General features: G+C 42.6%; 3 protein-coding genes across 3 annotated transcripts; 2 read left to right on the top strand and 1 right to left on the bottom strand.

The window, feature by feature from the left end:
- Positions 1-27,541: 27,541 nt before the first annotated feature.
- LACTB (lactamase beta) lies at positions 27,542-62,282 on the top strand. The gene is made up of 6 exons (XM_065412311.1): positions 27,542-27,895; positions 29,350-29,416; positions 33,835-34,025; positions 34,520-34,877; positions 38,894-39,059; positions 61,751-62,282. The coding sequence occupies exons 1-6, from the start codon at positions 27,542-27,544 to the stop codon at positions 62,280-62,282; spliced, it is 1,668 nt and encodes a 555-aa protein (XP_065268383.1).
- Positions 62,283-66,805: 4,523 nt separating this feature from the next.
- RPS27L (ribosomal protein S27 like) lies at positions 66,806-71,856 on the bottom strand. Its single transcript, XM_065411582.1, has 4 exons — positions 71,778-71,856; positions 70,055-70,163; positions 69,166-69,276; positions 66,806-67,948 (listed from the first exon to the last, which is right to left on the bottom strand). The coding sequence occupies exons 1-4, from the start codon at positions 71,781-71,783 to the stop codon at positions 67,920-67,922; spliced, it is 255 nt and encodes an 84-aa protein (XP_065267654.1). The 5' UTR covers positions 71,784-71,856; the 3' UTR covers positions 66,806-67,919.
- Positions 71,857-86,358: 14,502 nt separating this feature from the next.
- On the top strand, positions 86,359-126,634 carry RAB8B (RAB8B, member RAS oncogene family). Its single transcript, XM_065411831.1, has 8 exons — positions 86,359-86,518; positions 109,863-109,923; positions 115,371-115,431; positions 116,632-116,709; positions 117,777-117,866; positions 120,060-120,125; positions 122,623-122,673; positions 124,387-126,634. The coding sequence occupies exons 1-8, from the start codon at positions 86,395-86,397 to the stop codon at positions 124,477-124,479; spliced, it is 624 nt and encodes a 207-aa protein (XP_065267903.1). The 5' UTR covers positions 86,359-86,394; the 3' UTR covers positions 124,480-126,634.
- Positions 126,635-127,711: the final 1,077 nt, after the last annotated feature.

Raw genomic sequence — 127,711 nt, 5'->3', positions numbered from 1 at the left:
TCCTTTCTCCCAGCAGCCAGGGTAGTGGAATGGGAGCAAGTTAAAAAGATGCTTTCAGATCATCCAAAGGTTTGTACTACTGGATCCTGGGCAATTGATGGAAACTAAGAAACTTCACAATGTCTTGTGCTCTATAAGAAATAGTGGAAGGATAAGGAAGCATGGAATGTTTTCAGGTACTAATTGTGGAGGAGGGGAGATATACTGGAGCTGCTTCTCCATTGCCCCGGCCTCTGTTCATCACTGTAGAAAGGGGATGGAAATAACATGGCAGGGATTATTTCTAGTGTCACAGGCCTCTCTCAATGGTGCAGAGCTGCTGTAATGGCAGAATATCTGCCTCCCACCAAGAATGTAAGCGCCGGCTAGAACATTGCCAGAGCATTTCCCTGCTTCAGCTATTCTCTGCTTCCCATGACCCATGCGTGGCTATGGGAAACAAGCAGAATATGTTAGAGGAGCTCTAGGTCTGATCTAACTTGGATGGGGCTGTCCCTCAGAAGACCTGAAAATACCAGAGGTGCAAAAATAGATTAATAATAATCCCCCTTCCTTAGTGCAAGGCTGGAATACCAGATAATGGGGCTGTAAGAGTCCAATCCTGCGCTTGCTTACTGTTGTGAAGTCGATGGGACTGCTCACAGTAGTAAATCCTAGGCTAGGTAGTAGTGGTTTGTAGGATTGGGCCCTAGGCCATGCAATGAGTCATTGGCTGGGTTGGGATGTGAATGGAGGCATTCTTGGCTCTCAGCCCTGAGTTAAATGCTGCAGAGTACACTGCCTCTCCCAATGGCTGTTTTTATGGTCCTATAGACTGTCCTTGTGTGTTTATTCTAAACGACTATATGCTTGAGTAAGGACAAACCTTTTATGTATGCACATTAAAATCTCTCGCCTTCAAGGAAGCAACGAATAGTGCTCCCCCCTTCTTGTGTGGTTGTTACGTTTTCAATATCTCTTCATGAGAAGAACTTAAATATTAAAATGGCAAATGTCTCCAAACCGAGATGTGAATTCAGCTGAAAGTCACATTCTTTCTCTCAGCTCCTGTAGTAACCTTCCTCGAGTGAAGTGCTATGGTTGTTGTTATAAGCCTTCACAATAGGCAAATAAATGCCTGCCTTCTCCTTGGAGAACTGAAGGTAAATGTGAGCTCTAGAGAATGAGCCAGCCTCATGTGGCTTTTATTTGCTGACTCTAGCCACAGGCAGGGCACACACATGTACACTTGTATTGGCACAGTAAAATCTGTTTGGATCAGGCTAATCATGTATTTCATACCCCTGAGCCACTAGCCATTGTGGGCCCACTCCTATAGTTCTTTAGCAGGCAAGACACATTGATGTTAGAGAGTGATTGTTTGCATGCAGGATCAGTTGTTCCACTTTTTAGACCCAAATCTAACTCCTAACAAACATGGGTTTCTCTCCCTACTGCTGTTGCCCATTCCTTACAGCAGAAATGCTAACTCAGGAAATTGAGTTAATAAAAAATTGTTTTTGTTAAATCACTGAATCCCACGTCATTTTGAGTTTCCTGCAGCGTACGTTCTCATGTGACAGTCCAATTCATTTCTTCCTTGAATGCCAGAACACATTTGGCAGATTGAAATATACCATTATATATTACTTGTCTAGCACTTTAAACATGCTGTAGCACTTTGCAAACTTAATGTCTATTAAGTACTTTTCCCAGTCGCCTGTGATCTATCCTTTGTCAGTAAAATATTGTCGGTCCCCATCAATGGGACATGACCCTTTAGAGAATTAGCTCTAAGAGGAATTTAATGAGCCAATTTCTGCTCTCATTTCCACTAGTGGAAAACTGTGTTAAGATCACTAACTTCAATGGAATTACTCTCAATTCCTACAGGTGGAAGTAAGAGCAGAAATTGTATTTCCAAAATATTATTTCCACAATAATTAGCAAGTGAAAAAATATAAAGAATCAAAAGAGGAGGAGATGAAAAAATATCCAGTCCATTGTGAAATGGAATATCTTTCCTCAGACATTTCTTTTGGACTAAGATTTGTATTTTGAGGGGGTTTTTTTGTTTAATAAAATATGAACATCAATAAAAGAATGAGTGGGAATTAAGACGAAAAGGTTAACAAAAGGTTAAATATTATAGAAAAAATAAGGAGATTTTCCATCCTAATATGGTCTCTTGGAAAACACACACAGGAATACTTTCTTTAATGAAGGAAAGCTGTGTAATTTTCCTTCTTCAGTGTGTTTTGTGTTCTTTCCAAGAGTTACGCTATGGAAAATCAGTATAAATGTGAATAGGATTCTTGGCTGCAGCTGCAAACCTATCTTATTGTCTCTAAGCCAGAGCACTGCCAATTTGTAAACTATTCCTGAGTATTGCATAAACATAGGGTACCCCTAAAAATGAATGGCGCTTAGTAAGCAATGTGGATGTGGATCAGTTGATTTATATAGGGGAGAGCAATGAAGAATTCACAAAAAACCTTTTCTGTGCAGAGAATTCAAATGCTATTTCTGTTAATAGTTAGTAAAGATGTTGACCTTGTCTGCACCATTTCCCACAGCCTCATAATCTGATTTCTGTAACCCACTGAAATTCTATATCCTTGTAACCTAGGAAGCTGTTGCACTCAAAGGACATAATTCTGCATGTCCTACAAAGGCCAAATTCCCATTGACTTAAGTGGAAGATTTACCTGTATAAAGACTCCCTTATTGGGTCCCATTTTGTCACTTCTTCACTCACAGGTCATCAAATGCCAGGAGGCCTTAGTGTAGCATTAATATATATTGGCCTCTTCTTCCTACTTTGCTATTTTTTTTAAACAGCAGCTCCTGCCTGAACATTGTTAGTCCACTGTTTAGTAATATCACATCTGAAGTATGAGATGAGATGCAAATTTCATACAGCAGCTTGCAAAGTCATATGAAAATCAGTTTCATTTGTATACAGCATTGAACAGCAAATATGAGATACAAGTATCAGGGGAACAAAAAACTAACTGTGGTCCCAATCCTGCAAAGGGTGGGCCCTTATTCATATGCAGAGCCCTGCTTGGAAACAGTAGTTGCAGATCTCTTTGAGGATCAGCACCTTTAACAGTGTTCTCCAGTTTCCATACTAAAATGCTACCAGAAATAATTTAATGGCAAGCTCCTTTTGGCAGCAAATACTTGGCCATTTTTCACTTGCAAAGTGTTGTGCACGCTATGGGCTGATGAAAAGTCCACTGAAGTCAATTAGTCTTTCTTTCAACTTCAGTGGTTCTTTGGATCAGGCCCTAAGTGCCAAGTGAGAGCTCTGATACAGTCCTGTAGTGTTTCTGAAAAGAAATTTTTGAGAGAATGACCATAATTGGGCACTCTACCTTGAACAACCCCTTACAATATGTGCTAACTACTTATGCTAAACTGTTCCAATTTGCATTTAGCCCTGAAGAAGAGCTCTGTGTAACTTGAAAGCTTGTCTCTCTCACCAACAGAAGTTGATCCAGTAAAAGATATCACCTCATCCATCTTGTCTCTCTAATAGCCTGGGACCAACACAGCTACAACTACACTGCATACAAGCTTAACTACAGTAACTCCTTGCTTAACGTTGTAGTTATGTTCCTGAAAAATGCTACTTTAAGCGAAACAATGTTAAGCAAATCCAATTTCCCCATAAGTATTAATGTAAATGGGAGGGCGGGGGTTAGGTTCCAGGGAAATTTTTTTCACCAGACAAAAGCCTATATTTTATATAGAGATATATACACACACAATATAAGTTTTAAACAAACAGTTTAATACAGTACACAGCAATGATGATTGTGAAGCTTGGTTGAGGTGGTGAAGTCAGAAGGTGGGATATTTCCCAGGGAATGCCTTGCTGCTAAATGATGAACTAACTAGCACTCGGCTGAGCCCTCAAGGGTTAACATGTTAATGTAGCCTCACACTCTACAAGGCAGCACAAATGGAGAGAGGAGACTCTGTCTGTGTGTGTGTGTGTGTGTGTGTGTGTGTGTGTGTGTGTGAGAGAGAGAGAGAGAGAGAGAGACGCACATTGCCCCTTTAAATACGCTGACCCCACTTAAGTACACTGCCTTTTTAAGTAGATCAGCAAGTTGAGACGGTAGCTGGTGCCAGCAAGGTCCCTCAGTTCTGAGCCCTGTGCTGTCCTTCCCCCCCCCCCCTTCCAACCCTCTCCCCGCTCTGTGGAGATGGGGTACAGGATCGGAGGGAGGGGGACACTGATACTAGCAACCCTCTTTCCTCCCCTCCCCCCCCACTCTGCACAGGAAGCAGGAGGCTCCCGGGAGCAGCTCTAAGGCAGAGGGCAGGAGCAGCACATGGCAGTGGAGGGAGGGACAGCTGAACGCCCCACTATTGATAGCCTGCTGGGCGGCTGCCGCACAGGGAACTTAGGAGAGCTAATAGGGGGGCTGCCAGCCCACCCTGGTTCCAAGCCCCCACCAGCTAGCTCCAACGGGCTGCTCTTTCTGCAAGCAGTGGACAAAGCAGGCGGCTGCCAAACAACATTATAAGGGAGCATTGCACAAATTTAAACTAGCATGTTCCCTAATTGATCAGCAACGTAACAACGAAACAATGTTAACCGGGACGACGTTAAGTGAGGAGTTACTGTATAGCTATGTCTACACTACCACTTATGTCGGTATCACTTATGTCACTCAGGGGTGTGAATAAGCCACACACACGCACCCCCGAGTGACATAAGTGCTACTGACCTAAGTGCTGTGGTGGACAGTGCTATGTTAGCTACCACCTCTTATTGGATTAATGAAGTCAACTGGAGAGCTATCCTACACTGCTACCCTGACTACACTGTAAGCTCTCTAGTGTAGCCATAGCCTAAGTCTGTCTCAGCTGTTTATGAACTCCTGTTCTTATCAGAATTTATGGAGACTCAGCAAATATATTTCCATTTTAAAACACAGTGTTCCCTTATTGCTGAGCAAATTAGCATTAAAATGTTCTAGCTTCTTTTGAGAGAAAAAAGTACTATTACAGTGTTACAGGAAACCACAGATTTTCCCCTCCTCACCCTTAGTACTGCTCTACTTGTTTACATGCTAAAAATAAAATATGAAGAGTATTATGCACATTCCAGAGTGTGAAGCGGACAGGAGAGCAGGATGATTTTATTTGTGCAGATAGTTCTGCTGTCCAGAAAAAATCAAAACCAGGAAGAGAAATGAAGTACAGAAAAAGCAGCTAAAAAGGGAAACCAGAGGGCAGAGCTCTGCACGGGAGGCTAAGAGCCAATCAGAAATGTTGTCAGAGATGCTATGAAGGGGAGCTGTATGGATCTCAGGGTGTGGGGAGGGGGAATCCTCCCTTCAGGCATCCTGTCATGTGATTGCTACTGCTTTGGGTCAGCAGTACCACCCATCCTCCCAGCCAGTGCACTCCTCTTCCATGGGTGAAAATGGCTGGTAAAATACAGGTAGCAGCGGATCCACTGACTGCCCCTCCCCTGACTTTAAAGCTCCTGCAGCAGGCTGGAGCTAAAAGTCCCTGCAGAACAAAGCCCTGTGATGCATCCAGTGTGTGGACTGCTGCGTGAGTTTTTCAGATTCTCCCCACCGCAATCTTCATGCAGCAGAATAGTGTGGGCTCCTGGGACAAGGCCCCAGAGACTACGGCCCGATTTGGCCTTTGGTGATTTGGCTACTGCACATCCATTGAGAAATGATTTTGTTTGTCCAAGTCTCTGTAGCAACAGAGTTGCCCCATTTCCCCAACGAGCAGGCACACACTCCTTACTGCTATTTTTATACTCCCAAGAGTAAACTAACCTGGCTTCACTAATGGTGTTGGCAGGTACGTGCAGTGGACAGTAAGATACTGCTGACTGCTAGAGCCAGTATTGTTTCTTTTTGAATGGCCTCAAGCTTCAGAAGCTTTTTTGGCGAGGGGGGGGGGGGAGTGTATTGAATTAAGTTAGTCCACGTGCTGTAAATAAGTCTTCAGAGTTCCCAAGCCACAAAGGACCTTGCGTTAGGCCCCAGTTACCCCTGTTGTCTTTGGCTGTGGCTGTGTAGATGAGGTCAAACCATGTCCCAGAACAGTTACAGCCTAAATTCCAGCACACATCAGCAACAACTGCCATAGCACAGTTGGGTACAGGCACTTGCTGTGTTACAACACAGTCCTTAGACTGAGCGCTCCTCAAAGCAGGGACCGTCCTGAAGCGCTTGGAAAGCACCCACAACGTAGGTCAAGGCTACTGCAAATTAATAAGAATAATTCTCAGGGTTGTTTTGTCTGCCTCAGTGGAACCTCACTGGGCTAGGACTTCATAACCCAGGAAGTTACGTGACTGTTTAAAAAGGGCCAAAGACTCCACCATTTTCCCCCATTGCTTTTTTTTCCAGCTGTCAGCAGCCTGGTACCAAATGAGTAAGTGAGCATATTTTGTATGTATATACCGCCCCAGCACAGGGCATTTCTTGGGGATTAACAACCAGCTGCAAGGGATTGTGGGTGCAAGGTTCAGTTCAAGGGGCCCCAACTGGTCATTAATCCCCAGGAAATGCTCTGTGCGGAAGTTGTTGTAAGGTGAAAATGAACCCCACACAGGCATATGGAGCTCTTGTTCCTCAAGGGTGATGCAGTTTCGGTGGGTATGAGAGCTCTCTCCATTAACCAATGAAATTCTTGACTCCTCTTCCCGTCCACGAGTTCTGGCCACAGAGAAGCGGCACATTCCAAGGTGCACAAGCACAAGAAACCGCACAGACCATCGGATCTGTCAGTACCGCCGACTGAACCTCACAGTCCTTCCAGGTTGACACTGCAAAGGTCCAGGGAATCTTCAGTTCCATGACAGTCCTCCACTCCGGCTCCCATTCCAGGTCCAGTTGCAGCTGAGGAGCGTGTACCACTGACGCTGGAGAGACTTGGGCCAGCCCCCAAGCCTCATGAACTGTTTGCCTTAGCTGAGGAGAGGTTGCCTCGTCCGCGTGTGCCATCGTCTCCTCACAGAGTGCGCTCCCCACACTGAACTTGCCTCCTTCGGGCCGTGTGCCCACTTGCTCCCCGGAGGCTCCTGCACTTCTGTCAGTTCCGACAGTGCCACCATTTCAACCAGTCTCTGATTTCTTGGAATCGGAAGATTCTGACGGGGATCAGGGTTCTCCCCTCCCATACCACCGGTGTGAGTACCTCAAGGCCCTGCCAGCTCAATGGAAGTGTATTCCCTTTAACCAGCATCGGGGTCACTGGTACCCTCCTCTGTGGGGCCCTCCTCCTATCATGGCCTCACTATCTGCCATTGGAACCTTCCCGTTCTGCTTGTGAGGACTCTCCTATCTCCCCCCCTTTAACCATCATCCAGCAGGCATTCCGAACCGCCATTAGATGATGCACCACTGAGTCTGACTCTGATGGTACAGCTGGAACCAGAACGCTTCCTCTCTTCATCCCCAGATGTTGCAGTGTCTTCAACTCCTCCCTCGCTCCTGGATGACTACCGACAATTCCAAGAATTGCTTCATAGAGTGGGTGGGGCCCTCAACATCCCACTGGAGAAAGTGCAAGATAAACAACATCAACTGCTCGACATCTTGCACACCTTGGTACCAGTTAGAGTGGCTCTGCCAATCAACAAGGCCATCCTTCAACTGGCCTGAACTATCTGGCACACTCCAGCCACCTACACACCCACCCGAAACAGGACGGAGAAGAGATACTACATGCCTCTGAAGGGGTCAGAGTTTCTCTTCTCTCATCCTCCACCCAACTCTTTCGTCATTCAGGCAGCAACAGAACAAGCCTGCCAACAGCATCCACATTCCACCCTGGTGGATAAAGAGGGCAAACACCTGGACTTTCTGGGCCACAAGGTCTTTTCCTCTGCCAGTCTACAGTTCCGTATGTCAAACTATTTGGCTTTGTTCACAAAATACGACTTCCTTACCTACAGTAAGCTAATCGATTTCAGTGACAAGCTGCCCCAACACAATCAAGCCTGATTCCAGGCTATCCTAGAGGAAGGGAAACTGGTGGCCAGGATAACGCTGCAGGCTGCATTGGACACATCACACACCTCTTTGCATACCATGGCTATTGGGATCATCATGCTCAGAGAGTTCGGTTGCATTCGTCCGGGTTCCCAAAGGAGGTCCAGACCACCATAGCGGGCCTTCCTTTTGATGAGTCTCACCTCTTTAATCAGAGATGGATGACTCTCTTCACTCCCTCAAGGATTCTAGAGCCACTCTCTGGTCGTGGGGCATCTACACACAGGTACCCAAGTGCAAATTCTTCTATCCACCTCCACCCCAGCAATTCAGAGCTCCCCAGTTTTTCCAACAATAGTGCTGTGAGCCTCTTTGCAAATGGCAGAAGACCCAGCGACCCTGTCACTCCAGTCCCACCATCGGCACAATCTTCTGCTTCTCACACTCAATCCTCTCAGAAACATTATTTCTGAGCACACTCAGGGAGCCGCCAACCACCATGCCACATGCTGTGCACCTAACCCACCCCCTTCGGCGGGTGCCTAGCACTCTTCTTACCAGCTTGGAGTGTGATAACCATGGACACGAGGCCTCTTCTGGCACCTGTGTCATAGGTAAAATTGCAATGCTACAACTGTAGAATTGTTATTGGTGACAATGGAAAGACCCCCGCCAGCTTGACGGACAGATCCCAAGGTGAGCATGCAAGAATGACAGTTAAGAAAAAATGGTTTTTTTTGTGAATTGAGTAATCATCAGTCACTTTTTGAAGCAATGCTTTAACTGTTCAGTCTTGACCCTGCGAACAGTGTAGAGTGGTGAGAGCTCAAGGTCAAAGAACTGAGTCATCTTGGATAATTATTTCTGACTCAAGCAGCTGATAGTTTAGTCCTGGTGACTGTAGGAATAAACTGTCACCTATTTAGGTGCTAACTGCAGCTGTCAGTCATCTCAAACAGCTGTTTTCTCCAGCATTTTCCTATAATATGGCATGTGCGGGCATAAATGAAATTCCTTATCTGATTGTTCCTTGAAAGGAGCCAGTCTGTATTCCGGTCTCCTCGTGTGTCTCCTTTCATGCTGCTTTTACACCACTGTACCTCCATTAACTTGACTTACTCCTGATTTACACCAGTGTGAGAGAGAGGAAAACTAGGCCCCTTACCAATCAGTGCACTCAGACACACAAATAGAAAAGTTCCTTTTCCAAATGTATCTATTTTGGGAGCAATAACACACCAGGAGAGAAGTGATTCCTGCAGACTGCAACAAAGGCTACATCGTGGATGTATGGGGCTCAAAGCTAAATGCCTCCTCCCAACCTCTGGAGACATTTCTGATTTTACAAGAGGCTTTTCCTGTTTCATAGTGATGGTGTCTGATAGTGCTTGGTGAGTCACTTATGCCTGGTCATAAACAACACTGTTGGTGATTCAGGTTTCAAGGCTCAAGCACAGTACTTTAAAGGCAAGTAAAATGACAAGGGCCTGATCCAAAGATTATTGAAATCAGTGGAAATCTTTCAGCTGACTTCATGGGGCCCCACCTTAGATGGAGAAGTAGAGCTGGATTTCAGGCACAAAATGTGGCTCTGGATTGGAACACCTCAAAGTGTGTGAGTGTTTAGCTCTGGGGTTTTGGTTCAGGTCCAGTGCTAAGAATGCAACAGATAAGACAACATATTATGGTGGGAAGAGGATGAGTGAGTTGAGCATGAGCACTGAGAGTGGAGCCAAAAGTACAGGAGCCCAAATATACTCAGATCATATTGCTGGGGGAAGAGTCGATTCATTGCTATATCTACATGTGTATTTTGTATGAACTAAAGAGAATACTACAAAGAGATGCTAGAGCTTCAAAAACAACCAGAGAATTTGGAAAATGTAGTCACTTCCCAACTGAGACAACCTATTTTGTGACCCGACTGTAGAAGAAGAATAAAGGTAAACATTAATATATGCTATATATTTCTCAGACAAGCTCCTGTGCAAGGATTTCCATACACACCCAACAGAGAGCTTGGAAATATGTTTTTGACACCACTAGATATTATCTGCATTAGATCTGTTGTGCCTTATATTTTACTTTCATTCATCTGGACATCTGCTGTGGATGTGGTACTCCAGCATGTCACTTCTGGATGGCTGGATGCAGTTGGCAGGCATGCTCAGCTGCTGGATAAGCAATCCTGTGGCAGGGAGCCAGAGTAGCTGTCACCCTGTTCCTAACTTATGGTAATTAAATGGGTTGTTTTTCAGGGGAAAGGGGTTGTTTAATCACCATGCTGCTAGAAGCCAGGCCATCTCCTACAGCTTCCCCTGTGCAGCATTCTGGAGTCAGAGGGCTTTTCAGGGGGCATTTTGAGTTTGCCTACTATATAAATTGCATCTTTGGGGTTTAAGCTTAAGAATGACACTTTCTGCCTAATGGCTTATGGAATTTATTAGCCAAGTGGGGAGGGAGATAAACACACAGAATTTTATCTCTCACTTTGAAACTTTTAGGCCTTTATACATGAAGTTTAAAACTCAAGTGCTTTGGTTCCATGGCTATTCTAGGAAAGCCACGGTCAGGGCCGGATTAACGCAGGGGCTTTAGGGTCTGCAGCCCAGGACCTCGGGCTAAGGGGGGGCCCTACAAAAATAAATAAATATATACAATTCAGTGGTCACCAACCCATTGATCGCGATCGACTGTGCAATCCTGTAGTCTCTGCCAGTTGATCGCAATCTCTGGGCCGCTAAAAGTCCAGCGGCGCAGTAGGGCTCAAGCAGGCTGCCTGCATGCCATGGCTCCATGCCACTCCCAGAAGTGGCCAGCTGCTGGCACGTCTCTGCGGCCCCTGGTGGTGGTGGTGGGGAACTAGCTCCACAAACTGCCCCCGCCCCCAGCACTGACCCGGGAGCTGCGGGGCCAGTGCTTGCGGGCACGGGCAACGCACGGAGACACGTCCCCCTCCCCCCGAAGGGATATGCAAAGATGTGCCAGCAGCCGGACACTTCCGGGAGCAGCGTGGGGCTATGGCAGCCTGCCTGAGCCCTGCTGCAGCGCCAGCTGGGAGCCGCTTGTGGTAAATGCCTCCCAGCCAGAGCCTGCACCTCGCACCCCCTCCTGCACCCCAACCCCCTGCCCCAGGTCAGAATCCTCTCCTGCACCCAAACTCCCTCCCAGACCCCTCACCCTCTCCTGCACCCCAACCCCCTGCCTCACCCTGGAGCCCCCTCCTGCACAAAACTCCCTCCCAGACCTCGCACCCCCTCCTGCACCCCAACCCCCTGCCCCAGGTCAGAATCCTCTCCTGCACCCAAACTCCCTCTCAGACCCCACACCCCTCACCCTCTCCTGTACCCCAACCCCCTGCCTCACCCTGGAGCCCCCTCCTGCACAAAACTCCCTCCCAGACCTCGCACCCCCTCCTGCACCCCAACCCCCTGCCCCAGGTCAGAATCCTCTCCTGCACCCAAACTCCCTCCCAGACCCCGTACCCCCTCCTGCACCCCAACCTCCTGCCCCAGGTCAGAATCCCCTCCTGCACCCAGGGCCGTAGCAACAAAGAACGTGGCCCCCTCCGAACGGTGGCCCCCTCCGAACATATGTCCGGGCGGGGCCCCTTACAATGCAGAAACTGGAATGCGGTATTTATTTTGCCACTTTTAGGGGCCCCCTTCCTTGCGGGGCCCCCTCCGGTCGGAGGGTATGGAGGGCGCTCGCTACGCCTCTGCCTGCACCCAAACTCCCTCCCAGACCCCTCACCCTCTTCTGCACCCCAACACTCTGCCCCAGCCTGGAGCCCCCTCCTGCACCCAAACTCCCTCCCAGAAAGAAACTAATATAACAGCTGTTCTAAGGTAAGAAGTAGGCTATTTTGAATTAACTTAACTATATCCTATATATTTTAAGACTGAAATGTAACCACAGAATGGCTTTATGTTAATTAAAAGGCAAATTTAGCATAGCGTTAATAGCCTCAATGCCATAATTGTGATCATTTTGTTTTAAATTCGGAAAAAGACTTGTATACAGGGGCCCCACAAAATCTAATAGCCCCTGGCCCACAGGAGACATAAGCCGGCCCTGGCCACGGTGTAGAGGAAGCTGACAGTGTGAGCTGCCCAAGCTGTATACTTTTGTGCACACGCGTTTGCGTATACACAACTGCAGTTTCCAGGGTGATCAGTGCAGCTCTTTTGATGAAAACTAAAATAGAGGAGTTGAATGAGGAGAAAAGTTGGAGACTCGCAAAGAGATCAGAACGGATAATTAACTGGCTTTACTTCTAGTTATAAATCCACTTTTAAGGATCAAATTCTGTACTCCTTACAGAGCCCAAACACCTGCTGACTACAAAAAGGGGGGTTGTCTGAAGAGAAATTCTGGAAAATCAGGAGGTAAACCTGAGTGTTATTTTTATATTTTTATTTTTACATTACATTAAAAGATGTCTTTCCCAAAAGTTTCTCCCACCACTTATTTTTAATTAGTCAAAAAAAAATCTTTTTAAATCCCAGGAGAATTAAGATGATCTCAATACAAAGTATGTAAAATCCTCCACATGAGAAAATGGAGTTTCTAAATAATGTTCTTTTTTCATGAAGACATTACACATCTGTGTCCCTTTAATTTGCCTGCAACCAGACCATGGTCTCTTCAGGATTAATTTCCCAGGCATCTGGAATAGTAATAATAACTTTCCAGTGCCTATTCATTGTTCCCAGGAAGGGTGTCAGTCTGATATAGCAATTAAGTAGCACTGTGGTGCTGCAAAACACCCTCATTTTCTATATTATTTAAAGTCAACAGTCTTCAGTGGCTAACAACCCATGCATATATAGGAAAGGGGAGTAAATCAAGATTTAATCACATCACTTTTGTGATATGTATAAAGAAACAATAAACAGACTATGGTTGTACAAAACCCAGGAGCTGCAGGGAAGCCATTTGCAGTGCACAACCGGTTCCTACAGTACCTAGGAGCTGTGCTACATAATTGTGAGCACCACCTACTGCCACCTTATCTATTAACTACTTACAGATACACAGATATAGAACATTCCTATAACACCAGTCCTGCCACAGTTACATCGGTGGTCTTGTCTAGGCTAGGAAAAGATCATGCTTAACTAGACTAGGCAGGATGTAAAACCTTTAAATTGTGTTGGCCGGTTGTGGTCCAGCTACAGTTAATCATGACCATCTAATTCATTTTTAAAGTTGTTAGAAATTGTCTGTTAGTGTTTACAGAATTCTTAATTAAAAATGACTTTGCTACCATGTTTTTCAATGCTACTATTTTGCTAGTCTAGGTGTGGACAATGGGCATTTTACAATTTACTTCAATGGGAGTAGGACTGAGCCCATAGTATCTTATTCGCAGAATCTTGAAATTAATAAACATTGGTGAGAAACAGCTGGCTAGTCTATCCTGCATTTGATATGGAGAAGGACAGAGGAATGTGTCGCCAAACATAGCTATAAACTCTGTTCCTCTAAAAAGCAATGGAACTGCTTTTTAGAGGGACAAAATGAAAAAAGATAGATCTTTTGCTTTAAAAAAACCACTTGATCATGCATATTAGAGCTGGTCAAACAGTTATAAAGCAAACAAACCCTGATTTGTAAATATTTTTATGAATCAAAGTGGTGAGTTCCATTTCTTGGGTCACATTATTCATTATTGGTAAGGCTGCGGGTTTGTCACGGAGGTCATGGAAGTCACAGCTCAGGCAGCGCCTGCACCAGTCGCACTGGCTGCTGCTGGGGCAGTCTCGGGCAAATTTAAGTGTGCCCCTCCCCACCAGCAGCAGCAGTTTGGGTATGGGAGGGGACAAGGGGTTGGGGCACGGGACCAGGTGAGGTGGGCTCTGGGTGACGCTTACCTGGGGGGCTCCCCGGAAGCAGGAACATCCCCCTCACTCAGCTGCTAGGCGGAGGCATGGCCAGGCAGTTCTGCGCGCTGCCTCTGCCCAGAGCGCTGGCTTCGCAGCTCCCATGGGAACTGTGGCCAATGGGAGCTGTGGTGGCGGTGCCTGCGGGCGGAGGTGGGATGTTACCGCTTCCAGGGAGCCCCCCAGATAAGTGCCACCCAGAGCCCGCCTCATCCCATCCTGTGCCTCAACCCCCTGCCCTCTCCCACACCTAAACTCTGCTGCTGGGGGTGGGAAGAGGCGCGGAGCCAGGTAGGGAGCCTGCCGGCCCCACCAAACACCCCCCCACCAGCACCAGTGGGGGTCCCAGGTCGTGTGCCTCCACCCCCCGCCCAGTACCCGGGCCACCCTCCCCCGATACTCCCTCCATCCAAAGTTTTAGTCAGGGTATATGGTAAAAGTCATGGACAGGTCACGGGTGAGGAATTTTTGTTTACTGCCTGTGACCTGTCCCTGACTTTTACTAAAAATACCCGTGACTAAAACGTAGCCTTAATTATTGGTGATCATTCAGACAACCTCTACGAATTGCTGAAAAGGTTTGCAAATCCTGAAAGCTTCAGAAATGTTTACACATCTGTAAATTCATGCTGGAATGGCACAATGCCTTATTTTCCTATTTTAAAAGATTCCATCATCCAATCAAGAAACAGAAACAAGACAGAAACAAGTGACTCAGGGTTTGTCTACACAGGGAGTTATTCCTAATTAACAACATGTCTGGACACTCTTATTCCGGAAAACATATGTCCCCACGTGGACTTAATCAGGAATAATAGATAGACAAATCCACACACACTCATCTAGAGTGAACAGTTGGGAAATAACACACAGATTGAGAATTATTTGGGGAAATTATTTGGCAAATTATTCTTACACAAATGTTCAAAGAAAATCAGGATCCGTTTGCAAATGATTCACCAATGGGGGAAAGGAGGTGAAATATAATTCACAACAGATGGTTTACATCCACATCCACATAATGAATGGTGCAAGGCAGGTTTTTCCTCTCAAAGCAAAATCTGTAACTATATAGCCACTTACATACCTTTGGTGAAGGAATGTCTGGATTTCATCCAGGTCTAGCATCCTAGCATAGAATTTTGTTGTTCCTCACTGGTGAGGACAGCACTACTTCTGTAATATCTCACATCCAGCAATAATACTTAGCTTGGAGATTCAAAAAGCTGAAAATTGTAGTTGTTGCCCATAGCAAAAAAATAATGTGTTTGGTTGGTCAGTCTGTTTTAGAGCCAGTTTAGCCAGTGTGTCAGCTCGTATAGAGTCCTACTGTAATGCAGCTATTTCTTTTTCTGTTGCCGGTTGATTAAACCAATAAGGTTTCTTACTGCGACCTACTGAATGAATATTCCATGTCAAAGGGAATTTAAAGTTCCATCCCTTGGTTCTCCAAAAAAACAAAAAGTCTTTCTGAAGAAAAGATGAAGGAAAGGAAAGATTGATTTCTAGTGACATTTAACATTCTCTCCTTTAAGTCCCTTCATCTTTTATTCAAAAAGAGTTTTTTTCTTGTTTTGAAATGTCCCTTTCATATGAGTGCGGAAGCATTAGATGCGGTCAAGTAAATCACTAACCACATGCTGGCTGAATCTTCTACTAACTTGTCTGTCTTCCCACAGAAAATAACCATATACTGATCTGCTGAAAATGCCTTAATCTCTCCTAGATCCTGAATTTTTTTATTACACAATAAATCTTTAAGTTGCAACCTCCCCACCCTCTTATTTTCCTTCTGGCATTTTCTCCCTCACAAATAATAAATTAGATTCCTAGTAATAATTTTCTCTTTGCACATATTTATAGGGACCTTTCCATTTGATTTAACTTGCTGATGCGTAGAAGGGAAAAGTTGAGAACCTAATTTTAATTTATTTGTTTTTAAAAAGTTTTACAACTGTTATAGACCCAGAAAAAATAGAATGTGTCAGTCATATCACATTAAAATTATCTTTTCTTTGGATTTAAAAATTCCTCTCACATCAGTGGCTCCTAAACTCTTTAAATTTGAACCTCCCTCTCCAGGAAAATTAAATCAATTGTGCTCCAACTGCAGACTCATTGTCTGGTGTTAAAGTCAAAATGAGTGGGCACACTGAGTAGATATATGTGGCACTTCTTAATATGATATTTCTTCTTTCTGAGGCCTGGTCTATACTGTGAAGCCACCTTGTGTCGACTTAGCTGTGCATATATTCACGCTTAAATTTGTCTCCCACAGATGAAAGCATCCCATTATGGCAACACACTAACACCACTTCCCCAAAGAGCATTGCACCATGGGTGAGGAACTGAGGTCAACATAGTGTGAATGTAGACATGGTGTGACCTATGTTGACCCTAACAGTTCTCCAGCAGCTGTCCTACAATGCCCAACGGTGACTGCTCTGGTCACAGTGGTGAACTTCACTGCCCAGAGGCCATGGAGACCGGAAGCCATCCCATCCCCGCTTTAAAATTGTTGTGAATTTTTTGGAATGCCTTTTCCTGATTGCCCAGCTTGGTGAGCACCCCCAGCAACTCTCCCTTGGTGTATGCTACTGCCCAGCCGCCCATGTCAGCTTAGGGTGACCAGACACCCCGATGTTATTGGGACTGTTCTGATATTAGGGGCTTTGTCATATATAGGCAAGTATTCCCCTCTCCCACCCCATGAAAAAAATGTGTCTTGATTTTTCACACTTGCTATCTGGTCACCCTATGTCAGCTACATGCTCCAGACGTGCTCCTGCCTGGAGTAGACAGGAAGTATTGGCTCTCCTGGGTCTATGGGGAGAAGAGGCTGTGCAGGCACAGCTATGCAGATGTCATAGAAACATTGACATTTATGAGCAGATTGCACAGGGTATGCAGGCAAAGGGGTATGACAGGAATCAGCAGCACCCCAAGCTCCTTCGACACTGCTGTCTCCATGGGCAGAGGGAGATCCGCCAGCTCAGCACTGTGCTGTCTTGTGGCCACAGCAGGAGCAGAACAACCAACTGGGAGGCAAAATTTTACTGAATGTGTTGGGAGCAGGGTGGGGCTTTGCCCTCCCACCCCCACTTGCGGCGCCCCTGCTGGGAGGTCCAGCCATGCTGCAAGCCAGGACGTGTTTGAGACTCCACCACAGTCTTGGCAGTTGAGCCTGGGCAAGCCCGATGCAGGGAAAAGAACCTCAGGTAAGTGTGTGATGCATGTCCAGTTACAACATTTCAATGTACTGATGGCGTCCAACCGCAACGTAGCAGGACACAGCTATCAGCTTTTCATTAATTTACTCGTATTAGACAAGGTAGCAGTACAACTAAGAGAGGCAGAGAGAGTTATAATCTGCTTTTCATGCCCCTGTAGAGTTAGGCAGGAGTGGGATGTGCAGAGCAATTTGCTTACGTGCACAGGGATGTCCCTTCAGTACTCCTGAGAGATCTCGATGAAACGTACATGGACGTACTCTGCAATCCTCTCCCAAAGGTTTCTAGGGAAAGCACCCAGTCCTTGTTATTGTACAGGGCACCAGAACTCATGGGATGAGTGGCAAACACAGCGTATTAATTATAAAGGTACAGCAAGCACTGCAAAATGAATAGGTTCATTAACAAACAGTGTTATCATAAATGTACACCAAGCACCACGTAGTCCCTAATAGCCCGGTGATGGGGTGTATTCCCCACACTGGCCCTGAGACAGTAAATTAGGCCAGGCAGGCCTAATTAACCAATTGAGCAGCAAGTAGGGGAGAGACACAGGCTACAAAGAGGCTACTAATTAGAAGCAGGCTCAGCTGGGCAGGAACAGGAGGAGCCTGTATAAAGCCCAGGAGCTATGAGTAGCAAAGGTGGGCTGCAGGGAAAGAGTCCACAGTTACTCTGAGAGGAGGGAGAGTGCGCTGGCAACCCTAAAGAGAGAGCCAGAGCCAGTTATGTAGGAAGAAGCCATGGGAAACTGCAGCAAGGACTAGGACAGTACAGGCCTTGGCTGTATGTTGTAGGGTCCCTTGGCTGGAACCCAGTGTAGAGGGTGGGCCGCTACCAGCCACTGGGCAGTGGAACAGGGCATTAGAGACATCATCTGGGACAGCTGGTCTGGAAGGACTGCGATTTCCCCAGAAGGGAAGGAACTTAGTGACCTGGCTGGAGGGCCAAGCCATGAACTGGAGTCAAAGAGGCTGCAGACTGAGAGAAGACAGGTAGAGAGACCACTGAGGAGGGCACAACACCTGTCAGAGCTAATCCCCAAGACAAGCAGGAGGAGGTGCCACAAGCGATGAGGGGACCCCGTCACAAGTCACCCAGATGTAAGGGCCAGGTGGAGCACAGTCCACCACACTGCTTTCCTGTGGCTTATGGTAAAAGTGCTCTTTCAAGGCTTCCCTCTGTTGCAAAGCTCCATGCTGAGCTCATCTAATAGCCCTTGTGTCAGCCTGTTCAAACTTGGAAGCCAGCAACTCCCCCTCTACCTTCTTGGCAACCTTTGCCTCACAGATATTATTCAGGACACAATGGGCAGCTATAATTATTGGGTTCTTTTTTTCTTTTTTCCCCCATTGAGATCCAATTTTGTGAGTAAACAATGCCAGCGTCCCTTCAATCTACATTCAGCTGTCATTCTGCAGCTGCTGAGAGGATAGTTGAATCTTTCCTGGGTGCTGCTGAGGTGGCCGATGTACGGCTTCATGAACCTAAGGAGCAAGGGCTGGGTTCTCCAGGATCACTGCTGGCATTTCAACATCGCCAACATCATAATCCACCAGCTGGGAAAGGAAGTCCCTGCTTGCAGCTTTCTGAACAGTCCTGTGTTCTTAAAGTTGTGAGTGCCAGGCACCTTCCCTGACCAGCCAACACTGATGTCGGTGAAGTATTCTCGGTGATCCACCAATGCTTCCATAACTATAGAAAGTAGCCCTTTCTGTTGATGTGTGGCCAGGTGGGCTGGTGCCAAAATAGGGATATGCATGTCATCTATTGCTCCACTGCAGTTCAGGAACCTCATTGCTGCAAATCCAATGTGTCCTGTCCATTGCCAAGAGTCACAGTCCCATATAGCAGGAAATGGTAATGGCCCCCCACTGTGGATTTGCCAACTCCAAAATGATTTCCCACTGACAAGTAGCAATCTAGCATTGAAAGCTTCCACAGTATGGTCACCAGTCACTTCTCCACTGTCAGCTCTCATTCGGGTGTCCCTGCACTGGATGGGTGGAATGAGCTCAGCACACAGATCCAAGAATGTGGCCTTCCGCATCCAAAAGTTCTGCGACAACTGCTCATTGTCCAAACCCACATTACGATGCGAACCCACCAGTCAGCGCTTGTTTCTCAGGCCCAGAAGCGGAGCTTCACCATCTACAGCTGCTCTATTAACACCGCCAACAACCTTGAATTGGTTTTCGCTATGTTGCACAGTAATCTGTCCTCCATGAAATTGTCATGTCCCTACTGCTGTGGTTCTTCTTCTTGCAGCGCTGCAAATACCAGAGGATTGTGCATCCTGTGTTTGCACTGCTAATGACAATAGTGCAGAGGTGTGCGGGCTCCATGATTCCGTCAGCGATGGCAGACAGTGTCAAGTCCTGAATCGGTAAATGAAAAGCAAAAAGTGAACACGTAGCATCAATACTGAAAACTAAACTCAGTTAATAAAAAAAGTCCTGCTTTAATCCATGGCAGTAACACATGTAAGGAAATAATTGCATTAAAAAAACTGTGCCATCCACGGACATAAGTGGGGTTGAATGGGATATAAATCAGGGCAGAATTGGGCATGTGATTTTTTTGACCTAACATTGTCCCTTTATTGGAGGAATATTACTATCTACTAATGACTTCTTATTGTGTTTTTTTTACAACCCTACCAAAACAAAACATTACACTGCACACACACAGTTGTGTAGGGGAAAGAATGAACCATATGTGACAGATATGTGTCATGTTGCTTAGTGTGCTACTGGAAAGCAATTGGATACTATGGGGATGAGGGTGGTACAAGAATCAATAGAGATTAACAGAATGATGTCAGTTCCAACACAAAAATTTCCCTTAGGATCCATTAAGATTGTATCAGAAATGGAGGAATGTCACTAGAAATCATGGAAATGTTTCTGAGATTGCCTTTCATAGTACCATATCTGGAAAAAGACTGAAATAACTTCTACTGAAACCTGGCTTCTTGTCATCCTTTCTAGACCATGCAGCCTGTAAATTTGAATTAGCATATGAAGGAATTAGCATATCACTCTATTTTGAGGGAGGGGCAACTGTTGAGGTGCAGCAGTGCAGTACAAAGTAACAGCTGCTACTTGGGTGAGTTAGCCATTCCCCAGCTCACATACTAACAATATTATGAATGGGCCAATTAACACAATCTTCAAATACCAGAGCAGGATAATTGGGTGGATGCATGAGTACTTTGTTTCAAAGACTCATCTTGTTGAATCTTTTGTGTTTGCCTCACTCAAAGGCGCTGAGGCCTAAATGGATTCTCCATGGTGAGGTGGGAGGCAGGGGCTGAAATTACCCTGTGTTGAAATGTTAGCATAGCAATGTAAGTGAACAAGGACATGGTTTGCATTGCTGCTTGTCCTGCAAATGTGGAAGAAATGTGTAAAGACAGAGTTTTATGACACTTCCTAACTATCTTAACTAAGGCCCTCTTTCCAGGCAGGCTTGGTGAGTCGTAAAGCGTGGGGGGTGAGAAGGGGAGCAGGATGGTGTAAGATCCAGCTATGCTGGGTTTAAACCATCTGGTGTCTCCCCCATGCCAAAAGCAGCACCAGCTGGGGCTTTCTAGCTACTTTCCAGCCCCTTGAGTGGCACAAAGAAGCTAGATCGTAGCTGAGAATCTGGCCCTGTATTACTGAGTACCATGTGAAGCTGGAAGAGGCATAATACACTATTGAACAAAACTGACTTTTTTCTTTTATTCTTTTATTTTCTTCTAAAATTTAAAAGTGAGTAAGTGTCCAATCCTGCATAGTGCTGAGTGCCCTCAACTCCTATGGAAGTCAATGGGAGCAGAGGACGCTCAGCAATTTACACGATTGAAGCCTACAACACTGAAGCACACAACACAAATAATTCAATTAAAATGGCAGCTTTGAGGAGTCCCCTGTTTACCATAGAACTATGGGCCATATTATTACACTGGTTTTTATGCAGAGCTCCTCACTGAAGTGAGTTAGAAAACTATGGCAAGCTCTAGCCTGGGAAGATTAATATTTACAAGAATGATGCTAAAGAGTCACCCTGCTGAACTGGTTATTTAAGAATGTCGCGAATCCTCTCACTGCAAACCGTTTCCTTTGTAAGTACTGTAATACGATGAAATTAAATGCTACGCTACTAGAAAAGGGGTTCAGCTCTTGTGCATGTTAGGTATCAATTTGCAGTGTGATAAACGACCAAGCTTTATTGAGAAAATAGTAAGAGAAATCAAATCCTGTACACTGAAATGTGTATCATCTGTTCTGCATTTGACTTTACACATGAAAGCTATTTGGTCTGGCTTACTGCCAAATCCTGTAGTTTGAAAGATCATCAGATGTGGGGAAGGATGTCAAAATTCCTTAGGCTGGATTCCTAGAATTTTCTCCTAGTTTATTATATGATGAGTTCTAACAGCTAAACCCGCTCCCTGCAGACCCCCCCCCCCCCCTTCGTGGCTCCATTTTGTTGCAGTTTTTAAGCTGTCCTGTTCCCAGTCAATGGTAATAAGATTTATGGAGTGGACATTGTTAACACTCAACAGGTATTGTGCTGGATTACTTAAACTTGCATATATTTTTTTTAAGTCACTATTTAAATGCCCTGAAATTCACCGGAAAAGGAAGTGCAAAACCCCAGACAATCCATTTAATATGGTACTATAGGTGTTATGCATAATGAAATGTCATTGCAACAATTTGGAGTGAAACTTCCAGCATTCCTGTCTGTGCTTTGTCTATTCTATGGATCATTGGAGGAGTTCAGGCTCCAGTGCGCGCCATTAAAATAACTAAATTTAAAAGGTTAACAATAAAAGTCACTGTGATAATTTCTCAACCTTCCTGAGCACTTTATTCTTTCATCCATTAGTCGTATGTCATCAAAAAGAACCTTTGGGTCCCTCTTTCCCTTACACCATCAGAGAGAGACTGATGTGCAGAGCTGAAAATCCAGTGACTTGTTTATGTCTTTGACCCTTGTCTCTTGGCTAGCTGATAAACTCCTCCTCTTGCTAACTTGGCCGCTTATTGTTTCCCTATCAGTCAATACATCATCCCCTCCATGGAAAAACACAGGTAAGGGGCCCAGAGGGAGAAAAACTCAGTGAGGTATCCCCAGTTGAGTAGTTCCCAGATTATTCTGAGAAGAAATGGTTAATCCAGCTCTCCCCTCGGGCAAAATAAGTGAAGATTCAGCCCTGCCAAATTTGCAGATCTCCCAAGATCTACTAGAAGTTAGGGCCATTTGTGTAGAGGCCCTGTGCCTTTACACTGGTTCTGCAGCCTCTCAGGACCATTTTGGTTCCATGCCAACACAGCACCAATGGAACTGCATAGCCAGGGACTCCAGTATCTCCTTTAGAATTCACTGCTTGCCAAGGAGGATAATGCACCCATCCCAACCCCTCCCTGTGCACAGATCCCTGGATTTGTTGCTCCAAAGAGGGAATGTCATGAAGAGGGCTGACTCCACTGCTTTCCATGAGGTGAAGAGGGAGAACCACGTACACAGTTCTTTTCCTTAGCACATGGTCCCCAAACTTTTGAGGGTTGTGCCCCACCTTACCTCTGTCTGCGCCCCTCCACCCCCCGGAACTAGGGCGGGGAGTGGGGCCGCAGCTGAGGGGCAGTGGGGGGATGTGGACAGAGGTAAGGAGGCCAAGGCTGGGGCCGAAGCTGGGGGTCGCCTGGAGTCAGGAGCCAAGGCTGGGGGCAGGGGCAGGAGCGGAGTCACAGCTGGGCTGTGGCCAGGTGTGGCTCCACTCCTGGCCCCACACCCCAGCATTGGCCCTGGTCCAGGAACGGAGCCATAGCCAGCTCAGCGGCCACGGCTGAGGGCAGGGCCAGGAGCCGGGGATGCAGCTGTGGGCGGGACCGAAGCAGAGCTGGGGGTGGGGAGAGGCTAGGTGATGCTCCCTCTGCACCCCCCCATGGGAGCTGGCCCGGGCCCCGCTTGCACCTCCCTAGAAGGTTCCACCAAGTCTGGGGACCTCTGCCTTAGCAGATCCCAGGGGGATGGTGCTCCTCCACCCCTAAATCATTTGACTGAGCCACTATAGGAACAGCAACTTGCCCTTTTGATTAGCTCACTAATGTACTAATGAGGGAACTACCAGAGAGTATAGGCTCAAATGTTAGGTTTTGTACAAATCCTAATAAACGTTTTCATAGTTTGATAATGCCAACACCTGTGTTTTTAGCATTTCTCCTCCACTATGTGCACCCCAAACACTGCAGCAGTGTGTTAATACATGAAAACCAGGACATGCTGCTGTTGTGTGTAATGTGTGAAATGGGAAACTGACCTCTTCATTGTCCCCGCTGAGTGAAATTCAAAAAAGTAAATAAACAGTATCAATGCTGAAAAGATAATGAGATTTTTACCATTATTTGGGACCGGTTTTGTTCTCACTTCATCATATTAATAATTTTATAGCACCAAAATGATAGACTAGTGAGAGTGGAGGAAAGAAAAGGGTTAAGGTTAAGCATTAAGGTGATGGGATTGCTCAGCAAAGGGTCCAATAATAAATACAGCTCTTTGTTGACTCACTTAAACTGGTGTAAATTGGGAGTAATTCCACTGATGTCCAGGGGGTAACTCTGGATTTGCCCTGGTGTAACTGATGTCAGAATCAAACTCTTTAATGTTAATAATCTAAGGTCTCTTTAACTGTCAACTAGGCTACTTCCAAAAATTGTCAGGTTGCCAGAGTTGCAGATTTAGCTGCTTGGGTAGCTCAGTGGAATCCTGACTGTTGGACCCAGACTCTTGGCTAACTGCCTGGCTCTTGAACTTAGACCTGGTTGACACATAACTCACCAGTTGTCAGGCTGAATCTGCTGATGAAATGAAAATCACTTTTCTCTCTGCCTTCTTGATTTTTGTTCACTTTAGTCTCTGTATTTTTCATTCCCTTTTTTAATCAATATTCAAACTGCAGAGTAAACTATTAAAGGGTGCTTGGAAAACAAATATATGGAAAGGCTAGTGAAAACCCCAATGTGAGATGCTTTAAAAGTGTCACTGCTAGGAAACCTAACTTTCCTAGTCTCAGCCCATAAGAAAGAGGATAACTATAGGAAAGAATGTTTTTAAAGGGAAATGCCTGCTTTGCCATTAAAGTGCTCTGGTCTGAAAATTGACTCTAAAAATGGCATTAAGGGGTACCATGTTTGTAATCTTTCTCAGTGATTCCAGATCAAATGTGTTCAGGTTGCAAATAAAATGTTTTATCTTACTGCCACACTACCCTGGGCTCTGAGAGTCAAAAGGGTTATTTCTGGCTCACACATCCCCAGTGATGGAGATTTTTCACCTGGAATTTAGGTCTGAAATGAATCCTGCAAACACTTGCTACCCAGTGCAGTGTTTACCATCAAGAGTGATCCCATAAGCAGCCAGTCACGCTGGTAAGCACTTGGGTTACAATTGGTCCCTTTACTATAGCACTGATCTGTGGGGACAGAATAGAATCCAGTTCATTCTCCAAATGCTGTATTGGTGTGGCAGTGCTAATAGGGGTAAAAAGTAGTATCAATTTATTTCAGTTGGTGCAAGCAGCAGATAAGACTAATACACACTGGGAGTAGAATGGTTAAGGCAATGTCACTTTTTCAGGCACTTTTCCGAATAGCAATTCACTTCAATCAAATCAAATCAAAACAAACAAACTGGCAGGAAGAGAATTTATGATGATTTGACTAATCTGAAGGGGCTGCAAATCACTCATGACTGTAGATGGGAATATGGACTTTAAAAAAAAGGTTAAATAAGCAAAAGTGCTATTAAAAAGATAAAATTGTTGCTTATCAACTTTATCAGCTATAGTGAAAATTCCTTTGGAATACAATCCTGGCTATCAAGGGTTATAATCAATGGTCACATACTTCTTCAAGAGAGAGCTGTAGCCACTCATTAGGAGCACTGGCTCTTTGAAACTAATTCCCAGCCAGCCTCCAAAAGCAATAAAGCCTACAGGGCAGGGGCACAGGTCAAGACTATTAACTAGCAGCTCGAGGGCTGGTTAGATCAATCTATTTTTTCCCCAAAATTAATTTAATCTTTGTAAGAGTGGATTGAATTGTTCCTCTGGCTGACTTAAACTTGCATTTATTCAACAATTGTGTACAGTTAACTCAGTATTTTTATGGGTCTGATTGGCGCTGGAGGATAATAGGGGGCTTAAAAAGCAGCCTTTCATGTATGGAAAGCAGAGCTTCTTGGGATTTAGGCCTTTTCTACACTACTGGGGTAAATTGACCTAAATTACGCTACTCCAGCTACCTGAATAACATAGCTGGAGTCGACGTAGCTTAGGTTGACTTACTGCAGTGTTTATACCACGCTGCATCGACGGGAGACACTCTCCCATTGACTTACCGTACTCCTCTCATTCTGGTGGAGTACTAGAGAGTGCTCTGCAGTCGACTTAGAAGACCCACTAAATTGACCTCCCTGCTGCATCGATCGCAGCAGAGTTGATCCTTGGTAAGTTTAGACAGGGCCTTAGACATCAGTGTTGTGACTAGGGTGAAGCGATAAATGGACCAAAATAGGGCACGTGCTGCTAGGCTGCCCACCAGTAACTGGGCAGCCACCTCTGTTCTGTGCTTTCCCCCTTCAGGGTCTTCTACAGCAGTGGTTCTCAACCAGGGGTACGCATACCCCTGGAGGTACGCAGAGATCTTCCAGGGGGTACTCAACTCCTGTAGATCAATGTTTCTCAACCTGGAGGTTAAAACAACAAGGAGTCCCTGTGGCACCTTAGAGACTAACAAATTTATTTGGGCATAAGCTTTCGTGGGCTAGAACCCACTTCATCAGATGCACAGAGTGGAAAATACAGTACCAGGTAGGAGGTCATGGGACGGGTTTAGGGGGAGGCTGCAAGTGCAGGACCCGTGCTAGGGGGTAGCAAGCAGAGCAGTTGCCTGGGGCCGCACGCCACAAAGAGCACCACGAAGCAAAGTTCCATGCTTCAGCCCCGGTAGGTTTGCCAACTTTCTAATAGCACAAAACCGAACACCCTTGCCCCGCCCTGAGGCCTCGCCCCTTCTCCGAGGCCCCGCCCATGCTCACTCCCTCCCCTCGCTCTCCCCCACCCTCACTCGCTTTCACCGGGCAGGGGCAGGGGGTTGGGGTGCAGGAGGGGGTGCAGGCTGTGAGGTGGGGCCAGAAATGAGGGGTTCAGGGTGCGGGAGGGGACTCTAGGCTGGGGCAGGGGCACGGGGGGGTGAGGGCTCCAGCTGGGGGTGTGTGCTCTGGGGTGGGGCCATGGATGAGGGGTTTGGGGTCCAGAAGGGGGCTCAGGGCTGGAGCAGGGGCTTGGGGTGTGGGAGGTGGTGCAGGGTGCAGCTCTGGCCAGGTGGCGCTTACCTCAGGCAGCTCCTGGAAGCGGACGGCATGTCCAGCTCCTAGGTGGGAGGGCTAGGGAGGTGTGTGCACTGCCCGCGCCTGTAGGTGCCACCCCTGCAGCTCCCATTGGCTGTGGTTCCTGGCCAATAGGAGCTGTGGAGCTGTTGCTCAGGGTGGGGGCAGTGCAAGGAGCCCCTGTGGCCTTCCTGTGCCTAGGAGCCGGACATGCTGGCCGCTTCAGGAGCCGCATGGAGCCTGGCCAGCAGGGCCGGCTCCAGGCACCAGCCCAGCAAGCAGATGCTTGGGGCGGCCAAGGGGAAGGGGCGGCACGTCGGGCTGTTCGGTGGCAATTCAGCGGCGGGTCCCTCTCGGAGGGAAGCACCTGCCGCCGAATTCCTGCCGAAGAAGAAAGCGGTGCGGTGGAGCTACTGCCGGAGTGCCACTGATTGCAATTGCGGTCACGGCTTTTTTTTTCCGCCCCCCCCGCCACTTGGGGCGGCAAAAACCCTGGAGCCGGTCCTGCTGGCCAGGCAGGGATCCTGCCTCTGCCGTGCTGCACCGCCAACCAGACTTTTAGTGGCCTGGTCAGTGGTGCTGACTGGAGCCACAGGGTCCCTTTTCAACCTTGCGTCCTGGTAAAAAAACGGATGCCTGTCAACCCTAGCCCCGGTGGCGGGGCTCAGGCTTCAGACAAGGCTCCCAAACTCAAGTATCACCCTGAAATGTAAGTACGATCTATTCCAGTCTATTTATTTTATAACTCTATGGTAAACATGAGAAAGTGAGCGATTTTTCAGTACTAGTGGGCTGGGACACTTCTGTATTTTTACGTTGGATTTTGTAAGCAAGTGGTTTTTAAGTGAGGTGAAACCAGACAAACCAGACTCCGGAAAGGGCAAAGGGGTCAGCAGTGTGGAAAGTTAGAGAGCCCTGTTCTAGAGTGCCCCTGCCCATCCCCGCGGCCCCGGCCCCGGCCCCGCCCCCAGGCTGTGGAGGTGAGAACGCACAGGCGGGAGGGGAAGGGAAGGAAAGGAAGGGGGCAAGTGAAGCGAGGGGGATGGGCACAGGGTTAGAAGCCAAGTGTCTCCACCCCCACTCGATGTGCTCGGGGCTTGGCCGGCCGAGCTCTCGGGAGCAGCTGCTCCTGCCTGGCGGCGGCCAGGTTGAAGCGATGCACTGCTTGGCGCGGGCCCTGCGCCGAGTCTCGGGCCCCGTCCGGGGCTGGGGGCAGCAGCGGCTGCAGCGCCTGGGGACTGGCCAGTGCCCACCCCGGGGAGCCGGCGCCTGGGGCTGGGGGGTCGGTCTGGGTCTCGCGCTGGGGGTGAAGGTGGCGGCCGGCTGCGAACAGGAGGGGGCCCCGCGGCGGGAGGCGGCGGGAGAGGTGAAGCCGCCGCCCCCCAGGGGCTTCGCCCGGGCCATCGAGAGCAGCAGGGACCTGCTGCAGAGGATTAAGGTGCCGCGGCCTGGGTCCCCCTGTGGGGGAGGGGCGGGCCCGGCACCCATGGCCGTGGGAGGGAGGAGAGGAGGAGCCGCCGCGGGCCCCGTGTTTCCCAGCCCACAGCCGCACGTGCTTGTCTTAAAATCGCTTCTTGCTGCTGCCCTTCCTCCCTCCCCCCACCTCCATCTCCACAGCCTGCTGGCACTGCCGCACGCACCCAGCCCCTGGCCCGGTGCTAGGCGCTGCGCAAAAAGAAATCATAAGAAACCTGCTCCTCGGGGAGGGATAGCTCAGTGGTTTGAGCATTGGCCTGCTAAACCCAGGGATGTGCGTTCAATGCTTGGGGGGGCCATTTAGGAAATGGGGGTAAAAATCTGTCTGGAGATTGGTCCTGCTTTGAGCAGGGGGTTGGACTAGATGACCTCCTGAGGTCCCTTCCAACCCTAATGTTCTATGATTCCTGCAGGGCTCGCAAACAGAGCGAGACTGGCGCCGGTTGACGTTACTCATCTGGTGGGAATTCAGGTGTCACTTGCAGAGGGAAGACGTTTGAGACAAATGTGGTTTTGAAGTTGAACGTGTCCCTTAAACTACTTCGCTGTGTGTGTGTCTGAGCACTTTCAAAAACTTCCTCTGTGTAACCTAATCACTAGTGTTTAGGTTACTGGGGAGGAGAGAGGAACAACTCTATACAGCCAGAGCACTTTTAGGAGTCTGGTCCCTGACTAGTGCAATATCTCCGCAGCCCAGGGAACGTATCTGTACTTTTCTTCTGTGCTGCTTGTGGTGTTGTTTGGTCTGTTCATATCAGGATTTCACAGTAAATCACTGAATGTCATCATTGCTTGTATGTAAGAACTGTCAGAAGGGTCTGAAAGTGCGTTTCAGTTACTGAATATATTTACTGTCAGGAAGGGCTGCCCTTAAAGGGGCTCATTAAACCAGTGCAGGCCTGGCATCCACTAGTGGTAGAAGTATTTTTAGTAGTGAGTACATGTGAACTCAGGACTATTTGAAGGACTGGAGGAGAGCACAGAGCCATGTGAACTATATAAATAGAATGTCATGATTCTTCTGCAAATTTGGAACTGAAGCTTCAGGGTATAATTTAAATCAGAACATCCCAGACTCACTAAAATGATCTGTGTTGACTGTCATGTGATATCACTCACATATTGCATCTTATTTGGAAAATTTTATGTTCCCTGTCTGCAGTTGGTGTAGTTAGTATTAATTTAATCTTTAAGCTCATTGGACTCTCATTGTAGCTGTCCAGCACCACAACAGATATCTGCAGCTTTTCAAAGGGGATTTGTACAAATTCAGCCCAATTGGTATTTAAACAAAATAATTTCAATAATCATGTACTTTCTGGGAACACTGCTTATCCTAAATCCCATAAAAGCAGAATGTATGTTTGAATTCCAAAGGAGCAGAGCCTTTTAATGACTGGAGTATTTTTGTGACAGGATGAAGTGGGAGCCCCAGGCATAGTAATTGGAGTTTCTGTAGATGGAAAGGAAGTATGGTCAGAAGGTTGGTATACAGGAACTCAGTTGTTCTGCATGTTCTTTAAAATTAACATTTCATTCGGGTTACAAATCTTAAGTAATTATTGTTCTTCAGTTTGTGCCAGGTGCTGTCCATTAACTTCACAATCTTAAAAGTACAGGCAGTCCACTACTTTATGACGTTCGAGTTACGATGGAATGGCACTTACGACATTTGTAAATTGATGTCCCGTTCCGACTTTATGATGTTGGTTCCGACTTTACGATGCTCGATCCCACAGTGTTCCTATGGGATTCGAGTTACGACGTTTTCGACTTACGATGCGATTCTCAGAAACCAATTGTGTCATAAGTCTGAGGACTGCCTGTATTATAAAATCTGCCCTAAAAAACTACAGACGACAAGAAATAATAATAGTCCCTGTGGCCTTAAAATCTATAAAATGGGGGAGGGTCAAAGTAAGGAGAAGAATAAAGTATCTCTGTGGAACAGTGTTTCCCAAACTTGGGATGCCGCTTGTGTAGGGAAAGCCCCTGTCGGGCCGGGCCGGTTTGTTTACCTGCCGTGTCCGCAGGTCCGGCCAATTGCAGCGAACCGCGGTCAGTGGGAGCCGCGATTGGCCAAACCTGTGGACGCGGCAGGTAAACAAACCGGCCCAGCCCGCCAGGGGCTTTCCCTACACAAGCGGCGTCCCAAGTTTGGGAAACACTGCTGTAGAAGATAGTGGTGGTTGTAATTGAAGCACCCTTTTGGGGGATTGTTTATAAAGCATAAAGAACAGGAGTACTTGTGGCACCTTAGAGACTAACAAATTTATTAGAGCATAAGCTTTCGTGGGCTACAACCCACTTCTTCGGATGCATATAGAATGGAACATATGTTGAGGAGATATATACACACATACAGAGAGCATGAACAGGTGGGAGTTGTCTTACCAACTCTGAGAGGCCAATTAAGTAAGAGGAAAAAAAACTTTTGAAGTGATAATCAAGATAGCCCAGTACAGACAGTTTGATAAGAAGTGTGAGAATACTTACAAGGGGGGATAGATTCAATGTTTGTAATGGCTCAGCCATTACATTAAGTTTACAATCAGCTTAGGATTGAATAAGGACTGGGAATGGCTGAGCCATTACAAACATTGAATCTATCTCCCCTTGTAAGTATTCTCACACTTCTTATCAAACTGTCTGTACTGAGCTATCTTGATTATCACTTCAAAAGTTTTTTTCTCTTACTTAATTGGCCTCTCAGAGTTGGTAAGACAACTCCCACCTGTTCATGCTCTCTGTATGTGTGTATATATATCTCCTCAATATATGTTCCATTCTATATGCATCCGAAGAAGTGGGCTGTAGCCCACGAAAGCTTATGCTCTAATAAATTTGTTAGTCTCTAAGGTGCCACAAGTACTCCTGTTCTTTTTGCAGATACAGACTAACACGGCTGCTACTCTGAAACCTTTATAAAGCATGTTGACAAGTGTGGAGGAAAAGGCCAAGACCACTACTGGGAGGGGAACAAGTTTCACGCTCTGAAGGCATTACAGTATGTGCACAGTTGAATGGTGACCTAAAATGGGATAAGGTAATTCCTAAGAGGTGAGTGGTGTCAAAAGAAATGCCTCAATATGAGGCTTAAGAAGGTCTTGACTATACACTGGCTCAAAATGCCTGACTTTAATGAGAGATTTACGAAAGGGAGGTAATGTACTTTAATCTTGCTTGCATAGGTCTAACTTGCATTGTAACTAATTATGAGGAAATTTGCTGTTGTCAGTCATGCTAAATGATTTTAGTTGTAATAAGTGATAACTAGCAATCCACACTTAGCTTGGCACTCACCCTGTTGAGTTAGGCTGAACATGGCTTAAATTAAGTTTGCTTAATAAAGTCTTTCCCAAACTCTTTCTGCAAACGTTTTACAGAACTTTTCCCCCAGTAAGCAGTATGGGAGACTCATGGAAGAGGGTGGATATTGTAATTAAAAAAGAGAATATTTCCTTGCGCCCTCTCCTGATCTACATCTAAGTGAATACCTGCTGTGCACAATCATTCTGCCATACATCCCCCCCCTTTAAAGTTCTCCTTCACTGCTACGTGTTATATGGTACTCTTTCAGACAGAACTGTACATCATATTTATGCAGCTGCTGGTGAAAATAAAATAATTGATATCTGCAGATATTAAATTGATTATGTTTGGCTTTGCTTGAGAAACAACTGTTCTTTTACTATTCTATACTAGACATAATCTTTCTCTGAGAATCTACATAATGGTCAGAATAAACTTGAGTGGTTCCAATTCAGTGATATTTCATATACTAGTGGGCTGGTGCTTAGGCTCCCTTTGGGAACATGTTGAGATTTGACAGCTGTAATCCTTTCAATAGTCATAAATTATTTTGCAGGTTATATAGATTGCCCTGGAAAGACAGGTCTAGATAGGTCTGAACAGAACTCCAATGAGGACTTATTCATTGATCTTTATTGACCCTACTTACTTATCTTTCCAAAAACATTTTGGTGTTTGTTTCAGGCAACTAAGATAACAGAAACAAACAGTAATGTACTTTGCTAAAGATCAATTATAGAGTCCCTGAAAGGCTCATTAGCAAGGTTGTAACAGACTTTCCATTGTAAGCCTGTTTGTGGCAGAATCTTCAGGTATTCCTTCAAAAAGCTGATTTCCATTTTTCATGTACCTTTTGTTGCCACAGGAGTGTGTTTTTGGTGGGGGGTTTTAAATGTGGCATGTGAAAATTATGCCACAAAAAAAAATTCCTCAGATTATGCTTTTCAATTCAGAAGGTTTTGCAGCAGTGTTGTTAAGAGAAACTGTCAGTGCCACAGAGAGCCTAGAAGGAGGAGTTTATGCTTCTCTGCTGCTTCAGCAGAATCTTCCTCCTGGAGACATGGAAAGATATTGGCTAGGGTAGAACTCTCAGTGCCTACCACAGCTGAGTCCTGCTCCATGATTGGTGTTCCTAGACACTGTGGTAATACAAATAATAAACAATAGTATCATAAAGGGGTGCAGGTTGTGGTAGATTCTTCCCACACCTTCATCCAGAGGGCTGAGGAGAGCACCATTATCTTAAAATAAAATCATGAGATTGAAGGGAAAAACATGGAAAATAACAAAATCTGTGTCTTCTGTAAAAATTCTGCCCAATTTCTTGCCAATCTGATCATAGTGATTTGAGACTTGGATGTGCTACTTTTGCAGACAGTTGAATGGGGAGGAGTGCAGCAGCTACTCTCAGTAGCACAACATAGGCATCTGGGTTTCAGCTTCCTTTAGAGGAGAAGACTTGGGCAATATAGACTGGTCAATCTGATTTCTCCCTTTCATTGTATTTTGGCAAGTTTTACTGCTTTATGAGAATCTAATCACTAGACTGCAGCATGTTAGGGGACTGTGTTCCACTTATATACATAGACACATATGGCTAATACAGCACACTGGCAAAGGCCAGTTTTTATCTTAGATTAGAAAATAAACCAATAGTGCACTGCAACATTCCATATACAACTTAACCAATGTAGCGCAGATTGAAATATAACATTCTGGTGAGCCCACTACTGAACTTGTCGCTGTGGAATTGCAAACTACTATGCAGCGGTTCTAAGATGTGTAACAAATATACTGGATAGAGACTACTGAATTTTTCTTCATTTCTGATCTAAGCCCTCTTTAAGTCTATATCTGAAGAGGTTAAAAATAATTTATTAAACCACTGTGTAGTTAAGCTTTATTAATTGAGTTAAATGCTGTAAGGTTGTGTGTAAATTTCCTGTTTTTAAATGATCTTATTTTCTCTGTATAGAAGTTACATTGTATTTTTAAAAAGAGTAATTCACAGTAGCTCTTTCAAAGAATTAAAATATGGATTTATGAATGTGGGGCACTTAACTTGATTGACAGTCTAGGTTATGGTTTTTGAGATTTTTTTCCATTGAATGTTTGCCCTTAAGGATGTATGCAGTATAGTTTTAACAGTATGGGTCCCAGGATATTGGAGAAACCAGGTGGGTGAGGTAATATCTTTTATTGGACCAACTTCTGCTGGTGAGAGAGACATGCTTGTCTGCCCTTAGGATATAATTTTAATTTTTCACTAAGCTACATTAGTCTTAAGTTTTATGTTGTCACTGGTCAGAGTGATTCAAAGGGGTAACGTAGGATGTATTTTCAAAAAGACACTTCAATGGCCTGACTCTGCTCCCATTGAAATCACTATTGTTGATGTCAATGGGAGCAGAGTTAGGCCAACACTGAGCACTTTTGAAAATAGCACCTTTCATGCCTTTGTTTTACTTAAATGCAAAGTGTTCTGGAGAATTCTGGTAAACTTCTTAAGTTTGTGAACATTGTAAAATCCCAAAGAATTATCTCTATATACGTAAACCCACTAACTGTGACCTTTTATTCTTCCTAAAGGTCTGGGTTATGCTGATGTAGAGAACCGTGTAATCTGTAAACCAGAGACAATCATGCGAATTGCTAGTATTAGCAAGTGTCTTACAATGATGGCTGTTGCTAAACTGTGGGAAGAAGGAAAATTGGATTTAGATGCTCCAGTGCAGAAATATGTTCCTGAGTTTCCAGAAAAAGAATATGAAGGTGAAAAGGTAATGGGACAGTTTGTTCTGTAACCATTGTTGGTTGTCTGAGTTTCATGTCTGTCCCATACCTTCCCTGTCCACCTACACGCTTCAAGTTAGGGTGACCAGATGTCCCGATTTTATAGGGACAGTCCCGATTTTTGGGTCTTTTTCTTATATAGGCTCCTATTACCCCCCACCCCCGTCCCGATTTTTCACATTTGCTGTCTGGTCACCCTACTTCAAGTGCACACAGCTTTATGTATGTGGTGCACCACACATAAGTTAAAAGAAGTAGGGGCAGGAAGCAATACATGCTGCTGGAAAAAGGAATGTTGGAAATTTTGGATTTTCAGACTAATATTTAAATACGTTTTTCTAACAGACTTTACAATAGAAAGAATGGCTAGGAATTCTTATTTCTTAACATACCAAATATATAAATTGCAGAAATAAAAGTGCACCTTGTATAGTTTCTTTCGTTAAGCAGGCATGCACTTAATATTCTTCTTTTAAACTAGGTCACCATTACTACAAGATTGTTAGTTTCACATTTAAGTGGAATTCGTCACTATGAGAAAGATATTACAAAAGTAAAGGAACAGAAGGAAAAAGCCAACAAAGCCCTTAAACTAATGCAAGATGTAAAAAAATCTAACCAGGAGAAGGAACTGAAAGAAAAAGAAGATAAAGACACTGAAAGAAATGACTTTCCTAAAGCTAAGTCAGAACAGGATGGTGAAGCTAAAGGCCGAAATTTAAAACCTGTCAAGAAAACAAAGGAATTTGAACATGAAGAGTATTATTTGAAAGAAAAATTTGAAAATGTGATTGATTCACTGAAAATATTTAAAAATGATCCTTTATTCTTTAAACCAGGTGAGTTTCTATTCCGTTTGATCAAAAGTTAATATTTTTTCTTTAAGTTCTAGATTTTTAGTATACTTCAGATTGTAGTTTGTCTGATGCATTATGTGGGATTGAGACTTTACTGAGGCTAGGTCTACACTGGGGGGGGATCGATTTAAGATACGCAAATTCAGCTACGCGAATAGCGTAGCTGAATTAGACGTATCCGAGCCGACTTACCCTGCTGTGAGGACGGCGGCAAATCGACCGCTGCGGCTCCTCCGTCGACGGCGCTTACTCCTACCTGCGCTGGTGGAATACGCGCGTCGATTCGGGGATCGATTGTCGCGTCCTGACAAGACGCGATAATTCGATCCCCGAGAGATCGATTTCTACCCGCCGATCCAGGCGGGTAGTGAAGACAAGCCCTGAGACTAAACCAGAAGATTCATTTTCCTGTTATCCAATGAGAGCCTCAAAAGGGAGTGTTCAAGCCATGTTCTAACTACCTGGTCACTTTAAATATGCCCTGCAAAGGATTAAAAAAAATAAAATTGGTAAACTTACTGAATATAGTTACATTGGTGCAACTCCCTGGTATGTATGTAGTTATATCGTTCTAAAGGTGCTTATCTCAGTGTAGCTTATTTTTCATAGTTTCAGAAATAAACTGTACTGATTATAAGCACACTTTCTACTAGTATAACTGCATCCACACTAGGAGTTGTACAGACTTAACTATCAGTTTGTAGACTGATAAACAGGTAGAAAAATTGTGTAGACAAGCCCTAAGATGGAATATAAAGAGTCCTAGAGAGTGGGTAGAAATAGATTCAAGTGAGTTCTTTCAAAATAGTTCCATGTACAGCATATGCTGCAAAATTTGTCTATTGAATTACAAAGGTTAAGGTATATCGTAAATTTTTTAGCTGGCTCACTGTAACACACACACACACACACACACACACACACGGCCTTTTATTGAATTTCAACATGGAGACCTTGTAAGATCAGTCAAATTAATCTTTTCCCATAAAGTCTTTTTTCTTAACTGAAGTTTTCTTTGGCTCTCTTAACTCTTCTTCCTACAACAGCATGAGTTTTTTAGGGTAGGTAAGCAACCAAACAAGTTGTTTAATCAGTGGATCAAGTACTGTTTAAGAAACAGAAAACAAGGAAAATTAAATATTACATTTCCAGTATTGCAAAAGGTTAACTACAGAGTGCCTCACAAATTCCTACTGGATTTTGTGGTGTTTATTATATATATTTAAATTATATGGAAATAGGGATTGAGTAGTGAGGTAGCAAAATTTGAAGATAACAAAGTTAGGTTAGTCAAGACCAGAGAGAACAGTGAGGAACTTCAGAGTCTTAAACAAGCTTGGTGAACAGGCAACATGATGGCATATGAAATTCAGTGCTGTTAAATGCACTGGAGTGAGAAAATTAAACTACTCATACAATTTATAGAGTTCTAAATTAATTGTATCAATTCAAGACAGGGACTTGGGCATCATTGTAGATGGCACTGTGAAAATTTTTGCTCAACGTGCAGCTGCGGTCAAAAAGGTAAACAAAATGTTAGGTTGCATGAGGAAAGGGTTGGTGAAATGTTATAATTCCTCTATATAAATCAATGGCGTGGCCTTATCTAGAATACTGTGTGCAGTGGTGGTCACCCATTTCAAAAAGGATATTGCAGAATTAGAGGGATTCAGAGAAGAGCACTAAGAATGATAAAGGGTGTGGGAAAACTCTCATATGAAACAAGATAGAAAAGATTGGGATTGTTTATTTTAAAAAGATGAATAAGAGGGGACATAAATATAAACAAAAACATTATAGGGAGGGTAGATCAAGAACTTCTCTGCCCATTTCATAACACAAGAAAAGGGGTACACTGAATGAAATTTAAATAGTGGGAAATTCAAAACCGATAGAAGGAAATACTTTTTCACACAATGTGTAACTAAACGGTGGAATTCATTGCCACAGTCCTTGAGGCCAAAAACGTATCCAATTATTTTTTAATTTTTCTATTTATATGAATAATAAGACTATCCAGAGTTGTCATTAATTTTGTGGAAAGGTTATTAAACCCCATGCTTTCAGGGCTTTGCCAGTCTCTAACAGAGATCAGGAGGAGACCTAACATGGGGGTCAGATTGCTCTACATCTGCCTACTCTGGGTTTCTTACACGTACCTGTGAGGCATGTGGTGTTGGAGACAGGATAGTGGAATAACTAGACCTCTGTCTGATCCACTATATCAATTCCTATGGTTACGTTCTGGGTCTTCATTTATTTTTTAAATTTTAACATAGATTAAATATCACTTCTTTGGTTGACTATTCATTGCCATGCATGGCTTTTAATTGCATTTACCTTCTTTTTACCCTTAAAGTTTTATCCGTTACTGCTAATACTTAAATCTTATTTATTAGTTTGTCTTCTGGTGAGTATGGGTATTTGAATAGTAGCTATTAAAAAGAACAAAATAAATGCAGGTCTTCCTAATCACATGAGTAGAATTCGGCTAATGCTATATTTCTGTGTAGAGTTAACATAGAAAAGAGAACAATAATTTTTAATTCTGTATGTTTCTGATTACACTGTGGAGACGCTAATATTGATATAGTGTGATGGCATAAGATGTACTGGGAATAAGTGTGTTCTGACAAAGTTACACACAGATCCCTGGTGGCACCTTAAAGACTAACAGATTTATTTGGGCATAAGCTTTCGTGGGTAAAAACCTCACTTCTTCAGATGCATAGAGTGAAAGTTACAGATGCAGGCATTATATACTGACACATGGAGAGAAGGGAGTTACTTCGAAGTGGAGAACCAGTGTTGACAGGGCCAATTCAATCAGGGTGGATGTAGTCCACTCCCAATAATAGATGAGGAGGTGACAATTCCAGGAGAGGAAAAGCTGCTTCTGTAATGAGCCAGCCGCTCCCAGTTCCTATTCAAGCCCAGATTAATGGTGTTAAATTTGCAAATGAATTTTAGTTCTGCTGTTTCTCTTTGAAGTCTGTTTCTGAAGTTTTTTTGTTCAATAATAGTGACTTTTAAATCTGTAATAGAATGACCAGGGAGATTGAAGTGTTCACTTACTGGCTTTTGTATGTTACCATTCCTGATGTCCGATTTGTGTCCATTTATTCTTTTGCGGAGGGACTGTCCGGTTTGGCCAATGTACATGGCAGAGGGGCATTGCTGGCACATGATGGCATATATAACATTAGTGGATGTGCAGGTGAATGAGCCCTTGATGGTGTGGCTGATGTGGTTGGGTCCTCTGATGGTGTCGCCAGAGTAGATATGGGGACAGAGTAGGCAACGAGGTTTGCTACAGGGATTGGTTCCTGGGTTGGTGTTTCTGTGGTGTGGTGTGTAGTTGCTGCTGAGTATTTACAAAAGCCAGTAAGTGAACACTTCAGTCTCCCTGGTCATTCTATTACAGATTTAAAAGTCACTATTATTGAACAAAAAAACTTCAGAAACAGACTTCAAAGAGAAACAGCAGAACTAAAATTCATTTGCAAATTTAACACCATTAATCTGGGTTTGAATAGGGACTGGGAGTGGCTGGCTCATTACAGAAGCAGCTTTTCCTCTCCTGGAATTGACACCTCCTCATCTATTATTGGGAGTGGACTACATCCACCCTGATTGAATTGGCCCTGTCAGCACTGGTTCTCCACTTGCGAAGAAACTCCCTTCTCTCCATGTGTCAGTATATAATGCCTGCATCTGTAACTTTCACTCTATGCATTTGAAGAAGTGAGGTTTTTACCCACGAAAGCTTATGCCCAAATAAATCTGTTAGTCTTTAAGGTGCCACCAGACTCCTTGTTGTTTTTGTAGATACAGACTAACACGGCTACCCCCTGATACTTGACACATATCCCTGTGTAAAAACTTTATGTATTGAATAGGAAACTTCATAGGAAAAGATCGCAGAAGGAAACATTAAACTTTTCATTCAAGCGGTATTTAATAACCTATCTCTTTCTCTCCTTCCATTTTTTTTCAAGGAAGCCAGTTTTTGTATTCGACTTATGGCTTTACCCTTCTGAGTGCTGTGGTGGAGAGAGTTTCAGGATGTAAATTTACAGACTACATGCTGAAAATGTTTCATGACTTGGATATGCTGGCAACTGTCTTGGATGACAATGAATCAATGATATACAATAGAGCAAGGTAAATGAGAATGAAATTGCACCCTGTATTCCTATGCTGGCAGCTGCTTGCTCAAGTTCTTCACTGTACCGGTAAGGGTTAATAGATGTGTGTTTTTAAAAGCTAATTTAAAGATGAAATGATTTGTAAAAAAATCTTAATCATATGGCTGGAATGTATTATGTAGGGCTGTCAAGTGATTAGAAAAATTAATTGTGATTAATCTTCCTGTTAATAGAATATCATTTATATAAATATTTTTTGATGTTTTCCACATTTTCAAATATATTGATTTCAATTACAACACAGAATACAAAGTGTACAGTGCTCACTTTATATTTATTTTTATTATAAATATTTGCACTGTAAAAATAAAAGAAATAGTATTTTTCAATTCACTTAAAGAGCTTGCACTACAGTACTTGCATTATGATGAAAGTTGAACTTACAAATGTAGAGTTCTGTACCAAAAAATAACTGCATTCAAAAATAAAACCATGTAAAACTTTAGAGCAGGGATCGGCAACCTCTGGCACACGGCTCGCCAGGGTAAGCACCCTGGCGGGCCGGGCCGGTTTGTTTACCTGCCGCGTCCACAGGTTCAGCTGATCGCAGCTCCCACTGGCCGTGGTTCGCCGTTCCAGGCCAATGGGGGCAGCGGGAAGCGGTGGCCAGCACATCCCTTGGCCCGCGCCACTTCCTGCATCCCCCATTGGCCTGGGACTGCGAACCGCGGCCAGTGGGAGCTGCAATCGGCCGAACCTGCGGACACGGCAGATAAACAAACTGGCCTGGCCCACCAGGGTGCTTACCCTGGCGAGCCGCATGCCAAAGGTTGCCGATCCCTGCTTTAGAGCCTACAAGTCCACTCAGTTCTACTTCTTTTTAAGCCAGTCGCTCAGACAAACAAGTTTGTTTACATTTGCAGGAGATAACGCTGCCTGCTTCTTGTTTACAATGTCATCATAAAGCGAGAACAGGCTTTCGCATGGCACAGTTGTAGCGGCATTGCAAGATATTTACGTGCCAAATGCACTAAAGATTCATCTGTCCCTTCATGCTTTGGCCACCATTCCAGAGGACATGCTTCCATGCTGATGACTCTCGTTTTTTAAAAAAAAATGTGTTAATTAAATTTGTGAATGAACTCCTTGGGGGAGAATTGTATGTCTCCTGCTCCGTGTTTTACCCGCATTCTGCCATATGTTTCATGTTATAGCAGTCTTGGATGATGACCCAGCACATGTTGTTTGTTTTAAGAACACTTTCACTGCAGAGTTGACAAAATGCAAAGAAGGTACCAATGTGAGATTTCTAATGATAGCTACAGCACTCGACCCAAGGTTTAAGAATCTGAAGTGCCTTCCAAAATCTGAGAGGGATGTGGTGTGGGGCATGCTTTCAGATGTCTTAAAAGACCAACACTCCAATGCAAAAACTACAGAACCCGAACCACCAAAAAAGAAAATCAACCTTCTGCTGGTGACATCTGAGTCAGATGATGAAAATGAACATGCGTTGGTCTGCACTGCTTTGGATAGTTATCGAGCAGAACCCATCATCAGCATGGAAGCATGTCCTGTGGAATGGTGGCCAAAGCATGAAGGGGCACACAAATGTTTAGCATATCTGGCACGTAAATACCTTGCAATGCGGGCTACAAAAGAGCCATGCGAACGTCTGGTCTCACTTTCAGGTGACATTGTAAATAATAAGCTGGCAGCATTATCTCCCGTAAATGTGAACAAACTTGTTTCTCTTAGCGATTGGATGCACAAGAAGTAGGACTGAGTGGACTTGTAGGCTCTAAAGTTTTACATTGTTTTGTTTTTTTAGTGCAGTTATGTAACAAACAAACAATCTACATTTGTAATTTGCGCTTTAAGAACATAAGAATGGCTGTACTGGGTCAGACCAAAGGTCCATCCAGCCCAGTATCCTGTCTACCAACAGTGGCCAATGCCAGGTGCCCCAGAGGGAGTGAACTTAACAGGTAATGATCAAGTGATCTCTCTCCTGCCGTCCATCACCACCCTCTGACAAACAGAGGCTAGGGACCCCATTCCTTACCCATCCTGGCTAATAGCCATTAATGGACTTAACCTCCATGAATTTATCCAGTTCTCTTTTAAACCCTGTTATAGTCCTAGCCTTCACAACCTCCTCAGGCAAGGAGTTCCACAAGTTGACTGTGCGCTGTGTGAAGAACTTCCTTCTATTTGTTTTAAACCTGCTGCCCATTAATTTCATTTGGTGGCCCCTAGTTCTTATATTATGGGAACAAGTAAATAACTTTTCCTTATTCCCTTTCTCCACATCACTCATGATTTTATATACCTCCAGCATATCCCCCCTTAATCTTCTCTTTTCCAAGCTGAAAAGTTCTAGCCTCTTTTTAATCTCTCCTCATATGGGACCCGTTCCAAACCCCGGCCTAATCATTTTAGTTACCCTTCTCTGAACTTTTTCTAATGCCAGTATATCTTTTTTGAGATGAGGAGACCACATCTGTACGCAGTATTCAAGATGTGGGCATACCATGGATTTATATAAGGGCAATAAAATATTCTCCGTCTTATTCTCTATCGCCTTTTTAATGATTCCTAACATCCTGTTTGCTTTTTTGACTGCCGCTGCACACTGCGTGGATGTCTTCAGAGAACTATCCACGATGACTCCAAGATCTTTTTCCTGATTAATTGTAGCTAAATTAGCCCCCATCATATTGTATGTATAGCCCCCATCATATTGTATGGGGTTATTTTTCCCAATGTGCATGACTTTACATTTATCCACATTAAATTTCCTTTGCCATTTTGTTGCCCAATCACTTAGTTTTGTGAGATCTTTTTGAAGTTCTTCACAGTCTGCTTTGGTCTTAACTACCTTGAGCAGTTTAGTATCATCTGCAAACTTTGCCACCTCACTTTTTACCCCTTTTTCCAGATCATTTATGAATAAGTTGAATAGGATTGGTCCTAGGACTGACCCTTGGGGAACACCACTAGTTACCCCTCTCCATTCTGAAAATTTACCATTTATTCCTACCTTTTGTTCCCTGTCTTTTAACCAGTTCTCAATCCATGAAAGGATCTTCCCTCTTATCCCATAACAACTTAATTTACATAAGAGTCTTTGGTGAGGGACCTTGTCAAAGGCTTTCTGGAAATCTAAGTACACTATGTCCACTGGATCCCCCTTGTCCACATGTTTGTTGGCCCCTTCAAAGAACTCTAATAGATTAGTAAGACATGATTTCCCTTTACAGAAACCATGTTGACTTTTGCCCAACAATTTATGTTCTTCTATGTGTCTGACAATTTTATTCTTTATGATTGTTTCAACTGATTTGCCCAGTACTGATGTTAGACTTACCGGTCTGTAATTGCCGGGATCACCTCTAGAGCCCTTTTTAAATATTGGCGTTAAATTGGCTATCTTCCAGTCATTGGGTACAGAAGCCGATTTAAAGGACAGGTTACAAACCATAGTTAGTAGTTCCGCTATTTCACATTTGAGTTCTTTCAGAACTCTTGGGTGAATGCCATCTGGTCCCGATGACTTGTTACTGTTAAGTTTATCAATTAATTCCAAAACCTCCTCTAGTGACACCTCAAACTGTGACAATTCCTCAGATTTGTCACCTACAAAAGCCGGCTCAGGTTTGGGAATCTCCCTAACATCCTCAGCCGTGAAGACTGAAGCAAAGAATTCATTTAGTTTCTCCGCAATGACTTTATCGTCTTTAAGTGCTCCTTTTGTATCTCAATCGTCCAGGGGCCCCACTGGTTGTTTAGCAGGCTTCCTGCTTCTGTTATTACCTTTTGAGTTTTTGGCTAGCTGTTCTTCAAACTCCTTTTTGGCTTTTCTTATTACATTTTTACACTTAATTTGGCAGTGTTTATGCTCCTTTCTATTTACCTCACTAGGATTTGACTTCCACTTTTTAAAAGATGCCTTTTTATCTCCCACTGCTTTTTTTACATGGTTGTTAAGCCATGGTGGCTCTTTTTTAGTTCTTTTACTGTGTTTTTTAATTTGGGGTATACATTTAAGTTGGGCCTCTATTATGGTGTCTTTGAGAAGTGTCCATGTAACTTGCAGGGATTTCACTCTAGTTACTGTACCTTTTAATTTCTTTTTAACTAACCGCCTCATTTTTGCATAGTTCCCCTTTCTGAAGTTAAATGCCACAGTGTTGGGCTGTTGAGGTGTTCTTCCCACCACAGGAATGTTAAAAGTTATTATATTATGGTCACTATTTCCATGTGGTCCTGTTATAGTTGCCTCTTGGACCAGATCCTGCGCTCCACTCAGGACTAAATCGAGAATTGCCTCTCCCCTTGTGGGTTCCTGTACCAGCTGCTCCAAGAAGCAGTCATTTAAAGTATTGAGAAATTTTGTCTCTGGATTTCGTCCTGAGGTGACATGTTCCCAGTCAATATGGGGATAATTGAAATCCCCCACTATTATCGAGTTCTTTATTTTGATAGCCTCTCTAATCTCCCTTAGCATTTCATTGTCACTATCACTGTCCTGTCATGACAGAGATTGCACTACGGTCCTTGTATGAGGTGAATTGAAAAATACTCTTTCTTTTATCATTTTTACAGTGCAAATATTTAATAAAAATAATATAAAGTGAGCACTGTACACTTTGTATTCTGTGTTGTAATTGAAATCAATATATTTGAAAATGTAGAAAAACATCAAAAATATTTAATAAATTTCAATTGGTATTCTATTGTTTAACAGTGCGATTAAAACTGCAATTAATTTTTTATTGCGATTAATTTTTTTGAGTGAATCACGTGAGTTAACTGCGATTAATTGCAGCCCTAGTATTATGATATTGATTCCATGAGTTCAAATTTATTTTCAAGTCCTAATGTTTAAGGATTGATCACACTTCTTTTCCTATTGTGAGAGCATATATTTTAAGAAGGGAGAGGTAGGAATTCTGAAATTCACATTTGTTTAGTTCAGTTGGGTGAGGAAGTGAAGGGAAAATAAGGATATAATAACCCCCAAAATACTGCTACAATTATTTCTATAATAAGAGTAGAAATAATAAAATCTTGTTGTTATAGTGGAGATAGTTGCATCGATTTCTTTAATCATTCTTTTAAATTGCTCTCCAAAAATGTACGTTATCAGATTTCTTGAATCTCATCTTTTTTAATTTATTTGAAATCTTCTTTAATCTGCCTATGTCACTTAAACCTACATATCATAAAGAATGATTTCAAGTTCTTTATCAGGCTTCAATTATATGCACTGAGGAGAGTATGTTATAAAGAAAATAACTTTAAATTTCTTTTTTGACTCAAAATCCATTATAGTTGATAAAATACTTATGGACTTAAAGTATTGCATGTGAGTTTACAAAATCTTTGATTAAAGTATTGCTTAAACTGCAAAAAAATAAAATAATTGACGGGTTTAATTGTAAAGTATGTAGACACCACAATGTGCTTCTAAAATTACCTCCAAAATGTTTCATGGAACAGTAATAGTATAATCTTCCTATAATATTCCACAGTTATTTATAAATTAGACAGCACCAGAACACTTATAAATATCTGTATCTAAAAGAACCTTTTAATAGTTTGCGATTTTGGCAGCTTTTAAGAACGTTAAGGAGGAATTTGTATATGAGTTCGTATTTAATGGGTTAGAGTCATTCTTGCTGTTTCCCTCACCAATCTTATTTTACTGAGTTACCTAGCCACAGAAATCACCCACAAGCACTGAACTTGAGGTTTGTTGACTCAGTCATTAAATTTTGGCACGGGAAGAGGATTCTAACTGAATATCATGAACAGATTATGGAAAAACCTCATGGGTATCTGAGTTTGATATACAGCTTTCAGATTTCCTGTGTTGGAAAAAATACTTTGTGTTCTTAATGAAGAATGGTTATCCCAAGTTAACTTTTTTTTGTTAACTCTAAAGCAGTGGAAATAGTACTCCTATGAAAAGAGATGTAATTCAAGTTCAAGATTTATATAAGTTTGTTACATCCTAAATTCAAGTGTGTATAAATGGACTAGTATGTTGGTATTACTGCTTCAGACAGAGGTTTTTTTTTCTTTTTAATTTAAAATATTTTGATCTGAATTTTGCAGCCCTTTTACAAATGCACATTACAGTAAGTTGCAGACAATGATTATATAATATAGATAATAACCATAATCACATCACCCGCTGGTGGTAGTATGTATAGCTAGAATGTTTGTTTATGTATGTGGCAACGCTCCTATTGCTCAATTTATGAAAATTACATTATTTTTATAATGTATTTCATTGCTTTGATGGAGGAGGAGAAAATAATCTGTTAAGAAAATTGGTCACGCTGCATGGCCAATTTATCTGTTCTTGGGAAACCCACTTATTTCACTTGCTTAAGTAACTTTCATCAGGTCTCAAGGTGTAGCAAAATATAAAGCAAGTTCTCTCCTAAAATATGTGCTTGGCTAAGCTTCAATATAGTAGTGGCAAATTAACTGTAACTCAGTGAGCTGCTGCTATCCTGAATGTCGTCATAATGGGCTGATCTTGCCAGTTGCTGAGCATGCTGCAACTCCAGCTGAGCACTTTCAGGGTAGCAGGTTGGTTAAATCAACTGGCAAGATCAGGCCCTCGGTTTTAGTGTATTTTTTGGGCTGCTAGTAGGGTGACCAGATGTCCCGATTTTATAGGGACAGTCCCGATTTTGCGGGCTTTTTCTTATACAGGCACCTATTACTCCCCCACCCCCTGTCCCGATTTTTCACACTTGCCCTCTGGTGCTAGTGATGAGACTTTAGTTTTTGAGTTGACAAAACATAAGATAAGTGTGCATATCTAGTATTGTGGGGAAGGGTGGGGGAATGCAAGCCTTAGCCAGCCATCTCTTCTTTTCCACCCTGGATAATTTTACATGTAGATACGTTTTGCTTCTGATCAGTACCACTCTGACTGCATTCTAAAGTTAAACCAGGATTTTTCCAATCTCTTTATTTTGCTGATTTCTTTATAAGAGAGCTTCTCTCTTCTTAGTAGTCTAACTCCCTTCTCAATACCCCAAGGCCCTATTATTATTGACTTTCAAAATATTTCATTCTGCAGACCACTAGACAGGGCTTTGCAAGGTAAAGTATAAGAACTACTAAGCTAGACAAAACCACAGAGGCTGTAATATACCCTTGTAATATAATGGAAATGCTAGTCAACTTACAAGCCTCTATTTTTACTTAGAGAGTGGGGATTTAATGCCAAAATGTGGGTTCCATTTTTCCACTTAAACTGTGAAAGAATTTATTTGCTGCTTCTCCTTTGATTTGTTCTTTCTTGGCCCCTGTATTCCCTGCTTTGCTGGAAACTACTTCATCTGCACAACTATTTTCGCTTCCAAGTTATCACATTGAGCTATTCAAAGTGAAAGTTAATTAATTTGAAATGTCTTCCTAAACTTTTTTCTCTTCCTTTCCTTCCACTTTTTCTTGTCCCTTTTTTATTTCATTTTAGTAACTTTATTATTTTATCATTGTATCACTTTCTAGTTCCTGTGTTTTCATAATCTTTTTCCTGGCTGGCTGGTTACTTACGTCTTTTTTCTAAAAGCATGAAAAACACTGTGTGACAAAGTGAGAATGTTCTTAATGTTTTCTCTGAATACCGTGTGGGTGCCTCAGTTTCCCCTATGCATTTCTTAAGTATCTAGGTGGTGGGATAAGGGTGTGTTATTGTTGCAGAGCCTTAGAGGGCCAGTGTTATGATGTCTGCACAGAGAATGGCCTACACCCTGTCTCCTGGCAACTGATGGCCTGGGCCCCTCCCCTGCAAGTGCCAACTGAAGGTGTTGGAGAACAAAGAGATCAGGTGGCCTCCTGGCCCAGGAAAGAGACAAAGACCAGAAGAGGGACTGGAGGGGGGTTTCAGTTTGGAGCTGGGGAAACGGAGGGATGCCCAGGACTGGCGTCTGGGCTCCCTACCTCCCAAGATGGACCTGACTGAGAGGTCCTGGTTTCTGTACCTAAAAGCTCTGTTTTGGACTGTATTCCTGTCGTCTACTAAACCTTCTGTTTTCCTGGCTGGCTGAGAGTCATGATGAATAGCAGGAAGTGGAGGGTGCAGGGCCCTGACTCCCCAGACTCCGTGACACACTGTTTTGAAAGTGATCTCACCGGTAGTGAGTCAACTTGGTGAGCAGGCAAGATCAGCTCTGCCCTGGCTTGTTTATCTATTATTTAGAAACCAAGACTATTTCACCAAGTACTGAAACAGAAGGCAGAGGTAATTCATGTAAAACTGCTGAGCCGCCATAGTAATTAAATGGCCTTTGCATGTCCACACTATAGTCTTTGTGTCGGCGGTGTGCATCCTCACTTGCAGCGCTTGCATCGATGCAGGCAGCAGTGCACCCTGGGTAGGCATCCTACTGTGCAACTCACCACTATCTAGCTCAGGGTGTTTTGGGAAGGGTTTGCAATGCCTCAGGGGGCAAACAAGTCGTACAGGGGTGACTGGGAACATGGTTTCAACGTCCCATGATGCAGTTTTCTCCATCCTGTAATTTTATCTGCATCCCATAACATTTTATGCTGTTTTTCAAAAGCCGTGCAAATCCGTGTCTCCATCTCTAAATAAATAAATAAATAAATAAATAGGTATTTATTTATTTATTTATTTATTTTATTTTATTTTATTTTATTTGCAGCATTGGAGTTCCTGAACTGCAGTGGGGGGATAGGCGGCATGCATATCCCTATTTTGGCAGCAGGCCATCTTGCCACAGAGTACATCAATAGAAAGGGCTACTTTTCTATGGTATTACAAGTGCTGGTGGATCATTGGGTGCATTTTACCACCATCAATGCAGGATGGTAAGGGAAGGTGCATTACGCACGCATCTTTAAGAACACAGGTCTATTCAGAAAGCTGCAAGCAGGGACTTTCTTTCCAAACCAAAGGATTACCATTGGGGATGTTGAAATGTCAATAGTGATCCTGGGAGACTCAGCGTTCTCCATAGTCCCGTGGCTTATGAAGTCGTACTTTGGACACCTTGACAGCAGCAAGGAGCGCTTCAACCACAGGCTTAGCAGGTGCAGAATGACAGCTGAATGTGCCTTTGGACGCTTGAAAGGCAGCTGGCACTGTCTACTCATGAGATTAGACCTCAGTGAAAAAAGTATCCCAATGGTTATAGCTGCCTGCTGTGTGCTTCATAATATCTGTGAGGCAAAGTGGGAGAAGTTTCCACTGGCGTAGAGGTGGAATGGCTGTCTGCTGATTTTTGAGCAGCCAGGTACCTGGCTATAAGAAGAGCTCAATGGGGAGCTATGCAGCTAAGGGAAGATTTGAAAGACCATTTTAATAATGAGTCACAGTAATGTGTGTTGCTGTTGTGTGATGTGCCTGGCATTGTGGGGGTGTGGGATTTTTGGGTTTTTTTGCACCCCAATATGAACCTGTAATGAGTGCTGTGTGTGTGTAATAATATAACATTGCAGATGCACCTATTGCTGGTTTCAGAGTAGCAGCCGTGTTAGTCTGTATCCGCAAAAAGAACAGGAGTACTTGTGGCACCTTAGAGACTAACAAATTTATTAGAGCATAAGCTTTCGTGGGCTACAACCCACTTCTTCGGATGCATCCGAAGAAGTGGGTTGTAGCCCACGAAAGCTTATGCTCTAACAAATTTGTTAGTCTCTAAGGTGCCACAAGTACTCCTGTTCTTTTTGCACCTATTGCTATTATCTGTGAATTATGTCAGCCCCAACCAGCATATGTTGTGAACTAATAAAGATGAATTAAGTTTCCATAAATAGACTTTTATTCCAAACACATGTAAACAGACATATTTATAACTGAATGAATCTTTATAAATACAGGGAAAAGAACCTTTGAAGGGAAAAGAACAGTCATTTTCATTTCTCAAACACCTACAGCGACATGGTTGGTATATGTATGGCCATGATCATCTGTACTCTCCCCTGAGGGAGTAGTGCAGGGGGTGTAGGGAGGTGCCGGAATGCAGGTCTCTATGGGCTGCAGAGGGCGGCAAGCACGGATCTGTTGAGCCTGAAGGTCAACAAGGCTATCCAGCATGTCTGATTGCCACTTGAGAAGCGCTAGCATCTCCTGCTGCATGTCACTCTCCTTTTCCTGCGCTTTTCTCCTGTCCACATGTACATTTATGCCTGTACATTCTGTCCATGAGCATGATCCTGCAAGCCCTCTGCTTGATATCCGCAGCACCAGAGGCTTGCAGGATCTCTTGGAACATGTTGTCCCACATCCTCTTCCTTCTCCTCCTTATCTGGCTGTGCTGCTCAGATGGTGTGGCTGGAGACCACATTTCCAGTTGCAAAAAATACAGTGCATGGAGGTCCTATTGAGATTGTATTCACTACCCTTGATCCATACAAGTTACAAGCACTACATTATCACTTCTGCTTGGGATTCATAGAGCACAGCAGCACTCCCAGCCATGGTGAGTATGGCCTGGGGAGGAAAGGGGTATATGTGGATAGGGCAATTGAACTGAATACTGGCACCATTTTCCATAGGCAGTGGGGATTTTAGCTGATACCTCACTCCTGAGAGTAATGGAGGCTGAAATGGAACAAGTCCTGCACGCATCTGACTGACCTGCACATCCATATGCTGCTTGCCATTGTGCTGCAGTGGTGCCTGCTGAAGTAATTGCTGAATGGTGTGGGAAAGTGTCCTACCGTGGCAGAAGAAATAAGGCAGCTATCCCTAGAAACCTTCAGCAGAGGATTGCAGACTACCTTCAGGACAGTTTCCTCAAAATCTCTCTGGAGGGTTCACAGGACATCTCGGTATGCACAAACCATTCTGCAGGCCCCCCTCTGCATAACTGTATGGAGGAATGATGTGTCCCTGGAAGATCAAAGCAAAGTACATACTTACCCAGAGGTTCCTTCCCCTTCATCAGGCTCACCTGTGCTGGACTCTAGGGACTGGCTTGACAGCTCTGGAGTCAAACACCTCGTCCTTAGGGTTCACTGCGGTGGCCTGTGACTCTGAGTCCTCTGAAGTATCCACAAGGCCCTTGTGGGGGAGGGGCAGGGTGTCACTCTAGAGGATGGCATGTAGCTCCTTGTAAAAGTGACATGTCTGCGGCTGTGCACCAGAGCGACTGTTAGCCTCCCTTACCTTCTGGTACACCTGCCACAGCTCTTTGACTTTCACGGAGCACTGCTGCGTGTCCCTGTTGTAGCCTTTCTCCTCCATGCCCTGATCGATCGGCTCGTAGATACAGACATTTCTGCAGCTGGATCAGAGCTTCTCCGTACAGACTCAGGAGATACACCACTTCCTGTGTAACCCTGGCAAGACATGGAGCTGGCCTGGTCAGCTGAGCAGTTGCTCTGTGAGCTCTCCACACCGGAGCAAACAGGAAATGGAAGTTCAAAAATTCATGGCTTTAAAAGGGGAGGGGCGTGTATCTGCATAGCTGGCCACAGGGCAGTGGAGTTTAAAACAGTGACAAGAGCAGTCACATGGGTCATTAGTGGCCTCCAGAATGTGTCCCACAAAGTCTGTCTAACACAGTGTCTACACAGACACTGTCGCCCTAACTATGTCAATCTAACCCACCTCTTGCAGGGGTGGAGTTAAGTTGGCGTAGTGGGTGAAATGCATCGTCGGGAGCGACATTTTAGTGTAGACGCTTACAGAGTTAGGTCAGTGTAAGCTGCCTTGTGTCAACCTACCTCTGTAGTGTAGACCAGACCTGAGTGTCCTTCACAGACCTGAAGAACAGCTCTGTGTAAAAAATCGTTTGGTGTATTTTCTTGTTAACTGGTGTGCCCTTAGCTAGCTGAATAGTTCTGCAGCTAGAAAGTCCAGATCTGGGGAGGGCCCACGTGAATTCTGGGGGAATTGTTAAAAAAAAATTCATTAAACCCGAGATTTAATTTGTAGCTTCTGGAGAAAAATTCCCACTGTAACTTTTTTTTTTTAAGGTGCAGTATCCTGAATTGTAATAAATGATCTCTACATTATTCATAGTTTAGAATGTTTAAAAGAAAATATATTTTCAAAATGGGTCTGTCTAAAAGGCATCTTAAACATCATAGTTTTGTTTGAATTGATTTTGCTCAATCCAAGGTTCTGTATACCAACCATATGCCGTTATGTCACTGTGCTTACATTGAGTGCTACAGGCAACAAATGATATTTCTAATGGGTTGTTGTTGTTATCATTCAGGTGTATTAGGTAGGATAAAAAAACAAAATAAGAAAGTTCACAGCTGTTATAATATTGTGAACTTCAAGTGTTCAAAAAACATGAGTCAGCCCCCCCCCCCCCCCCAAAAAAAATCCATGAGAATTAAAAAAAAAAAAATTGGGGGTACTTTATTTGCTTTCTGGATTGTTGAGGTTTTTTGGGGTTGTGTATTCAAGCTTTTCTCTGCAGCCATGAGGGCTAGAAACTACCTTTGCTTTTAAATGAAAGCTGTCTTGTGTAATCATGATTCAAGGAGCTGGGGCTTTAAGAGAAGCACCAAATATCATAAGACCAGCAACAAAATCCTGAATTGGTTACACCATTGTCTGTAATGTTAATGAAGGAATTCCATGTATAACTATGCCTAAAGGAGACATTTCAGCTCTCTAAGGAGAGGTGTGTGTGGTTTTGCAAAGGAGAAGGCTGGAGAGTTCTGTGAGTTTATATAGAGTTTGAGTTGTTATGCTGTTGTGGCTCATGATTTTGTAAACTATATCACGAGTGCCCAGTCTTAGGCTCCTTTTTTAACCTTTCATAAACTGAAATAAATATTGTTGGGGGAGAGGAGAAATGTAATTGGGGGTATTCTGTTTGTCCCAGGGATTGTTTAATGCTAGACAAAATGCAAGGCCCCTTGTTGAAATTATCTTTGGAAGCTAAACTATAAAGCATAGTGATAGCTCTCAAACTATAAAACACTGCCACCCTGTGGCTTATTTCATGATCTTTATGATCTTCTCTAATTCAATAGCACTGAAGTAAACTGCAAAACCTCTTGAGAGGTATTCTCATCATTGTAGATAGGGAAAGTTAGAGTAGTTAAGTGCTATAATAAGTCTGTGGCAAAGCTGAAATCAGTCTTAGTTCATTTTTTAGATAGTTACCCTACACCTCTCATATATTATGTAAAATAATCCAATTAAATATTTGAGTTATTTACGTTATTGAGACACAATTCAACAGTGACTCTTTTCCATTGTTGCTGATAGATCATCCCAGTTTGCAGTTCTCAGTGGTGATTTCCAAAGTCGTCATCTTGTGACAGCTTTTGCAAGATCGTTGCATGTCTGAAGAAATGGTTCTGGAATACCTCCTGTTTACAGATGGCCTACAGTGGAATGAACAAAGTCCCAATACCTTGATAGGGTGGCACTAGGAGAAACAGGATGAAATGAAGAAAGGAGAAACTTGGGCTGAATGGTAAACATTCAGACAGTTACACTAATAAGTAAACAAACCGATTTATTCATGTCTGAATATCAGTGACATCATAGCAGAATTACCTTAAGCTGGGGTAGTCAATTATTTTTTTGTCAAGGTCCAAATTTCTTGATCAAGGTATAGTCAAGGTCCAGGCTCCAGAGAAAATAACAACAGTAATGATGGTAAGTAGATAAAAAGATTTCAGGATCTATTCAAAAGTGGCTGGCAGTTAGGGTTGCCAATTTTGGTTGGATGTATTCCTGAAGATTTCATCACATGACAATCTTTAATTAAAGAATAATCTTTAATTCCTGGAGACTCCAGGCCAATCCTGGAGTACTGGCAACCCTACTGGCGATCCACCTATTGACTACCCCTGCCTTAAGCCTTCATGATCCAGCACTAATTTTGAGCACTCAGTAGCTGACCTTCCCATGATCAGCCACAAACCATCCACCATTTCCTCACTGGTTGTCCCGTGCTATGATGACCCTCCACCATTGCTCCCTTAATTTTTTCTCAAGGTTATTTCCATCTCTGTGCTTAATGAGACCAAAGTGCATAAGATTGCATGTTCATTTCCAACATCAGGGTCTGCTTCTCTCCAGTAATACTGCTAACATTGGCATTCATCTTTTTTTCCATCCAGGAGATATACAAGAGTCTTTCCCAGCACCAAATTTTAAAAGCTTTTATTTTCTTCCTATCAGCAACATTAACTTTCCATGATTCACATCTATAAATCGCTATGGAAGAAATTAAGTTTTTCACTAGTCACACCTTTGTACATTTCAAGATGCCACAGTTTTTCCATACTTTTTTAAGAGAGGCCATAGGTGAGCCAGTGATCCCCTGTTGTCTTCTGATTTCTTTGGAACAGCCTCGTTGGTTGGTGTCGTGAACATACAGCTAAGGGTAGCATAAAATCCCTCCTTTACCTGTAAAGGATTAAGAAGCTCAAATAACCTGATTGGCACCTGACCAAAAGGACCAATAAGGGGAGAAGATACTTTCAAATTTGTGGGGGAAGGTTTTTGCTTTGTGCTCTGTGTGTTGTTCTGTCTGAGACAGAGAGTGACCAAGCAAGTAATCCAGTTCCTTCTGAAATGATACATCTAATATTATAGAAATAGCAAGGAAATGCGTTAGATTATCTTTTGTTTTAGCTTGTGAATTTTCCCTATGCTAAGAGGGAGGATTATTCCTGTTTTTTGTAACTTTAAAGTTTTGCCTAGAGGGGAATCCTCTGTGTTTTAAATCTTATCACCCTGTAAAATGACCTTCCATCCTGATTTTACAGAGGTGCTTCTTTTACTTTTTTCTTTATAATAAAGTTCTGTTTTTAAGAATCTGATTGGGTTTTTAGTGTCCTAAAAACCCAAGGGTCTGGTCTGTACTCACCTTGGTTACCTATTTGGTTGGTATATTATTCTCAAGCCTCCCCAGGAAAGGGGGTGAAGAGGCTTGGGGGGATATTTTGGGGAAACAGGAACTCCAAGTGGTCCTTTTCCTGAATCTTCATCTAACTCACTTGGTGGTGGCAGCGATACCATTCCAGGGCAAGGAATTTGTGCCTTGGGGAAGTTTTTAACCTAAGCTGGTGAAATATAAGCTTGGGGGTCTTTCATGCGGGTCCCCACATCTGTACCTCAGAGTGAAGAGGGAACCCTGACAGTTGGATATATATGATCTCAGTTAATTAAATTAATCTACTGCCTCTACAGCTTTCTGTTAATCAAGATGTCTGCTTGCATCCTGTTTTTCTTAGTCGTCATGTCAATGTACATAATTTTGTTTTTGTTGCATTCAGGAATAGTCTGTATTCCTTACTAATTCTTTTTACATTTGTTGCATTGCATCGGTGATTGTAGCAAAGAATATCATACCATCAGGATATCTGAGGTTGGTTAGGAGGTGTCTTTTGTAGTTTATTTTATGTTTGAGGCTAGCAGCTGATAATCTGACCCACAGACCGCACTCAGTGTTGCTGTATCATTAAACAGCTGATTTAGTTCTTTGTCTTATCAGGTGACCTCCATGTGTACAAACATCTAGGATGCTGGATGAAGATAGTTTTTTGTAATGACCAGATTATTAGAGCAGTGGTTCTCAACCAGGGGTACGTGTACCCCTGGGGGCACTCAGAGGTCTTCCAGGGGGTACATCAGTTCATCTAGATATTTGCCTAGTTTTACAACAGGCTACATAAAAAGCACTAGTGAAGTCAGTACAAACTAAAATGATTTGTTTATACTGCTCTGTATACTATATGCTGAAATGTAAGTACAATATTTGTATTCCAATTGATTTATTTTATAATTATATGGTAAAAATGAGAAAGTAAGCAATTTTTCAGTAATAATGTGCTGTGACACTTCTGTATTTTTATGTCAGAGTTTGTATGTTTTTAAGTGAGGTGTAACTTGGGCGTACACAAGACAAATCAGACTTCTGAAAGGGGGGGTACAGTTGTTTGGACAGGTTGTGAACCACTAGATTAGAGCAGCAGAATTCAGCTAAATGTCTTCCTTTCTCACTTTGTGAACCCAGACCATTGTTTTCCATTACTTCTTTGAGAGCCTACAGCTCCATTGCTCACATTCAAGTCCCTAGTTACAAGGGTGATCTCTTTATTTGATGTTTTAGTGAGTGTCGAGTCCTTTATGGAATTCATTAATCACATTGTCATCAACTTGTGTAGGGGTGTAAACCGGTTTGATGGAAAGACTCACTGGCTTTGCTCAAAGACAAATTTTAATGATTCTTTCACTAAGTGGATTATATCCAAGCACACACTTGAATGTTTCCTTGGATGATTTTAACGTGACCCCATTTTCTCTCGTTTTCTTGGATCCTGAGTAGTCCATTGCGTATCCATCCATCGTCATGAAATGATCCTTACCCTTCCAACATAGCTTTGAGATTCCACATATTCCATCTTACATCTTTCCAATTCTTTTGTCACAATGGAGAGGTTCCCTTCATACATACTCTCACATTCTGTGTTCCTACTCTGATTCATTTATGAAAGTTCAGGTCATTCATTTTCTTTGGTGGAGACATCAGGCACAGTATTTCCCAAAGAACTTGGTGCAGCACCATCATAAGTACAGCCTGTACTCTTAGTGGCCGGAGCCTCCTCCCCATTATTATTTGTTGTGCCTTCTGGCCTGGGGGGGCGTGTCTCACCTGTCCAGCGTTGCATGTGGATCTCTTTGGCTTTGTTCTGCAGTAATACTTCTTGTCGAAGAAAGTACAGAGGGTTTCCTGTTGCTTTCCTCTGGTTTGTGTTGCTGTTGGTTAAACCAGTTAAGACAATTACATTAGGCTGTAGAATAGTCTCCCAAAGTAACTGGTGGGAGCCCTATCACCTGAAACACTTACAGCTAAGCAAAATGGTAGTGAACATAGTCTGAGGAGCAGTCCTGCACTGGCAAGGGAGGTGCACTGGATAACCTAATGATTCTTTCACATCCCTTATTTCTCTAAAGGAAGTCTACACTACAAGCACTGTAGTGGCACAGTGGCAGCACTGCCACTGTGCCATTCTAGAGCTGTAGTGTAGACACGTGGTACAGCAGTGGAAGGGTTTTTTCCGTCGCTGTAGTAAATCCACCCCCTCAAGAGGTGGTAGCTTGGTCAGTGGAAGAATTCTTCTACCAACCTCACTGTGGCTACACCGGGGCATAGGTCAGTTTAATTACATCTCTTAGGGGTGTGAATTTTGTACATCCCTGATGGACGTAGCTCCTAAGTTTTAGGTGTAGGTCACCTAATTCTTTGATCTTAGCAGTATGCTCTGAATAGCCCTATAATGAGACTGAAAAACAGCAGCAGATTGAACAACTAAGAACTACTTTTTTTTTGGTTCTCTGCCTCCTGAATTTGTGTCACAGTGCCCTTTCCCATTGTTCTTTAGTTTTGCAATACATCATCTTTTTATATGTAATTATTTTTTCTTCTGCTATAAAAGTAACTTGTCAGAACCGTATCATACAGCTTTAAAAAGTATGTACGTGATCCCCTCTGCTGGTTCTGTGGTAGTATTAACAAGACAAGAATTGTATGCGGTGTTGTAGCTGTATCAGTTCCAGGTAAAAAGACATTACCTCACCCACCTTGTCTATCTCAAGAATTGAGCATTCTGGGGTGTTATATCAGCCAGAGCTGGCCCAATACTATGGGGAGGAACCTCAAGGACCTTAAAAAGAGAAGAAACCAGATTGAAGTGTTCAGATGGGAGGCGGGGCCCGCTTTTCAAACCATTCAACAACTGATCAGTGGGGGCAATCAGTACAAGCTGCTAAAAATTAGTTCAGTTCAATCCATTTGCACAAAACCTTTAAAACTCACTGTGGATGCTTGTATTGCCGGAGGTGGCCACTGGACATTTTGGTCTATGCATTCTCATGGGTGAGTTCAGACTCTAGTCTCAGTCCTTGGGGTCTGAATGTGAAAGGGGTCACATTCAGATCTGCTCCCACATGCTCATTTTGGGGGATGTTTTGTCACATTGTATGAGGTTGTCTGTCTGGTCTGTGGTCTTCAGGCAGGAAAATCTTGTGACACCCTTGAAAACAGCCTTTCTCCGCTCTGTTTTGCTTTTCCCAGCATGCTAGAAAATGACTGCTTGTCTGATAGGTTAATTACCTTCTCTGTTGCAACTTGTATGGAGAAGAGGTCATGTAAGAAAAAACAGCTAAGCTGTTGCCCCAAATTTGGGGTGTGTACCCCAGATTTTGATCAAGCTAACTTGCAACCTTATTGTATGCATTCAGTCACCATGAATTAATAGAACACCACATAGTTGAGGATTAATTTGAACAAGTAGGGCTTCTGGAGGCAAGGTCAAAACTAGCTGCAGGCTTGCAGTGTCTGCTAATCAGAACGGGAGGAGGGGAGAAAAGAGTCAACAAATTGAGACTGAAAGAAAATAAGTGGATGGAGATCTTGAGTTTGGGCACCTTTCATATAGAAGCTTATTATGACTAAGATTGTTAGCGATGTTTGTGGATGAGTAGTTTATTGAAGTTAGGAGAGGTGATGACCCAGTAGGGGTCACTATGGGCTGTGTGTTTTGTAAAAGTTAGTTATAAAAAGACTAGATAATAGTGTACTTTGGAGCAGTTCTCTGAAGCTATCCTGAGACACTTTCCTGACACCATACTCCTTGGCGGAGAAGCAACCAGCCATTGCAGACCTCTAGTTAATTACTCAATACCATCTCAGATTGTAGGTAATGTTCTAAACCTCTTACTTATGTCTGTGTGTGCTTTAATCTAATAAATTATAGCTTTAGATAAGAGCATGCTTACTTGTATTAGTCTTTCATCAGCCAGAAGCACTGTGTTCCCATTGATTTATTTCTGACACCGTCTGGAGTGAAACAGTTAAGTTACCACTGCTTTGGGTTCTGAAAACCCTGGGTAACAGAGTAACATATACTCACAGGGCTATTTCCAGATTCCCTTGTTGCTTCTATATCTTGGCTTTAAGCTCTGTTTAAAGTTTTAGGTTTAACTTTTTATTATTTATTTGTATTACAACAGGACTTAGAGGTTAACTGTTAACAGTTTGTGCTAGGCACTCACTGCACATACCTAGAGAGATGGTTCCTGTCTTAATGAGCTTACAACCTAAATAGAAAACACTGAAAAAGCATTAGGGAAAGGGATATAAAGTACGAATGAACAGGGATGGTTTGCAAACATCTTATTAGTTCCATGATTTTTTGAGGGGGAGGGCGGTTAAGGGATTGGGTTTCTTTAAATGTTTTGTTGGGGATTTGTTAGGCGATCGGTTAAATGGAAATGCAAAGGAAGGGAGGGGAAAATTGCTGGGAGGATAAAAGGAACATGGAAGGCAGGTGGAGGGAGTCAGATCTAGAAATTGTGAGGGAGGCATGGGTGCGGAGGGTTGGAGCAAACAATCAATCAGCACAGGGAAGAGAATGTCTGGAGTAAAAATTGCTGCAAGGACTTTGATGGTCTTTCTCTGTGGCTGACTACCTGCTGCAACTGATTCTCTTTGCAGCTGGCTAACTCTCTGGCTGGTCTTGTTCAGGAGTTTCTTTTAATCTATAACTTTATAACTCTCTGCGATCGGGTGTATCAGGCATTTGCTGCCTACTGCCAGAGACCTCACTGCCTTGGTACAACCTGCCCTAGGAAAAGAAGAGCAATGAGTTTGGACCTCCAGTTGTTTAGAAAGGCCTCCCACAGTCAACTGCTGGCGGAACCAGCAAGTTGTTTTCCTGTCGCAGCTAGAAGGGCTGGGAGCAGGCAAAGGCCGATCAGGCATCAGCAGGCCACATGATGAGGACTGGCTGCTATCAGATGGCAGTTCTGGGTGAAGTAAAAGAAAGGATCTTCATTCTGCCTTAGCTCTCAAAGCCAGGCTTTGTCAGGGGCTAATTCTGACCACTCTTCTCTTTTAGGTCAGTGAGAGGCTTTTGATTTATTTTGTGGCATGTGAGCCCCAGACAGGCCATCGTGAGTCCAATATTAATTGGACTTTGAATTAGGCATGCTCACTTCACAGGACACCCCCAGCTTCAGGCAGGTCCATGACACACTTCTATCAGTATTGCTAAGCCGAGGCCAGGGCCGGCTCTAGGCACCAGCAAAGCAAGCAGTTGCTTGGGGCAGCAGATTTGCAAGGGGCGCAAGAATCCAGCATGAGAGCTGAGAACCAACAGGGGGCCCTGGGAGCTGTAGTTCCTTGGTTAGCTCCCTGCCTATAGAGCCAGCCCTGGAGCAGGGAAAGAACTACATTTCCCAGCATTCCCTCGGCCACTAGCAACAGGAAAGGGTGGGGGAAGGAGTATGGAACTTTAATCTGCAGCTTGCTGTGAATGGTAGGAACAGAGCCAGCTCTAGGTTTTTTGCCGCCTCCCCCCCTGCCCTGGGCTCTCCCCGCACCCCTGTATTGCCCCAGCCCTGGACTCTCCCCCGTCCACACCCCTTCCTGCCCCAGCTCTGGCCCCCACCTGCACTCCCCTGCTGCCCCTGCCGCCCCAGCTCTGGCCCCCACCTGCACCCTCCTGCTGCCCCAGCCCTGGGCTCTCCCCCGCCCACACCCCCTGCCGCCCCATCTCTGGCCCCCACCTGCACTCCCCTGCTGCCCCAGCCCTGGGCTCTCCCCCCACCCGCACCTCCTGCTGCCCCAGCCCTGGGCTCCCCACCCCCGCATCCCCGGCCGCCCCAGCTCTGGCCCCCATCCGCACCTCCTGCCACCCCAGCCCTGGGCTCTCCCCTGCCCACACCCCCTGCAGCCCCAGCTCTGGCCCCCACCTGCACTCCCCTGCTCCCCCAGCCCTGGGCTCTTCCCCCCCACCCGCACCTCCTGCTGCCCCAGCCCTGGGCTCTCCCCCAAAGAAGGAATTGGGTGGACTAAATGGATGTTGCACCTCTCTATCTGAAGTCTAGCAAGGAAAGTATGTGGATCCTACTAGAATTTAAAATGAAAAGTAAGGGAGGGGAGGCTCTGGACCTGGGCAGCTTTAGATACAGTACCAGGCACTTAGGAGGATTTCCACTTCTGAGCCATGGAAGCAGAAATTGACTTTTCCTTTCCAGATATAGCTAATATTCAGAAAGAGAATCTAGCACCTGCCTTCCAGATTTGAACACTCTCAAAATTCAGGAGTGCTCAAGCTCAATTTGGGCAGCTGTTACTTCATTTCCCCAAATCAAATATACTGATCCACTGTAACTTGCTGTAGAAAAAGTAGAATAAATTGAGCAAGAAATGCTTCCCGGTGGTTATTAGGACTGGAATTGCTATTTTCAACAGCCATTCCTTTTTTTTGTTTTGTTTTAGTTTTATTTGTTTAAAAGGAAGACCGTGATAGTGCATTCCCCATAGAAACAAAGAATGGAACAAAAGAATAATAAAGGCACCTCAACTTTTCCTCATTTATGTAGGACAGTCTTATAATATGCATCCAGATATCCTCCAGTCACACAAGCTGAAAATTGTTCCACTTTACTGCAGTTCTGTAACCATATGGGAACCAATCCTGTCTGTGTTCTGTGCACATCCAAAATTCCTGCTGAATGACCTGCCCTGGGAGCGAGTTACCAGTGACCCGGGGCTGGGGCGGCAGGAGGGTGCAGTTGGGGGGGGGTGGCGGGAGAGCCCAGGGCTGGGGTGGAGGGCAGCCAAAAATTTTTTTGCTTGGGGCAGCAAAAAACCTAGAGCCGGCCCTGGCCGAGGCATGGTACATTTAGGCCTGGTCTACACTGGGGGTGGGGGAATCGATCTAAGGTACGCAACTTCAGCTACGTTCAGCTACGTGAATAACGTAGCTGAAGTCGACGTACTTAGATCTACTTAACCACAGTGTCTTCACTGCGGTAAGTCGACAGCTGACGCTTTCCCGTCGACTCCGCCTGCGCCTCTCGCCCTGGTGGAGTACCGGAGTCAATGGGAGAGTGCTCAGCGGTCGATTTATCGTGTCGACCCCCACTGGATTGATCTCTGCCCGTCGATCCAGCGGGTAATGTAGACAAGCCCTTGGTTAGAAAAAAGGAGTCAGCCATATTTGGTGTGACTTGCTTTTGTGGATTGCAGACTCTGAAGATGATTGGAACTTAGGTTTTAGTAATTTTAAATGCATCCCTAAAGTGAGTTTGCAGTGTATGGAGCACACTGATGTTGAACAAAGTTTAGTACTCACTGTCCTTTTGTCTGTTATGAAACACATGCTCTTGAGGACAAATAACAGCCACTGGGTCAGACTATCAGAGCAAGAGTCCTGAGATCCATTTTTAGCAGAATTTACCATCACTGTGCATTTACTGCCTTTATGTGCACAAATATGTATTTAGCCATCTATTGGCCATTGAACTACAAGCCACATCCTTTATCCTTCCCCTAACCAATCTCCTACATTGCCCTACAGAATCTTACTGTAGGGCTTCTCTGTTGTTTTCTGTCTGGGCTGCAGAACTACGTTCTGCTGCCTTTAGGGTTTTCTGTGCTTGTGGAAGGTGAGCAAGCTTTTGTATCCTGAATTCTCAAGCTGTTTTTAATCTCTGATAGCTGTAAACTCGATGGCACCAGAAATCCAGAGTGTTGAACTGGTACCTAGTACATGGCAATTACGACTCCCAGTATTAAAATTGGACTGAATTGTACAGTGTCTTGAGAGTGCGCTGTCTCATCACTGTTTTGCCTTTATTATAACCTAGAAATTTAAAAGATTATTATTTCCATTTTATTTATGGGTGACAATTAAAACTTTCTTGTTTAATTCTAGGTGTTATGTTTGCAACAAAAAAGGACGGCTCGTAAATGCACCCTATGTGGACAACTCCTACAAGTGGGCTGGTGGCGGCTTTCTTTCTTCAGCAGGTGACCTCCTGAAATTTGGAAATGCCTTGCTGTACAGTTATCAAGTTGGACAGTTTAAAAACAATGCCAATAAACTTCTTCCGGGCTACCTCAAACCAGACACTATTACAATGATGTGGACCCCAGTGCCAAACACCGAGGCATCATGGGATAAGGATGGTAAATATGCAATGGGTTGGGTTGTTGTGGAGAAACAGCAAGAATATGGTTTTTGCAGACAGCAGCGACACTACATCTCCCATACTGGTGGAGCAGTTGGTGCAAGCAGTGTCCTGCTTATTCTTCCTGAAGAGCTGGACTCTGAGGTTATAAACAGTGGGTTAGTGACACCTCCCCGAGGAGTAGTTGTTAACATTATTTGTAATATGCAGTCAGTTTCCCTCAACAGCACTGCCTTAAAGATTGCAAAAGAATTTGATAAAGATAAATTGGCATGATACTTTGATTAAAATATAGTGTAGGTCTGAATAACTACTGTTGTATTGAAATAGGAACAAAGTTTAAAAAAAAACACCAAAGGGTACATGTGAGCTCCAAGATTGCTAGGAATACACATTTCTGAGAGAATGTATCAGATTGTAAAGAAATTACCCTATATGACTTTTGTTAGTGGTGCTACATTTTTGTGCATTTGGAAGTCTTCGCTCAGGGAAGTAGCTATATAGTTGCTAACTTATGGAAAAGGGGGAAAAAGGTATTCCAAGAGAACAGTTATTTTGCAAATCACCCAGGCAAATCACCAATGTTGTAGCAATGTTTTTTTCATATCAAGCCAAGGTACTGACCAGTCAAGATCGATACATATTATTGTTGGCCTTTACCAGAAAGAGGGTGATGTTTACTCTTGTCTTCTAGACATTTTCGTATTAGCAAATAGTTTCCTTAAATGTAGTAAAAGTAAGGGAAACTTGTATAGAATCAAATAATAAGAAAATGCAAGACTGACTTTATTTATTGCCATGTTATATTTTTCAATTCATGCTGGCCAAAGTTGTGTTCACAAGTATTTTTGAACAGTCACTTTAAAAATAGAGATTTTGCTTTTTAAAAAACATTGAATACAAAGTTTTGTACTTCTGTCCAAAAACAAACCCCACTGAAATTAAACTGAAGTTGCTCCCAGGCTGAGGATGACTGTACACTAGATTTAATCAGAAGCATGTTTTTAGCAGAGTTGTAACTCTCAAGTTCCTGTTCAAAATTAGAAAAGGATGAAACTTAACATGGTGAGTTAAGCTGGTCTTTCATCTTTTAGAGGACTGCTTTTCTATTTTAACTGGGCACAAAACAAATGAGTGAAGCCAGTCTTCTGGCCCAGTGGTATTCCTTTACTCTTTTGTGTTGGATCAGAATTAAAATATTCTATATAATGAGCAAAATCAAGAGAGATTACTCTTGAGTTCAATATCAAAATTCCCACTGACTTCAAGAGGAGCAAGATCACACCTAGAGTATCTCTCACTTCCCAATTCAGAAGCTGTGCAGACAACTCTGCTCAACAGTAATCCCCTCTGGATGAGCAAGAAGTGATGCTGAGAGCTTTCCAAAGGAAATCTCATCTCTTTGCTGTAGAGGCACAAGGAATATTGAATCAGGGATCCAGCACCTAAGGGTGCTCCATAATGGCTGTGGAGGTTCTCTTCTCTTTTCCTCTTTCCAGAGGGACACTAAAGAAAATTAGCTAAATGATCTCTGCTTAGTATTTAGTCACCCTTCACTTAAAAATAATCTACATTCTTTCAGAGTCCCCTTTAATCTAGTTTTGACTTGAATATCTTCAATATGGGCAATTATGTTTTTCTTTTTGGCAGATTATTCTATTGTTTAATTTAACTGTTACAAAAGGCTTCCTACTACTTTATTTTTTTCTTAATTTTAAATAATTCTGGATATACTTCCTAACAGAAAAACTTGTCTAAAATTCCCATAAAACCTTGTAGACAAGGACATATTTTATGTATCTCCTTACCACCTTTTTCTGTTGTTTTTACATGATCATTTTTTAATCCAATTTTTTTTACTGCAGATGTGTCAAGTTCTTAGTTTCCCCTACTAATTTCACATATTTAGCTCAGATTGAGTTTCTTGGAGTGCAAGAACTGCTTAAATAATCTATTAACTTTGTTCCTTTCATGTGCATCTTTTGGTTAAACTTGTCACCAGCAAAACAATTTTTGATACTGGCTTTGTTAGAGTGACCATGTCTTCCTCGTTCAGTGACGAAGCTGTTGTGTGCCCTCTATTAAAAAAAAATAAAAAATCAGGAATTTTACAAGAACTGTGAAATGTTTTATCATTTAATATATACACTTACTGAAGTTTGAGCAAATGGAAAGGTGGCACAACATGCATATGATTTAAATATGCATGACTGTATAGGTAATGCAGAGTTGAGGCATCACCCATGTTCCTTTTGTTCTAATGTAATATTTATTTAGAGATGGCCAAGTGTTCACAGGCTCAAAAGCAATCTGCAGAAGATGATCATGATGAAGACTTACTATAATAGTAGCAGATCTTCTGTATTCTTATTTTATGAGTTCTGATTACAATGTAACAATTAATCTGGATTTTAAGTGTACAGAATGGAAAATGAAACTACATTAATTCATAGTTCAAGTTTTGGGTTATTTTTGTAACATTTACAGTATGGTCTTAATTCATTTATTTTAGCAAATGTTTTGCTTAATTTTAATGGATTTTGACAAAGCTGTACCTGTAATCCAGAATACTGTTTTAATATTAATAGTAAGTTAAAGGAATTTAAGTACTTTTTTTTTTCTTCCTGTATATCGTGCACAGAGCTTCAGGTTGGTGTACCAAAAAAAAAAAAAAAAGCACTGAACTCCCCCACACACGTGGTTAGCTACTCACAATGCTACTGCTGCTGTTGATATTGCAGAGCTTGGCTAGCATTCTTATAGCCCCTGTGCTTGCATACTTCACTGGTGATGTATTTCTTCATGAGGTTGCAATACGTCTTTCTCCAGATTATATCTGGTTTTGCAGGAGCATGCCCCCACCTTTAGTCAAAACCTTAAACACAAAAGTTGCTTCAAAATGAAACTCTTAACACTGATGCAGGTGCCACAGCACTGCTTAGCAATTCTGTTTCTCTACCTGAAGGGGCAGGATACTACAGGCAGTAGCTGAGAGAATATTGGCTTGCCTGTCCCTAACCCTGCTACCACTCTTAACAATAATTTCACAAAGATTTGACTTCTACCATATGGAGAAATACCATGTCAGTGCTGCTTTCACAATTCTCTTATGTTATAGTTTGAGATATGACATACCAAGAAATGTATTTTTATTATAGATGATCTGTGATATTTAGCAGAATTGTCAGCGGTTTACTTTACACAGATTCCTAATTAAATGTAAATGCCTGTCTAGTGTTTTCATGATTATAGTTAGTTATTTTATGCCTTAAACAATAAAAACTCATTTTATTAAACTATTTGTTTTGTGCTAAGTGAATTTGCTTCTTAGCTGACCAAAACTGTATTTTTATCAGTATTAGGTCTATTCAAGTATTTTAAAATTATTTTTTTAATTTAACAAATGTTGGAAAAAAATGCTCATGGAAGCTGAGGATTGGGTTACTTCTAAAGTAGCCAGGAGCTACTTTGACATTTCCGTATTGTCAAAATCAGTTCATGTAATTTTTAACCTAAATCTTAACACTGATGGAAAAATATATCCAGTATAAAAACAATGGAGATAAAGGTTGTAAACTTGTAACATTATAATTGGAACGCTCTTTCATAGTCTTGAGTATCTAGTGACTTGATAAATGTTGCGCAATAGCAGAAATCTGTACTGTTTCATAAACAGAACATGAGTTGTTTGCCCTGGATGGCTTAGTTCCTGCAGGGTTCATGAACAGACAACAGCATATGAGCTATTAAATGCAGAAACACTAAAAGGTAAAACTTCTACTCTAACATGCCGTTGCTTTATTTTTTTCTTTGTCATATAAATACTCTGGAAATAGTGATCTTTGTTTAATGGCTCTTAAAAGTAAAGGTTTTTTTGGTTGTGGGGAGGGGGTTTCGGAAAAACAAACTCACTGAACATTGCACTGAATCAGATAAAGATCTAATATAATGTGTATATACCCAAGCATATTGCTAAGACTACCACAGAGCATACAGCACTAGTGATAGGAAACACCCCAATGTAGATATTTGAAATGGGTATGAAAGCAAGATTCATGGCAAGAAATAAGTTTGAAAACACTTTTAGCAATCAAAGCTACTAGTGAGAACATTTTACCAGTGTACACAGAGCAGTTGCAGACTTTCTATATCCAAAAAGAACATACTTTCGGATACTTACCTCACTGTGGAGGTGATTGTGTTTGATTGTTTTTTTGTGTTTTTTTTTTTAAAAGGCATTCTTGCTTCTTGAAGGTAAATCATAATCACTGGTCAAAGTAATTTCCCTATATGGAAGCATTACAGGAGTTTACATCTCATTTAAGCTACTGCCAACAGCCAGGATTAGACAGAATGACAAGATGGGTTATTCAGCTACTCTGGTTTGGCAGTACTTAGTTATTCCGTGTTTTCTTAAAATCTCATGTGTGAAAGGGGTATCAAACACTAGTTTTAGCTTGTGCTTATATCTAGAAAGAATTGTCTTACTTGCCTCATTGGCATTTCTAACAGTCTGTGGGGCAGTGTTTAGCCAACCTAAGGCAATTTGACACATCAAATCTGACTTGAGTTACTTTGCTCTTAAGTTATCCTGTGTTTGTCATGAAATCTCAATATGGTTTAAAGTCAGTTGATCCCTACATAACTATTACATATTCTACCAATTGACACAAGCCACTTTGTACCTTTAAGAAAAACACATACATACTAAGGATTTTTTTAAAACGAAGAGATGGACACTAAGAATTCATGTTCACTTTCAAAGAAGTGCAGTAAAACATCTCACAAACTGATGCAAATACAGTATCAAGCATTATTTTTTATTGATTTTAAGCTGACATCATGCTCTTACCACAAAAGAATACAGTTTAAATTGGAAAAGACAAAATTTCCAATGCCAGCCAAATGACAAGAAGACATACTTAATTTATGCAATTTTGAAAAAAGTTCTGTTTACATATAAGTCAAGACATTACTATAAAATTATTCTTCTTAAGATACAGATTTAAGAATGCACTGTTTACCTGGCTTACCATGTAAAGAAATAACTGAAGTGTCAATTCTGTTAGTATTCCATGGCAATTTAGAAAGAGAAGCAGTCCTTTTAAAAACAAAAGCCAACGAATTTTTTTTCTTGCTCAGGTGAACTGGTTAATTGTTATGCATAATATCTTTTCAGAATTTAAAATGCTAGTTCGTGGTCTTATAACAGGATAAAACCTCTTTAATAGCAATTTACTAGACTTAACAAGCATTATACCAAGATACTTTATTTTCTAGATTAACCCTGTCACAGAATGGAACTAATTTTTTTAATTGAATTTTATTCATTTCCTTGTGACTTGATGCCATTCACAGCTCTCTAATAGGTATTTGTTCATATGCCATATCCCCTATGCATAGAGAATGCTTTCTAGTTTTCCTATGGAAAAGTGTTTGCTTTATATACCCATCGAGCAATTTTAACCCCATGTATCACAACAGTGGCATTAAAAAAAAAAAGCTTAAATATAGGAAATGTATTCCTACAGCAGTCTCCATTTGTAAGTGCACAGGCACTTGCCTTTCATTTCTATAGCTGATATAGCAGTGGTGATTAGTCAGTTTATAATTAACAAAACAGTGTGCAGCAAGTCTTAAGTTCCGATTCTTGTGTGGAATGGCATCACCCATTCAAAATACAGTAATAAAAAGCTATAAAAATAGAGCTCAATTACCCATAGACTTCCAGGAAAAATCTGCACATTATTAAGACGTTTTATTGGGGGGGGGGGGGGGGGGGGGGAGGAACACCAGGTAACTACTAGTGTTTCTTACAAAGTTGAACAATTAACTTGTTAGATTAACTGACATTTTTGAACAGATAAGGCTTCCAGGAGCATATAACATGAGTCATGTTGGCAAAGGGAGCATTCAATGTTGCTTTCTTCTAAATGAGCAACCTGTAAACAAATCACATAAAAGGATATCAAACTGGGATAGTCCTTAAGTTGTTATAGGAGACAACCCTGAGACCATCCTATTGCCCTCTCCATTTCTGTAGCTGAGTTTACATAAATAATGGGTTTAATTTACTTTTTCTCTACAAGACATTCAAGTGAAAAATTAGCATTTCAGATCAGGCCTAATCTGATTATAATAATGACATAGCTACATTTTTATATCTCAATGTGCAGTGAAAGGGGCTTTATGCCTATGCCATTGAAAGCTTAACTTTGCATCTTTTTAGCGGCAGATCTCCTGCTCCTTCCTCCAATGGCAAACACCCTAAACTGCAGTGATTTCTCTGGTAAGGGTGGGATGTTCTGTAGCTTGGTCAGCCAGCATCCTTATTCCAGGCACCCTGCTCTCCTGTGAATATACATAGATGCAGCACTACTATTTAATGCCTGTATATCCATAGTTGTTGGCCTGTTTTACCACTGAAAAGTATAGCCCAGAAATCAACTTTGAATGCATACTTTTTTTCCGAAAAGATATTAAATATAACCTCATGGGTGTTTTTTATACCACTTTTCATATCTTAAGCATTTTGCTACACTTAAATAGTAACAAGTTAAGCACTGGTTCTACCCCAGTTATCTATGCAAACAGAGCAGCCATTATTTACTCAACTAGAGTTTGACAAAAACAAATTTTAATCACAGGGAATGTTAACCAAGGAATCTTGCTGATACTAGGGGGAAAGGGCAAGCAGAGACTGTTTTAATCTGACAGCAGTACCCCACAGCATAACAGTGAATGTGTGACCCAGGGATTTAAACCTCATAACCTTCAGGTTCAGAAGTAAATGAACCATACTATAAGATTTGGCCATATGCTTTCCATTACTGTTAATCTGAAAGGAATTACAACTCAAGAGTATAGGGAATCATTAAAGCCTATTCAGGGTGTTTAATTTATACGGTATTTGATTAATACTGGTTTTGTTACACCGCCCTTATAGAATACAAAAAAGACAAGCTACAGATACAGTTGCAATCCAGCTCCCAATTTACCAGAAATCAACACTTCTCAGGGATTTGAAGAATATTGTTCATTTTCAGTCTTTGGTTTTTAAGCCACAGAGAAAATTAAACCTTTAGCACTTTGCAAGTATATTAATGCATAGCCTTCAAAAGGAATAAAACTGGCTTAATTATTAAACATACTCCCTTACCTTCTGTAAGCCTGGCCTTTCCTCCAGTAGGCTGGCACAACACAGTTGAGCACCCAACACACAGAACCACTGTCTGAGCATGGCTGAACACTGTGGTGATCTTGTAGCATCCTAAAAGGGAATATTGGTAGACTTCATTAAAGTGACCCAGGTTAAATGTTTAAAGACACATAGCAAAGTCTGCATCTATTTGGTTTACAACCTTCCTCCAACAAAAAGTTGGCAACTGCAAGATACTAGACAATTAAATTTAAAAGCGCCTGATATTAGCAGCTGGATATTGCCTACCACAATACAAGTTACTCTAGGATGACACACAACTGTTTTACTGAATCAAGCCTCTGAAGCCTTGTCTACAGTATCTAGTTAATCTCTCACTATTATGACTCCATCTGGGCAGAATTAGATATGACTGATTAAAATGCCAAGAACTAGCTTACATTCATACTCCCATTATTAGTACCACCAGTGCATTTGGAATAATAGAAGATTAACAAAAGTACAGCTACGAGTTTCTCCTATTTTGAGTCACCTGAACAACAGCCTTTCATTGCCAAAACCCCATCCATTTCACTCAAACTTTTAATATACATTTGGAAGAAAAATCTAAGAGCCTGAAGCATAAGAGAGCTCCCAAGTCAGTCCTCTGGCAAAAACAAAGTGAAATCCTGATATTTCTAATATAAGCAGCAAGCAAAAGTGTTCTGAAAAAAAAACAAACCAAACCCTCTTTATTGGAGCACAGAAAGTACACCCATATTCCCTTTTATAGCAGGTTTACATCACAATTAGGAATGACATTTCATTGACCTTTCATTATCAGTCTTCACTGCATATAAGTTTCATTACTGTTATGCATAATGAAAGGGTAAAGCTCTTAAATATTTACCTGGACACTTTACATCCATAAAGTAGGAATTTGGACTCTGCACCAGACGTTTCTTTTTGTGCTTTCTCTTCTCCTCCTCTAGAGATGGATGTGCTATGTCTCTATCCAACTAGATTTAATAGCAAAAAAAAGGGTAAGTCATGGTATTGGATGGTAAATACTGCTCAATCCAGTTACATCAGTTGGATGGGAGACTTCCTGTTGACGTTATGCTGCTGTTTTGTTCCTAGTTAGTATATGCATATTAATGTGCAAATTCCAGTGCATTAAAACTAAACCACAACATATGTAAGCATTTGTGTGTTAGAAGCAGCTGCAATACCATCATTACCTTTGGAGATGGTTATTGTAATGTAAAAGAACATGTACTATACTAGGACACACTATTACATCATTCTTACCAATGCAATGTCTCACAATATTGAACTAGCTGCATGAATGAATTCATCACTCTTGACTAAAAAAAATCAGATGTGAGCAGTGGAATAAACAAAACTGGCAATGATTTCTGGATAGTTTGTTTCCGAAAGGAATTTCCAGTTCTACAATCTATCTTCGTGTCTAAAATCAGTGTGAAGGCATCAGGCTGCCATCACTGGAAAGGATAAGTGGGTTGCTAGAAGAGGCATTTCTGCACAAACAAAACAGGAATGCCTGGAAGAAACAAAGCCACTAAAACCCTGCATAATGGAACAGATGATGAAAGAAAACTCCTAAAACATAGGCCACTGAGCTAGCTAAAGGTAGCTGGAGTGCAGCCAATAGGCCAAGCCCAGTACCATGTGATTGATTGTTCCTTGAACTGCTTTTCAAAAGACAGCCCCACAGCTGCCACCTGGTAATCTGATGGTTCAGAACAGATTAAACCAATTAAGAACCCAACCCTCCCAAAATGCAAACAAGTGTCCTCCATGTTACCACAGCAGAAATGAAACGGGAGGCACCGTGGTCTAGAGGGGGCTCAAGCCTCCTGTCCTTGACTTGAATGACCAAACGTTGTCTTCACTAGAGCAGGCTGACATGTAACACCCCCTACCCCGACTCCCTCCTGGCAGAGATAGTCCACACTCAAGATAAAGGGAGAGGAAGAGGGCAGGAAAAGGGATTTGGACGGGTCCCACAGCGGGGCCCCTAGCACTCTCAGCCCCACTACAGCGCAGAAGGGGGGAGGCGGGCAGGCTCAGCAGCCAGGCCCCTAGATTGACAGGCCCCAATACAGGGCAGGACGGGAGAGCGGAGCAGCCAAGGCCGTGGCGCTCTCACTCCTCTTTGGCGCAAGGCTGCTATATTCTGAGAATCCAACGTGAGAAGCCTGTAACCGGCGTCCCGGCACGTGCGAAGGCCACTAGGCGCCCTCAGCCTCCCGTGAGCACGCGGGCGTCCTGCTCACGTCGCCGCCCCCCTCCCTCCAAAATTCCACGGGTGTCAGTTACTCCGTCCCACAGTGCCGTTAGTGTCACGTGGCCGCGCCCCCTCCCCAGTGTCCCTCCCGCCCAGCGCAGTGGCAGGATAATCCCCCCCGCGTCACATCTATCCAGGTCACGAGGGGAGGGTTGCCCGTGAGCGGCCCGCACTGCGGGCCCCTGGAGCTGGGTCCCATACACAGGGCTGTGGGAGGGGGGCACATTCCCCTGGCCGCAGTCTGAGGCCCCTCACCCCACCCTTCAGGGGGCTGCCAAGGTGATTCACTCCGGGTCCCAACGCTGTAAACAAAACAACTCACAGGCATGTTGTCTCCCCAACCGGAAGTACCCTTCGACTGACTGAGCAGCGAACGGGGCGGGCCTGTCGGGCCACGGCAGCGAATCGGGGCTCATGGTCAGACTTCCGCTTCCGGGAGGCGGCGCGCAAGAAGCGTGGTGGTCTTTTCTCTATGGTCCACGTGGAGCTCTTATCCCTCCTACGGCGGGGCTTGGTGATCCTCTGCCTTGGAGAGTGGCAGGAACCCGAGCGCTTTTCTCCCCACTTCCCCCGCGTGAGTCCTGCCGCCTCCCCGGGACTTGCGCTGCCATATGGAGCCCGTTAGCCAGCCTGGATCCCGGGCGCCAGTGGCGTCCGGCCCGAGTCCCGCTTGCAGCTGCCCACACAGACAGGACGGAGGTGGTCACAACCCCAGGGCCCGCGGCCTGATACGCAGCCCTGATCCCAGCAGACCCACGCCAATGGCGTGCTCCGGGGATGGATGGCTAGCCACTGGGCACCCCTTCCTTAGAGGGCCCCAAGGCCAGACTGCCCCTGCGGAGACCACAAGGCCCAGCACCCAACGCTGAGGCTAGCCCTTCAGCGGTGACCCAGCCAGTCCCACAGAGACAGCAGGCGAGCCTCAGCCCTGGCTGTGTACAGTACAAAACATTGGCGCTACAAAACGTTTCTTCTACCAAGAAAACCTCCACCTCATTCTGTAGGAAGTGCCCCAGGACCCTGTCGTGCAGTGGTTCTCAACCTTTCCAGACTGCTGTATCCCTCTCAGGAGTCTGTTTTGTTTTGTGTACCCCAAGTTTCGCTTCACTTAAAATGACTTGCTTACAAAATCAGACATAAAAATACCGAAGTGTCACAGCACACTAGTAATGAAAAATTGGTTACTCTCTCATTTTTACCATATAATTATAAAATAAATCAATTGGAATATAAATATTGTACTTACATTTCAGTGTGATACTTGAGCCTGTGTTTCACTTGTGAGCCTTGTCTGAAGCGTGGAACTTAGCTTTGCGGCCCCTAATGCTGGCCCTGCACTTGCGACCCCCTAAACCTGTCCAGGTTGAGAAACTGATCTAGAAGTGTTGAGTACCCCCTGGAAGACCTCTGTGTACCCACCAGGGGTATGCATGCCCCTGGTTGAGAAACACTGTAGTAGTGTTTCAGGCCATCATATAGGCTTTCCACTTGTAATGGTTTCTTCTCTAGGGCACACAGATTGAGTTATGACACAATAACATTAAGCTGACTTTCTCAATGATCTGATGTGTTGATGGTAGGGGCATTTTAAACATTATTGTATAATTTTTAGATTAAAGCACTTATAATACAAATTGCATTACAAATGCTTTAATCTGAAAAGACTCCGCTAACACTTTGCTCTGTTTACTGTCCTACTAGTTATCAGTACAGAGCAGCTGACTCCAATTCTTGCTTTGTAACTCTTTCCTCTCTCTTCCGGTCTTTTGCCTTCAAATGTATCCTATTTACCTGTAGGTTGAAAATAAAAATGTAACAACCAGATGGTTCAGTTTCGGGAGGAGGATTATAAAATCCTTCGACCAAGACAATACCTTCATTATTCATAACACACCAAAGGAATGACAAAGCATTTGAAATATCCTCCTTTTCCCCTCCTACATTACCGTTCCCTTCTTATAATTTTTCTCCTGCTAGGACACTCTAATGCCGAATGAAGATTTTTGAGTTAGAGTTTACCTTAAAAATAGAGGTTTTTAGGGAAGGAGAGGCACAGCTGCATGATCCAAAAGCAGGATGTCCGCACCATGGTTGACCTGGTTCTCTATTTTGAGTTTATTTGGAGCTTCATTTTGTAGTGTTCGCTGCTTACTGTGTGAAAGTGTGAGTGCCTGCCACTGTCAGCTCGGTGCTCAGAATGTCTCCATAGATCCCTCTATGCACCCCCTTAAAAGCAAAGACTACAGCTGCAATTCAAACGTTAAAAAAATAAAATACAAGTTAATTTTGTTACAGAATAGGAACAGGAAATTAAAGATGTTGAACAGCAACTGTGTAAAGGGATAACTTGAAAGATTCCTGAAGATGGACTGGAAACATCAAGGCCCAGTATAATAGTAGGTATGTTTAGGAAAAGGTGACTGAAAACTTTTTCTTGTCTAACAGCTGAAGCTGAGCTTCTCTAAACACATGCCTCATAGTGTCCTTTTTCTGGACTATCCCTTTTTGCATAGAATCCTTCTCCATTGCAGTTGCAAGGCAGAATTTACCCCCTGTTTCACTCACTTTTGCTTACCCCCTGTTTCACTCAGTTCTGCTCCATTCACTGCCTTCTGGAGCTGGGATATTTTTCTGGGGTTCACTCCCTGGTGTCAGAGTATATGGTGGATTTTGATTAGAAAGGCGTAGTGCTTATGTCAGTGTAGTTAGGGTGACGCAGTGTCCGTGTAGACACTGCCTTACTTACACTGGCTGTTGACTGTCATTCTTGACAGTTTCAGGGCTGCCTCTGGCTAAGAGCTGCATGGGGCTCTTAGCTGGAGCTGTGAAATTGACTAGAATATCAATTTCACAGCTCCTAGGCTCCTGCTGTGAAATTGAGTGGTGTTCACAGCAAACTCTCCTGGTGAGAACATGCACCACTGGCAGAAGGAGGGTAGTGTGGACACCAGCAGCCGATTAAATTACTGCTGTGGCTGTAGGAGATTGGCCTAAATTAAGTCAACCTAATTTTGTACTGTAGACAAACCCCTCGAAAGAAATACTTATTGAGTGATCATTAAAATGACTTCACAATAATAATTTAATTTCTAATGGCTTGTTTAAAAGAGGGAAATTTATACAGGTGTAACTAGATTGATGTTACAGGCAGATTTCCACACTGTAGATCTAAGTTCAATTAATACTTAAGTTCTTCTTCGAGTGATTGCTCATGTCCATTCCACAATAGGTGTGCGTGCTCACCATGTGCACTGGTGCCGGAAGCTTTTCCCCTAGCAGTACCCATAGGGGAACACCCCTAGCGACCCCCTGGAGTAGCGCCACCATGGCGTGGTATAAGGGGCGCTGCGCGCTTCCCCCACCTTCAGTTCCTTCTTGCCACCAGTGACGGTGCTTCAGAACTGCTGTGCTCCAGCTCTGCTCTGTAGCTTTCCCTGGTTGGATTGTCATTTAGTTCTGTAGATAGTTAGTACCTATAGTTTAAAAAAAAAAAAAAAAACTATAGATAGTAAAGTAGAAGAACCGCGCCCAGGTCGGGGCATGCCCTGTGCCCCAGGCTTTAAGTCATGCGATACTTGTAAACGGTCTATGCCCATAAGTGACCCGCACACTAGCTGCTTACACTGTCTTGGGGAAACCCACATCAGTGACCGCTGCAAAATTTGCAGATCATTTAAGCCTCGGACCAAGAAGGAGCAGGATATACAGCTCCGAGCTATATCGATGGAGTCAGCCCTCACCCCGACACCGCAACGCCGAGTTGGCACCGAGCACTGTAGCATTGATGCGCAGCAGCCCAGTGGTGCCTTCCACCCGCCAGCACCGCTCCCCATCCACGGGACACTCTAAGAAGATGAAGAAGCAATCTTCTCCGTCAAGGCACCGGGGCAAGGCTGGGGGTGAGATTAGACCCGCGCTGGGCAGCTCTCGATCCCCCTCGGCCTCGTGGCCTCCGACTCAGGCAGAGCGGAGTAGCCCAGCCCACTCTGAGCCAACCTTCACAGACACCAGTGGCCACATACGGGTGCCCTCCACACTGGAGGCCCTGCAGGCGGCTCGAGACATAATGTCTCTCCTGGTACCGGCTACACTGACCCTAGCAGCTCCCCAGTCCAGAGGCAAGCCCACCACCCGGGCAGTACCGGTTGCGGGAAGGTTCCCGATGCCGCTCTTCGCCAAGTGACCACCCGCTGGCAGCCCGCACCAGTCTCCGTCAACCCCCACCCGATTGTCTGGCTGAGTGCCGAGCAACAGGGAATCGAGGTACCGCTCCGCATCTAGGGAGTGTAGGCCTCAAGGTCAGAGCATGCCCCACCGGGACTGGGTCCGACAGCACTGGAGATTGCTAACTCCGAGAAGCCACCATAGCCCCTCGCAGTACTGACGTCAACGCCGCTCACGCTCTTCGCCCCGGTCAAGGTCCCCAGCACAGCACCACTCCCGCAGCCGTAGGCATAGATCGCCGGCAATGGGCCACCACAGATCCGCCTGACGGAGCCATTCGCGGAGCAAGCATTACAGATGGCACTCCCACTCCTCTACACCGGACTCACAGTCTCGAGCCCAGCGCCGCTCACAACGTCGCTACTCGTCCCCATCCTGGGATAGCGGTCGTTCGTATGCCAACCCAGCCTCCCCTTGGAGCCGGCAGTCAGCGGTCCACACGAGTCCGGCAGGGCAGCCTGCCCCCATGGTGCCGCAGAAAGTGCAATGGCACCAGGCTCCCTGGCCAGTGCCTTGGTACCAGTGGACCCCATGGGCCCCGACGCAGCCCCTGCAGGTGGCTCGCTCGGTAGCCGGGGCCTCAGACAGACCGTCAGCCTCCCACTCTCAACCCCCCAGGCACCTCCTCCAGACCCCCCAGGTAGGCGGAGCGCTCTTCCTGGCCCTGCAGTCAGAAGGGGACCAAGCGCTGGGGACTGCGGCACCGGTGGGAACGCAAAGCACCACGCCTCCATCCTCATCATCCCCAGATGAGGCCATCACGGCACCTCCTCCTCCTGTTCCCCAGGAGGACACAAAAGCCCATCAGGAGCTCCTAAAGAGGGTGGCCTCAAGCCTCAATCTATAGGCTGAAGAGGTGGAGGAGACTTCGGACTCCCTCTTTGATGTTCTGTCAGCCACAGCGCCAGGCAGGGTGGCCCTTCCTCTCCATGAAGGGGTGGCAAAAATCTCCACTGCCCTGTGGCAAACCCCATCTTCCTTGCCCCCCCCCATCTCTAAAAGGGCAGAGCATAAGTATTTTGCGCCCACTAAGGGGCACAAATATCTCTACACTCACCCCACCCCCAACTCCCTGGTGGTTGAGGCGGTCAACCATAAAGAGCGCCAAGGCCAGCCCGCTCCCACCCCTAAGAATAAGGACTCAAGGAGGCTGGACTTGTTTGGTAGAAAGCTTTATTCCTCTTCAAGCTTCCAGCTGAGGGTGGCAAACCACCAAGCCCTGCTGGGCAGGTATGATTTTAAACTATGGGTCTCAATGCCAAGGTTTACGGACTCCCTCCCTGAATGTGATAGGAAGGAGTATAACGCCCTGGTGGAGGAGGGCACCGCTGCTGCCAGAACAGCCCTTCAGGCAGCCTCGGACACGGCGACAAGAACCATGGCCTCTGCGGTGTTCATGCGGAGGGCGTCGTGGCTCCTCTTGTCCGGATTGTCCAACGAGGCACAGAGCTCACTGCAGGACCTCCCCTTCGATGGCAAGACCCTGTTCATGGAGCAAACAGATGTGAAATTACACGTTCTCAATGACTCTCGCACAACCTTAAAGACTCTTGGCCTCTATGCCCCAGCCAGGACCAAGTTCAAGCCTCAACAGGCCCCCAGCCAAGCCACCCACTCCCAATACGAACCTTCTTACAAAAAATCCAGGAACTATAAGAAGCGTCCACAACGGCAGTCTCAGCCTGCCCCCCAGCCTGGCCCCTCTAAGGGCAAGCAGGCGGGTAAGCACTCATTTTGATGGGACGCCCAGGGACGACTTACCAGTCTGCACCAGGGATCTGCACACCCTACCCTTCTCCAACCGTCTTAAACATTCCTCCCGGAGTGGTCATGACTGACCTCGGACCGATGGGTCCTCAACACCATCTCCCAGGGCTATACCCTCCAATTTCTCTCTACCCCACCTACCAACCCTCCCTCCCCATCCCTCTTCAGGGACCCCTCTCATGAGAGCCTACTCGAGCAAGAGGTCAGGCGCCTCCTGCACCTGGGAGCGGTGGAGGTGGTGCCTGCGGAGTTCAGTACAAAGGATACTATTCCCACTATTTCCTTATCCCGAAGGCCAAAGGGGGCCTCAGGCCCATCCTGGACCTGCGAGGCCTAAACCAGTACATGGTAAAACTCAAGTTCTGCATGGTCTCCCTGGCCTCCATTATTCCCTCCCTGGATCTCGGAGACTGGTACACCGCCCTTGATCTCCAGGATGTGTACTTCCACATTCACATATTCGAGGGCCACAGGCATTTCCTCCACTTCGGGGTAGGACAGGAACACTAGCAGTTCACCGTCCTCGCGTTTGGCCTCTTGACGGCACCCAGAGTCTTCACAAAGTGTATGTCTGTGGTGGCAGCCTACCTCAGACGTCGGGGGGTCCAGATCTTCCCCTACCTCGACGACTGGCTGGTCGAAGGCAGCTCCAGCCAGGTCTCAGGTACAGGACCACGTAACACTCCTCCTGTCCAAATGTACCACGCTGGGGCTGCTGGTAAACAACATCAAATCCACATTGGTACTGGTACAACAAATAGAGTTCATTGGTGCAATTCTCGATGCGACATCGGCCAGAGCTTCCCTCCCACCGGACAGGTTCGAAACCTTGAGGGATCTCATAAGGGCGATCACCAGGTTCCCTGTGACAATTGTCAGGGCGTGCCTCCAACTCCTGGGTCACATGGCAGCATGCACGTACGTGGTATGCCATGCCAGGCTCAGAATGCGGCCCCTTCAGCTCTGGCTGATCTCGATGTTCTCCCAGTCCAGAGACAGGTTGGACAAAGTCCTCACCGTGCCTGAATCCGTACTAGCCTCCCTCCTTGGTGGACCTCCCCGGACAACATGCTCCGAGGGGTCCCATTCAGGAGCTGCTCTCCTACCATAGAATTGGTGTCCGATGTGTCGACTTGGGGTGGGGAGCCCATGTGGGAGACCTCCAGACCCAAGGCCAGTGGTCCGCACAGGAACTAGATCTGCACATAAACGTCAAAGAACTCCAAGTGGTCCGTCTGGCTTGCGTGGCCTTCCATTTGTGCCTTACGGGCAGGGTGGTCAGAGTTCTCACAGACAACATGGCCTTGATGTTCTACATGAACAGGCAAGACGGGGCCTGCTCCACAGCCCTGTGCCAGGAAGCCCTCTGGCTGTGGGATTTCTGCCCACAATATCAACTTGGAAGCCCACAATATCGCCCACATTCTCAGCTTGGAAGCCCACCACTTACTGGGCATCCGGAACTCTTGAGCGGATCGCCTGAGCCAGGACTTCTCCTCCCAGCACGAGTGGTTGCTCCACCCGGAGGTGGCTCACATGATCTTCCGAATGTGGGGCACTCCCCAAGTGGACCTCTTCACAACCAGGCAGAACTGCCGGTGCCCCGGGTTCTGCTCTATGAGGGGCCTGGGCAAGGGCGCAATTTCCAACACCTCCTTCTGTCCTGGTTGGGTCAGCTGCTATATGCCTTTTCCCCAGTTCCGTTGATCAGCAAGGTCCTGGAAAAAATCAAGACGGACAAGGCTCACGTCCTCATGATTGCCCAGGCATGGCCCAGACAACATTGGTATGGGACTCTTACAGCCCTGTCCATTGCCGCCCCGTGGCAGCTGCCAACCTGCCCAGACATTCTCTCTCAGGACCAAGGTCACCTCCTCCACCCCAACCTTGCAGCCCTCCACCTCACGGTGTGGCTGTTCATTTGTTAGACCAAGAGGAAAGGACCTGCTTGGAGGGCATACAATGAGTCCTACTGGAAAGCAGGAGGCTCTCCACGCATCAGGCTTACCTGGCAAAATGGTCAAGGTTCTCTCGATGGGCTGCCCCACTCCAGTTAATACTGGATTACCTCCTTCATCTTTGAGCCCAAAGCCTAGTGCACTCGTCCATCAAGGTGCATCTGGGAGCAATATTGGCCTTTCACCCGCCTGTGCAAGGCCACACAGTATTTTCTCACACCATGACTGGTCGATTCCTTAAGGGCTTGGATCACCTCTTTCCTTATGTTTGGCCCCCTGTTCCACAGGGGGCCCTGAACTTGGTTCTGGCCAGGCTGACAGGACCTCTGTTTGAGCCACTTGCCACATGCTCATGGTCCCACCTTTCTTCTGGCAATCACGTCTGCTAGGAGGGTCTCGGAGCTCCGGGGTCGCTAGGGGTGCTCCCCTACAGGTACTGCTAGGGGAAAAACTTCTGGCACTGGTGCACGTGGCGAGCACGCACACCTACTGTGGAATGGACATGAGCAACACATCTCGAAGAACACCAGTTACGGAAAAGGTAACTGTCTTTTCACTTAAATGGCATGTTTGATCTAGAGACTGCTGGCCTGGGGTCTTATCTGTATTACAAGTTGAAGCAGTTTAAGAAAAATCTGTTTTTAGATTGATTTTAAGTGGACTCTTAAATGGATTTTAACTTGTCATATTGATTTAGCTTAAATTGTCAAGGAAATTTTAAGCAGTTTAAAAATTATTTGAGTGTCCATGCAAAGTTAGCATTGATTTAACTGAATTGATTTAGTAGCACACCAAAGATAGCACTGGTTTAACTAAACTGATTTAATAGCACACACACACATGCAATTTGTAGCATTTATAAGATTCAAAGTAATGCTTTTCCTTCTTGGGGTATGGGCAGATTGAAAGGTGTGCATATTTAATTAACTTTTCATTGCATTACTAAATGAGTCCATGTAACACCTTCCTAGAGTTCTCTTAATATGCATATGAAAAGAGTTCACACTTGCCCATCATTTGTGTAATGAAGAGCACATCTCTGCTTAAAGACCAAAAGACCAAAAAATTAAGAATACAGCTAAATCCACTTGCAAGTAACAGCAGGCCTTACAGAAGGCACTGTCACAAGGCCTAGAATGAATCCAGAAGCACCTAGATGCAATGCAGGACCTGCTTACTACAACTGAGAAAAAGATGGCAGATTATTTTGAAGTAATAGATGTATCAATTTCAGGTGATGGCTACCAACTGGTTTTAACTCATAATAGCATCTTCTCAAACCAGTCATTCTTAAGTGCAGAATACTATTATATTTAGTTAGCAGAGTCCAAAAGCTGGAGAACAAAGCTCATAATGATGTGCAGTTAGAAGGTGTTTGTGGAAGATTGAAGCAGGTCTGGGACTTGTGGATTCCACAAGTGTTTAAAATAACAGCATCTAGAAGGGTCCAAGAGCTACCCTTGTATTTCAAACCATTCTGTTGGTGTTTGAAATCTTATAGTCTTACAACGAAGAATTAAAAGCTCCCAGAATTTCTGACCCCTTGAGCAAAAGATCTTGATTTTCTGAGTTTAGCCAGTACTGAACAAGTTCTGCATTCAGTGGGCCTAGTGGTTTTGTATCCAGTCAGGCTTTCCCTTGAACAAAGAGGAAAGAGATTTTTGAAAATTGGGAAGTGATGGTATTTGCCAACCAAGACAGTAGAAATGGGAATTAAAGTTGAATTAGATGCATTACTCTCATAAGGATTTCAGATCATTCGAGTATGTGCAGACCAATTACAAATATTTTGTATTTTTCCTCTGTACATAAAATCGTTTATTTAGATTTTATATTTGTGACGTTTTATATGATATTAGTGAGCATCAAAGGACTATTTTGCTATGCACATCTTTCATGCTTTTCATCCAAGGATCCCCACCCTAGTGCTTTACAAACCATCTGTACTTCATTAAATCTTACAACGGTTCTTTGAGGAAGGTAAGGGCTACATATGTATTACTTCACTCCCCGATGAGTTGTTGCCATCTCTTGGGTGGGACTTAGCAGCTGTTTAACAGTACAAAAAGATATGGGTTAACTTAAAACTATTTATAATCAGATGATATGACCAGGGGAATGTAGTTTAAAGTTGAAATTGACTAGGGTTAATATATGATTTGGGTTTAATAAGAAAGACTGTATTACCATTCCTTCAACATACAAATCTGCACTAAAGACAATCTTTTCTATTTTGTTCCTATGAAAGTGTAACCCTTTAGATGGCTCATAATATTAACTTTCTTCTACCTCCCACCATCCCTAAAAACAAAACAAAAAAAAACCTGTAGTCCCCCATTAGTAGATAGAAATATATCTGTCAAACAGAAATAAAATTTTCTGTCATTGCTCACATTTGTCTAGCATGTGATGCACAACATTAAAAAAAAATGTAATGCTATAGCAAAGATTGGGTTTGAAGGAGTGGAATTTTTATAGGGCAAACGTCACGGTAGTTGTTAAGGCCTAACTGCTTTAAGAGCTTTGTGAAGTATATAGTTTGTACAGTCGCAGTTTTTACATACTAAACAAAGGCAGGAAAAAATGTAAATATCAGTGAGTTTTCACGACTTGTTTTTAAGGTAATTTTTAAGTTGGTGGTTAAATAAACATCTGTCTTGCAAGACTAGCAAACTGGCACTTTTCCCATTCAGAACTGAGTACAATATTGCAAAGCACCACAGTAATTAAAGAATGAAGTAATTTGCATTATTTTTCTATAAAACTGCTCTTGAGTAGCAGATGGTGAACACAAACGTGTTGCTCCAGAGACATATGAAAACCTATCTGTTCCATAAAAGCCTCAGTGACTCTCTTCGTTGCTGAACTAAGCTGATGTGGTAATCTTTAAAAGGGCCCTAATTAGGCTATGTAGCCACTCAGGCCTCAGAAAATAAAATAAATGGAAAATGTTTCAGTGATTAGTTTTTCATTAGTAGTTTCCCCTAATCTGATGTTCATGCTAGTCTGAAATAATTAACCTATTCAGTTTTATTGCTTCAGTGCCAGATTAGGCTGTCCTCATTTATAATCTTAAATCTTGCAATAAATAGCCTAAGAGCCCATCTTAATAACACACACACAGCCCACTACCATTGATGTAGAAAGAAAAAAACTAAGCAACCATATTCCAGAATTTCAGTTTGAACAATGCTGAGCATTACGAGTGTGAAAAAAATCTTGTATTGCTCCATTGGCTTGGCTCGGCTGATGATATACTGATCTCCCTGAGGTGTTTGTCAGCTGAACAGACTGAGATTTCTGCTCCACTTGTTGACATGATATCCAGTTGTGGAGGTCAGTTGGGGGAGGGATAGCTCAGTGGTTTGAGCGTTGGCCTGCTAAACCCAGGGTTGTGAGTTCAATCCTTGAGGGGGCCACTTAGGGATCTGGGGCAAAATCAGTACTTGGTCCTGCTAGTGAAGGCAGGGGGCTGGACTCGATGACCTTTCAAGGTCCCTTCCAGTTCTAGGAGATGGGATATCTCCATTTATTTATTTATATAAAGTTAAATCCTAATATAGCAAACCAAAGGTTAGTTCCAAGTTCTTGTTGAAACAGACTTCCAACTTGTAGAGAATTTGAAACCAGATTTGTCATTGGATTTGTGTTCATAGTTTGTAACTAGTACATCTTGCTCCCATGTCAGGAATCTTACCATGCTTAAACCTTTATTTAACAAGAAAGGTTTGGAATTATGCTGATTGCATTTGTTTCTTCAAGACGTCTTATTAATGTATTTCATTGTTTGGGGCAGCTCCTAATTATATTTTGTCCAAATGCAGCGATCCATATTCTTGTAGGAGGCCAATTAATAGAATGCTTTGGCCCTGTTTTAAGACCCCTACGTTGGTTCCCTCATGAAATTATGGTTTAATTTCAGAGTGATTATGATGTTTGATGCATATGATGTATGTTGGCTATCTATGTATGACTGAACCCCATGCATCTCAAGTTCTTTACTTAGTTCAAAATCAGCAGGTAACATAGCTTGTCCTAATGTACATCTGTGAGAAAGGACCTTTAGCAACTATGGGCCAGGTCCTAGCCCTGTAATCTTGGTGCAGTTGGGACACTTGTCACACAGATTGGCCCTAGACTATCTGTTAGGGAGGGTTTTCCCCATCCTCTCCCCCACATTTCTGGAACCCGTCTTCTCCCCGCAAAGGACTTGAGAATCTGTATGCGATGAGGGGTCATGGTTGCACATCATCTCCACAACCTCCACCAGTACTATGGAAGGCCTACTCAGAGGTTAGTACAGATTAACTATTGAGCAGAATATCCTTTAAGAAGGGTACCAGGCACCACTGCTTTGTCAGCAGGGCACCACTGGAGCCATAGTTACAGGAAAGTGAGGGAGAGCTCATAGGGGATTGGAAGGGAAACCAGGGTCTTTAAGGCCAGACTCTTCCCCTCCAGTTAAGGGGCAATCCTTAACTGAATAATTTGGAGCAAACTGTCCCAAAACCATTTCCTGTAGGATGTCCCGTGGGAGAGAACAATCTGTCCCAATGATTTACAATTGTACAACTCTCTCTTTCTGTTCATAGGGCTCACTTTGTTACAGCTTTTGAAACTAAATTAAAGCAGTAGTTCTTTCCTATTACTATCAGTTGTTTTTATAGTTTTGTTTATTTTGATAGAACCCTGTGACATCCTGTGAAGGACACTGTAGAAGTGCATAATGATGCTGACTCACTCCAGAACATTACAGGTAGCAAATGAAAGAAGAAGATACTGACATATTAACAGTACTTAAAAGACAATTCTTATCTCATTTTACACGGATATATCACCATTTAAGGTGGCTAAATGAAACATTTACTGCCAAAATTAAATCAGCTTTCACCAGATCTCTTTTTGCACCGCAAAATTTTATGTGCATATAACTGAAGTATTATGTCCTTATTTATTTGTGGGTATAGCTTCTATCACTTGAACATCTAAATACCTGATTATGTCCACAAATTTAATTTAGATATTTAGATTTCCAAGTGGCAGAAATTGTGGATGCAAAATTGACTCTAGTACCTCACAGGATGAAGCCGTATGATCCCAGGTGGCAGCCAATTATCCAAGTGTCATTAAACCCTGAGTTCTTGTGTCTCCATGTACAAACCTCATATCCCTGGGAAGTGTAATCAGAGCACTTACATAAAAAGAACAAAGGTTAGTATGTTGACAAGTCATCATGCTTACCAGTAGTATCAGGGATATATAGGTATTGAAAGAACTGATAAACCTCATGTTCTTGGTGCGCATTTTTGATACTGTACATGTTGGTATCTCTATGGGATGCCTCAGCTCAGAAGTAAAACTTCTACTCTGCATTTCCTGGGTTTCTAATTTTTTTCTAAATTTTAATGTTTATGAAAGGTAATACACATCCAAAACACTGATATGTGCCTGAAACCTTTGCATCACCTTAAAAACAATTTTTGTGGAGGATTGTTATATACAGATAAAAACAAATATCTGGTGCAGTACCTTTTAAAGTTTATATACAGGCCGTTGGTGAAACATTGCTATACACAAATATATCCACAGCTATTTAATACAGTATTGTTGTGCAATGTAGGGTTTACAAGCAGCCAGTGTAATGTTTGTATGCATAGGAACTCTAGGTACATAGCAGATATTCAGGTGCTCAGATACCAGAGTGATGACTGTGTTATAAAAATAAAATTAGATAACGGATGCAGAATTGCTAGGAGAGTCTGTATGGATGTAATTTTTCATGCCCAAACCAAATACGCTTTATAAAAGGAAGCCATGGGTTTTATAAGTAAGTGTAGGTATCTAAATGTATTTACCCAAACCACAAAGTCTGCAGTTGGCTCACTTCTGCCACTGGATGCAAAGAAAGCCTTTCATATGATGAAATGGACACATCTGTTTGCAGTGCTCCGTCACATGGTATTCAAAGATCCATTAGTTAAAAATAAGCTTGGTAGTAACTGAAAGTCACTACCACCTCACAGATGTTTTGTGTCAATGTGAAATGTATTGCTGATCCCTGTCCTGAGTCTAGTGCTAAGGGATCCATATTACCAGGAAAATCTAGTAGGGAGATTAAGGCTTGAATGGTCATGGAGACTGAACTCTCCATTTTTTAGGTGGTTCCACAGACACGTTTGCAGCACAGGACCACCACCACAATCTATGCTACTACACGTATTCTGAAAAGAGAAGGATAGCTTGTGTCTTCACAGCTACCAAACCATGAACGTTCACCACGGCTAATGCCACTGACATAAAATTATTCGATGTGTTGGAAACATTACACTCAAATGAAGGGCAGATGCGGTTGGAGCAGGGCAGAAATCCCCATGTTCACCATTTCTAACATTTCCCCTGATGGCAGTGGAGTGGCCCGGCAGTGACAGCCTCTGTGGGGGAAGGAGACAGAGAGTCTAGGTGTTTCAAACTGATCTTTAGGCAAGGTCCTTTGGCAACTAGGTAACATTCATTAGAACTAATTCAGTTAATGAGTTAGGCGATATTAAATTGCAGGGGGCTTTCCCCACCCCAGAGCCACTCAGTTCAGCACACCTAGGCTCCTTACATCACCGGGGCCTTGCCCCAACACCCTTGGCCGCAAGGCTCCTCATTGCAGCAGTGCCTACTCTCCTCCCCGTAAATTGAGCGAGTTTTCGCACTACACGGCCCTGTCCGCCCCAGAGCCGCTGCCCGAGCAGCCCCAGGCCTCTTGCTCCAGCATAAGAGCCGCTGTCCCGCGTTCCGGAAATGAGTCTGGGGTGGCCTTTGCTCGGGAGACTACATAGCCCATCAGCCCCGTGCGCACTTCCGGCGCGTAGTGATGAGCCTCGGGGCGTTGCCGGGCGTGATTGGATGTCGGCTTTGGCGCGTCAGTGTTGTGGGCGGGGAGTGGCGGTGGAGTTTCCTCCTCCCTAGCTCCCGGTAAACCAGAGCCTTGGCTGAGCGAAGATGGCGAAGACCTACGACTATCTTTTCAAGCTGCTGTTGATCGGCGACTCGGGCGTGGGCAAGACCTGCCTGCTGTTCCGCTTCAGCGAGGACGCCTTCAACACCACCTTCATCTCCACCATCGGTGAGGGGCTGGGCGGGAAACGGAGCCACGGGCTGCCCCGGAACCCCCCCGATCACTTCCCGAGGAGCCGGGCCGGGGGAGCTGAGAGGGGAAAGGGGCACAGGCTGCCTCGGCACCCCCCGATCACCTATCGTGAGGGGCTGGGCTGGGGAGAGGAGCCCGAGCGAGGAGAGCTGGGACGGGGCTGCCACACTTCACCGTTGTCCTCTTCCTTCTGGTGAGGGGCTTCGCAGGGTGGCGGGGGAACCGGAGAGACGGGGGAGCGCGGTTGGTTGCCCCAATGCCGTCTGCCCCCGTTACCGCTGTGGGGGCTGGGCAGAGAGAGTCGAGTGGGAGGGGAAGCGGCCTGGGGTTTCCCTCTTGGCGCTGTTTCCGCGCGGGGACGGGCGGGTTCGTGCTGGCCCGGCCGTCGGCTATAGCTGTCCTGGAGCGAGCGAGTGCCCGTGAGGTGGGTCTCCGCCTTGCTCGGAGCCAGTCAAGTGCGGGGGAAGCCGGGTCCTTCTGCCCTCAGGGGGTCGGGGGAGATATGCCAGCCCGGGGCACATCCTCTGGCCCCGTGGAGCCTTCTGGTCGGGCCGTCCCCTCTCCACGGCATCCCGCAAGCCCGCCTGGCTGTGGCCGCGGGGCGCTCTGCCCGTCGGCAGGAGGCAAGAGGGAGTGAAACTTCTCCCCCTCCCTAGTCCCCTTTTCTTGGCTCCTCGGAGCAGGCTCTAGGCTGCGGTTCGCATTATCTCTGGCGAAGTGCATTACCGCGGGCTGCCTTGCTCATCTCCGGCTGCGGCTTCGAGATCGCTGTGTGCATTTCCCTCTTGTTTAGCAACTTGACAAGTCATTAGGGAGGTGCCCTTTGCTGAGCTCTCAGCCCAAACCTTGTAGCAGTGACTGGCAGTCTGCTCAAAACATTGAACTTTGCTTGCTTCGTTGTTAAGTCAGGAAAATAAGACCTAGGAGCCCCAGTCATTGATCAGGACTCCATTGTGCTAGGTGCTGCACAAACACAGAACAAAAAGACCCCTTACCCAAAGGAGTTAAATTCTCAGGACAAATTCTGGGCTCTCTAAATGGCGTGTACAGTGGAGACCATAATGGATAAATATAAACTATCATAGTTCAGTCTTGCAGGAAAACAAGTGGTTTGAGCATTGGCCTGCTGAACCCAGGGTTGTGAGTTCAATCCTTGAGGGGGCAATTTAGGGAACTGGGGTAAAAATCTGTCTGGGAATTGGTCCTGCTTTGAGCAGGGGGTTGGACTAGATGACCTCCTGAGGTCCCTTCCAACCCTGATATTCTATGATTCTAAATAGCTACACCTTTTTTTCCTCAAAGCAGTTTCTCTGACACTTACAGTCCTAACTCTTTCTTCAATCAGATCATCCAGTTTTGAATGTAAAATGTTTTCATGTGACTTGAGAAATGGCCAACTGTTGACAGTTGTACAAACTCCCCGGACCATCTTGCTCTCCCAGTAATGGAAATCACTTTAATGGGTTAGGATGTTTTAGAAATGCTCTTTAAAATATTGACCCAAGACTGAACTTAAAACAAAATCCAGAACATGACACTAATGGATTTGGGGGAGGCCTTTTCTAGGCTGTTCAGGAGTTGTCCTCATAACTGTTTTCCTGTTGCTTGCTAAATTCTTTGTGATGTGCATATGCAAGTTATCAGGGAATGGAAGAAGACTCAAACTGCTTAAACTGGGTATTGCTCAAGTTGTATTAAAAAAAACAAAAAACTACTTGATTAGAGAGAGTAAACAATGGTAGCAATTAGTAGTCATAGTTGAAGGTGAGTTGATTTTATTAGTTATGGGTAATATTAATAATTGTCTTAGACTTTAGTTCCATAAAAGTGGAGTACATATGAATGTGTATATTGAGTTCCTGAGATTTGGAGTGGCTTTTCTTGTGATTAAAGTTACTGTTTTTTATGTAATAAGACTTCTCAAGGCAGTATCTTCTTCTTTTTTTTTTTTTTAAAGCACAGATACTTTTGCAACAGTAGTGTCCTAAAAACTACTGAGCTCTATGCATGACTTAATTATCTAATACAACAGACTATTATGTTAAACATTTTCACATTGACTGTCAGTTTTAAATTGAGCAAAGAGAATTTTTATAAGACCTTTACTGTATTAGATGTAAATGTGTTGTTACTGAAATATTAGGCTTATGTCCCAATCCTCCAAACGCTTAAATTCATGCTTAACTTTATTAAGTAGTCTGTTGATGCTACTTGCATGATGAAAGCAAAGATGTGCATAATATCTTTACAACTGAAGACTAAATCTTTATGCACATTGCTAGTGCTTGGCACGATGAAATCCATGCTCATCTGAAAGATTAAAACTTCTTATTTTATGGAGACAAGTAAAGGTGATCTGGAGTGGAGAAACAAGGTTTGTGCTCCTTGTGTTTTGTGAGTAAAGAAGACCTGAAATGTTTTCTACTCTAATGATTCATGTTTTGTTATCCTGTAGACTTGATGTACTGCTGGTGTTATGAGATGCTGGCTATGGAGGAAGTGAATTCTGACTAAGATAGGAAGTAGCCTGAATGATATTTTTGAGTTAGGACTAATTAACTACCATTTGGGAGAAAAGATGTCTCTTTTAAAGATTAAAACTCTACCCTTTCAGTTAAGGACTGAGAGCAGATAGTCCACATCAGAGTCCCAAGAATTCTCCATGGAAGACTAGACTTGATGCTATGACATGTCTAGGCTTTTTTTAAATAAAGGGGGAGGGAGGTTAAAACAAAGCACAAAGGTTAGATATTTTTTAAATTCTTTGTGAGGAAGGGAAAAAATTCCTTGTTTCTTCTGCAGCCATCTTCAGAATGTAATCTCAACAATTCTGTTTACCAATAACAGTTTGATTACTGGCTTTTCTGAAGGTTTTTTCATTGTGTATTCAGTTGAATAAGAAGTTTTGGTCATAGAAATGTTATTAACAAGCAGCATACCCACCTCCAAAAAACCCATGCACAGGTTAGACACTGAACATATTTCTGTGTTTATAGTTACAGAAAGAACTGGATAAAGTAAATTGAGCTGCATTCAGATTCTCTCTCTCTCTCTCTCTCTCTCTCTCTCTCTCACACACACACACACACACACACACACACACACACACACACACACACACACACACACACACACACACACACACACACACACACACACACACACACACACACACACACACACACACACACACACACACACACACACACCCCTCTTTCCTGGTTATACTTCATGACCTTCTGCTTAGTTCCTTAAAACTCAAGTGCAATTTCATTGGTCTGCTTTGGATTTTAAAGATACTTTGTATATATGACGCTACTTTTCTCTATATTGCCTACCTTAGCTTAATGTGTTACTTTTTTGTTTTCACTCTTCCTTCCCTCCCTGTTTTTTATTTTGTGTTTTAAAAGGATACTAACTTTAAGTCTCATCAATTTGACAGAGTTACTGGTAGTTTTAAGATCTGCCCCGACTCCCCAATTGATTGGGCTTTTACAATCACATTTTCCAATATTTTGTAATTGTGTTTCCTCCCCTGTTGGTTTATGGAAGACCTCACAGAGGGAAACTGAGTTACTCTAGGGGAAACTGACTGTATGCAAAGTGCTGACAAATGCCCAAACAGAAAGACTGCACAAAATGGAGTATTCTCTATTCTCAGTTGTAGGTCAGTGTTCTAACGTGTGGGTGTATGCCGTGTGGTTTTTGCTTGTTTGTTTGTTTAGAACAGTGGTGGGCAACCTGCAGGCCACATGCAGCCCGTCAGGGTAAGCCGCTGGCGGGCTGCCAGACTGTTTGTTTATGTTTGTACAGCTGCCCACAGCTCCCAATGGCTGCGGTTCGCCATTCTCAGCCAATAGGAGCTGCGGGGAAGCAGCGTGGGCCTGGCCACCGCTTCCCGCAGTTCTCATTGGCCGGGAATTGCGAGCCATGGCCATTGGGAGCTATGGGCAACTGTGCAAATGTAAACAAACGGTCTGGCGGCCCGCCAGCAGCTTACCATGATGGGTCGTAGGTTGCCCACCACTGGTTGAGAACAATGTCCAGACTTCTACTTAAATGGATGGTATCTTCTTAAAAGCTTGCTGTCTGATCTAACTTAATCAGTTTTACAATGCTAAATAACACATCATACATGTAGTGTTGTCCTTCCTGAAGGCTCTTGAGTGCAGTGTATAATAAATTGAATTATTTCTCCCATGATTAAAATGCAGCTATTTCAAGGGTGGAACAACACAATGCTGTATCTAAATGGGAGTAAATTGGGTAAAATCTAGCTACAGGAATTGAAGGTGTCAGAATACTGGCTTCACGTGACCACCAGAAGATGGTGTCTCCAACAACATGGTGTCCCCCTAGCATCCTGTTGTACATGGAATCTACCATAATTTGGAGCACCATCTAATACTACTTGGTGGCACCTTTAGGAGAAATGGGATATGTCTACACTTTGAGCTGCGGGTGTGAGTCCCAGCTCAAGGAGACATACTTGCGCTAGTTCTCATCAGAATGTAGCTGCTATAGCCTAATTGGTGGGAGGGGCTATCTGCCCTGAGTGCATGCCTGCAAGCTGGGAATCTCACACACACACACACACCCCTCCTGCTTTGAGTGTAGACATACCCTTACTTAGTCTCTATTCAAGTACTGAGCTGGAGCTGGCTTAATTTTTGAGAACTGACATATCTTGTCTTTTTACTGTATGAATTAGCCTTATGCTAGGCCCCATTTGTGTGGGGGTGGGTGGAAGAGGGGTTGGTGAGGTGTTTGTGTGTGGGTTTTTGGTTTTGACTGCATTGTGTTACTCTTTAAATTTTCCTTTTCGGCCTCAGATCCATTCCTAGCTATGGAATTCTGCCTTCTCTGTGTCATAGCAGCTTAGGCCTGCCTTGTGCTGTTGCAAGACATTTCTCTGGTTGCTCCTACTGTTTCCCAATCACGACTTGCATTGTCACTTAGCAATTTCAGTCACCACAGCATTGGAAGTTATCCAGTCTGATTTTTTTTTTTTTTTTTTTTTTTAGTAGCTGAGAAGAAGGTGGGGAATGTGGTAATCCGTTAATTTCATTTCTACCAATTGTATAATTAAATCACCACTGAAATGATATGCTTGTGTCCTTGTGTGGGCCTTTCAAGACTCACGGTGCTCTGTTGATGTGCTCAACCCTTGGTTTTATGGATTCCTTTCTCTTTCCCCTGCCCACATTGGTGATGGGGCGGGAGGAGGGGAATATACTTCATGCTGAATACAGGTGTTTGCCTGGATGCTTGCAACTAGTCCCCCTGATTTCTTGCCCCCCCCCTTTCTCCCCCTGACTACAATTGTGTTCATGCTGTCTCTTTACTTAACTACCTTTTTGTCTTTCTCCCTCTTAGAAAGAGGTCCCTTTTCCTCAATTACTCTAATCGTTAGTAGGGCTCCACTCTTCACATCTTAAAACTTTTTCCTGCAGGAGAAACTTATTGCTAACATGGACTTGTCACTACTGCTTCCTTGATTGGAAACTCTTGCTTTCATACAGAACTAAAAGGGAAGTAAAACTCAATCAAATAAATTGAGCCAGTTTGCTCAGCCCAACAAGCCAATATAAAAGAACTTAAATTCCTGTTAAACCTGATAAAAGATAATTTATCCAAAATATAGAATCTGTACTTTGCTGGTCCTATCAATTACTGATTCTAAAGTCTGGGCCCTAAAGTGTACATACAGTCCTATTACATAATTTACTTGTGCACAGTATTGAATGACAGTCTGATAGTCTGCAATTCTCTAGCTTGCTGTTTGAGTAGTGCTGGCGAGCAGAATGGGATCCATTTTATTTAGAGTTAGAAAGCTTATTCTTATTCTCTGGGTTCCTTATCCAAGATGATATCAACATGTGGCAAAAAGTCATCCAGAGTGTACTGTATCTGATGGTTAGAACAAATTGCCTCACTTTTTTCTTGGGCTTCATTCTTGAAAAACAGGGCTATCCAGAAAAAATTAAGCACATGTATGCTGACTTTAGCTTGTCAAATTAGTTTAATCCAAAGTATACAAAACGATCCACTTCTCCCTAGAATGAAACTTCAGCCTCTGTAATAGCCTTTAATAGAAACTATTTCAACACATTTTATTGTTAAATTATACCAGACTGAATATTCTGGTACAAGTTAGTGAGGCAGAGTTATGTAAAGAGAGAGTGAATTGTCATAGGGCAAAAAGAGGGAGTGCTGAAGCTTTGATGAAGAGGAAAATTTCAGTTGGGCTATTCTTGGTGGCAAGAGCTATAGATGGAAAGTTCATTGCTGGTGAGATGGTGGAAAGAGACAGTGATGGAAGAACAGGGAAAAAATATTCAGGAGTGGCTTGGTGGCAAGAACTTGTAGCTTCTCTTTAAAATTAAGGTTTTTGAAATGAAGGAGACACTGAAACTGTCTGGAGGGGGTGACAAGGTGGTGCTGCTTTGCATTAGTGGGCTATGTGTGCAGGAGTCCTGAGGAGTGGGACTTGAAGACGGGTCAAAGTGTGAGGAGGTGAAGGCTTGCTTGGGAGAATCAAACAACATTACTGGGGTGGTAATAGGCAAATATGTGGCAAGAGGAAGCTTCAGAGACAAATGTGAGGCCTGAGTACGCAGGAAAGATGGCACTGTGTTAGGAGACTTCTCTTGGTCAAGAGAAACCATCTTCTGTGTACATTATAGGTGAATAAACATATTGAGGTACATAGAGTATTTTCATTTCAGCTTTGAATGTTCCACATTGTACATTAATCAGTACGGGGACATCTTAGGTTGCAACCCTTTTTATTATTAAAATGACACTACTTATACTTTCTGTGCTCTACAATAAGAGCAAATCAATGTGAGTGAAATTGCTTGGTTTGTATTAAAAATGATATTGCCGCTTTGTCTTTGCGTGTTACCCTGAAATAACATGACAGATGTCTAACTGTTTCATCCCCACTTTTAACTGGCAGATGGAGCTGTCTTGGTTATGTATTGCCTGATTATTTGACCAACAGAGGGGCAGATTGAAGCAGTGTTGGTAGCCTGCTCTGAATAAACAATTTTTGTTTAAGAATAGATTAACACTTAATGAATTTAGGAACAAATGTGAAACTTGTAGTTTGTTAGCATATGCTATCAGGAAAGTATTGTAAAGCATTTAAAAAAGTGATTACTATTATCTAGGCTCCTTAACAGTCTTGTTCCTGTTTTAATAAGAGTTGAAAATAACAGTTCTGCAGTTTGTCACTTTAAGCTGTCTTTTTAGTGGTGGTATTTGTCTTGACCTGGCTTTCTTTTTTAAAAGTTGGCTAAAGTTCATACTATGATTCACATGGTGAAGAACACATTCTGTGTTTAAAGTGAGGTATTGCTTGATTTTAATCTTTGAGATTGCCGTACAAATTAACTTTGTTTACGTAAACATCTAAAATTTCCCGTTGAAGCGTCCAAGGACAAACTGTCACTTTTAACTTTTATCTTCAAAACGTTTCAGTGTTAGATTAAAGTATCCTGTTTGTAAAGATTAGTTCTCACTTGGGGTAAATTGGGAGTATTTCTATTTATTTCTTATTTCTAAGAAGTTACATGAGTGTAAAGCTTGTGTGTGAATATAGAGTTGAGCCTCATTCATTTTAGCTTCTTGACTTTGAACTCAAAATCAAAAAACCAAAATCCTCACAATGGAAGGAGTTCTTTCTTGTCCTTGGAGGATGTAGTAAGGGACTTTGTGGTCCTGGGGTGCGTGTATGTATTTGTTTTTCCCTAGAGCTTTCTAACAACAGATAACCCTGTTGCATAATGGCCTGTAGGAAGCTTTCATGAACAGCTGTCAAATTCTATACAATCAGATCTCAATTTAAAACCAAAAACCTCCCATAGTTGTAAAGTTCGCTCCTTTGTTTCTCCCAAGTTGAAACAGCAGAATATAAAATGACTGGTATTAGTTGCTCAATGTGTATCAGCAGGCAAAATGCTAACAGAATGTTAGGAACCCATTAGGAAAGGGATAGATAACACAGAAAATATCACAATATATGCATTATACATGCAGCTCTGGTCATCCCATCTCAAAAAAGGTATATTAGAATAGGAAAAAGTACAGAGAATGGCATCAGAAATTATTAGGGGTATGGAATAGCTGCCATATGAGGAGAGATTAAAAAGACTGGGACTATTTAGCTTAGAAAAGAGATGTCTATAAAATCATGAATGTTGTGGAGAAAGTGAATAAGGAATTTACCCATCCATATAACATGGCAACCAGGGGTCACCCAATGAAATTAGTAGGCAGCAAGCTTAAAACAAACATTAGAAAGTACTCCTTCTCACAATGCAGAGTCAACGTGTGGAACTCGTTGCCAGAGGATGTTGTGAAGGCTAAAAAGTATTACTGGGTTAAGAAAAAATTAGATTGGCTATTAGCCAAGAGGGTCAGGGATGCAATCCCATGCTTTGGGTGTTCCTAAATCTCTGACTGCTAAAAGCTGGGACTGAATGACAGGGGATGGATGGATCTCTTTCCCTCTGAAGCATCTGGCACTGGCCACTGTTTTCAGAAGACAGGAAACTAGGCTAGATAGACCATTGCTCTGACTCAGTAGGACCATTCTTATGTTCTTAACTGTTATTGGGAATCCATTGCTGTTGACTTCACTCTTATCAGTTTCACTGTTGCCAGTTTCAGTCTGTTGTGGCTTTGGCAAGATCTGAGCAAGGTAAAGATGCAGGATTTGATATTCATTGGGGGTTAGTACCCAAAAATGGAGGCCACGGGGGAGTGGTAAAGTAGCAGACATGCCTTGCACAAACTTCTCGCAAGAACTAAGTGTTTCCATTGGTGGTAGGGATTAGAAAATGTCGTCTTCCTGCCAAAAGGGGTTGGAAGGCTATAAAATTCTCACACTGATTAGCTGAAGGCTACAAAAGAAAAGTGGTGAAACCCTGGCTCCATAACTTAACTTCCATTGACTTCAATAAAGCAGGATTTCACCTGTAGTCTCCAAGGTCAATCCTGATGTGATTCCCAACAGCTGGGTTGTATGGCTTTGCTTTTTTTACATGAATGGTTTAGTTGTACACCCTAGTAGGACACTCTGATGAGCATAGGGCTAAGGTAAAGTTTCCAGTGAAATGTTCAGCTCTTGGAGATGCAGTGAAAAATGGAGCTACTCCTTTAAAAGGCTGTTAGAGCTAATTAAGTACTGTATTTAATTGTAATACATTTTCAAACAGGCGTATTCCTTTAAACTTCAAGAGATTTGGTGACATGGGTATCTTTCACCCTGACTTGCAGGCTTTGTCTTTGGGTTACAGTTGTCAGGCAAACTTTTAGAGTCCTACTGATGATCATTCACATTTTGTGAAGATAAACCAGAGCAATAGCTTGTTCAATGTGATACTGAAACGTAAAAGGGATGATGTTTCCTCTGAACATCTTCACATATTAGCTGGCTCCAAATTGTGGATGTCTCTTTTATCCTTTTGGGAATAAGCTTTCGTGGGCTAAAACCCACTTCATCAGATGCATGGAGTGGAAAATACAGTAGGCAGGTATAAATACACAGCACAATGAAAGATGGGAGTTGCCTTACCAAGTGGGGGACCAGTGCTAATGAGCCAATTCAATTAATGTGGAAGTGGCTTATTCTCAACAGTTGACAAGAAGGGGTGAATACCAAGGGAGGAAAAATCACTTTTGTAGTGCTAATGAGGCCAACGTAATCAAGGTGTCCCATTTCAAACAGTTGACAAGAAGGTGTGAGTATCAGCAGAGGGAAATTAGTTTTTGTAGTGACCCATCCACTCCCAGTCTTTATTCAGGCCTAATTTGATGGTGTCCAGTTTGCAAATTAATTCCAGTTCTGCAGTTTCTTGTTGGAATCTGTTTTTGAAGTTCTTTTGTTGAAGAATTGCCACTTTTAAGTCTGTTATTGAGTGTCCAGAGAGATTGAAGTGTTCTCCTACTGGTTTTTGAATGTTATAATTCCTGATGTCTGATTTGTGTCCATTTAGTCTTTTGCATAGAGACTGTCTGGTTTGGCCAATGTACATGGCAGAGGGGCATTGCTGGCACATGATGGCATATATCACATTGGTAGATGTGCAGGTGAACAAGCCCCTGATGGTGTGGCTGATGCGGTTAGGTCCTATGATGGTGTCCCTTGAATAGATATGCAGACAGAGTTGGCAACGGGGTTTGTTGCAGGGATTGGTTCCTGGTTTAGTGTTTTTGTTGTGTGGTGTGTAGTTGCTGGTGCGTATTTGCTTCAGGTTGGGGGGCTGTCTGTAACCAGTTTAACGATTTTGTTGTGCCACCTGTGGTGTTCCAGGATCACTTTAATATCACAAGTCTAATTACAATACATGATGAACCTTTGGCCTCTTTTTGGGTAGCATTTTGTCTTCTGAGGTCCTAATTTTATTTGAGCCTTATTAAAAGCCCTCGTAAAACTTTTCATTGGTATGTACTAATCATGGCTATGCACTGAGCACTGCAAGCCTCTAAATTCCTCTTGTCAGGAATCTATCAATATGTTTTCTTATATGACTGTATATGTTTTCGTATATTTCTTAGACAAGAGCTTGACCTTTACAAATGTGGGATATAGAATATGATTTTCATACCCTCAATTTGACATACTTTATAACCTCAGCTAAGCCTATAGATGGTTTGGATGGTTCTTCTCTTTATATTGCCCTCATCTACCTGCTTCAGTGAGTTATTTAAAACTAAAACCTAACAACTCAGAACCAGACATAGGCAGGATTGTTACTGTGAAACTAAAGTTCCCATGGAAATAGTCTCTAAACATTCCCCTGCAGCGTTTGCAAACTCTGCAACGTGGTAGGAGAATATGAGATCCAGAAGTGAAATTAACTAGATAAAACTGAAACATTATGCTGTCTTCATCCTCCCAACTGAGTAAAAAATATAAATGTTGAAGAATTAATTTTAGATTGTAATAATCAGAAACCGTGTGGGTAACATAGGCAAAGAAAACAAGGAGTCCTTGTGACACCTTAGAGGCTAACACATTTATTTGGGCATAAGCTTTTGTGGGCTAGAACCCACTTTATCAGATGTATGAAGTAAAAGATACAGGAGCAGGTATAAATACATGAAAGGATGTGGGTTGCTTTACCCAGTGTTAAGGCAATCTAATGAGATAAAGCAATTAACAAGGACTCCTTGTGGTTTTTTTTTTTTTTTTTTTTTTTTTTGCTGATACAGACTAACACGGCTACCACTGAAACCATAGGCAAAGAAAACAGCTTTTCAAAATGACTTTTAGCCTGTGCTTTTTAAATGTGTCACTTTACTGGTGAGGGAGGAAGCAGAAGAGGGAATAGGAAGAGTGGACTGGACTTCCAAGCAGTTCTGTTACCAAAAGTTGCTTCAGAGCAATTCTACTTGAGTACTTGCCTAAAAAAATAAAAGGCAGGCTGCTATCTCTGCAGTGATCCTGACTTCAGCTGGCTTAGAGGGAGGAGTCTCAAACTAACTGGTGACTTGGGGTCCAATATATGCCATTCTGATGCAAGAGGCCAGTTCTTGTTGTCATGCCCACTAAAGGATGTGGTTAAATCCTTGATTCAGAAAGCTTTAAAGTTTCTCTGAAGCGAAAGTTACTTTCTACAGAACTAAACTTCAAGTCCAGTGTCCTATGCTCAAGACCTAAAATTTCATGTGCTGCATGCCATCCTGCTTACGCAATGGGCTTTTCTCAGAGTGGAATCTTCATACATTTTAATGAGAGGTCACTTGCATGCATGATTCTTTTTGAACAATACATTAACTGTTTGAAGCAAGCTGATTGACTTTGGAATGTCTTATGAAAATTGCATGTTGCATTTGTAGGGACTACTTCTCTAAATGATTAAGTTAGTGATGCCATCTTAAAGGGTATTGAGCTAAAAACAATACACCCAAAACAAGCAAACACTTATTTGTTGCTAATGCTTTCTTAAATTATTACAACATAAAAATTTCAGGCTGAGATGACTTCTCCAGTTGCTGTTTGCTTACTCTGTTTTGCTCATGAAAATAGACAGTGAAAACAGACTAGCTGCTTTTCCTTTTATAATGCACTAGCATAATGTTGCAGTGTCTTGGTTGCAGACACTATGGGCTGGTCCACACTGGGGCGGGGGATCGATCTAGGAAACGCAACTTCAGCTACGAGAATAGCGTAGCTGAAGTCGACGTTTCCTAGATCGAACTAAGTTTACTTACTGCGGGTCCACGCGGCGCAGGCAAGCTCCCCTGTCGACAGCGCTTCCTCCTCTCAGCGAGCAGGAGTTCCGCAGTCGACGGGGGAGCGCTTCTGGGATCGATTTATCGCGTCCAGATGAGATGTGATAAATCGATCCCAGAAGATCGATCTCTACCCGCCGAATCGGGAGGGTAGTGTGGACCTACCCTATGGGGAGTGGTTCAGAGGCCAGAAATCCTGTTTTTTCATATGAAACTTCTATTCTGTCCATGTTTGTTAAACCACCTTTACCCTAAAACATGTTTTAAAAAGTGTTGCTGAAGGGGGACAGTGAACTTTGACTCATGTCAAACAAAGTTACAACCAAATGAAAGTTCCTACTGCCATTGTGGCTTGCAATTTAAAAGCTGGACTCAGCTTGCTTTCAGTGTCTCAAATTATTTAGTGCAAAGGTCACTCCAAGGTATGGAGTGTGAGCTCTGCTTTCTGCAAAAAGACCTTTTGGGGAGGTTTCCCTGGCTGTGCTCCTTGCTTGGAAACTGACTTTGGTTCTAGGTGGGCCTCTCCTGTTCCTCATAGTAGAACACTTGGTACATGCATTCCTTTTGGCAGTGGTCCTGACAGGATCACTGATGTAAATAAGAAGCTGAACCATGAGACAGTCCACTGAACACTAGATTTGAGATCATGGTATTCTGACCTGTTTATGCTGTAGGTCACTGACATGTAAAAGACTAACAGTTTCCAAGTATACCTTAGGGGAAAATCCTAGTTCTGTGCTGATGGTTATAGACTTAACACAGAAAGTATGTCACTTCCCTTCACTGAAGATAGATTATTTCCTTTTTCAAACCATAGTAGGATAGCTTCTCTTAGCCAAGGAGACAAGTGCTAGAGGAAGCTAGAGCTAGCTTTACTCCATTGTAAGCATTGGTCTGATGTGGTTAATGAGTCTCAAGTGTTTCAGAGTAGGAAATCTTTTCATATTCTACATACACATTCTTGCATTCTTTGTCATCTTATCTAACTTGGCCTCAACTATATCTATTTTATGTCACCCCCTACTCCACCTTTAACCTTTTTCTCCATGAAGTGGAGGGTTTTATAGTATCTTGCAAGGTGAGATAAATATGGCTGAATGGGAGGTAGGCTGCCCTCATGAAAAACTATTCCACTGAGGGGTTCAAGGCATTGAACCATGGCCATGATCAGGGCTCTTGAAATATCAGCTTCATCGGGCCTCTCTTGTATTGGCTAGGTGGTAGCTGCTCCATGTACCATCATGTGGGAAACCAGAGTTTTTGTCCTGACTTTCTTGCTGCCCAAGCTCCAAGTGAGATGAAGGGGAGGGAGTGCCTAGAGTTGCTCTTGGCTGACTAGTGCTGATTGTCATTTAAAGAGCATTTTACTGAGTCCTCCAGAGTATGGAAGTAACAACTATTCTTTTAAAACAAAACACAAGAAAAAAAACCCCACCAAAAACATGGGTCCCTAACTTTCAAAAGGCTGAATAACTGGTTGCATTTGTGTCTCAAATGTCTTGCAGATGTTTGGGAGTAAACCCAAATGTTAAAGTTCAAAATTATTAGACTTCGCTCTTTTGCATTCAGCACTGTATGATGCTAAGATGTTGCAAGTGCACTCCACCCTCACTGTTATACTCTGACCATGCCTCCCATGCTGTAACTTTCTTACATACCACTTCATTACTCAAAGCCCTGTTAGGAGGATCTAATATAAATGCAATTTTTGTGAGGTGCCATCTTTTTTTTATTTTATAGGCCCAGTATATCTTGTGTCTGATAATGAGGCAGAGTAAGATGTTCCCTAAAACTTTCCTTTTAATGCAACTTAGTTGATGCTTCTAGGAATGTATCAAAACTAGGGATAATGTATATCTGCTTCAGAGAGTCTAAATTGGAGCAGGCATGTACTCTTTACCTACAGATTTCCCCTTAAGGGAATGAAGCAGACATCCTCAACTCTTTAGAAATGGTGTGAGGAGTGCATGTAGCAAGTAATGAGTTCTTGAATATCTTGTTGTCCAGAGAGCAACACAACTGGCTGTCTGGTGCTTGGAATCTGATTGGAAGGTATTAGAACTTTTCAACTGTCTCCCAAAAGACTCGTATGTGCATATAATCGTGTAAATACATCTGCACATGATTAGTACTCATGCACTGAGCAAGGCATGTAAATTAGAATCTGCTTAGGGTTTAGCATTGCTTACTTGCAACTCTTCAAAGTATAATTAAAAGCAAATGTCACTGGCAGCAGTTTGTTCTGAGATTCATGCTTTAGTAATATCTTGGAGTGTGCTATAGTCTTGCAGAATTCAAACCTGCCCACTTAAGAATCAGCAAAAACATATTAACTGTATTGTGAACATATTCTGACTTTCAGAAGAATCTAAACTATCACTAGTATTACTGCTGAATAGCACTGATTTATGTGCACATCTAACAATTGCTTGCTGTCACCAAAAGGCAAAACCTGTAATGAGCATATATCAAAGTATTTTTTCATCAGGAATTCTACATCAATATTCTGTCTCCAATCTATTGGGAGCTCAAAAGTGAGGGGTGGGAAGAGAACATAATTGATTATCTTTGAACAGCTGACTTAGAAACCAGTTTGTGGATTTTGTCTATCACTGCCACTGTAGTAGGTTGATAGATCCTCAGTAGCCCTCTTCCCAGCTAATTTCCTTGGAGGTCTACCTTAAAAGTTGTTTAATTTTTACATTGCCAGTATTGTACTACAAGTGGTAGAGTTCTTCAGCTGTAACTTGATGCCATACAAAAGCTGGGGGTAGAACCCTTCAGGGTGCTGTGTTTGAGTGTACATGTACCTTTTCTCATACTGTGCTCTGGTTCTGAGCAGGCCCATACAACAAGCTAACAATCTTGCTCTCCTGAAGAGCTCTAACAATTTTTTTATAAATTTCACTCTGCTTACAAGATCCAAAGGAACACAAGACAGCTATGCTAGTTGCAGCATGTTCTCTTCTCCCCACCCCCCCGCTCCCCAGTAAAAATATGCTGACTTAAAGTGCAAATACTTGAAACTTAAAATTAAGTGAAAACTTCCAATGTTGAATGGAAGTGCAACTCACTAGAGCCCAAATTCTGTCTGAAGCCTTCATTTGTACCCTATACAAATAAAATGGGACTCTTTGGCAAGGATCTAAGTCAGGATCTAAGTCTCAAACTCCCGGTGGCCCACGAGCCTCCCCAATGTGTCCTGCGGGGCTCCAGCAGTTTTGGGGACGGGTCTCTCCCTTGGGTCCCACCTGCTGCCCCCGGGCGCTCCCCCTCAGGGGCCCCAGCAGCATAGCGGCGTGTGCTTGCTCGCTTGCTCCAGTGGATGCCAGCCCCTCCCTGCAGCCCAGGGGCGGGGCAGGGCTGTGCCTCCATGTGCTGCCCCCGCCCTGAGCACCCCTGCGGCCAATGGGACGCTGCTGGGGCGGTGCCTGGGGGCAGAAGTGCGCGGAGGCCGCCCAGCCTGCCCCGCCTTGGAGCCCCAGGTAAGCATCGCACCCTCGACCCCCTCCCAGACCTGCACTCCCTCCCCACATACCCCATCCTGCCCCCAAATTCCCTCCCAGAGCCTGCACCCCAATCCCCAACCCCAGACCTCCTCCCCGACCCAAACTCCGTCCCAAAGCCTTAGGCAGGTGGGGGATGGAGTTTTTGGGGGGCGGGTTCTGGGCGGCATGAGTGACATTGGCCCTCTGGGAGGATTTGAGGACTTGCACTGGCCCTAAGGTAAATTGAGTTTGAGACCCGTGATCTAAGTGGTAAGGAAATCTTGTATGTTCAGGAGATTGTACAGCTTTTTAAAAAAATCACTCAAGGCTTGCTGCCTTCCAGTCAAACAGCAGTGGATATTTCTCCTCTTGTTAAACAGGAAATCAGAACCATTCAGTAAACTTGCTGGTGTAGGTATCCCTTGTTTGCTGTTACTTCAGTTTCTCCTCCTGTTGTGTTCCTCTGGGTGGCCCAAAAGTGACAGCTTGTCCTGTTTATTAACAGGAGACCGCAAGCCTTGTCTTCCTCTGCCCTCTCAACCCTGTCCTAAAAAACAAAACACACACTTGAGGGCAAGACTATACAAAGACCAGAGACACCTTAGAGGTGAAACAATGTTAACTTGGAGGCTGCTGTGTGGACTTAGATCCTAGTGCTGTCGCATCCCTTAAAGGGGAAGGCAGCTTTCTATTTTGAGACTCCGTTCCCCTCTTGTAATTTCCCATTTTATTGCAGCCCATATTCTCTGGTAATAGGCAGTAGAGCATTGCTGCCCTTCATACTGGGGAAACTCCCACTGAAAAATCCTCTTGGTTTTTCTGGTCTATAGTCTCTTTCCATTGACATTTTCAGAAAAATAAGGAGAGAATGGTCTGGTGAGAATGTATAACAAGAATCCCAATAGAATTGTCAAACTGCCTATTTAAAAGGCCATGGTTGCATTTATATGTACATACCATGCACAAAGATCTAATGGATTTTACTTGGAGAAGCAATGATATGAAGTCCATAACCAACTTCTAATGTTAGCTGTGCAAGGGATGTAGAAACTATATTTAATTCAGCACATTGTAAATCTGTGGAAATCCCAAAGGGAAGTTCTTAACTGAGTTTCTAGCCTAGCCATGATGGCCATCCTAAATGTTCCATGATACACCTATTATGTAACAGCAATATATTGAGTTACACTAGCTACTTGACTGGAACTGCTGTTGCTGCAGCTGGAGTTCACAGGAGCATCCCATAAAAGCTGTACCCAGAGGCACTAGCAGTTCATGGCAAACTGCTAATAACAGGACTTGGTAGATATTTAACCTAACTTCCCTTTCCTTTCCACAACAGTGGCTGTGTGTGTTTATGCAGTTGAGGTCCTCATCCAAAAACAAATAAAATGCTATCCTCACATATGCTGTAGTTCAGATATGCTATTGGTTGTCACTGTCCAAGGCTTTTATTTCTCTTAAACGAAGGATGCTTTCATAGTCCTTTCTGACCAGGCAGCTTGGAAATAGTTACCACTCTGTAAATAGCTATGTCATATTCCGCCATTTACAATTTTGCTGTATACTAGGATTCTGAGCAAGCACTGTGCAGTAGTTGAGCCTTGAGTATTTAATCAGTAAATCAAAAACTGGTTCCTCACTATTTCCATGCAGATGGTTGGCAGTTACATGGACACTTGTTTCTGCTACATCAACTTGCCAAGAAGTAAGTATTGGCTCTTTAAATCTCTAACACATTAGGTGCTAGGAGTTTACTGGGCATGTATCCCACTGCTAGTAATGGGAAGCATTGTGACTGTTTACACTGTGTAGAGTGTAGGTCAGCATACACCATGACAATGATGCAGGGAAACTGCACCCATCTGAAGGTTTAATTTCCTGACAGTACTGACTTCCTATAAAGACTGCACCAAATAGTAAATGTGTGATTACTAAATGTGAATACTCTGTAGATTTGTTGAAATAGGAAACTAAGGATTAAATCAGCTTGAATAAAGAGCAAACTGAAAACTGATGTGGCGTTTTCACAGGATATGCTCCGGCTGCTGTGATGCTAATGGTGAACTATATGAAATATTAGCATGAGCTACTAGATAGTTAGTTAGCTTTGATCCACACAAATGTAATACTCCAAATGTTGCATGTTGCTCCCCCTGTGACTTTGCTGGAGGGGGTATGTGAACTTCATCTGATTTTTCTTTTTGATTACTTGAGGACTGGGCTCCTGCAGTTCCTCTTGCTGCGTGCAGATCTAAGGCAGGTGCTAACCTAGAAAAGGTTTGCCGGCTGTACCTGCAGCTTAAACTCATTCCCTGAGTGAAATAAGCTATACTGGCACAAGCACTTTTATGCTGGGGTACTAACTACACCTTCATTAGGGCTTTTGTTGCTATAAGTCATAAAAATCATACCCCAAATGACATTACTATACTAGTAAGTTTATAGTGTAGACCTGGTCTATTGTACTTGGAGTGTGTCTGCAGTATCAAGTGAAACAAGAGTTCAGCCTTTGTCATTTAAGGGGTTGCATTCTCCCAGTGATGGGATTTGACTAGCACTTAAGAGTTATCTTTCATGTAATAGTAATGACAAATCAATACAAAGCCTTCTCCACTCCGATTAACTTATTGAATAGAAAGAGTTGGATTGAGGCTGGCTGTTTTTGTTTCACTGCCTAACCCCCATTGAAAGCGTTACACAACTTCTTTAAAGATAAACTGCAAAGGAAAAAGAATTGTACCCCCTTGTTTGACTTTGATGGAGTAAGAAGGCCTGAAAGGCTTCTTCAGTATGGCAGTTGGGGGTTTTAACTTTCCCTGTGTTTTTGATAGATCTTCCTTGAAAGACCTCAACTAGAGGGAAGCTTTCTCAATTAATAATTGAAGCAGTGGAGTTTTTTGGTTTTTAACAAACTTTTCTGCTAACTGTTTGTTGGGTATTATAGCTAAATAGGTGCTCAATTATTATACCAGCATTGGTGAGAAGAAGTTGTATGCTGATTTCTGATACGCAATCAATTGTACTGGGAAATACTTAGTTGGTTAAAGTGCCCTGGAATAACTGATTTGATTACTCTTTTTTTGGCTAAGATGTCTGAGGTTTTGATAGTTTTAGACTTGTATCTACATCCTCCTAATATGGCTTGCCAGACAGATCATGTGACCATCCCAACTTATTCATGTGCCAAAACCGACAGACCACAAGATCCACAGGTTCTATCTACTAGAGGGCAAGACCTTGTACAGTGCTCCCTAAGCCCCACGTCCACCGTGTCAGCAAGGCTCTCATAGTCATGGTCTCTCCAATGTGCCTAGCTCAATTCCATCCACATCATTGTGTTTGAAAGATGCTGAGTGGAAATATATCTGTGATTCAGCATGATGCTATCAAAGTCAACCAGGCCCCCAAATCTTGTATAATTCCCCAAAGGAAGGAAAGGGATGTTACCACATTGCCTGAAACTTCTAGCTGAACTTGGGCCCAGTGGATCAAGATATCTACTCTTCTAATCCCCTACTTGGGGTAAATATGATGGCATGGAATCCCAAAGTAATATCAATCCTCACTCTTCTCTGCTCCAAATCTGAAAGGCTTCTGCTTGTCCAGATGTGTTGGATTTTCTTCTAGTTAAGTTTTGGCTGGTCTGTGTGGTAGGGAGCTTATTATTCCTGCAATAAATACCCTGTTCTACAGGAAAAGTTGATATGCCTGGCTCTGATGGAGTTCTTCATCTGCCAATCTCAAAGCACTTTCCAAAGATCATTAACCCTATTTGATAGAAGGAGAAAAACAGGCCTGGAGGTGAAGACTTGCCCAAGATCACCCAGCAGAGCAGTGGCATGTGTATATCCAAACATGTTTTTCCTTCAAGGCTGTGTAACATTACATATTGTATTTTAGAGCTGAAGCAGTTATGTGCCCCCTTTCAGTTGCAGCATTGCTTTGTTTATCTCTGATTACAGTTTAAAAAAGTGTAGGGAATCTTCCAAAGAGGTTTTTTATTTCCAGTGGATGGAAACCTGTGTGTGTGTGTGTGTGTGTGTGTGTGTGTGTGTGTGTGTGTGTGTGTGTGTAAAAATCTGCTATGTTACTGAAATGAAAATGGCTTTTTACAAGTTGGTATTTGGTATGTCAACCTATGAAATGTTGTTAGAGCCTCAGCGATATGTTATGCCATAACCTGACTTCAGTAACCAAAGTGCTGCACATGCTTAGCCATGCAGTGTATACAGCAGGAAGTGGTAGCACATGTCACTAGATCGGCGCTAAATGGGTGCAGCTCACCACTTCCTGTTACTGTAGTGAAGAACAAAGGAAATGTCAGTGTCTAGTTCACTTAAGCCTCTCAGAATGCTGCAGTCACTTATTTGATTTTCTTTATGTACTTTTCATTGTAACTGTGAGGCTCATGGTTTTTTCTCACTACCTGTTCCTTGTTTTTAGATTATTGACATTTCTCACTTTCAGTGCAGATACATTTAACATGGTCCTTTTTTTTTAATTTTTTATTCTGTAGAGCTGTTTTGTGCCAAGAAATCCTGAGTTTTAGAGTAGGTCAGATTATGGTTGTATAAATCTTTTCGTAGTACATGGGAAAATACTAACCATAAGAGAATAGGCAGTGTTCACCAGAGTGGATCTGGGCACACAGTGTGCTTGGTTTGAGCGTGTAACATGCCCATTCCTCAGGAAACCTGCCCCTTCTGGGGCTTTATTTGAAATGTCTTAAACTCAGCTCTTGTTGGTGTGGTCTTTGTTTCTTGTGCATTATGAACTAATGATTTTAAACCACACTAGTTTCAGAACCTTTTTTTCTTTGCATAACAGTTATTATAATTAGCATTAAAACTTCAGGTCTAGAGACGATGAATAAGGAACTCTTAAAACCCTCTGACTTAAAATAATATTATGGACAATAGCAATTTTTTAGAAGAGAAGTGGATATTGCATTTGTCTTCAGTTTTAGTAAAAACATTAAATTTAAATTCCAGCATCTGTGAAGGGCTTTGCAATGGCATTCAGAATGTTTCCAAATGTAGAAACTTTGAATTTTTTAAAAATCCATTCATATTTTTAACATTTTTTCTCTCTCTCTCTACTGTTGCTGTAAACATACACCTCTCCAATAAACAGAGACTCTGATTATAGAAACTAACAGGGTGCAGGACGCACAGTGCTATCAAATGTTAAGTGAAAATATATATCTTTTCTAATTTCAGTTATAGTAATCTTGGGCGTAACTTGTAAGGACACGAAAATCAGTAACAGGAATGCCCCACTAAATTGACATAAAAATGAAGTTCATGAACTAATCTAATTTTCTCAATAACTTTGAAACTTGTTAATGAATCATGAATAATACAAAATATCTGGAGTTGACTATAGCTAGAGTCATTACATTATGTTCATGCAGTATCAAAATATTAATGTGGTGTTTGTAGTGACAACATACATTCTTACAAACTAGTGTTGCTTTAAATTTCATATCCTCATTTCATTACATCTGATATTGAACAGCTGAAATTTGGTGGCATCTTCACTAAATCAAAATGTTTCCACCTCCTGAGTGTGTAAGTCAAAATTCAAGTGATTCATGTATTTGCATACTGATGTGTCATCTTCAAATTCAATTGCAATATAAAAAATCCCATCGCTTCCTGTTTTTAGCTGTATATAAGCCCTTGATGCTAAAAACAGAATTTTCTTCACTAAATGTAGTTGTCCATGAAATGGCTATTGTCAAATGTATATCAGAGGAAAATCTATGTGGATCATAGACCATGATTAAATGTTGGTAATTTATTTAGGAAAAGAAATCGGGCAATGATTTTCAAAATGGATTGGTAATCTAGGGACTGTAGCAGACTTAAAAGGGTTCTGACTTACAAATGATGGGTGCTTGGTGCTATCAGAAAAATCAAGCTATCTTAAGTTATCAGGTTGGACATCCAAAAACCAAGATGCCCAAATCAGTTTGGAAATCATGGTCTTAACGCCTAGATCCGTTGTTTTCATGATTACATTCTCAGACTCTAATAGCTGACCTTGAAAATCCTACCCATAAGTTATATAGGAGTTACTGCCAGTTTTACTCATAGTGTATGCATTATTTATTTTTGTAACTACAGAACTAACATGTAGCATAGGGTTACCATACGTCCGTTTTTTCCCGGACATGTCCGGCTTTTTGGTAATCAAACCCCCGTCCGGGGGGAATTACCAAAAAGCCGAACATGTCCGGGAAAATACCGGCCGGGCACTTCCCCTCCCGCGGCTGCTCTGCTCCTCCCCTGACTCTTCGGCTCTGTTTAAGAGCCGAGCTGCCCGAGCGCTCCGGCTTCAGGCAGCCCCCTTGCCTCCGGACCCCAGCCGCTGGCCGGGCACTTCCCCTCCCGGGCTCCAGTTGCTCTGTTCCGGCGGCGCAGGGTCCGGAGGCAAGGGGGCTGCCTGAAGCCGGTAGCGCTCGGGCAGCTCAGCTCTTAAACAGAGCCGAAGAGTCAGTGGAGGAGCAGAGCAGCCGGAGCCCGGGAGGGGAAGTGCCCGGCCGGGGGCGCAGGGTCCGGAGGCATGGGGGCTGCCCGAAGCCCGAGCGCTACCAGCTTCACAGTTTGCCGGGCAGCCTCCAGACCCTGCGCCCCCGGCTGGGCGCTTCCCCTCCCGGGCTCTAGCTGCGCTGGGGAAGCGCCGGCCGGGGGCGCAGGGTCTGGGGGCTGCCCGGCAAACCGTGAAGCCGGTAGCACTCGGGCAGCCCTTTTTGCGTGGCTGGGAGGGAGGAGGGGGAGTTAGGGCGGGGACTTTGGGGAAGGGGCGGGGGCGGGGGTGGGAAAGGGGTGGGGCCAGGGCCCCGTGGAGTGTCCTCTTTTTTTATTTTTTGAGTATGGTAACCCTAATGTAGCATTTCCTTACTACATTTGTGAGATTATGACTTAAGTTAGAAAACCAGACTTGGGGTAAAATTTTGAAAAGTGAGCCTTGAGTGCTTTTATATAGTGTGTGTGTGTGTGTGTGTGTGTGTGTGTGTGTGTGATATCTATTGCAGTAGGCCTCATTTATGGACCAGCCTATATATCTGGTCTGCAGATAAGAGTAACACTTTCCTTTTGTTTGGCTATGAAGTGCCCTTCCCCTCTATTGCAGCTTCTGATTTGAAAGTTTGGGCTTATTTCATTCTAAAGTAGCCACTAATATTAGAAGGCCAGTTTGAGGTACTGTAAGGCCTAATTTTTCAGAGGCGTTGAGCACCCAGGACTCCCATGGTCTTTGGTTAAACTTCAGGGTAGTCAGAACTTCTGATAGTTGGGCCTTTCTAATTGGGCACCCAAAATTAGTGGCTACTTCTGAAAGCTTTGGTCCTACAGTATAAATAAGTAGAAAGATCTTGAACTGGTGTAAACTAGCATAGCGCCATTAACTTCAGTGTCTGGTTTTCTGTACAAATTCAGCAGAGTAATTTTGAGAGCAACAGCTTCAGAATCTTTACTGCTTGCCTATCATGACCTGTACTTTATTTCAGAGCAATCAATAGCAAATTGAATATTTATTTCCTTTTGTCATTAAACTTAATATATGTTTCTCTCTGCCAGGAATTGATTTTAAAATCAGAACAATAGAACTAGATGGAAAGAAAATTAAGCTACAAATATGGTAAGTATTACAATACAATTAATACAATTAAAAAAAAAATACAATTAATACAATTAAATAAAATAAGTTTTCAGTCAGGCTAAATTACTCATGGGCAGTACAGTGTGATAGTGATGGAGAAGCTGTAAAACTTGTGGTAAGCTCTAGCACGATAGGTATCTGCCGCCGTGTTCTTGGAGCAAAGGTTCTCATAGCATTTGTGCGTGTGCGAACACATTGAGTCAGTTGTCTTTAGTTATGACTATGACAGCTCCTGATAAAAAGGGAAGTTGTTAAAACTGCATTTAAAGGGTTTTGCTACTCCAGAGGCAAGAGAGATCCTAACTGCATCATCATAGACTAAGCAGTGAGAGCTGCTAGTTTTTTTTAATCTAATTTGTGTTGGATGGATGTTTAATGTATTGGTGCCTAGAGTCAGACTGCATAATGGGAAATGAGGATTGTCAAATGTTCTTGGGTTGGGGGGAAGGAAGGACTGGTGTCCACCAGTGTTGGTCTCCTGCCATCACAGGGTATTGTCAGATGGGTGCAGGCAGACTTCTAACAGATGATCCCTGCTAAATGCTAGAACAGTTTTTCCCACTTAAAATATCAGGTGCTTGCTGATATATTTTAAGGGGGGCAAGGCTGGAATGAGCCCTTTCTGACACTTGGTTTAACACCATGATACTCAGACTGAGGCTTGTGAGCCGCAAGTGGCTTTTTAATGTGTTACCTGTGGCTCTTTGCAGCACATGATATTAAAACACTGTATGATTTTAATTATTAACCAATCAGGATGCTTTTACTATGTTAACTTAATGCAAGTTGATAATGTAATTAGTTAACTTATTTTCTGTGAGAATAATATAAATATATAGTAGTATAGAAAATGAAACTGTGAATTCACACTACTGTGTGTCTCTTGGGTAATGTTGATGGCTAATTTTAGCTCCTGAAACACTGATTTCTGAGTATCACTGGTTTAACATTTGCATGTAATCAAAAATCAGCATCACTAAATAGCTAAACCTTTTTATCTGTTGGTATCCAACTGTTATCCATATCCATACAGTGTTGAGAAATCAGCCAGCAGACTTCCACAGACATCTGGGATTTAGCTGTCTCTGGATGCAATTGACGTTCATACACTTCCTGATCTCACTAGTCAGAATTGGTCTTATCCTCAGATGGCCAGGTTCTTTGAAGCAGCATCCAAGATACTTTACTGACTGCTATCCTATGGTGGTTGGTCCTAATACTTAATTGTGAATGAAATTGTCCTGTCCTGTATTTGTTTTTAATGACTTCTTGGGGCACACTTTTTTGTTTAATACAGGGCTAAAATGTATAGAAACTGCCTCAGAAGAATTGCTTACACTTGTTACTGTAAACAGGGCCATGCAGTACTGAGTCTCAGTTGACTGATGCTGTGTCAGTTTCTTAACTGAAAATTTGATTTATCCTTTTACTATTTCCCAGGATGGATTTGATTTTAAATCAAATTGATTTAAATCACTAGTCAGGAAGACTCGATTTAATCATGGCTTTCTACATAAAAGTGCATTCTTGTTGGTTGTTATAACCTTAATACATATTCTTCACAACTCGGAGATAGATGTAGATTTCATTTTCAGAAGGTACACATGATACTTTTTTTAAGTGATTTATTTTGAAAACTTTTCAGATTAGTTTTACAGCTATATCAGAAAATGAATGATTGGTTATTTCATTTGCTAAAAGTAATTGAAGCAGATATTTATGAAGTCATTGGGAGGTGAACTATCTCTAATTCAACAGGCTAATCATTAATATTTGTAGGCTTTTCTTGCCATGCTGTCTCTGGAGGAGAACATCACCAGACAGACATGTAAATTGTTTTATTTAACTAAAACAACAACATCATGTGTTCTTTTCTTCAACAGCGAACATATATTTTTAACAAAACAGGCATATGAATTTTTGAATTTAGTTAAACATTCAAGTTTTTTAAATGAGGTGGGGTTTTTTTGTTAAAATTTGTTTTTAACTAAAATAGTTAAATGAATTAAAAAAAAGAAACAGAACAAAAATTAAATCAACTATGATAGCCAGGTCAACACGAGAAACTTAAAATATTGGCTTTTGCAGCTAACACAGTCGTCTTCACCTTCATTTTCCTGTTTGTTCATAATCTGGAAAAGAAAAACAAGCTTTCCTGCGTTTTCAGGTCCCATAGGATTTCTCAATTTGGAATGAATTAGTCCAAAGGAAGAAAATATTCTTGCTACACCGGCAGTAGCTTCTTCTGCCGTTAAAAGTGAGATTATCACTTCAACAGTCTCTGAATCCAAGTGCTTAAGTGACTTCCACCAGTTTACTGGTGTGACTTTCTTTAAAACATCATCAGCAAACATAGATTTCTTGAACGGTTCACCCTTAGCTCTGAAGTTTTATTATAGTTGGTGTTATGGAGGGATGATTACTGGATGTCCATCGCATAGCCAATTCCTCCTCTTCAGCAGTTAAGGTTTGACCCTGGTACCGAGTATTGAGAATATTTGCAAGAAAATGAGCTTCACTACAAAAGTTTTTTCTCTTAATTAAGTAGCCTCTTAGAGCTGGTAGGACAACTCCCACCTTTTCATGTTCTCTGTATGTGTATATATATCTCCTCACTATATGTTCCATTCTATGCATCCGATGAAGTGGACTGTAGCCCACGAAAGCTTATGCTCAAATAAATTTGTTAGTCTCTAAGGTGCCACAAGTACTCCTGTTTTTGCGGATACAGACTAACACAGCTGCTACTCTGAAAGCTGGAGATAAGTGCTTGTCCCATTTGGTTTTTTTTAATGCTTGTAATTTAAATCTGTCATTGCATATTTCTCTTTTTAAGATCTCTCAGTTCCTTCCAAATTTCAACAGCGTCAGCAATAAAAGAGCTATTTCCCTGCATTTTGGTCAAGGCTACAGAAATAGGCTTCAGGGTCCTCGGGATGTGTTCAATATTTCTCTTAAGCCCAATGTTGAGAACTTTGGCTGTGACAGTGCCATCTATTTTTTCACGATTTTGTTCACGCACTGTCATCAGATTGGGCCAGTTCTTGATATAGTGTTCAAAACAGTCCACTACTGAGTTCCATCGTACATCTTGTGGGAGAGTTAGCTTGGTTCCTCCCACTTTTTTCAGAGCAGCTGCTGCAAAGTGGTTGTTACAGAAGTATTTTGCAATTTCCACAACATTAGCCTTTATTTCTGGAACACTGAAGTCTTTGGCTAGGAGGTGCATCAAATGAGCACTGCAACCGTATGTTATTAGCTTGGGACTCTCTTCACTCTCCTCTAAATAATTTCTTATCTTGGATACATTTGCAGCATTGTCTGTGACCAAGCTGCGTACTAGACATTTGATTTTTTTTTTTCCAGTTTGTTATAGCTTTTACTGCTACTTCTTGTAAGTATTCTGCTGTGTGTGCATTTCCTGATGTATCAATTGATTCTGTAAGGAAGACATTCCCTTCTGTTATTACACAAGCACATACAACAGGATCATTGTGGACATTGCTTCACCCATCAAGACTCAGGTTAACAATTTCACCCTCTAGACCTTTTGCACACTGCTCAATTTCTCTTTCATACACTTTATCCAGCAATTTGCTTGTGACATCTGCTCTGTTGGGTGGACTGTATCCTGGTCTTAATGACTGAATCATGTTAATGAAGTGTGGGTTCTCAATCGTATGGAAAGGAGAGTTTGTTGCATAAACAAACCGGGCAACTTTTTCATCAATTACCCCTTTTTGTAATCTGCGGGTTCTTATCACAAACTTATCTATGGTTGTTTCTGGATGATGGAGATTTTTTTTCTTTTTGCTACAGGTGATATACTGTGGCTATGTGACGTGCATGATGTGACTGAAACACTATCATTGGCAGATAACTCTGAAACTATAGAAAATGATGGTGATCTTGAATGTGGATAGTCTTCAGAATCCTGTATGTTGAGGATGGATTCTCCTAAACAAAATAAGTCAATGCAGTTATTTAATTATTATTACCATACTGCTCATTTAGTATTACTTAGTACTACTTTAAAGGTGAAATTGTAAAAGGAAGATCTGCCTATTTCAACTATTTATTTTTTATCATAACTGCATCTAAAATGATAGTACCATAGAGTAACAACTATATTTTTTGCTCAAACATGAGAATTCAAGAATAGTCCAGAAGGAAGACAGGCAGTCCTTAAGAAAGAAGTATGAAATAAAAAAAAATTGCCAACCTGAAGATCCTGCATGTTCAGACATGTTCCTTTCATCATCTTCAACACAGCTTCCTCCTGAGAAGGAACGCTTCTCATGATGTTGTTTCATTCGGGCAACTGGCCTTGCATTTCTTTGTTGCACTGTTTGCATTTTGCATGCATGCCTGTCTTACCCACAGGTAGAGGAACTTCATTAAAATATTCCCAAACTGGGTCTCTCTTACGGATTGCTGCCATGATCAGTCTTCCCTTCTAGTGAGGGAATGGTATGGTAGATCTCAAATCAATGAAGGCTACATTCAGAAAGACCTCAAGACTTCTGGAATATGCTGCTCAAACAGTTTCACTTTTGTTTCTACTTCCTGTCCCTCCCTTCTCACATTTATCTCCAGACTTCTTCTTGTCCAGATCTATTCCGCCCCCAACAATCAAAAAGTTCAATGAGTAGAAGAAACTTTGCACCTTTAGAGAGAGGTAAAGGATTGACTCTGTGTATACAAATTTGCAGAGGGACAATAGGGTTGAGGTCTGTTATTTCTCACTTCTATATATTTAGTTAGTTAAAATATTTTTTGCTGTTAACAAGCATGTTATCTCTGGAGACACAAATCCACAGTTTGAGAACTGCAAAACTAAGAATCTCTGATGGTATCTTCTAGACTGAGCACTGAGTCCCATGGGTAGATAGAAAGATCAATGTAAATAATCTATACAGAAGCCCCTGGAACCTCATAAGATTGGGTCCCTAATCATGAATTATTAGAACTCATTTACACAACTTTTCTTAAACATTACATGAATATATTGTCTCGTATTACAGAATTAGAATTTATAATCCCTATTCCATGATGAGATGTCTTTGAGCTATAATGTATCTTAATTAAAACTATCTTTAGAGAAGTTTTTCCCTCAAAAAGCATTTTATCAAAAAAATCCAGTTTAAATAAAAAAAAAATCAATTTTTTTTTTAAAATCATAGATTTTTTTTTTTTATCCACTCTGTTTCCCCTCGTAAATATCAATCTTAGTATAGTGGTTTGTTGGTACCTTTTTGAGCGCAAAGAAGGAAGATATACTTATTTAACTTTTAAAGGATACTTTTCTTAATATCCAGGAGTATCAACACATTCATTACCTTTTTGTTTTTTATGAACTCTGAAAGTAGTGAAAACAAGGTTTAAAAACAATAAACAAACAAGTGTCTGTTTTCACCAAATTCTAGGGATACAGCAGGTCAGGAGAGATTCCGCACAATCACAACAGCATACTACAGAGGAGCCATGGTGAGTGAGTGTTCAGAGTGTATCTGTTCAGGTGTGACTAAAATCATAATTAGTTTGCTTCCTTAGGTTTAAAGGGTTCAAGCTGTCTTGCTAGAGAGAAATTATAACTCAAAGGTAGGGGATAACAGATTATTTCAGGGCCATTGCTGTTTTTGTGAAGTCTTGTTCTCCAGTTTTCTGCCCATCCATCTTGTATATAGTCACAATCTCTCTGTGGACATAAGAGGCTTATTCACCAAGTTTTGTTTGAGAAACTTGTTTTTATACAGTCACAACACTTTCCTTGTTTCAAGTGATAGCAGGATAGGTGATATGTCTGCTAATATTAAAAGTGAATTTGACTGAGTTGGTTTACCTGCTGTGTCCCCTTCAGCAGCTCTAGAATGCAGCAGCTAGATTCAGACATGATCAAGTATATAAACTGTCTCTAGTGCAACTGCTACTGATTCTAGTTAGTCAACTATTTGACTTCTGAATAGTTCCTTACATTTTGACACCCCATATGTGACAGAGCTATTCACAACATACCGTGACTGAGACATCCTAGGTCAGGCATTAATGCAGTTGTCTGGTTTTACTTACTTTACTGCCACCATATTCTAGGGAGATGCATGCATACATACATACAGCTATGGAAGAGCAGACTTGCTTTGACAGCATTCAGCATCAGCCTTGCTGTAAAACTCTACTCATTTGTTAAGTAGAGCTACTTGCCCCAGGCAAGCAGAATCTTACAAAAGCTGTTCCTAGGCCCTTTGAGAGGTGGGGTGCTGCATAATGAACACTGAAATACTTGTTGTAAACATGGCTTACTTAAGCCAAACAGGATATCAGGTCATGATTACTTTATGGTGATCACAATTTTTCTTTCTAGTAAGACCGACTGCTGGCTGCCTTTTAGTTATAGAATTTACAAATTCTTGCTGATCATAGTTTAGCTAGTTTTAACTTAATATTAAGAGCATAATTATGCTATGTTTAAAAAAAAATAGGTGACAATTAATGGATATATATTGGGTCAAGACCATTCAAAATGTATTCTAAGTGAGATCATATAAAGTCTTCAGAAAGGGCTGTTAATTATAAAGGTACATGTGGCTTACTTACATTTTAGGAGTTTTAACCACAAACAAGCAATGTGTACATCAAATCTAAACTAATATTAAGATTAGCTTTTTTTGTTTTCGTTTTCACCCACAGGGAATTATGCTGGTATATGACATCACAAATGAGAAGTCTTTTGACAACATTAAAAACTGGATAAGGAACATAGAAGAGGTAGGTGATTAGGAAAATAAGCTGCATCTGTTGATATTCTCAAACTTCTCCAAAGCAATGACCCACATCCGAGCAATTTTATTTTCTTTCAACAGAGGGGTGTATATGCGTAGCCAAGTTAAAATGGATGTAAACCAGAGCACAGGGTGGCTTTCTGGTTTACCATGGGCTGGAAAGAGGAAAGTTAGAGACTTTCATTCAAAAATGATCATGCAGAGCAAGGATTTCAAAACCGCTTGCTTTCAGTGAGTGCCTTTAGCTTAACCTTTGCTTTGAAGAGACGAGAAGGAGAACTATTTTCAGTATCTCTTGGTGAAGTTGAGAAATGCTTAACACTACCAGAGTAGTGTTAAGTGTAGATTTACCTGCTTGTGTACATTCAATACCTGGTTGTTCAAATTTTGCCTTTGGTCTTATGTTAAACTTCAGTTGTGTGTTCGTTTCCCCTCACCTTGTAAGTTATTTGAATAGCAAATACATTGACCATACTTGAATGTGAAGGCAGTGCTAGACAAATTGGGAATAGGAAGCCTTGAGCATTAGATCCAAGCAAAATAAGGCTTAATCTGGTGGTGACAGAAATTTATTCTACTTGCTCTCAAAAAAAGAAACCTGCCACCATTCTCTGGTTACATTTGACTATTGGACCTTGCAAAGAAGGGACTATGTTGAACTATCCCAAGGAGACTTCTTATACCATCACATCAGACTGGTCACTGGTGACAGGGGTTAGAAAAGCCTTCCACTCTAGTCAAGAATGGAAGCACATTGATTTAATCAGGCAATTTGTGACCACTTTGCAAGCCAGTAAACATCAGTCTTGTTTTAATAACTTCATTTTGAAGTCAAGCAAGGCATCTACGTGCTGATACCCTAGACATTCAAAATTAAGAAAAATACTTTATTAAGCCTTTCAAAAAGTTTATTCTTCTCTTTCCCCACTGATGCCCTTATTAGGGTTTTATTAGAGTGAGTTCTTATTGTCTAATGTGTGGATCTGTTTCTGATAGGTGAAGATTTATCTTTAACTCTATGCTGCTTTTACAAGAGCTTATTTTTCCCTTCAGCATGCCTCTTCAGATGTGGAAAGAATGATTTTGGGTAATAAATGTGATATGAATGAAAAGAGACAGGTCTCAAAAGAAAAAGGAGAGAAGGTAAATTTTTGGACTACTAAATTATTTAGTAAAGGCGTAATATTTTCTCTGATCTACTGTTCCTAATGATGCTTGTTACTCTATGTGATGTTGTGCAGTCTATATGGTTTTATAAAAACATAATAAGTGAATATAATGTAACTGGAATATGCTTCATGCAAAAGGTCTCTTGTAAGGTATCATTACAAAGCTTATAATCTACTGAGTGTGATCATCCTATTTGTATAAATGTACCACTCTTGTATCTGAAACTAGAAATATGAAATATAACTCTGAGGGCCTATTGTAATTATGCAAAGTGTGGGCCATTAATGGTGGTTTGAAATCTTGATGACTCCCATTGTCTGCAGATGGCTGTGTTTACCTGTGAGTCTTCCTGTATATGTGTGTGCTGGCAAGTGGGTAATGAAGTCTTGCAGTGACATGTGATCATGTCACCTGAACTGGAATCCATCTTTAACCTGGTGCTTTTCCAGTGAGGGGGGGGGGGTGGAAACCCAGAGGGAGAAAGGGTTCCCGCCTTATGCAAAAGATATATAAAGGGGTAGAAGAGAACAGAGTGGGGAGAGGAGCCATCATGAAGAATCCCCTAGCTATCACCTGAGCTGGAACAAGAGCTGTACCAGGGGAAAGAATTGTGCCCAGGCCTGGAAGGTGTCCAGCCTGAGAGAAAACGTACTGAAGCATCTCTGAGGGTGAGATTATCTGTATTCAGTTTGATTAGACATAGATTTGCGCATTTTATTTTATTTTGCTTGGTGACTTACTTTGTTCTGTCTGTTACTACTTGGAACCACTTAAATCCTATTTTCTGTATTTAATAAAATCACTTTTTATTTAGTAATTTACTCAGAGTATGTATTAATACCTGGGGGAGCAAACAACTGTGCATATCTCTCTATCAGTGTTATAGAGGGCGAACAATTTGAGTTTGCCCTGCATAAGCTTTATGCAGGGTAAAACAGATTTATTTGGGTTTAGACCCCATTGGGAGTTGGGCATCTGAGTGCTAAAGACAAGCACACTTCTGTGAGCTGTTTTCAGGTAAACTTGCAGCTTTGGGGCAAGTGATTCAGACCCTGGGTCTGTGTTGGAGCAGACGGGAGTGTCCTGGCTCAGCAAGACAGGGTGCTGGAGTCCTGAGCTGGCAGGGAAAACAGAGGCAGGGGTAGTCTTTGCACATTAGGTGGCAGCTCCCAAGGGGGTTTCTGTGATCCAACCTGTCACACTCTACTTTTAGCAACACCAAACAAAATAATGGGTCTTGAACTCCTTTATGCTTTAGAACCTTCTACACATCCTAGGATGTCAACCTTTTTTTAAGATGGTACTTAATATATGGACTCCAGTTGAGCTTCAGTACTCGTCTCAAGTGAGATGTTCTAAATGTTGGCCTTCCCTATGATAATACAATTCTTCCCTTTGAGGGAACCTGAAAGGGATGATGATCAGGATGTCATTTAAGTGCATTGTGGTGGATCATTCTCTGAATCAGACTCTTTTTTGCAATGGTGAATTATGAATATGTTAAAGTAGCCATATTAAGGGTAAAGTTAGTTGTTTTGACATTCTGGGACTCTTTTTCTAAGGATCCTGAAGTAAGGCTGCACACATGAAATTATAGTTTACACAATCCAAGTATTATGATACTGGCTAGCGGGTCACTGATAGGATTATCTACACCTGCATACGAATGTCTTAGACTACTATTAAGACTTTTTTTTTTCTTAATTAAACTTTTGGTATCCATAGGAAAAGTCCTATTTAACTTGAGTGATTTCCATACAATAATTCAAAAAAGCTACAGAATAGACAAGATACATCCGGATCTGCCTCTAGGAGTATTCTGTGGTGGGGATACAATTCAGTGCAGCTACATCAGTTTACACCCGCAGAGGGTCTGGTCCACCATGTTCAGAAAACCCTTAAGCTATTCTCTCAATTTCTGTAGGAGCTATTCAAACTTCTATAGCAACTGTTGATTTAGTCCTTCATTAAATGCTATACAGCTCTTCAGTAAAAGGGTAATGTTAACATTTTTCCAGGACAAAGAAAGTAAATTTGGGATCATAATATAAACTTGGTTATACCCTTAATGGAGCCTCTGTTCCATTATTAGCTGACCTAAAAATGTCTTGTCACTTTGCAAATTTAATTTATAAACACCAAAACTTTTTAAAACCTGTCTTCCAGTTAGCAATAGATTATGGAATCAAGTTTCTGGAGACAAGTGCAAAATCCAGCATAAATGTGGAAGAGGTAAGATTGGAATTCCATTTTTTTGTCTTAAAACTTAAATACTGTTACATAGTGTTGCTTGCAATGTGATTTCTAACTATTAGCTTTTCTGACCTGATGCATAATGTGGTATTGACCACTTCGCTCCTGTGTCTTCATGTGCTGTCAAATTTGCTTTATTTGAGTATGTTTTTGTAGCATCCAAAACACCAGATGTCTTCTGGTAATATTTCTACATTTGTAGATGGGTGTTAATAGTGACTTTTTTTATTAATGTTGCAGATAGTATAGTCGTACACTTACTAGTAACTAAAAGGTGTCTAGATACTTAGATTGTGCATGTTTTTGGAACAGACTTTTATGTTTATACAGTGTATAAACTGTACTAGGGTACAGTAGGGTCCTGGATTCTAGGTGCTACCAGAGTACACTAGTATATTCTCTTTCCTAGAGATAGATTTCATATTACTATTGGATATACGCCGTACATATGCAACTTCTCCCTGTCATTTGCCAAGAGGACCAAATATATCTTGGCTAGCAGATGGTCTGCTCACTAAGTAGTGAAGAGTAACTCAAAGTAAGTCAGGCTGTCCTATAGCTTCACTTGCTATAATTTTTTCCTACTTTTAAATTATGATTGCCATCCTGCAGGACAACTATATATTTTGTTGCAAATAGAGTTATGAGCTGAACTCACTGAGTGGACCACACCAGCACTGATATCCTCTTCCAATAAAGGTCTGAGGAAAGGAAATGAAGCTTGAGTCTGTCAATGCTGAATTGCCGGAGAATCCCACACAATAGTGTTTATATATACCCACACAAAATAAGTTATCTTAAAATGACCTAAAAGAGGAAAATTAGTAAGGACTCCAAGAGCAGTTACTTTGGTGCTTTCTTTAGGGAGGATTAAGCTATCAATTCATTCAAGATGTCTAGTCATTAACAGATCTGTACATTTAAGCCATCAGTCGTGACATATAGCAATCTTTTTAGAGTGTTTTTTAAAACTAATATTGGTTGAAGGTAAAAAAAATAGCATAAGAGGCAGGACAGCTGATAAATGCTCTCTTCTGGAGGCCACTGTGTTCTAAAAGCTTTCCAAAGTATATGAAAAGGCAGGGTACACTTTATTTAAAAAAAAAAAAAAAAAAAAAAAAAAAAAGGCTTCAATAAGCATTGAGTTCACAATTGTGGAAATTAACATGTGCATTTTTAAAAATAGCTCAACTGATATACGATACCACTAAAGTAAGAAATCTGTGGTACAGTGTGTATATATAGTTTATAGCTAGAATGGATTTCTGTTTTCATTGTCCTGCATCGGGGATAGTGTTTGACCTATTTAAGGTTATCACTATACCAGTGCTTTTCTGTTTGTAATGGTCTGCCGAATTGTGAGGATAAAAGTAACATTAATATTAATAGTGGATAATAAGGAGTGGACTTTAGATAAAAGCATATCCCTTATTCCAGTTGTTCACTCACTGTGGTATTTTTTTTTTCTGCTTAATTGTCAGGAGCATCCTGCAATTTCATCATTATTCCTACCCTGCATAATTAAATGCAGGGAATACGTTGGCACCAAGAGCCAGAGCTCCAAGCTAGCTGCCTGAGTAACTTTTAGAATTCATGTTTTCCTCTCATCCTTATTACATAGCTGGCCTAGACATGTCCGACTCAAATGTAATGTGTAAATCTTGAATCTTATTTCCAACCACTTAACTTCTAGAAGTCAATACTTAATTCTGTTAATAAGTGAATCATGTATGGAACTCAGTTTGTGGTGGTGTCATTTTTTTCTCCTTTATAAATGCATGCTTTCACTCACTCCCATTCCTTCCCTTGAGAACCTTGTCTCCAATTCTAAGCCCTCCCCTGAAATTCCACTTTCCTTTTGGTCCCTGAGAATTCAAGTTCTCTCAATCAAGGATTTCTGTTGCCTTAAAAAATAGACTCTGACCATCACTCAACTTGTATCCGTGTCTGATTAGCCCAATTGTCAAACATAGCATGGCACAAACAAGCCAAAGTGGTTTCTGGCTGTGGGATCAGGAGCTGGGTTGGCTGGGAACCCATGCGCAAAGCATTGGCAGGGACAAAAGGAAATGGAGCTTTGAATTTTCTGTTACAAGCTAACTTTTGAGCTTTTCCACCTTGAATGGTGCTCCTGAAAGGCTAGATTCTAACCACAGGGCACACAACTTGATACTATGTGACACATGCTGCATGTTTGAATTTGGACTCTGGCCCTGAGTCTTTGAAAAGCAGTGTAATGTACAGCAGTGATCTGCCTCAGCAGAAGAGCTGCTCAACAGCAGAAGATGGGGTGAAGGATGCTGACCTAAACACCAGATTATAAAACATGACTATTGCCAAATGAGAGAGTATCCATTGCACACTTAGTGCCTTTGATATAATTTTTAATATTGCATGTTTTGTAGACCATTGTTACTAAACATGTTAGACCATTCAATCTAGTTTGTCTCTAATGTTCCCTTCTCCTTGGTTTCAGGCATTCTTCACACTTGCACGGGATATAATGACAAAACTCAACAGAAAAATGGTTTGTACCTTTTACTTTGCAATACATTAACTTTTATGCATGGTGCAGGCTGTTACAAGGACAGTGTTAAAACACTTCAGTTTTATACTTCTAGGAAAACCCACTGTTTTTACGGTAATCTAACCAGCAGCTTTGTGACTGACAAAAGAAGCAGTCTCTGCATAGACTTGTGATTACAAGTGAAGGCAGGCAATGCTGCTCTTACTGTTCAGCACTTGTGATTAAATTCTCTTCAAAACTATGTAGAGAACATCAAAGTTGCACAGAAACTTTCTGTAAATGAGAAATGCCAGAGTTAAGGTTCCACTCTGCCCCCTTGTGTGCATTTATTATAGCAGTCTTTATTGTATGATCACACATTTCTCAGATACAACTCATTTGCTCTTTCTGTTGCTAAGACTAGGGGACTATGCAAAATATATTACATTGTACAAGTTTCTACTATGGTGCTATTCTTACAAATAGCATTTTTTTTCCCTTCAGGAAGTGTTCAATTTCCTTCTCATACACAAAAGTGGCTGTGACCCTCTTTTGCTCACTTTCAAAAAATAAAGAACACCTTCAGGCAGATATCATGCCTGAAAAACTTTGTTTAAAAAAAAACTTTTTGCAAAGCTACATGCATTTGACAGTGAGGTATTTAACATGGAAAATGTTTAACCTTAAAGTTTCAGCTATAGTTTGCTTTAATGACTCTTGAACATGAGAGGCTTGGGAATTGACCCTAAATTTACATGATCAGTAAGAAGTGGCCCTCTCTATATGTGAGGGACAGGATACATAGAACAATGATTAATCATCATTATTACCTATTTCTAAAAAAGGACATTTGGACAAGCCTTATGGGTAAACTACTTAAGTGACAAAATACTGAAAATTGAAATAATCAGTGGATAAGAATTTAGCTATGCAAATCCTATTAATGTTATGCAAACCCTTTTTGCAAACTTTGTTCCTCAGATATCTTCCCTTGTTAAATAAAACTTCAGAACAAAAAATGTTTGTGTGATAAATTCTGTGGATCCCATAGCAGTCTACATCTTGTGTACAGATTATATAGGGGATCTCTTTACCAGGGCCGGCTCCAGGGTTTTTGCTGCCCCAAGCAGCCCCCCCCCCCCAAAGTCGCGATTTGCGGCACTTCAGCGGCAGCTCTACCGTCGCTGCTTCATTCTTCGGCGGCAGGTCCTTCGCTCTGAGAGGGAGTGAGGGACCCACTGCCAAAGAGCCGGACGTGCCACCCCCCCTCCGTTGGTCGCCCCAAGCACCTGCTTGCTGAGCTGGTGCCTGGAGCCGGCCCTGCTCTTTACCCACCATTAAACAACCATCTCCTGCTAAGAGGTGCATAGTACTTGTTGAATTTATATTTATAAATCTTAGAACACAAAGTGAACACTTAGACTTTAAAAGTCCTAAAATTGTGCTGCAGGTTTCTCATAAATCATAAAGGTGGTCCTTGCCCCACTAAACTGTCTTACGAACTCAGTTGGCTATTCTTTCAGGCTGGGATTTCCATATGGATGCATTAATAATGTGGTAATTTGAGTTTCCAAACTATCCAGCTCCCAAGAGATTAATTGTCAATTACCCAGTAAAACTGCCCCTCTGCTTACAAATATTTCACTTATGCTTTGGAGGCTGGGGAGTGAAGGAGAAGGGGAAATGCTGAGGTTGCTTTTCTCTATTCATAACATAGTTGTTTTGTTTTTTCAGAATGACAACAGTTCACCAGGGGCTGGTGGGCCGGTGAAAATAACTGAAAATCGATCGAAGAAGAGCAGCTTCTTTCGATGCACGCTACTTTGATGAACTCCTAATGATAGACTGCAGCACACTTAGAAGAACCTTTTCTGCTTCTTTGAAAGCACAGGGTCACACAGCCTCAGAAATAATACCACCAAGCTGCTGCTGAGAGCTTCAATGAACGTTGACTGTGTTAAACAAAATACCAAGTGGATTTTGCTCACTAAGTCCATCGACCTGTCGGGCTCCTTTTTCTCAAATGTGGAAGCAATGAAGTGGAGACACACAAATGCAGGACTTAATTTTCTTCATTACTTTCTGTTTTAATGTCTGTTGCAAAAGCTGCTACATTTCTTTTAACTTTGCACATACGTATTAGCCTTTTTATTGCCTGTTACCGCACAATCTAACACTTGTGTTTGCACAGTTTATTGTCCTGTAAGTAAGTACTTTAACAGATTTGTGCATTCTTTTTACAAATTTATTTTAAAAAGCCAGAAGGAATAGATTAAATCACATCTCCAGTAGTCTTTGCTCTACACATGTGATCATGTCTGCCATATGGATATGTTTAACATAATGGGGCTTATTAAAACAAATTGGCATTTAAGAACTTGTATAGGTTTTTATTCAGTTTTTCTCACAAATGCACAAATCCGTTCATACAGAAACTACTGCGTCTTGTATTCTGAATGTAGGATGTTTCTTTTTTACTGGTTTTTACCAAACTTAAGAGAATCTTTTTAGAGCAGAGTTGTCTTCTAAATAGATGTAGTTTTTGTCTCATTTGTTGAATGCACCCGTAAAGCATGTGAATGAATCCCAGTGGTCATTCATTTTTCACCTAGTTTTCTTCTGTTAGCCCAACTCATCTGCTCCTTTTTTGTTCTTGTTTCTGATGACACTTGAGTTGAAATTTTCAACATAACACAGGTGGGCATCCTAGCTATCACTTAAGTGACTTGTGGTAGCTAAGCTGAATGAGGGTATACAAAACTCCTGGATTCTATTCTCCAGTGTATGAAGAGTAATTAGTGATGCTGAGGATGTTTGCTTCACACCTCTAAACCTTGACCCTAGCTTCCTGTGTAGTCACTATAGTTAAGTTCCATCAGTAAAGAAAATGGCACACCAAGGCTTATAATGCAGTATTATGCAGCTGATACTGAATGTGTAAAGCCTTCAGTCTGCACAGGCAATTATAGAAGTTAATCATCAGAAACTGGTGCAGTGATTTAGGCTGCTACAAGCCAAGTTGAAACTTAATTGCCTTTCTCACTTCTCTGAACACCTGCAACCTAGTTTATGTATTTTATCACTTGCTTATTTGTTTTTCAAAGATCTCTCTCCATGAATGATTAAAATTGGTGCTTTAGTTTGTTGTGCCAAACTTGACCATTGTTAGCTTTAACTACAAATTTAACAGAGTCCACCACTTTGGTTATAAGGTGCAGATGGATTGTCTTGTTGACAAACTGCTAACTTTTCTGACATGTCTGCTTGTTTCACTACAGTCACTTAACTTTGTGGTAACAACCAATCCACTGGTTAATATGTTAATGTTTCACTCTGCTTCAGTTTGGGATGTCTGATATTGAATTTGTCATCTTGGGGTCTATCTCAAATATTTTGAAACTAATTCAGTGGCTTTCTACACATTCTCCCCACACCGCTACTTAATTACAGTTAAAGTGATCCTTGTAATTAGATTGTGAATCACAATCTCCTATTCTTACTGAACTAGAAGGCACAGCAAAATATTTGAGGTAGCAAGAATGTTCAAAACAAAAACAACCCTAGCTGCTCTGGCCTACACTTTGCATTTTTCTGGGACAGGCTAATGCAGTTAAGTTTTCTGTATGATAACAAAGTGCTTTCTATACAGCAACTGTTATGACTTCAGTTACGAATGTTGTTAATTTTCAGTAATTTACCTCTGACTTATTTGGTGTCGTAACACATAGATTTGTATCTTGGGGTTGTCTGCAAACCAAAACTGACATGTTCTGTGGTTGGCAACTTTTACAGAATGCTTTGCTTATGTTGTATTTCCTCTGTCTTCTTTCTATTTGGTTCTGTGTATAAACAAGATTAGTCTCCATGAACTTCCTTTTGAAAGAGCCTGTAAGTGAGAGTCTATAAAGTGCTTCTTGACGCAGCAGCAAATTGGGGTATCTGCTCTGTTGTATTAAAAAGAAAAAAAGAAAAAAATCCTTGCTATTTTCTTACATTTAGCTATGCTAAACTGTACATAAATTTGAGGTAAGACCATAGGAAATTCACTTTATGCATGATAAAATGATACAGTAAATATTTCACTTTGCTTAATGTTCATATAATGCTCATCTTTCTCTATTTGTAGAAGGACTTAGTGACAGATAATTTTGTCTGTCCCCTGCTGAAACTGAAGAAATCCAGTTTCATGTGAAAACATTATGGTCTTATGGATAAGGTAAAACAGATTTTTTTTGCAGCAGTATTAAGTGGTTGAGGGGCCGCACTTTATCAGTATACTAACTTTTGATAATGGTCAACAGAGACCTCTTTACTCATACAGTCTGTTGTCAGACATTGAAAAATGTGCTGTATTTTAGCATGTAAATCAGCTGATTATGTTTCACTGGGAACTTTTTCTAGCTATATTTTGCTTTAGGCAAGCAGACAAATAATAACTATGTTATATCTGAGCATCAGTTGCTGGGTGCTGCAGGTTTTCCGAATACCAGTATGATTGTTTTGTGCAGTCTTTTTTGTTGTAACTTTACTCAAGACTATAATCTTAATTTTGAAAGACTCTTTAACTATACCTCAGCTGACTAATATTCTAATATCCATTAAAACAAAGGTGATCCAATTATTATTCATTATACAAAGCAGAAAATGTGTAGCCTGCCTTGCTCTAAAGACCTCCATTAGCCTTTAAGGAAAGGCAGGCATTTCTTTGGGTTTTGTTAGGAATAGAAGCTACTTGCTGTCAAGTTAGGGTTTTTCCCCCCACAACTCTCTTCTTCCCTCCCAGTTTGTGCAGTGTGTTCTGTTTTTTTTTTTATAAATGGTGAGAAAATAGAACCTGAAAATATATGGTCTCAATCCTTCTTTTTCTATAGCTTTCAATCCTGTGATCAGCAAACCATGCACATAAAATACTTAGTTCTTGTTGAGTAGACATAGAATACTTGATTTAGGTTTAGTTATTAAATCTCTTGAAGTTTGTTTAATGTTAAAACTTCGAAACCACATATTAAATGTAATGCAATTTACCTTTATTGAATGTGGGGGTTTCTACAGTACTAGT

The sequence above is a fragment of the Emys orbicularis genome, chromosome 10, assembly GCF_028017835.1.
Source record: "Emys orbicularis isolate rEmyOrb1 chromosome 10, rEmyOrb1.hap1, whole genome shotgun sequence".
Lineage (NCBI taxonomy): Eukaryota > Metazoa > Chordata > Testudines > Emydidae > Emys > Emys orbicularis.
This window is presented reverse-complemented; position numbering and strand designations above follow the sequence as displayed.

Bases quoted from the DNA above. Each gene is read 5' to 3' on its own strand.
- LACTB (XM_065412311.1), top strand. From the start codon at position 27,542: ATGTGCTCGGGGCTTGGCCGGCCGAGCTCTCGGGAGCAGCTGCTCCTG. The intron at 27,896-29,349 runs GTGCCGCGGCCT...TTTTTGTGACAG, and splicing joins ACCTGCTGCAGAGGATTAAG to GATGAAGTGGGAGCCCCAGG. The intron at 34,026-34,519 runs GTAATGGGACAG...CTTTTAAACTAG, and splicing joins AAGAATATGAAGGTGAAAAG to GTCACCATTACTACAAGATT.
- RPS27L (XM_065411582.1), bottom strand. The intron at 69,277-70,054 runs GTAAATATTTAA...ATTCCCTTTTAG, and splicing joins TATGGATGTAAAGTGTCCAG to GATGCTACAAGATCACCACA. The intron at 67,949-69,165 runs GTAAGGGAGTAT...ATTTGTTTACAG, and splicing joins AAAGGCCAGGCTTACAGAAG to GTTGCTCATTTAGAAGAAAG.
- RAB8B (XM_065411831.1), top strand. From the start codon at position 86,395: ATGGCGAAGACCTACGACTATCTTTTCAAGCTGCTGTTGATCGGCGAC. The intron at 86,519-109,862 runs GTGAGGGGCTGG...TCTCTCTGCCAG, and splicing joins CACCTTCATCTCCACCATCG to GAATTGATTTTAAAATCAGA. The intron at 109,924-115,370 runs GTAAGTATTACA...ACCAAATTCTAG, and splicing joins AAAATTAAGCTACAAATATG to GGATACAGCAGGTCAGGAGA.